Raw genomic sequence first — 144,179 nt, forward strand, 5'->3', positions numbered from 1 at the left:
AAACTTGCCAGCTGTGCTACATGTTCCCATTGTGTTTGAATGAGTGTAAAGCTAAGCTCAGTAAAAGCAGATACCTAAAAAAAAAGATAAAGTAATATGGTTTAGGTGACTGGACCTTCAGGTGACTTTTCTGTGGATGCTGCTACTGGGAAAACCTACTCTAGAAGGAAAGGAGGCAGATCTACTGCCAAAATATGCAATTCCTGCCATGCTTCAAGGAGTAGGATCTGTTTGGACAGGTGTAGTGTTGGGGATGCTGGCACAACTCCATCAGGGAGTCAATTGTCCTGATGTCAGTATTGCAAGGGAAACCACCCAGGGGGGTAGAAGAAGAAGGATAAGCCCTGAATAGATGTCACATCCTCTTTGATCTTTCTGCCTTTTCTGTTGTACTATTCCTAACACCTATCCTGTTAGTTTAGGTAATAGCAAATGAAGTAATCATCATGAAGTTCATCTTCTGTGTGATGATTTACGGCTTTATTAGTAGTAATTGTTCTTGGTATCATTGTGAGAGCCTTGTTATGGCTCTTCCTTAGTTGTGTTCTGGTTTTGACTAGAATGAAGGATTTTTTAAATGGAAGGGAATTTGGATTTAATGTGGCATTTGGATACAGTGGGAACATGGATCTTGTAATCGTCTCCTCTGAGGTCCTTTCTTGTGCTTTGGGAACAGAAAAACAAAGAAGTAGATAGCTGAGTTGGAAAAGAAAATCCTGTGCTGTGTGAGAGGCAGTTTAAATACCAGATGCATTTATGTATCTCACTCTGGACAGCTATTGTATTTATGCATTTCTTAAGTCCTGGAAAAAAAATTCAAAAATAGATGAATCAAGGCAAATAGCTTCCTGCTTAAACCAAGAAAACAGCTGAATCAGGGAGATAAACTCTAGTATAAATATATATTTAATCTTAAGGAAAGCATTGTCCATCTCTTATTACCCTGGATATTGTTAGCTTTGCATTTTTCTCCAGGGCTAAGGAAGAAAATTTAAAGTACACCAGATGAACCTTAAAGCTTAGATCAATACACACAACAGAATTCTTAGTAACAATTCTTAAACTGAGCCTTAGCCCTATTATGACATGTACTAGAAGACACACTCTTTCTTGGAGAGATGAAGATGTTGATTTGCAGATGCTGTGTGTAAGGAGAAAGAAGGTCTTGTTCTCCACAGTAGAATAGTGTGACAAAGACCTCTCAGTAGTTACAAGTCAGAAGGAGGAATGAGTGCTTGAAACAGGATAGATATGGGGTAGAGAAGAGAATGTGTCTTTTCAGATCAAATACTTATGAAAGGTAAAAAATTTCAGTGGATTATAGAATCATAGCAATGCTTCACTGGTTTATAGTGCCAAAACCACAATATTCTCTTCACGAAGAAAAACAGGAATTAACTTTGGGCCCTCTAACCACCCTTGTTCATTCAGCCCTTTGAAATACTTCTATTTTGTGGGTAAGTCCAGCTGCTGTCTGACATGGACTCCTTGGTTTAGTTCTAAAGGCTGTACAAGAAGAAGGTGGTGGAGAGGTGGGGAGCTGGATTTCCCAGGGGAAGGTGAGGGAAAGGGCAGTGGAGCTGGCCAGGACAGACTGTTGGTACTCCAGCACAGCCCACTGCATGTGTCTGCTCTTCTTGATTACATTGTCTGAACATATTCAGAACCAGGAATTTTTGTTTGTTGGGTTTTCCTGGTGTTTTTTTTTTTTTTTTTTTTGTTTTTTTTTTTTTTTTTTTTTTGTTTTTTTTTTTTTTTTTTTTTTTTTTTTTTTTGTGGAATTTTGTTTTGTTTGGGATTATTTTGTTTGTTTGTTTTTTCTTGTTTTGTTTGTCATTGGGTTGCTTGGGGGCTTTTTTTGTTTACTTTTTGCTCATTTGGGTGGTTGCTTTTTCTTTGGTTTATTTTGTTTATAGGTTTGTTTATTTGGGGTTTTTCTGGTCAGTTAGGGGATTTTTTTTTTTTACTGGCTTTAAGGTGTCCCTGAAAATGCAGCATCCATGTGTCTTGCAAGACTGTCTCCTAGAATAGTTCTGTATCCTTTCTTACAGACAAACCCCTTTGGGCACAACTTAACTGTAAAGAAGTTGCATAATAGTGAAAAGCTTAAAAAAAAAGGATGTTTTTCCCTAGTTGATGTGGTTTTCCCCTACAACCACACGTTATTAACTATTGGTGGGTGCTCTAGAAACTTATCCCATTTTTCTGTCTTTTTCTATTGATTTTACTGTGTTTTTAATGGACTGTCTTATTACTGTAGCCTTTTGTCCACCTCCATCTTTCTATTTGCTTTTCAAGGTAATTTTCTCTCTCTCTAAATATGTATTCACTGTGCACCCTTAAGGATGCTGTTACAATAGCGTAAACAGATATCCTTCATGGTGGAACAGAGTATTAGCAATTACAGCAATTACAGCAAAGAGCTGATGAAACCCTGAGGTGCCTCTCACTCAGCAATGCAGCAGGTTTAAAAAATGATATGGACAAACAAACAATTTACAGACCAAAGAAATGCCCTTATGCACACACACACACACACACACAAATATGCATAGACAAGAAAAGACCTCCAGAAAGGTTTTGTGTATTTTTTGTCTTCTAAATAAAGCAACAACTTCAGAGCACATACTATAGAAATACTATGTTGTTTACAACCATTATTTTGCTATTTCAGGAAAACTGTTCTGCATTTAGTGTCCTGTGCAACAGCATATCTGGTGTGAAAGAAAATGTGCTGTTAAAACCAATGAACTGTATGTTTTAGAAGCTGAATCAGTCACAAGAGAATTGGTATTAAGATTTTTGAGGTATATTGCTGGCTGGCAGAACTGGAAAACTGTGAACTTTCAACCTGATTGTAGGAGCCAGTATATATGGTGATGAGTAAACAAGGACAAAGGTGAACAATTTAAGAAAAGGAATTCTAAAAAAACAAATATGTACATAAAAAAATGTTGTTATTGCTGACCCAAATTTATCTGCAGTTAATGTAGGAAGAGAATTTCTTTAACAAGCTGGATGAGTCTAACAAGGGGGGGGTAAATCTCCAAGGATAATGTGATGTTGCTTATTGTTCTGTGAAGACTGCAAATACACAGTGGCAAGAAGGATGTGTTCAGGCTGGAGATTAGCCAGAGTGGGAATTTGAACAGTGGGGTCATGGTTAAAGGGAATGCATAGAGGCTTTAAGCAAGCTGCAGTGCATATATTTGGAAGGGAATTAGTCTGTCTCATTCTGACATCAGCTTCTGTCTGTTTAGATGACTAATAAAGCAAAGGGCTACACTTTTATCTTACAGTTGTTTTTGAGCTTCTTGTGCACAATCCTAATTGTAAAAGGCCTGTTATTTCTTCTCTTTGCAACTGCAGCCCCAAACTCCTGAAATCCTTGTTTGCCTTTCTTGCCCACCATCCAGATTGTCATGTGAATTTTCTTCAGACCCTTGCTGAAAATTTATTGCTATGAATCTTTACATGAAGTACTGCATGTTGATATGGAGGGGTTCATAAGTGTCTGCCCTCAGTGTCCTGCATTGCTCCTGAGGCCTGGGCAGGATCAAGGTGAGGATATGGCAAGGTTGGCACAGCCTTCATTTGGGAACAGACAGAGAGGAGAAGTTTTGTTGGGGGTAATGCCTCCAGCAGAGGTGAGCTGCAAAAGAGCTGCGTGTCTGGCTGGAGCTGTGTGGGAAGTGGGAATCCTGCAAAGAGCTGAGCTGCTTTGGGGGCTGACTTGAAGGGATGTGAGCTGTATGAGAGACCAGACTGACCAAGGGATAAAAATCTCTATATTGTAATACAGTTTCCTATAGAGGAGGTGGAGAAGATGTGTGTAAGCATGATGAAAGAACAGATATTTGTCCAGGTCTCATGTGATTTCCTTATATTGGTTTTATTATTGTCCTGGAGAATAGAAAATTCACCACATTTTTTGGGTATTGTTTACTGATGCAGATTCTGGACTGACTACTGCTCCTTCTAATGCCACCTCCAGTCAGTTTATGCAGCAGTCAGAACTGTGTGGCAATTTTATATACTACAAGTCTTTACTAATTTGATTTTCAGTTTAGCTCCTTGTTACCTCAGAGGAACAATGTGATCACTTGTTTCACCCTTATTGATGCCTACTTCTGAAATGCGAGGAGGGACCCCTCTCTGCAGCTGAAACCAGAAGTTTACTGTATGTAATAGCAACATGCACTGAAGTTCAAACCAAACAATGTTCTGTAATCCTAGTTCTTATGAGTACCATCTTGGGTGTTTCTTCTACCCAAGCAACAGTGAGCACAACCAGAAATGTAGTCCAAAAGGCTGGGTGCAGGCTCCTTCAGCCTGAGAGGCTGACAGTTCATTTGGGCAAGTTCTGAAGTTAATAGTATAACCAGAATAGCAGAGACATTTTTGAACAGATCCTTTAAGCACAAGAAACCAGGCTGGCGTTGCGATCACAAGCTGAAGAGAAATTGCAGTAATTTTAAAATCCATTTATATTTTAGTTTGAGCTAGGAATACATACTTATTTTAGATGCTTCAGAGAATAATAATGAATCAGGTTCAGACTGAGGTTCCCTTATGTCTTGCTGCTTTAGTAAATACAAATAATCATAAGGGTAGTATTGCTCTAGGTGTGTCAGACTAGGTGATGATTTCTCAGCTGTACAGTTTGATGCCGTCCTAGGATCTGACATACAGCAGTTCCCTGGGTTTCTTTTGTCTCTCCAGTGTCATTCAGCATCATATCCTATAATTTGGCTATGACTGAAGCTTGCATGCACATTACTTTAAAGAAGTCTTTATGTGCTTGTTTTCCCCAGGGAATTGTTTTCCTCGCTAATTTGTATACTGGGCAACCATGGCAATATCCAGTTTCACTAATTCAGCCTGGCATGCCATCTGCACTATCTAAAGGTCAGTTCAAGTATTGTAATTCTGTGGCTTCTTAATAAGCAGCATAGTGTTACGCTAGTTCCATTCCCTGATAACAGTGGCAGTAGTCTAAATCCTCTACCAAAAAAAGCAAAAAAAGACATTTCTCACCTGGAAGAAACCTATATGTCTTCTAGTTCAGGAGCTGTTCCTGCATTTTTGAACGCTCAGTTTCATTGCTCTGAGAATTTTGCTTGATGCTGATGCATGGAAGGCTTCCCAAACTCCCTCGTCTGGATTACAGCAGCTCACAGCGGCCCCTTGCGACCGCCAGATTTTGGCACTCGGGGTCTCCATATGAACAGCTCTGGTTAAACAGTCTCCCAAGCTGCTGCTGGATGGAAGGCAGGGTGAGCTCTGGGAGACGGCTCTTGTTGCTATTTGAAGGATTCACAGCTGAGTTAGGGGCAGCGGTATGGCTCAGAGTGGAAAGGGAAGGGATTATGTCAATGCCAGGCCCCCAGCTGTTCTCCACATGCTGATCTGCTCTGGAAAAGAGCCTAGAGGTAGAATTAGGAAAGTGAAATACCTGAAGGAGAAACTGAACTGGAGTTCTAGAGGGGAGAAATGTGAGCATAAATATCATAGAACAGTTTGGCTTGGAAGGGAGCTTAAAGATCATCTGGTTCTAACCTCCTTTCCATGGGCAGGAAATCTTCCACTAGCCTAGGTTACACAGAGCATCATCCAGCTTGTTCTTGAACACCTCCAACCTCTCTGGGCAACCTGTTCCAGTGTATCACCACCCTCACAGCAAATTTCTTACTGGTATTTAGTGTAAATCTGTCCTACTTCTGACTTACTTCTTTCTGTGATTATCTAGTGTCACAAAGAGAAATATTTTGGAAGGCAGTGACTGAAGCAGCAAGGGCTGCTTTGGGGTCCTGACCCCTCCAGGAGCAGGCACACTTAGTGTCACACCTAAAACTGAACCCTTGAAAAATCTCCAAGATTCCTGTTGGGCTCTTTTGTTGGTGGTTTGCTGGAGTATTTTGTAGCACTTCTGTATCAAAGGAAGATGCTGTTGGAGAAATGTCCCACCTTATCAAGTGCAATAAATATTTTTCCATCTACCGTGTGTTTTGTGCTGTGTGAGATGCTTCTGAAATACTCAGGAGGAAGCAGTAGCAATAGATCACAAAATAATTGGAATTTGAAAAGGTAGGAAGAACTTTGGTCTTGATTGCCAGTATTAGGGTTGCCAGTGGTTTCCAAACCTGTGCTGTCTGTGCTGCTCCATTGCCCTGTGTGGCTGTTGTGTCTTGATCTGCATTTGTTACATCATTCCTTAGAATGAAAGTGGAGATGAAATATAAAGGTGTTGATAGATAAGATCTTATTGAGTCATAAGTGTACCTAACATAGTAGTTATTTATTGTTAGTATAAAATAAAGGTAGATTTGACTTTTTGTAATTCCTAATGAAAAGACACTGCGTTTGGATTAATTTCTACTATGCAGAAATATAAATACTTAGAAGGAATATTATGAGGAGGAAAACTCTTCCTTTCACCTATGACATCCCCTGAAAGGGGAAGCAGACATAATTCAGTTTTATTTTATGCATCCTCTTAGTCCATATGCTTTTGAAAGACTGCATTGCTAACTTCAGGCTGTAGTTTGTTATCAACTTCACCTGGTTTTTTTGCCCATGTAATGTTTTATATTTAAAATTAGACAAAGGAAGCGTAGTAGAAGGTGTGATTAGAGCCTTGAAGTGCTAACAGAGGTTTTCAATTACAACCAATACTTTGCTGCCCATGGCTTTCTTTTAAGACTTGACAGTGCAAATTAACACATTGAGGAAACTATGCCAGAGTGCTCCAGCACAAGTGATTTCTGCTGGAGGAAATAGCATTTCTTCAGTGCTGGGTTGCCTTTGCTTAAAAAAAGCATAGGAGGAACTTCATTGTAGGACACAGCTGACAGCACTGCCATATAGTAAAAAAGATGAAGAGCAGTTTCAGAAACAGGGCAGTAAAAATAACTCATTCAGACACCAAACTGAAAACTTCCTTCAGTACAGCTGTATAAAAGCTCCTGTATCTTGCTGAAATGAACACTGGAAATAAACCAATCCAAAACACCCTTGGGTCAAGTGAACTCTTAGTCCATCTTGAAAACATCTTTTTTCATTTGTTTAATAAAGCAGTGAAGGAGCAGAACTAAAATAATTAATAAAAATAGGGAGCAGGCACTAGTACAACTCCCCTACGCCTTTATTTACTGCTCCAAATTGCTAAAATAGTTTTCCTTTTTGTGGGAAATCTTGGTAAAAATCCTGTTTTTACATAAAGGACACTTCTCCACCCCCCCCCCCCCCTTTTTTTTTTTTTTTTCTAGAACTGGCTGCTGTCTAAACCTGTCTTTCAGGAAATACTAATCTGGCTATGTTTAGGCAGTAATTCTAATCTACGTTTTCTACCTGATCCTGAATTTCTGTCCCTTTTCCATAACTGTCTGGTTGACAGCAGAAATGAATAGCTTTTGTCCTCTGATGTTGATTATACTCCTAATGTCACAGTGCCCATGGGAGATCTGCTTTTTTTCTTAGATAAGACCAAGCTTATTCATCTTGTTTGGATGAATATTTTTGATAATGGTCATGTTGGCAGGTGCTCTTTTGTCTCTTCTGTTTGGGAACAAAGAACACATTAAAAGGTTGTACAGAGAATGTGCAAATGCCCAAACTGGTGCCATGTGATATGATTCGGTTCTCATTTTATAAGCAGTGGATCACATTGATGGTTTAACAATCTCAGTTTAACAGTCTCAATTGCTTGCTGCTGCTTTTGCTATTAGTGTTTTCATTCTTTCTTAAGAGAGTATGTGTCTGTGAGAATCTGCTACTTGGCTCATCTTGTTCGGTATCCTGTCTTTGCCAGTTTTTAGTCATGCGGTCCTGAAGAGGTTTTAGTTGGCTGTGACTCTGAAGACCTGGCTGTAGGCACACAGTTTGTGGTGATTGGGAGTGGGGCTGTGGCCCAGCCCCATCCCCAGTGGGCAGAGCTGTGAGCAGCACTGACAGCAATGAGCCATGGAGTGCCCAGGGCACTGAGCAACCACCAAGGGGAGCAGAGGGCACTCAGGTGCAATGTGTCAACATGAGGGGTATGAAAGGCTGGGCTGAAGAACAAGAAGGGCTGATGTTTGAAGCCTTCTGAACTAGGATGGTGTTGCTCTTTATGAGCAGATGCCTAAAGCCTCCTGATGTGGTTTGGTGTTACTCTGAATGGGATGTACTCTGTGTATCGTGGCTGTCTCACCTGCGACGTGCTGTGACACCTGGGTCTCTGATCCTTAAGGGATTTAGAATTGCTGAGCCAGTGCCATTATTGACTTTGATACTGTTTACTTCTGTTCGCTAATACCTTTTTATTGTGTGAGTTATGTGTTAAGCCATTTCGAAAGCAGTGAAAAACCTCAACTTTTCCCTCAGTGGACATTGACCCAGTGGGGAAGATATCTGCTAGTCCTGAATTCTCCAAAGTTCCTGTTACACCTTGATCTTCCACTAGTTTGATATTTATAGTTTCTCTGGCAGAACTATCTGCTTTTAATGTATTTTAAAATAAAATTTAATTTTTGATGTCTGCAAATTGGTCCTCGAACACTTCTGGATTTTCTTACTTGCCAGAGTTTGCTCCTTTTCCTCATTTTTGTACAATATCCACCTCCTTGAGATCATAGCCTTCCTTGCTTTCCTGTTGAACTGTGCCATTCTTCTTGTCTTTCAGTCCTTGCTGAAATAAATGGTACAAGCTTGCCAATATATCTTTGTACGCTCTGTGCTCCATTCTACGAATTGCCTTTTTAGCTGCCTCTCTTGGCACTCTTTAAAAAGTTTGTTCACTTCTGTGTTGTTTAGACGGTTTTGATCATGGCAGTAACAAGTTTTGGCTTTTGATGCTCCTTCAAAGCTTCATTTTTAAACTCTTGTGTTAAATGCTGTTTCTTGGTCAGTGTCAGTAGTCATTGGGTACTGTGAACCACAAGTCAAAAAAGTGATTTGGCTCTTAGGGGCTCACAGTGTGTTTTCTGCAGTGGAGGAGCTGCTGACAGGGCTGAGAGGTGTGGTACTTTGTGTGGGTGGGCATGAAATACCCACACAGCTGGGAGCAGGGGAGACCATAGGGGCCCTGCTGATCCTGAGGTAAGCTTGTGGTAAATGTACAATACAAGGGAAATATGGATAAATAAAACCATTAATTTTGAATAATCCTGAAAAGCTCTGTTTAGAGGATTCCTTCTTAAATTTTGTCATCTTCTTTGAGACCCTGTATCTGTTAATGGATATCAACAGATCTAGCCATTCTCAGATGCAAAGCCCACTTAAACACGGTATAGGAATGAAATATTTTCTGACTTTTACACCAGTGCCTTGGTGGAACTGTTCAATATACCCTTCATGCTTAGAGCATCTTTTTTTCTTTAACTCTGTATAGAGTCAAAACCTGTTTGTTACAAGCTTTCCTTTAGACTCTAACCCTCTTATGAGAGGTTAGCCAAATTAGACCCTCTGGAGTATTTTACCTGAAGGTCATTCAGATAAACATTGAACAAACTTTTGGCAGAGTGGTTAAAGGAAATATGAAAATGGGGTAAGATATTTCTGCCTTTTCACAAGGAAATTGACTAATTTGTTTTCTTAGGACATCAGGTGCATCTTTTGTCTTTATCTTTTCTGTTGCCCAGTTTAGATGGCTTTCTGGCTTCCTCAGCTTCCTCCACATCTTGAGGTGGGCAATCAGTGAAAGATGTGGATTGAAACACTTTAAGTGTCTAATCCAACTCAGCCAAAGTGGACTTCATTCTCCTGCTTTCTAGGTGTTTCTGAACAGCTAGAATAAGTTTTTGGAGGTGAGTTCTGGGAAATTTTACACAAGTGGTACTGAACAGTGTTTGGCTTTAAACAAAAAAAAAAAAATCTGCATTCAGTCAGGCTCCAGTTGTCAGGCTAATTATATTTTTACCCTTTTTCTCTGTGACTTGAGGTATTTTTTCCCAAGTGAAAGTCAAAGCAGAAGTTTCTGTTACTTAGATGGCTATCATGAGGTATTACTTGTTTAAAGAGGAGGCCCTTAAACTTTTATGCTATAAATTACTGACGGTGCTTCAAGTTCTCTAGAAAAAGATGAAATTACAAAATAATTTTTTTGATGCAGCAGCATAATCTTTCCTTATGTATTTCTTCAAAGTTAAATTCAAGCTCTGAAAGCAATTCATCTTGCTTAGCATGTTTTCCAATTGGGACCCCGGGGATTAAGGATAGAATGACTCATTCACATAATTGGGCTTCTCAGTGCTTTTTCTTCACATTGAAGCTTTCAACTCAAAGCATGTAAGAATATAAGAAGCTGAGAAATGACCATCTGCAGCAAGAAGTCTAGAAAGGCATACATATGGCTCAGCTTTGATAATGCTAAATGAGACTTTTTGCTCTTGTTCTAAGGTCATGTTCCTACTGATAGCCTTGACTCCTGGGTGGCTGCCCTAGTGCCTAACTTGTTTGTGTGTGAAGTTTTAGATGTGTGTTACCAGGTTTAGCAGTGGACATTGGGCATTGGTAATTAATAAGCTTTTGATCATCAGAAAGTTTCCTCCTTACGTGAGGGGAAATAATTGCAATTATCTTTCTCTTAAACATTTTTTTTTGTAAGATCAAAGCAAAGGTCCCATTTTCCTGCTTTGCAACTACACTGGATATTGCACTATACTTCTCTGATTTTTATTCAACTCCACTGCAGCTGTGGAAGAACTGGTAATGCTGCCAAAATTTATGTCTGCTTCAGCATGCTTGGTTTAATGGGGAGTTCTATTTAGTACTTTTATGAAGGCTTGTGTAGGCTAAAATTGGCAAGAGCTATGAAAAGAAACTGAGGTACCCACTTCTTGGTTGTCTGACGTGTGGAGTGTGTGCAGAGCTTTCAATGAAATGTGTAGATTCCCTGTGTGGAGCCTGCAGGTGTGAATGTTCACAGCTGATGCGTGCACAGCTGTGATCCAGACCGTGCTTGTGAATCATAGAATGGTTTGAGTTGGAAGACACCTAAAAGGTCATTCAGTTACAAGTCCTTGTCATGGGCTGGGATGCTTTCCACTAAACCAGGTTGGTCAGAGCCCATCTAGTCTGGCTTTGAACATATCCAGACATGGGGCATCCACAACTTCTCTGGGCAACCCTTTGCAGTCTGTTACTATCCTCACAGTAGGAAAAAAAATGTTTTCTAATAATAATCTAAACCTGCACTCTTTCAGTTTGAAGCCGTTACCTCTTGTTCTGTCACTACAGGCTCTTGTAAATAATCTCTCTCCATCTTCCTCATGGGCCCCCTTCAGGTACTGGAAGGCCACAATTAGGTCACCCCAAAGCCTTCTCTTTTACAGGTTAAACAATCCCAGATCTCTCAGCCTTTTGTCATAGAAGAGGTGCTCCATCCCTCTGATCAACGCAGTGGCCTCCTCTGGACTTGCTCCAACAGGTCAATGTCCTTCATGTGTTTTGGACCCAGAGCTGGACACAGGGAGGGTCTCACCAGAGCAGAGCAGAGGGGCAGAATACCCTCCCTCACCCTGCTGCCCACACTGCTTTGGATGCAAACCAGGAGCTGTGTAGCTTCCTGGGCTGCAAGTGCATACATGGATGGCTCATATCCAGCTTCTCATCCACCAGCCCCCCTACATATCCTTCTTGGCAAGGCTGCTCTTGATCTGTTCATCCCCACACAGCCTTTGTTGATACTGGAGGTTGCTCCAACCGAAGTACATCACCTTGAACTTGGTCTTGTTAAACCTCATTAAATTCCCATGGCACCAGTTCTGGAGCTTGTCCAGGTCCCTCTGAATGGCATCCCATCCTTCAGGTGTGTGAACAACACCACTCAGCTTGGGGTCATCTGTAAATTTGCTGAGAGTGCACTTGCTTCCTTCATTCATGTAATGAATATATTAAATTAATAATATTTTAAGAATAATTATTTAAATATTAAGTATTATTAAGTGTTATGTTTTAACTTATTATTTATTACTTAAATATTAAATAGCACTGCTCCCAGTATGGACCCCTGAGGGACACCACTTCTGATGTCCATCATGACTCTGAGCTGTTGACCATCCAAACAATTCCCTATCCACCTAACTGCCCACCCATCAATTCCTTCTCTCTCCAATGTAGAAAGATTTTGTGGGGGACCCTGTCAAAGGTTTTACAGAAGTCCAGATAAATGACATCTGTAGCTCTTGCCTTGTCCATTGATATAGTCACTCCAGCAGAAGAAGGAAGAAGAAAAGGCTGAGTCACTTAGGAGCTTTTTGCCTCAGTCTTCAATGGAAACCTTTTTTCCTGCACCTCTCAAGAGGATGGACAGCAGTATGGGGACTGGAGGAGCAAAGACCCTCCAACTGTAAGTAAAGATCAAGCTCATGACCTCCTGAGGAACCTGAATGTACATAAGCCTGTGGGACCCAATGAGGTACATCCCAGAGTCCTGAGGGAATTGGCTGATGTAGTTGCCAGGTACTCTCCATGACATTTAAAAAGTCATGGCAGTCAGGTGAAGTCCCAGGTGACTAGAAAAAGGGAAACAATAGTGCCCATCTTTAGAAAGGGTAGAAAGAAGGACCCTGGGAATTACCAACCTGTCAGCCTCACCTCTGTGACTGGAAAGATCATGGAAGAGATTGTCCTAGAAGCCATGCTAAAGGCACAGGGAGGTGATTCAAGCATGGCTTCTCCAGGGGCAGTGATGAGTCAGGAGTCACGTGAGGCACTTTGTGAACCACACTTATTCAGCAATGGTCTGTCTGCAGACAGGTGTCAGTCATGACGCCTTCATACAACACAGACTAATTCCTGCAGCTGTCTTCCTTCAAGAGCTTTATGGGTAGATTCAAGGTGGAAATAGAGCATTTCTTCTTAGCCCTCAACTCCAAAATGGAGCTTGCAGTTAGATTTCATACCTTCTTTGGCTTGAGTGGATTGAGATTTGTACCCCTTGGGCAGTGCAAGAACTCTCCTTAATGTGATTTCTTGGGACAGTACTCCTTTCATGGAGGCCATGGGTAGAACAAGGAACAGTGGAAAAACAATCTTAGTAAATATCCTTGGAAAAGGGGCTCAGATCTGGTACTCTGGTCATGTTCCTCCTACTAAACATATATGCCTGCATCCTGGAGTCCTCAGACCAGGTGCGTTAAATATTGACCAAGTTTCATAGGGTTGGCTGTTGTTGCTTCTGCCCCAATTACTCTTAATCAGCTAGAATTGCAGTTTGTTCTCTGCTTCAAGGCTAAGTGACATTTCATTCACTCAAAATGTAGAATGGACAAAGCAACAATGAGTTTGACTCAAATCTGCTCAATAAAACTTTTAAGTTCTACTAGCTCCTAAGTATTTTAAAATAGAAAAAAAATACTTCCACGGGGGACTTAACTACAGTTCAGCAAAGGGTCAGTAAGATGATTAAGAGACTGGAGCTGCTTTCATATGAGAGGCTGAGAGAACTGAGGCTCATCAATCTGGAGAAAAAAGAAGGCTCAGTGGGGAACTTGATCATGTTTATAAGTACCTGAAGTGAAGCTGTAAAGACAGAGAGGCTCTTCTCAGTGGTGCCCTTTGGAATGGGCACAAACTGAAACACATCAAACGACATCTCAACATAAGCCTCTTGCTGTGACAACATGAAGACAGATGAACACTGGAATAGTGAATGTGTGACTTCACCGAAATTCCTTATTTTAAAATGTTTGGATTGTAAAAAAAATCACATGGCCAATGTTTTTGAATGCACTGGACCACTGTTGAATCGAATAGCAAAGCTCTGCTGTATCAGTTTTAATTGGGTTTAAAATGTCACCAGCTTCATCTCGTGTATTGCTGTAGCTCTGTGTGGGAAAATAGGTTTGATTGCACTTACTGGACCTGAATTAGGCAATAAGAGCTCCCCACAAAGGGAGCATTTGTCCAACATGTCCTTGCTTTACACACCGACAGCAAAGCTGTTGAAAGCTGCAGAGTTGAAAATGCCTGCTATTTCCATGAGCGTTATGATGCAGCCTTGTTTTCTGCTGTGAAGTATAAACCTTGGTGTTGCGTGTTGCCTAGCAGCACAATTCTTGTGAAAAGGTAAAAAGAAATACATATACATATGTATTCTGATACTTTCAACAAAGCATTCTCTTCACACCTACATGGAATTTCATTGTAGAATAATGAGACATTGTTCCTTTTCAGTTTGATGTTCTGTGTTAGCCTTCAGTTTACAGTACTACAAATAAAAGTATATTTAAGTGTTGAAATTCCTGTCCTTCACACCTTTCAATTTTAAAAATCTCTCTTCAGGCCCTTCTGTAAAAGAGTAGCTTTATGAAATGTATTTGTAGGGCAGGTTTTCACCTTTTCTGGGAATCCTTATCAAATGAGAAATGATGCAAATTTGTGCAGCGTCTTCCTCTTGGTGTCTCCTAAGACTCATTCCTACCAAGTAGCAGATATTAAGGAATCTTGAGCAGAACTTCCAGTAAGTTTAACCTTCCTCACTCAAGATGGGCCTTAAGCAGTGATGTGAGCTACTACAGTGTGCGACACCTCTGCTCACAGTTTTGTAAGATTCTTCTAAAGCTATTAAGAAAATTCTAATGGTCTGATGTACAAAAGGCTCTTAGTTATCAGAGTGAAAGTGCATGCACAGCCAGAATGTGCGTTTAAAAATATTTTTTAGTCTTTTTACATAAGTCATGGGATTCTTAACCTGCATATGGGCAAGTTAACACAGGAATGTCAGTGCCTGGCTGTGTCCTGTAATCCACCCAATTTCCATTATACAGCTGCCAAGCTGGGAGTTGTTCCATTTTGTATATAAATAGCATTCCAAATACAGTAACCTGTTTCCCTAGATGGTAGAAGGCTGAGGCTTAGCTCTCATGATGGGAGAGAATCTAATATTGTATATTTCTAGGCTACAGAACTTTATGACAGTAGGAACAAAATGGAGGTGGAGCTGAAAGGATTCCAGGCTATATTAAAAATTCACTAATGTGCCAAGAAATCTGTTCTGAACTTAAAAAGCATCCCTCAAGCAAGAGGCAGAAGAGAGTTACATTATTCCTTTAGCTTACCATCAGGCCAAATTTATGCTAGAGAACTCTGTAAAAGACTTTGTTCTTTTCTAGTCAGAAAAGCAGCTGGATAATACACATGAAAATTGCATTCCACCTTTCCTTCTTCAAGGTAGACTTCTAGGGTGAACTTAATGTAAGAAATTGCAATTGAAATATAATTGCAGGCAACCACCAACTATTCAGCACAAAGTCAGACAATGGCACGGCCATTTCAGCATGCAGGTGCACAAGCAAGGGGTAACTAGTCATGAATGTAAGTATTCAGATGATAAAGGAGGGGAGAAACTGCTTTAAACATCTTAGGGATTTTTTTTTAATATATATTTTTGTGACTTGAGAAAAAAATATTCAGCAACTTACATAGCTGATATTATATGTTTAAAGAAAAATGCAAACTACCGAGAAGGCTACTGCAGTTTGATACCCATCAATCTTTATTCAGACTGGCCCGATTACTTTGAAAAACACCATTAAGCAGACACACACTGCCATCTCGTGAGCATCTCTAACACAGCTGCAGGCTGACTTCAGAGGAGAGGAAAAGGAGTTGCTTGGAGCAAGTAACTTAATACAGTACAAAACATATACAGACTTAAAAAATGCTGCACTGAATGCTTTGTCAATGGTATATTATATAATAGAGATACACAGAGCAAAGCTAAAGTATTTTATTAATAATTTATTGTCAGTAAGAAAGACTGGCTAATGGTAATTTTCAGTAAAAACCTTTACAAGACCATTGGATCACAAATATACAGACACTATAAAAACTGTGTCATGGTGGTTTTGGTTCTAAACTGGTATGCAGAGGGTCCCCAACACACTTTCCAAGAAGGGAAAAAAATGTTTACAGTTCTAAAATACAGCAACCCATTTAAGACATTTCCATATAGCTGACCCAGAAAAATATCAGACCTAATGTATGTACAATTGAAATTGTGTAAATACGTTGAATGTTTTACAATGAAATGTCAAACCTTAGTTTTCAGGGAAATACATACAGTGATGCCCTGATTATAAGTCAGGGTGCTCATTTTTAATGGCACACTAACACCACTAGTTTTAGTGGAAAACAAATTCACAAAATATCTACAAAATCTAGTTAAAACTATTAAAATCAAAACTGTACATAAAATTTACAAAAAATAGGAGAAAAGTAATTGCATTAGAACTATATAAATATATGCATCATGCTAACATGGAGAAGTGGTATGTGATTTTTTTTTTAAACATAGAACAATGTAAGTACATAAAGGATGTTCAGAAATGGCACAGCCAATGGAAATCTTAGAACTTTCCAAATACCAAGAACTTTCCAGGTCAGGAAATGGAAAGAGGTTCATTTAGTGAAATGAATTGCATGATCCAATGCCGCCATGCCAGTTTAGCTCACTGAAACAAAAGCATTCATCGTGGCTGGAAAAAAAAAAAGAAAAAATAAAAAAGCTCTTGAAAATTGTTCAGAGATTTGATAAAGTTTGTTAGAGTCCAGGCACTTTTGTTGAGTGTGTCAGACTTCTGTATGGTGCTGGGAATCAAGCGGAGGAATTTTCACATCTTCGAAGTGACCATCGTCTCCACTCTCATAGTCACTCATCATGACTTCAGACTCCATTTCACAGCATGCCGACACATCCGAGCAGGAGGCTGTGGAAGCGTACACAGACATGGACATGTTGTCTACAGTGGGTGCTTCAAAGTCTGCACCGAATCCCAGTGAATATGGAGCGTACGGTTCTCTGTAGCTGCCGCTGCCGCCACTGGGGGTGGTCTGAGGTTCTGACATGTCTGCAGGGTAGTGATGGGGAAGGTACTGATTAAGGTTGAATCTCTGCCTGCTCCTTGTAGAAGAACCCAAGCTACCTACGGCTGGCATGTCTCTGGGTGGCTGTATTGACTCAAACTGGTCGCTGTATTCAGGTGGTAACGGTGGAAGCTCATCAGGTGCAGGGAAATCATCAGGTGGAGGTGGAAAATCACTTTCTATGTCATAACCACCAGGGTAATAGTCTGTATCAATGGCATTTGGATCTGTGTAGAGGGGAGCTGACTCCTCCACCACTTCGTAATTTGGATACTCTTGGATACCTGGCAACTGAACACTTGGCATCCAATCTGATGTATCCCAGTGATAACCTGAAAAGTTAATTAAAGAAAAAAAACAGTATTACTGTCTTGTATTCAAGTCAGTCTGAACTGAGAAATCCACACATGTATTAAGACAATGCAATCACTGTGATTAGGACACTACTTGTTAATCAGCAGGTTTGCCCTGGTTGCACAAAAGACATTCAACACAATTTTACTTATGCCATGCATGAGATAGTGCATCATTCACAACTTGAACTTTTACATTTTCCTAACATGGGAAGAGCTGTAGTCACCTATGGAATGTGCTATCACAATGCATAGTTGGTCAGTGGATAGCAAAGAATCAACACCCTACCTGGTGCAGCTAAATACTTAATTGTTGCTGAGTAATTAGTTAGGGTGACAAAAATGGCCTATTTTTCTTAAGAATATATTTATCATACATAACCCATGACTTTCTTACATAAAAGAAGCAACTTCTATTTGGTCAAGTATTTCAGACCATTTAAAGTGACTCTGCCGCTCAAGCACATTATAAAGTTAGTTTCACAAAATGCTGTTAGCTCTACAGGAACACCTTTGACAAAAATCTTTTGTTATTAGTAAAGACATTCAACATTCAGCTACAAGTACAAAACAGGAAAATCAAGCTTAATCATGCAAAAATGACTGGACTTTACCCTCTCTTGCAAACTCCCTTTGAATAAGTTTGTATTTGCTGGAAACTAGAGCAAGCCTAAACTAACTAAAAAACAATAATTTCTCTCATCTGAACACCAGTACAGAAAATACGCTATTGTAGTACAGTGCAAATCTAGTAAAGAGAAATCACTGCAGACAAATGCACAGCAAGCAACTGATAGTAAATCTGTGTTAAAACCAAATATTAACAGAAATTTTGGTGAACATCAATGAACTGCATGCAGAAGTCACCTCTTGAATTGCTGAGGTCAGGAACAGCAAAAGATTCTTTACGTGGCAGAATAAGAAGAAAAAGGAGAAAACATCTGTAGTTAGGAATCAAATAGTAGAACCAATATGAAGACAAACAATGACTAGTCACTATGACATTCACATTGTTTTTGTTCAGTTTAATTAGCAATACTAAAGTTTTTAAAAAGGTTTTCTCCTGGGCTCCTTATTTGTTAGGACTTGAACTGTAGGACAGCTACTGAATTAATGTACAGCCCATCTGGGACATAGCTGTCTTGTGGTAAAATCTGCAGTCTGGAGTTTACTGAAATCCCTGTATCAGTATATTCAGGACTTCTGCTACACAGGGTAACAGGACTTGATCTGGTTTTTTTCTTTCCTTGTATCTACCCTTGTATTTTGATACAGGGCTCCATCTACTGGCACCTGCACTTTGAAGTATCTCTTGAGTATCAAGGTGACTCTTCCTTTAGTGTCTGGCTTCCATGCATAAGCACTGGGAAACCTGCCTCCCTTTGTACAGCAATTCCAACAACTCAGGCTCAATAGAGAACTGCCCTGACAAATATTAAACCTTTCTCTCTTCAGAAATCTATATTCCCTACTGAAGTCCCTAAGGATGAGTGATGCCTATCCTAATGGCACAATCTTCTCCTAAGAACTCATACTTTCATCTGTTGGAAGACTGAAGGGACAGAGGCTGACTCTTCTGAGAGAAGTTCCTATTTTTTAAGCTTGCCTAGCCCAGACAAGAAAATACTGTTCAGACTAAAGGAGATGTCAGTCTGAGCTCTGAGACTCTTAAAACATCTCTGGCCTCAACTCCAGGAGAAGGTTATGATCGTTAGTCTGTTTAGAAGACAACATTCTTTATTTTTCCTGGGAAATTGGGTGCAAAACTAAAGCCAATAAGCATTATGATTTAGAGCACTTTCACCAAGCAATGGGGAGAACTTGCTTTTCCTCTTCTTCTGATGCAAAGACCTTTTAACATAAATGGCAAAAGCACAAACCAGAACCAGACATGCCCATCTTTATGTGACAATCTGCTAGATTGGAGATATATTTTCTCTTGTACTCAGCATTGCTGATTTGCATGAAGCTACAACCTGAGGAGCAGTGCAGAGAATACAGGCCTAAAACTGTCCTATGATGAGATTAGCTACAGTTCATGCTTCCAGGATGCCTGGTGAACAGAAACACTTGGGGAGACTAAAGGTAAGGACCATCTGTCCCAGAACATGACCTTGCTGCAGGCTTGAGTAAGGATCTCTGCTGCTTGAACTGACACCCTCCCTGAGGGTGCTCAAAAGCAGAACTCCTTACCTAAGATACTTTGAAAGAAGAAATGCTTATTAAGAGCAGAAACTCGTAATGTTAAGAAGCAGCTGGAGTAGGACATATTTAATCTTTCTACAACTGCAAGGTATACAACATTTGTATTTATCTTATGGTGATACTAAAACACCAAGCAACATTTTTATCTTTGACTTGAGAACTACATCTATAATTTTTAGATTCTACCAATTAAAATCTTAGAGAAAATCTGAGTCAGTTATTAAATATTTCCCCTGGTAGATGTGACCTCTTTTAGTCTTGTAATTCTCCCATTCCCAAGTACTATGCATTGCAATTTTTCTGCACTGAGGACTATTGTCTATAGGTACACATTAATGAAATGGCACCCTCATTAATGAAATACTCTCAAGTAATTCAAAAGAAGTCTTTGCATTTGTCTACTTTTTGTGTATCTGTGTAAATTAAAAAGGGTGTACTTCAGATAACAAACTAAACTGAAACTTTAGCTAGTCTAATAGATTTTATGTTCTTACAATGGCTTAATTTTAAGTAGGACTTAGTAAAAACCATTATGTTTCCTGTATATCAGTCTGTATCTAGAAATAGGAAGCATAGGCTGGATGTTATTTCAGAAGAAACCTCTGCAAACTCATGGTCATGGAGTGGATCATTTGCATTTTACCGGAACTTAAAGTAGTCAATGTAGTAAATTAAAACAACAGTTAGCATTTGTATAGACTCACTGCCACTTTTATTACTCCTATTATTTTGTAAAGAGTTTGTGTTTCCCAGAGTGGTTAGTTCTTAAATGTTAGCAGAAATAAAATAAAATACCGTTGAAAATGCCGACCATGTCTCCTTCTAACTTCCAAATACATACTACACACACACACACACACACACACACACACACACACATATGTGTGTGTATATATACCCAAGCATACATTTTAGGTACTGTTTTAAGGCTGCATAGTAACAAGCTACTTAAACTGAGGAGGATGTATGTGGCTATATATCTCAGCTGCGGACAAAAATAATTTTTTTCTGCTTAAGAGACAGATTGATCTGAAGACCAAGGAAGTGAGTACTGATACCAGACCATTTTGATTCTGCTCAGCTGGAGAAGGTATCAATAGGTGTGGGAGGGAGAAGAAAAGGAAGCAGAAGCTGCTGCTGTTTCATCTACATGTCTTTGCCTTTGATGATTCTGCTGGCAGCTTTAGTATGAATATTTTCAGAAGAGAGTAAGCACCAAGATCTTTTTATGCCAATCCCTTTTTTCCCAAGAAAACACACTTTGAAACCTCTTCACAAGACATCTACAGCATATTCAAGAAAATATTAACAGATCTACAATATTTACATAATTTTTGCTATAACTTATCAGAAAGTCTAAGTAAATAATATTTTATAACTTGCATCTGGCTCGGACTACATTACTAGAAGACAATGTAAGAAGACAAACGTGCATTATGCTGCCAAAGCAGTAAATAAATATGAAAACATGTATATACCTTCTTTTTCCACCGAGTCAACAACAGCATTGACAAGGTGTATTACAGTCACTACGGAAGCTTGTAAAAGGTATAAAAGGAGCAAATTAAAACAAACCTATAGTTAGTATCACTTTAAACAGCAGACAGATACACATAAAAAACCCCCATCAACACTGTGAAATTGCAGTTTGTTACTGTTTTATAGAGCAACATTATTAGGGTACATACACATTAACTCTCAATCTAGAGAGTAGTTGAATGTAATACATAAAGCACATATCTAAAGCTCAGTTTTATTCTTGCTAAACATACTTGTAACTGAGTACTTGTAACTACTCATGAAGTACATTTTGCATGAGCACAGGGCTGCTTGTGTTACAATTTCTGAAATGTTGCCTAAATATACTCATTTGCATCATACTTTATCTAGACAGCAACAAACTAGACTTTTGCTCAAGGCTTGTGTTGAGTGAATTAAAGATTACTGCATTAGACTTCTCCTTTAAAGATGCAAATGATGTTGCCTCCCTACCAATGAAAGATATGGGAAAGAAATTTTCCCTGAAATTAACTAAAAGGATAGAATATGAAGAATACCTACTGAAAATTTCTGTGACTGATCTACTTAAGTTTTGTATGAAGTAGAGATACCACAGTAGGAATACCAAATTCAGGCTGTTACATACTTATTTTAAAAAAACCCCAAACTTAAATGAATGCATTTTTCATGTCTTCCATTTCCCTCAAGACAGTTTTGGAATGGAGAAAGATTTATTCTTATAGGGTAAAAATGAAGTAAGCACATGCAACTTGTTTGCACAGCTCAGGGATTAAGTATCAAGACATTAACTTCTGAATCTACCAAAATGGAAGGGAGGAACAGTATCTATGATGCTACAGATACTTCTCTTAAAATGATGTATTAATGAGTAATCAATACATGACAGGAAATGGGAAAAAGAATACACTAGACATATGAAACAGTGAGGAGGGGAGAACAACATGTACAACACAACACTTAAAACCACAGGAAAAGAAGTTGGAAGTTGGCATAATTTATCTACTGATAAAATAAGGAGGACTGCAAGCATACCATTTTACTTTCACCAATCATTAAACCAGATAGGTTTTTTTCATGCTGTTAATAACAAATCACTCTACTTCATTAAGAAGCAGAATGTTCTTTATTCCTAAGCTAAAGGAATTTCAAGTTCTTTTTTACTAGGCAGAGACAAAAGCAGAAAGTGGAATAAAGAGGCAAAGCACACCTTAAGTTAGCAAATTAAGTTATGAGACAACTGTGGCTTTGTCCAGTCAGTACGCCATGTTTCTGAACACATGGATGCATTCATATCAACTATAAAAGCATCTGTCATCACAATGGAAAAGACATCCAATTAATAATAATCAAACCCACAAGTATGTATGCTGATTATATTTTGATGGACTTGAGGTATGATCAAAATATTTATTTTTTTATATTGGCTTTTTTCAATGTATGAAATGTTTTTATGAATTCATTTCAATCATGGTGAAAGCCAAATACACTGTTCTATTATAATAAAATTCCTTTTTGTGCAGTTTCCTTCATTACTAAAGTAATCAAACTTACAAGCAGTCCCTTAAACTCTGCTCTCACTCAGAACTGATCTGATCCATATGGGAGCTGAGGTCGCAGCAAGAAAAAGAGAAGGAAACAAATGAAACTGTAACATCAGAAAGCTTTTTACTGAGAGCTGAACAGCAAAGTGAAAGTTCTAATTGTGCAGAGGCCATTTTTTAAATTCACTGTATTCTTGCATAAGGTGATAACAAAGGGTAACCTAGAGGAGTTTACCCAATTCTACTAAGTTTTAAACACCAGGCTCTGAGCAACTTGAGCTGCATTTTCACTGTAATATTCTAACAGCAAAATGATTATATATAACTTTAAGGTAAAGTAATTAACAGTTGGCATAGAGATAGGTAAAATATTTTTTAAAAAATTAACAGATTTGGGTATTAACATAAGTAAATACAAATATATATTAAATAAGCTACTATTTAATATATATTCAATATATGTAAATCCTATTGTTACTAAGAGGTATAGATGCAAAGACAGAACAAATGAACATCAGCAGCAGTACAGAATGTTTGCATTTTACGTACCATTGTCATCACATGATTCAGACTGAAAGGAGCTGAGAGACTGGACCTCAGACATGCTTTCTCTTGCACTGTAAGGATGGGAGTTCTTTTCATCCACAGGCTTCTTAGAAAGGCAGGGGTCAAGATCTACTACTTTAGCTGAAAGAAAAAGTTTCAAGTGAGACAATGAATAGATTCCAGTTTAAAGAATCCATACAATTTAAAGCTGAGATCTGCACATTTTTACAAAACTTAGTGGAGGATGAAGGCTGATCAGAGACAAAACCCAGCAAAATCATAATGCCCTTTGTACTCTAAGAGGTATAGACAAGACTTTGTACTCATATCAAAATTGTACCAGCACACACATTTAACAGGAAAGTAAAAAAATAAGAATGTCTCTTACTGTCATAGTCAAAATCCCAGCTCGGTTTCTGTATTGAATCACTGTCTGATGGTGAGTTGGAGGGAGGTGGAGGTGGCAAATTTGGTGCAACACTGCAAACAGCTACAGCTTTCCGGTGACCATGTACAGAATCTGGGTTAAAAGTACTAAACTCGGGGTGCTCAGGGATAGCAGACCCTTCAAAAGAATTCCTGTCAAGATTGTTCCTGGAGTCGCTTGGAATGCTTGGAGTGTATGAAATGGGACGAACAGGAACCTGTGGAGGGATGTCAGAATAGATGTTCTTATTCAATTTTGCATCAAAACATGGTCTTTGCAAGAAGGCTGTCGTAGCTCCCAGTTGCTTGTCTTCAGGTTCTGGCTGGTGCTTCTTCTTTCTACTAACCACTTTGCGGCAAACAACAAAAATCACAACTAACAAGAAGATTCCTGCCACGAAAACAATAATCCCAATCACTTCAGCTAAGCCGATGTTCCAAGATGTTGAAACATATTTATTGAGAACAATGTCTGTGCAGTGTTTGCCTCCAAATCCATGACTACAGTTGCAGTGATATGAGCCATAAGTATTCTCACAAAGGGCACCATTGAGACATGGGTTTTCTACGCATTCATCCACATCAGTCAGGCACCTATCAGAAACAGAGCACAGCAGTGATGTTTAGCTTACATCAGTAGTCTTCGTTGTAATCTTGCTCTCAACAATTTTAGACATATTTATTATAAGGTACTGCATACTAACATGCATTTTGCTGTTTTATCAACATCCCAGATTTCAATCAGTGTGAACTGTTAATCTGTTAATTAACTCTACTAAAATTCAATATATGTGGAATGCTACCTACCTTTCTCCACGAAAGCCTGCTTCACACTCACAAACAGGTCCATCCAAGCTGTCAATACACTTGCCACTGTTTTTGCAAGGATTGTCTTTGCAATATGGGCCCAGCTGGCATCTGCAAAGGCAAAACAAACAAAACCAGCTGAACATTACCTTACTGCAAGCGAATTTATAATGTGGGATTCACAGATGTAACACAGGGGCTGCTGTTAACTTCAGCCAGCTCCAGTATGTCTCAAATCTGAGCTTAAAGTTGGAAACACATAAAAAAAGAAACAGAAAAAGTGTTACATTTATATCCTGTTTTCCAAGGGGTTCATTGACACAACGAACCATACAAACATACCTTTGGCCTGTGTATTGTCCTCGGCACTGGCAAATAAAATCATCACTGACTGGGATGCAAGTCCCACCATAAAGGCAGGGGTTGGAAGCACAAGGGTTGACACTTACATCGCAGTGAGTTCCCATAAACAAAGGTGCACACTTGCAGTAGTAACCTGAAATCAAATACAGTCTTGTTGAAAGTTGCACACGGCTTTACCAGATTTGAGATAAAATCCTCCCTGCCCACCTACAGATTTAAGATAAATTCCTCCCTACCCACCAACCTGTTATGTGAGAGAAAGGATGGGAAAAAATAGAAACATTTTTATCAAAAGATGAGGCAAAGTCTAACAGTAACATTTTTCTCACAAAACAGAAGTTGTCCCAATGATTTCAGAATTTTTAAAGAAAGACTCCAAAGTAGGCTATTAAGAGGATGGACCTCAGACGTCAGCACTGAAGATTAAATCCCCACTTTTCCAGATGGACTTTGTCTACCTCATACCCCAAGGAGTTGAATCTAGAAGGCACATGCAGCTTCCCACCTGTTCAACAACTGACCTTCTACAACTCTGGGAAACCAAAAATTATGCATGAAGTTGTTTTGTCCTTCAAAGCAGAGAAGTTAAAAAGCAGTTTTGATAGCTAAAAGTAGAAGAATACAGAGCAGCTTACCTCCATTTGACAGTGCGTTGCAGATGCCTCCATTCTGGCAGGGGCTGCTTGAACAGCCATCTGTGGCAGTCAGTAAGCACCCAGGGGTGACATCTACAGATTCCTCCATGTGTGCATAGTTTCGTGGCTTGCTGTTCAGGGGCAGCTCTTGTCCATTTAGTACAATGGAATCCATGCAGCCTCTAAAACCATTGCTAACCTGAGGACTTCTACCATGTCTTGTACCTTGCTGACGGATATGACCACCAAAAAACACGTGATTGTCTAGGTTTAGTGTTCTAAGTGTACCAGGAGCAGTACCAGATGCAGTATGCACCCTGTCCAGAACAAGTCGTGCATAGTTTCCATCCACTTCAAGAGACACAGAATGCCACTGGCCATCGTTTATCTGAGTGCTCTGAACAGAGACAATCCCGGGTCCACTGCCACAATCAAATTTATATTGCAGCCTTCCATGATGGATCTACAGAGAAAAGCCACAATATCAATAAATGGTCTAACACTTAAAGAGTATAAAATATTGATGCCTATAAAAGACTGTGTTTGCTGGAGAAACAGGATGATGGTGGTGTTCATAAAAAGCAGTTTAATAACACTGTTTTCCAGGCACAGCAACTGTGATTTATTCTATATTGTTCTTTTAATTGAAATGTACACTTTGTACATTTTGTTCCTCTAGTAAAGGAGTCACAGATCATAATCAAAATACTACAATACTTCAATACCTTTCATCTTGTGCTTTAAGTAACTTTTCCTGTCTGGGCTTCAGTATTATAAGCAAATAAATTTAAAGTTGTTTAAAATATATTATTCAGGAAGCTTTGTTTGTTTACACATGTAAAAATTTCTGTTCAAGTTTGTCACCTGGATGTGTAACACACCCTACCTTTAAAGCAATTTTCAATTATAACCACTCTACAGAGATGTTGTGACTCAATCTGTTAATCTGACACAAAAATACTAAGAAGATGGTAGGAAGAAAGGAGGAGTTATGCACTAGGAGATTTTAATATACCTCTAAGATACTGTAGTCTGTTCCTCGAGCATACATAACAACTGCATGAGCAGAGTAAGTTCTAAGTCTCATTGTCAGCTTCATTTCCTCTTTGTTCTCATTTTCCATGAGACGATATTTCACATAGCTGCTCCCAGTAAATGTCACAGCAGAGCCAGCTATTGCTTAGGAATACAGAAAAGCATGAAAAGTATTAGCACAGGACTGGAATCAAATTTATATTTGGAAAGTAATATGGTTGTACACAGAGTTTTTTACAGTTAATTCCTTACCAGGACATTGTCCAGCTTTGCTGTCTTGGCAAACACAGGTGTATTTTCCTTCCTTCGGATCTCCGAAACATTCAGTACCTTCAGGACATGGGTTTCCTTCGCACACACTGCTCACCAGGGGGCATTTCCCTTCTGTAAAACCAAACCCATTATTTCTTTTCTGTTGGTGGTGATTATTTCTTTTCTGTTGGTATTTTGTGAGAAGGGACTCTGAAGTATAGTAGCTGAAAGTGCCCCAAATGATATTCCTGACTATCAGACAAGGAAGTGAATAACAGTTATGGGGCATGACTAGCACAGACTAGACAAATAGAATATAGACTGGCTGATGCTTATTCATATCTTGATTACTCAATTCAATTGGTAAAATTGGGAAACTGGTGTTGTGGTTTAAGGCTTAGCATTAGAATCATTCACCACAAAACCCAACATGTAGATATTAAATATGGACAGAGTAGGTTGTAGAGAGGAGAGAAAAGCATGTCTGTATTTGAGACAGAAAAGGAACAGGCTTTAAATATTTACTTCATAAGTGCAAGTCCACTCAGCAAGGTTAAGTCCTGATTTTAAAAAGTAAAGTCCTGATTTTAAAAAGTTGTTTTCCTCAGAGATAAAGATAAATTAATCTTCTGTCAGAAATCTTTATACTTACATGTATTTTAATAAACATTGATTTCCCACATTACCCTCTCATTCCCAAACAAGTTTGGAAACTGTGTGGGTTACTCCTCTAAGCAGAAACAAGGAAGTATTCAGGAACGTTGCAGGAACTTACTTTTGTGCACACAAGACTGAAAATGGCCATCAAAATAGGATAGGCAACAACAACAAAAAAAACCTTCTTTCATAAAATGGAAAATGAAGGTGTAGTAGCTATAAAAAAAATAAATGTCCACTCCCATAAACTTGTATAATGTACACTCTTGAAATGAAGTAATGAGATAAGAAAGAATTACACTTTACTATTAATAAAATTAGGCAAATACTATGGAGAGAGTTACAGAACATTCCTGATCTTGTCCTGTAATATAAATTTCCATCTGTGGATTACTGCTTTTTAAAACCAGAACAATTTTTTCTGAGATACTATTTCCCTTACCTTTACAAAGACAAACTGCTGTTCTGTGATGACGGGGAGTGACGAAGCTCAACCTGGCTGTGCTGTGAGTTGACATGATGTTCTCATCCACTGTTACTTTTTCTTCACAAAATTTCAAAGGACAATCTAGGCCTGCACAGAGCTTATGAAACACATCAATTATCCGGACACCTAAAATCTCCTCTAGGTCAGGCACAGAAGAGTTTATCTTGTGGAGCAAAATTCTCATTGGGTGGTGAGAGCTACCAGACTTTTCAATATTCAGGAGGACATCCAGATTAGAAGGAGGATCAGAAGGCTGCAAACTAACAATCTGGATGTCATTTCTCCTCACGCCCAAGATGTTTCTCAGCGCTCTCTGGAAATTGCGCCAGTAATCACCAATGAATTCCTCAGGGGACAGGTTTGCAAAGCGTATTGCGATACTGTGATTTAATACATCCTGTGTGATTTGTCTGATGTGTACAGTAATATCAGCTGCAGTTGTAAATTTTCCATCTGTAACAGTGACATTTAGGAAGTACTGTCCTACATCTAACCTTTTGTGTGCTATTAGTTTGCCACCAGTACTGGAAACAGAGAACAACGATTCCATTTTGGGGTCCAGACTGTATGTCAAGGTATCATAAACATCTTGATCGGTTGCGTGAATTTTTCCAATGACACCACCTGAATATTCTTCCCCAAAGGCTGTGATAAAGATTTCCAGAGGCAGTATTGCTGGAGAATAAATGCTTTCCTCAATAACTCTAATATCAATGTAAGTCAAAGATGACAACGGTGGTTTTCCATTATCTGCCACCTAAAGGAAAGATGAGGACAGATTTACATTTTTGCTTTATCTCAAATTCTACTGTAGATATTTATCCTGTATACAGTTGTGCTATATTTTTGTACCAAAAAAAACTCCACCAAAAAGTCCTATAGGAAAATGCTTTACATAAATTCCACAACACAATTCCTAACATAAAAGTTAACATTGAAAATTTAAAATGCTTATATAAGCAGGCACACACAAACATGTTTTCACTTTTCCCAAGATTAAAAGCCTAAAGTGCTCTTATTATCTGAAAATGCCAGGAAGCTACTAACACTAGTAGCAAATACAGAGGAAATGCACAGTAGCTGATTTCAGACAGCAGATGGTGCTTGAAGCTTTTTAATATCAAGCACGGAAACACATTACAAACTTGAAATGAGTCATGCACTAGAAATGTACAACATGCTTCACTACAATTAGGAGGTAATCTGGAAGACAAAGTAAATGTACTGTGCCAAATAGAACTTCAAAAGGAAAAAAATGCATGCAGAAAGTTAATTATATTGCCTTTAATGATTTTTGGTCACAGAGAGGAAAACAAGAGGTGGGTACCTGTAGTGCTATTTCCTTCAGACAGTTAATCAACTATCTTTAACTGTATCAGCCTAATTCAATTTTTAAGCCTTTTTGAACACCCTATTCTCTACCTCTTTTGGACAAAGACATACACTGTTGTTGTACGAGGACAGTAAAAAAAAAAAAAAGTGAGTTAAGAGCATTCCCTTGGCTTCACTTTTTTCTTTCTATTTCTCACCTCTTATTTCCCATCTACTTTCTCCAGAACTCTCTCTCAGTTACTGAAAGTGACACTGAAGAAATAGTTAAACAAGAATTGGAGACATGTGAAGGTACAGATGGGATTACGAGGCTCAGAAAGTAGAATATATTCTGCATTGTTTAGAAGATGTTGCAATAATTTTACAGAGTAAACTTTGAAGATCTATGTGGAGAGGCTGCTTTTCATTTTTTTATACAAATTTAAGCAAAAGAGGAGTAACTCCAAGCACAAGATTATCTGTGGATAGGCACATAAACATGACATTTTTAAAAGGTAATGCATGTCTCATAGAACTACATGTCTTCATCTGTTTCTTTTAACTCCAAAGGACAGGCATGGCTAGAAACTTGTCCTCCAGTTACCCAAATAACAAGAGCTTTAGCTCAAGTTGGCAAAGTTTTGTTTTGCCTAGATCTCTGCCTGGAAACAAGACAAGGCAGGCAGTTTAGCTACAGAAGAAATGCCCAAAGGAAAAAAGAAAATGGTCAAAACAAACAGACAAGCAAAATTATAACAAATGGGCAGCAAGTAGGAAAGAAGAGTCCCAGGAGAAATGGTTTTTCAATAGTGCAGATATTTAAAAATGTGCTGTGGTTTTAAACTGAAGACTTCAGAGTGTGGCACAAAGGACTGCATGACTCATAGCTGAAGATTTTGCACACTAATGCTGTGAGACATTTGTTAATGGATAATCTATTTCCTCTGGAGAGAGCACAAGCAAATACGACTGGCATGGCCATATAAGGTGACCACTGGGGGAAAAAAAATCCTTTTTTTATTAAAATGACAAAAGTAAAAGTCTTTTGGAGGTAGTGGGTGCGTAGAGTATGTATGGGGAAAGTTTGTGTAGTTTTAGTGGGATTTTTTTGGTCATGAGTTTTTTTAAATGAAAGTACCTGTAAATTAAAAACATCACTACCTCAGCAATCCATTCAAAAAGCAACTAAGGTGAAAGCTGTCAATACTGAAAAGCACACCAGTAAAGGTCAGCTAAAAACTGAAAATGGGTATCAAGAGATCATACACAGCCATTAACTTGTGATTTGCAAGATCAAAATGCAGAAATTAAACATAATGCAAAGTTGAGAAAACGCCTTCCTACAGACTTTATTTTAAAGGAACAGAGGAAGAATATTTTTCTTCAACAGCCATAGCTATAATTTTGTGCATATCACTGAAACTGGAGTCTTGTAATAGGGAAATGCTAGTTTTAGTCTTGGATGCCTTCATACCCATGGGTTGTAAGATAATAGCAAATAGCAGCAGTACTGTCTATTGAAAAAAGCTAGCAAACCGTAAAATGACAAATGGCAACTAAAACACAGTGATATATTTCAAGAATCCAGTCAAGAAACTTGGAAATCAACAGATCAGACAGGTCCAAAACACTACACAAAAAGAAGCACATTACTGAACTCTGCTTTAATGATTTACAGTTTTTGAGAAGTCTTGTTCTAAATGAGTACATTTGTTTTAAGACACTTGTTTAGCTACTGGATGCTATTAAAATAGCCCATGTTCATTCCCTAATAAAAAGCCACTTTTCAGCTGCTGTGCTGAAGACAAGATAGCTGAAGTACTGACAGGCTGTTTACAAGCAGACTGGAGACCAGAAAGTGGCTTAGAAATGAAAGAATTGTAAGATTCCACCCAGAGGAAGATGTCAGACAGGCATATCACACTTAAGAAAAGCTAGGCACATCAGGAAGGGCCAAAGGTGCAGCTAAATCATGAAATGTGACAAAGTCAGTGTAACAGTCTACACAGAACACATGTAACTGCCTGTACATGCATTTATAGGAACAAATTAAAAAAGCAAAATAAATAGAAATTAGTTACTATTTAGAGAAGATTTAAAGTAAAACATATGGATCTTGCACTACACTGATTCCCACATACAGGAAAAACATTCATAAACAAAAAGGTGACTATGGGGAATCTGGCATATCAGTATTGAGGAAAAATGGCTAACTGAGGAATGATATACCTGCCCCCATTTTCATCCCAATTCTTAAACCCTAAACTAAACTACACTTAAATGAAACTATATCTGTCCTTATATTGATGGCTCCTGGTTACCAACATTTCAGTGACTCAAACAGCAAATTACAATATCTGTGTGAATTTTTTCTTCTTTTCCCAAAGAAAATAGTCTTTGTGTAAATATGTCACAATTATCCCAATGTGGACAGAATTCAGCATACACTGTTATAAATAGTATTACTTGAAAATACTGCAACTGCTTGTTTACTCAAATTATCTGCAATGGTATGTGTAAGAATAATTTTGAGATTAAAAGAAATTCCTCATGTGAAAATGAAGATAAGAATTTTTCTTAAAACTGAATCTGGAAATGAAGTTTAAGAATTAAGGGCATCTACTTTTAGCCTACTAATTTTAAGTCCTCTGTTCCCAGCTGCTTAATTTATAACTGAATTAAAAAAGACTAGATAAGATTAAAACAATTGGCTTGAACTTTTCTCACACTAGTTTACAAAAAAAATATTTGAGAGAACTTAGCTAACTTAATGTAAACTTGGACATGGTCTGATCTTTCTGCACAACAATGGCAAATGTAGCATATATTACAGCACTTCAGGGTCATTTTTTAAGTTTTATGCTGTGGCTTCCACTGCAGGATCCTGAGACCTCAAACTACTGCACTGCAAGTTTCAATGCTATGAAATAAGGTCTACTGAAAATACTATGAAAAAAGGTCCGAACTTAAAAAAAAGATGTTTTCAATTGCCATTCAAAAAAGAATGAGGCACTACAAGAAAATTTTCCATTACTGCTATGTTGTGCAATATCCCTGCTTTCATCATGTGAGTTTAGTCCAGCACACAGCTTCAAGGGTCAAAACAACAGCAGCAAGAGGAATTCTACAGTCAATAGTGAGTGGCTCAAGGGACCTGTCCCCTGCTGGTTTTTCAACATTCCAACAAGAAGGCAAAGGGCTTATTAAGACCACTCACCCAGTTAACATTTCACTTACACCTTACTTCTACCTGTGAGTTTAACTGAACTTCCCATTGCAGCAGTGTAGATTAGCATTTTTAAACCAACAGATTTTGTCTATGAGGACATCACCTCATGGGACATGCCTCAAATGACTACTTGGCATGTCAGATTCTTCTAACAGAAAGACAAGTGGTGGAGAGAACACGAGTGGGAAAAGTTAATCAAATACTTAACAATGCAAAACAGTAAGAGAAACATGACAGAAACATCCTACCTTAACATGAAGCAAGTAGTGATCTCTCACTTTGCGATTCAGTGCAGCACTTGTGGTCAGAACTCCCTGCTGGGTAATCTGAAAAGTACTCTCTTCGTTTCCAGTCAGGATGGTGAAGAGAAAAGGAGGGCCGTTGTGAGAAGAATCCCTGTCTGTCACCACTAGCTGCAGCACACTGAATCCAATAGGCTTATTTTCCTATGGATATAGAATACGCATTGATTTTGTTATAATTGAGGATACGGTCTGATGCTGATTTCTTCCTTGCAACAGAAACCCCAAAAAATCACTGTCAAACCAGTTAATCAGTACAAGAGAAATCAGAATGACAATATTGCTTCAGGGAAACTACTACCCTCTAAGATTAAGACTCAAAAACAGTAAAAGGAGAAAGGCAGTTTTTTAGACTTTTGTATTTTTGAAGGTAGCTCAGCCTTGACACTTTACATTTTTCACTTCTGGTCTGAATTAGTATTACTGTAGCCTAATTACCAAGTCATCAAAGATTTAAAATTTAGAGAAAATACCTGTTAAGAATAATCTAATGCCTTTGTTGGGAGGACTAGAAAAATACACTCCTCCATCTGACCCCTTGTGCCCCTAATTAAGAGTTCTCCCTACAATGGTGGCTACTACAGGCACCATCCACTTAAAATATGAAATCCAGGTTTTAAAACGCATCACAAAATCCCTTCAAGTTTGTATCATGTGGATGTCTGAGGTTTCACAGACACTTCACATATGTTGGCTTATCATGTGTGTTACACCCACACATAACCTTATCTGACACTTGTAACATCTCTCCAGAATACTTTTACTCTACTGTATAAGCCAGATTTCTCTACATACATACTTATTTGAAAAGTAAGAAAAGTAGAAACATTATTTTGAAGTACAACAATAAGAAAATGCTATCCCTTTCACAAATGTAAAAACTCTTGATAACAATACTATGTTCTGAGAGAGTAAATCAATTTAGCTATCAGATACTGCAAAAAGCTAAAGCTTTTTCCCTTTCAGCAAAACAAAGACCATTGCTTTAAAATACAAATATTTACAGTTGGACATCCAAAGTAATTTGACTTTCCTAAAAGCTAAGCACATTTTCTACTGTGTCCAAATATATCAATCTCGATTGCAAGAGGAAATGCACACCAGCATTCTTGGGCAACTCCTCCAGCTTTTTCTCTGCTACCTTCAATTAGGGCAGGCCCATATGAATGAACAATAAAATAAGAGGTCTTCCTTTTTAACTGAGTAAGGGAAATTGTGTTGGCCACACAGTCTGAAGTTTAAGTGAGATATTAATTAACATTTATTTTAAGAAAGACTATTACAGGGGAAAAGAAGATACATTTAACAGCACACAAGTTTTGCGTTTGCTTTTTATTTGGTGGGGCTTTTTGGGGTTTGGGTTGTTTTTTGTTTTTTTTTTGGTTGGGGTTTTTTTTTAAAAGCAAGATCCAGAACATCTTATTTGCATACTGTGTGCATATTGTATACATTAACTTTGTCCTGTTTCGGAAAGCTGCCTTTACAAAGGATGCACACTTGTCTCAAACACAAGTGGTATGTTAGGATGGCACAGTGCATCAGGTAACATTGTCTGATCCTCACAGATTTACTGCACCAGGCCAGGAAACAGCAGAAGGACACAAGGGATTGAGCTCATTACATTACTAATCTACAAAGCTCTTAATCCAATTCCTTTGTTGACTTCCATTTACTTCCTATTGGATTTAGGAAGACAAGAAGTACAGATGCTGATTCTGCTGTCCTTGCTTTAGCAGTTTTCTGAATCAGGCAAGTACATGCCAGACACTTGAGAATGCGGCCTACAGCTACCATCCTACGGTGTAAAATTAGTCAAAGGATTGGTATGCAGCCATATGAAATTCCACTCTTGTTCTAACTGCTGCTTATCCCAGAGGAGGCCAACAGGAATTAGGGCTTAACCTATGTGCCATGGTGCAGAACACTAGCTTCATAGTGACAGGTACCTAAAGGAAATTTTTCTAAGCAGTAACTAAGACTAAAAAGAAATAGCAAAATTATTATATATTTTAACATCCCTGTATAATTCTAAGATTGTTCTATGCATAAATGGACTTTATGGTGACCTTAAATAATTAAAAACACAGAAAAATTCAAGTCACGAATTTGCAGTCCAATACCATTGATTTTACTACTTCACTAGTTGCATTTACCTGGATGATAACGCTATAATTTCCTTTAGAGAACACTGGAGGATTATCATTTACATCAGAAACATCAATGTTAACTGTAGTTGTGTTAAGCTTAGGTGGGCTTCCATTATCTGAAGCTTGAACTGTCAAGGTATATCCTGAAACCTACAAAATTAATAAAAAAAAAATTAAAAACATTTACTAAAGAGGAAAAAAAGTAACAAACTCAGATTTCGTTTTATGGAAAAATTATTTTAGCACAACCCCCAGGAAAGCTTTCCTTCATATATTTAATCCTTTCTCTTACTCCCAAAAGTACTGATATAAACAGATGCTTGCACTTTACTACAGCAATATTAATTTTGGAACTTGAAATGGTAACTTAGAGTAAGAAAAGAGTGGTCATCAATTATGTATCGGTAAATTAATCCCAGCTGCCTTAAAACCACAAAAAACTCACCTTTTCTCTGTCTAGAAGCTTAGTCACTTTTATTTCACCCCTGGTAGGGTCAATTGTAAAAGGATTTCCTTGGTTGCCATCTATAATTGTGTAGTGAATGCGGTTGTTGGAAGGCCCATCAGCATCATCTGCCATAACCTAAGGGACATTACAATCTCATTTAAAAGAGGTTGAAATAGACTCTAGCACCTTTCAGATAAACTCATCCTGAAGATGAGCTCTTTCGGTCTAACAAATTTCACAGCTCACAGGAGAAATGTCATCTCAATAGAATATACCAACATCACTTGATTTCCTGAATTTCTTCTGAAAATTAAGTCATGGTCTCATGAGGAGAACATAAACTTATCACAAAATATTATCTACTTTCCCACAGCATCTGAAGTCCCTACTTCTGAAACTTTTCCAAAGTAAATTTTTAATTCACTCAGTAGCAAACATCTATTCATTGATGTTCACCTTCAAATCAATACTAATTCCTTCAAGACTGAAAGCATGTTCATCATGACAGTATTTCAAAGTAAGAAACCAATACGTACTGTAATAACTGATTGTTCAAGCATGGCATCTTCACTGATTACTGCAGTGTAAGTGTCTTGGCTAAACACTGGAGAATTGTCATTGATATCCGTGACATTAATATTCACTGTTACAACATCACTTAATGAAGGTGTGCCTCCATCTGTGGCTTCCACTGTCAAGTAGTACTCATGAGAACTTTCATAATCCAAACTCTCAATGATAAAAATGGCTCCTAGGGAAGAAGAAAAAAAAAGCCTCAACAAACTCTGCTACTGCTGTAGTATTATGTGTTGCAACTTTTTATTTCGTCCTGACAAATACTCAGCTTCTTCAGGGCTAAATGTGTCACTGTAAAGGTAGAGCCACCCAGTGAAATGATTATGCTTCACACGTATAAGTAAAATGATGCTAAGTTCCTGCCATTGCCTCAAAAGATTCAAAGTTTAAAACAATCTGGCTTACATTTTGTAATGAGAGTTTTTAAGTGACTAGTTAAGATAGTGCAGTCCCTAGCATAAAAACTGATTTTCCAGATGAGTTTTTCTGGAACCTTTTTATTCCTTTCAAATATATGAAGTTTATCTTCCATACCTTAGTACCAGCACGTCCACTGAAAAAGCAGAATTGTAATTTCCACTACACTAGTACAACTAACTACTAAACTATTTAAATAACTACTAAAAGTCAATTAGATTTAACTTTTGGGTAGAAATCTTATTAAAAACAAAAGCAAAAATAAAAAATCTCAAACCCAAGCAACTTTGCAAGAAATTAGGTCTAGAAAAAGAACTATATAAGTAAACAAAACTAAAATTGAGGCGTTTATTGATTTTTAGCAAAGAATTGTCATTAATAGGGAAAAATTCTCAACATAACCTAAATAGTCCCTGAGACTAAATCTGACTATCATACAAGCCTAAAATCTCCACTGTCATGCTAGACATATGGTTGAACATAATATTCCAATTCCAAGCTCTCTTTAATGCCATATCAAACTTCTCTAGGATTACTGCCTTTGTGGACCAACGACTAGTCTTCCCAACCAATTTTATTTCTAATCCTTCTTTTGCCAAGCCTGGCCATCCCTTCTGATTATATACCTTTCGTGGAAGGACTATTATGTTTCTCATTATGATCTCTGTCTTTTCACCTGCCTGCCCCCAGAGCACGAAATTTCCAGTTAGGAAACCTTTATATCCAAGTAATAATTCAATAAATAGAACCAACAAATAAAGTTCCTATTCTACATTTTACTGCACGCCTCTAGTAAGGTTGCTGGTAAAATGGGTGAAAAGACAGCAGCAGCAACTTCACAGCTGGGATGAAGCACACAGCTTGTACATAACCTGGCTGAACTATGGAGGAAGTCAGCATGGCACGGTGCTTGCTTGGCCTGAAGTAATATTCACAGTTGTAGCCTGTTACCTGTTGTTGAATCGATGCTGAATTTTCCATGTTCGTTCCCACTGACTATAGAGTACGTGATTTCAGCATTGGCTTCAATGTCTCTGCTTGCAGCATAAATCTGGAGAACTTCAGTTCCAACCAAAATGTCCTCTGATACACTTGCACTGTACTCCCTATGCTCAAATACGGGTGGATTATCATTAATATCCAAAACAGAAACTATAAGACTACTTGTTGAAGACAGTCTTCTAGGTAAGCCTTCATCTGTAGCCTTCAGAGTTAACGTGTACACAGCTTGCAATTCCCGATCCAAAGGCTTCTCCAAACGAATGATTCCAGAGAATTCATCAATAGAGAACTGCCCCTCTGCAGAGTTCACCAGTGCATACCGGATTTTACGGTTCAGCCCTGCATTTTGAAAACAATTTTCAAGTATGAAGCAGTCTTTAAAATACACAACAGAATAATCCATCTGATAGCTTGGAAAATAAGACATGCATTCTAAATATTCTCATTGTGTTAAAAGTACATTTCAGAAAGAGTTAAAGTCTCTTGTGAGGGGCAGAATTACTTCCAGAAAACCATTAAGCTAATACTTCACTGCACTGATTTTCTGTCATACAGAAAACATGAACCATGGTTCTGCTTCAGTTACACCACTCGTTAATATGAAACAATTGTTAACATAAATGTAATTATAACTTTAGAACAACAGAATCTGCTTAGCAAGCTTATAATAACAGAGGAGGATACGGGAGAGTTAGGTTGCATCAATTAACTAGACTCAAAACCAGTACATTTTTTTAAGAATCATGCCCCAAAATTAACAGGAGCCTAATTTCTAGCACCATTTCTTTATAAAACAAACAAAAACCTTATAGATTAAAGGGGCAGGTATTTTGGTCCACCTGAGCCTCAAAGACTAGTGAAGCATGAAAACAACTGTCTGTTACCTTTCAAGTGAGCAACCTAGCTTTATTATAGCACAAAGCAGGTCAGTCGTTTTAGGAAACTGAGGCTATTCATTAATACTATTTGATTAAGAAACTGATGAGATGTGGAAATCATACGCCTTAAATGCTGTTGTGTTCCTTACAACAAAGCCTATGAGCAAACTCCTTCTGATGTCATTTTCAGTTCATGTCCACTTAAATATTTGTAACCGAACAATGAAGATAAAGAGACAGCAAAAATCTTAACAGCATATACATAAAGCTACAGTTGACCAGTGTTCTCTTGATGGTATGACCACCGATGGCTGGCCTGAGAAGCACAAAAATCCATGAATAGCCATTTACATGAACAGACATGTCTTGAGAGTCCTGTTACTTACAGCATGAGTAAAAGGATGAACCTAATTGATCATAGCATTAATACCTTGTGACAGTTAAAATTCCCTACATTTTGTCTCTCCCCCCTCTCCTCTTTTCTGCAAAGATACTATAGGCATGTCTTCCAAGTTACCCACAAATGAAAGTCAGGTGTTAAGTGATTTAGCAGACCAAAATATATCTTTCAGAAGTCTAATCCTGAATGGTATTGAACATCTGTCAGCTCTACTGAAGCAACTGACACCTCTTAGGATAAAACTAAAGAAATTCTACTGTAAGTCTGAGAACATGACAAAAGTATCAGTCAAAGAATGCATACCTGCATCTGCATCTGTTGCCTGCACTCTTGTCAAAAGGGTTACAGGCTCTGTGTTTTCAAATACTGTAATGGAGTAAGTGTCAGTTGTAAATTCTGGGGCATTATCATTCACATCTTCCAGAGTTAGGATAATGTTAGCTTGGCAGAATCTTCCTCCTCCATCTGTGGCTTTCACTAGAAGATGATAAACTGCTTGCTGCTCTCGATCAAGTGCCATTAATGTTTTCAGTTCACCTACAAACAGCATAACACATAAGTTGATGTAAATTGCAACGTTTAAGTATGCCAAACGTGTTTTCTCCTAAAACCAGAATAGCTAAACAACAATTTTCTTGTTTACAGTAATTTCATCAGTGGCTAAATCAACAGCTGTACTCTATTAATGTACTCGACTTTGGGCAAAACATGTAAGTGACCTGCCTTTTCAGCTTGAAAAGATTAAGAACTAAAATACTTTCTTTTTTTTCTAATGCTCTTGAAACAGAAATTAGCTAAAGCTAAACTCTCTGATAGTGCAGAGAGAGAATACATGCAAAAATGCATCTGTGTTTGTGCAAAGTAAATTAAAATATTAGAACTCTGCTCTGTCTTTTAAAAAATGCGAGGTTACATCCACACCTGGTTTTTCTTGGCTATTTAGTAGTATTCCTTCCATAGGTATTAGTATTTCCTCCTCTAACATTCCATGAATAAACACAGCTATTCACAATGAGGTCTTAACTGCTACTACAGACAAACCTCTAGATTGCTAAAACACACTTTCTTTCCAGAGTGACAGAAAACGTGAGAGGCAACTACTATGTGTAGTCATTGTCGCCTAATAAACAGTTCAAAAAAGTATTATGAAACACTTTTTGTGAGTATTCTAGCCCTACCAAGTCTCAATTTATGTTACAATATAGTAGCATACATAGGTGACATTCAAAGTCAAAAAAAACTCCAAACCCATTAAGTAAGTCCCTTCTCTTTTATTTTGCCACTGAAGTTTTCTAATCTCTTCTACTTGCATTATGTTTTTATATTCATCTTACTCCATTTTTTTGCATTGTTTACCTACTGCTTGTCTACTGCAGCCTGCACAGTATAGGATTTTGGCAGTAGCTGTGACCTATACTGTAATACAAAACACACAAATGCCATGAAGACCAAAGTGAAGCAAGTTAAAAGTTGATCTCATTTATACTTTTGAGTGAATCTCATTCCAATAAAACAGGGGCCACTTCTGGTGTTTACTATGGAAAGGAAATTTGTTGCTCCATCTAACCTCATCCCATTTAATTTCCCAAAACAAAAGATGGCCAAGAGAATCTGAATGAAGATAATTCACAGTTACAAACCATTGTTGCTGCTACTACAGTGAATATAAAAAGAGCAAAATTTATGGCATATTTTTATTCCAGTCACTTCAGCATGGAAGCTTCTGGCTTCAGGGCAATTACCCTGTTTATGCTTTAGTTCCTCATAAACTAAAATACTTGCCTTTTGCCTGACTTTATCCAATATATTATTAGTATTTGTGTAGTAGCAACTCACATTTGAAACCGATGTACAGTAAACCAACCCTTAGTGGAAAGTTTTAACAACTGACATATATGTCTTAATGTAATAGCAAAGCATTTTATAAAATGAGGTGACTGGAATCTTGTATAATGTATTATTACCTGTGTCTGGAGCGAGTCTGAATTTTTCTGCTCCTGTGCCATGCAGTGTGTAAGTAATTTCTGCATTAGAACGAATATCTGCATCTGTAGCAGACACCTGCATTATCAGTTTTCCAGGAAGGGCATCTTCAGGAACTGAATCAGCATATAAAGTCTGCAAGATTTTAAAGTTACACTGAAAAACTAAACATACGAAATAAGCAGAGCTTGGAAAGAGGAGGGGAAGAAGGAATGATAGAGGAAATAATATTCTGTTTGAATGTCTGGTAACATATATATTCATATGAACCAGAGGATGAAATAACTGAAAATTAAAAGAAATTATGATTTTCTAATTAATTACTTCACATTAATTAAATTATTCAGAAAGGTATTTAATACTGCAACTATAGGGATTTTTGAACATTAGTGCATTGATCAGAACTCGAAACACTTGTAACTGATTAACTAATAATGAAATATGTTCCAAAACAGGAGTTATAAATTCTTGTTAATTTAATTTTTCTCTCTTTTGGTGGATCATCTTTTCTACATCTGTAGATATCTGCCCTTTTAATGACACCAAAGCTTCCAAATTAAATTAAAAATAAGAAAAAGGATTCAGAATTTATTGGCACTAGGCACTCTTACAGCCAAACCATGTCAGGAATGTGCATTACATTAGAAGCACTAAGCCTTGTAACAACAATATTAACAAAGGCGAAAATAAAAGGAAAAAAAGCTAAAAATTCTGACTTGCCAGTCTGTGTATAACTGCAACCATTTACACAGAAGTAACCAACATAAACATCAACTAAGAAAAAGAATCCCATGTTCACTGTATACTTGTCCTTAGTACAAGGGAAGATTTAAAGCTATAATATGAAATCTGTGTTCAACTATGAAAAGTCCAAAAGAGGCAATAACACATTTTGCAGGGGCTATCTTCTTGAGTTTTTCCATTCCTTATTTTTCACGTCCATTTTTGCAACTATAAAAATCTGGTAAGGTAGACAGCTTTGTAACAAGAAAACATTTATGGCTTACAGATTTTTGGTGCTGTTGACTGCAATTGCAGAGCAACGTTCCACTCTTTTCAACTCTTTTATCACAGGAAATACACACATATTTCAACTAAGCAATGGGATTCACCTTTCTTTAAAACTTTGCTTCTTTCATAAAATAGAGCATATAAATGATGATGGCCGCAGCTTAAAATAATTATTTTTGGAAAAGAATTAACATAGGAGAAATGTACAACAATTCTCCTTATATGTCCCCAATACCCACTAAGTGTCAATGTATTGTCTTTGGATTTTTAATAAATCTGTCTGTGAAGTATCTTTTATTTGACAGCATTCTATCTTAGTAGTCCAAATTTTTGTTACTGGTTTAAAAGGAACAGCTATTTGTCAGTCTCCTGAGAAGCAATTTCACAGAAAATGCAAATTTTATGTATGAAAGCAGCTGGTAATGGAAGATACAAGACTCTGCCTACCTTTTCACAAACAGGGCTATTATCATTAGCATCAAGGACTTTAACCTCCACCACAGCTTTAGCTGCAAAGGTCCCATCAGTAGCTGTAATATTTAGAAGATAATTATCCTTTTCTTCCCTGTCCAGAGGCTTTTTGACATAGACCTTCCATTCATTCTGTATATTTTCAATAGCAAACTGTCCCAAAGGATCACCTCCTGAAATATGAAAAGAAATATTTATTTAAAGATGGAGATTTGTAATATTACTCTATCAAAATTAAGGTATAGAAAAAAAAAAAAAAACAAACAAAGAAAAAAAAGCAAGCACTCTCTGTGGCTTTATGAGGAAACAGCTTCATTTCCCAGGTAGAAATTGTCAGTAGATGCGCACACAACTAATTCAACTGTGGCCAACAGAATCCATAAAAATTAATTTAGAAATTCATGTAGCATTATAGAAAACATCATATGACATCCACTAAATAGAAACAATAAAATACTCTACAGGAAATTAAGAGCCTATTATTTTGTAAAATTTCTTTCATTTGTTCTTCAACTGCATCACTAATCTAAGAACAGTTTTTTAAATAAAATTTGATATATAAATAATATATAGAGAAAGGCATCTTAAGCAAGGCACACATGAAACAAAGCCAACTAAAATTCATTTTTCCACTGAAGCTTTTAATATTCGTATTAAGACACACACATTCTTTCTTTGCAGCTCTGTGGTTTCAAACACTTCCCAACGTCTTCAAAGATTAAGTTCTATATCATCATTCCAGCACTACTCAAAAAGTTATTTTGACATTACCCAAAAAGACTTACCTGTGATGTAATAAAAGACTTGTCTATTGGTTTCTTCTGTATCAGCATCTGTTGTACTCAGGATGGCAATTACCCCACCAGGAGGGTCATCCTCACTGACTGTTCCTTTATATATCTCTGCAGTAAACCGTGGAGGATTGTCATTCACGTCTGTGACAGTAACTTCAACCACAGCCGTAGAAGACAGTTGAATTTTTTCACCCCGGTCAGATGCAACCACTGTGATTTTGTATTTGTCTCGTTTCTCATGATCAAGTTCTTTCAGAGTGGTAATCCAGCCAGTTTCCATGTTTATGGTAAAAGACTCTATAATGTCTAGCTCTTGAGAAGGATCCAAGCTGTAAGTAACCTGCCCATTGAGTCCTGAATCTAAGTCAGTGCCTTTAACCTGTATGACTCTTGTTCCAGCTGGTGTGTTTTCTACAATGAATGCTTCATATGGGTTGGACTCCAAAATGGGTTTGTTATCATTCGCATCTTTTACTTGAATGCTAACCTCTACTGAGGAAACAACATTATAATCTTCATTTGCATACTGTGCTTGAACTGAGAACTGGTACCACTTAGTTGTTTCATGATCAAGATTCTTCTCAAGTTTCAACTCTCCAGTCTGTCGGTCAATCACAAAAAAGTCATCTTTGTTGCTTTCAGGAGTGTTCCCTTTGATCAGACTATATACTACAGTCTGATTATGTTCTGCTTTGATAACATCTATCACAGTTCCAATTGGAATGTCCTCAGAGACAGTATAAGAATAAAATGGTTCTGAAAATTTTGGAGTAGGCACTTCTGGTGGGAGTATTCTGGCATAGACAGGAACAACTGACTCTTTTTGGGGGGATCCACCATCAGTTGCTCTAACAAGGAAAGTAAGAAACTCATTTTCCAAACCAATTAAGCTTTCTTTAGTAGTAATTATACCAGACAATGAATCAATTTCTAAATTCTCTTCTACATTTTCAGACTCTGCTTCAATAGAATATGTGATGTCTGCATTTGTACCTTCATCAGCATCAGATGCCCAGACTTTAATGACTGAAGTACCCCGTGGAACATTAGTCCCAATATTTACTTCATACTCTGTTGCTCGGAATTGAGGAGCATTATCATTGTCATCTGTAAGTATCACATTAACAGTACAGAAAGCAACTTTCCCTCCTGAATCTTTGGCCATTAAACTAATGGCAATTACTTTTTCTGCTTGTGTTTCACGGTCAAGCTTTTCAGAGGTAAATATCTGCCCTCTCTCATTTGTATAAAATCTGTCTTTGGCAAAGTCATTTACAATGTGGTAAGTGATGTGGCCATGTGTACCAGAGTCTTCATCTGTTGCTTTAACTTCAGTAACCAAAGTATGCAATGGAGCATTTTCAGCTAGTTCAACCTCATACTCATTCTGGCTGAAAACAGGACTGTGCATGTTGGCACTGATTACACCTATACGGACTTGGGCTGAGCTTCTGAAGACGCCATCAGAAACTGACACATTAAGATTATAATGTGACTTCAGTGTCTGTCTGCGTAGGTTTGAGATGGTGATAATGCCAGTTTTACTATCAATCACAAAATTCTTCTGATCATTGCCTGTCAGAATGGAGTACTCCAGCTTGTCAACATCTGAACTATCTGCATCTGAGGCTTGCACACATGTCACAAAATGTCCTCGAGGAGCCAGTTCACTAATTTTGGCTTCATAAAGCAATTGGCTAAAAAGAGGGGGGTTATCATTGAGATCAGTTACATCCACAGTTACAACAGTATCACTGCTCAAGGGCAGCATGCCGCCATCTACGGCCCTTATTAGTAACTTGTGCTGCTTAATTTGTTCGTAGTCCAAAGTTTTTGCTGTAAGGATGAGTCCAGTGCTGCTATCTATGTGAAAGTAGTCATGACTTTCACTATTATCCTCAACCAAGTGATAGGAAATTCCCCTGTTGGTTCCAGAATCGGCATCTGCGGCGCTCACTTGTGCAACAGATGTTCCAACGACAGATGCTTCAGAAAGTGTTGCAATGTAAGACTGTTCTGTAAACACAGGAGGATTATCATTGATGTCTTCCACTATTATGTCTACAAACACATCAGCATGTGCCCCATTCAGGGAGTCAGTTGCTCGAACACTCAGTTTATAGGCTGGATGAGACTCAAAGTCAAGAGGGGCAACAACATTTATAACTCCAGTGTTGAAGTTGATAGTGAACTGATTGAAAGGATCTCCGCCCGTAATGCTGTAAAACACCTTGAGTCCTTCAGGGCTGTTTGCTTGTACGTGTACCACAGGGCTATGGAGCTGAATGTTTTCTGGTATCTCTGCACTGTAGAAAGGCTTTTCGAACACTGGCATAGCTTTACTCATAACTGTAATTGGGACTGTAACTTCAGCTGAAAATGCAGGGTCTCCTCCATCTTTTGCCACTACTGTGACCAGATACTCCTTATTTAGTGTGTCTGGTTCAAACTTCTTCTTCAGGGAGATTTCACCAGTGGGATCAATCTGGAAATGCTCATGATGTTCTTTCAGATAGTAATGCACCTCTCCATTTTTGCCTGTATCTTTATCTACTGCCGTCACACGTTGAATAACATGTCCTGCTTCAGAGTCTACTTTAACAGCAGCATAATATGGAAGATTGATAAAAAATGGAACATTATCATTTACATCTTCTACTGTGACTTTAACTACAATGTGTGCAACAACTGATGGCTTATTTTCCTCTGTCACTTCCACAACCACATCAAAAGATTCTTGCTGTTCACGATCAAATGGTATTCCTGTTGTTGAAAGGACTCCTGAAGTTTGGCTAATTTTAAATCTGCTGTCCGGATTTAGAATATGGTAAAACAAAGGCTTATTTATTTGATTCCCTATAGCAGTAACAACAGCTATTGTTTTTGCCTCTGTTGAATTCTCCTGCACTGTTGCAGAGTAAGAACTCTGTGTGAACTTCAGTTGGCTTGTTTTGCTTTCTTTCACATTAATTTTTACAGATGCAGTGCTTGCAAATCTGCCATCAGATGCTCTCACTGTTAATTCGTATCTGCTTCTTAACTGAGTTGTGTTTTGTACTGTTATATCTCCAGTCTTAGGGTTTATTGAAAATTTTTCTCCAATGTTGCCTTCAATAATAGAATAAATTAATTGGGAAAAAATTCCTGAATCTGCATCAGTGGCATTTACACTGATGACTTTCACGCCTTTATAAGTTGGAACCAGAAGGGATGTCTCATATAGCTCTCTTGAAAACACAGGAGGGCAATCATTGATGTCAATCACATAAATAGTTACATTAGCTGCATATTCTGCATACAGACGTGGTATCCCTGTATCATGTACTTGCACTGAAAAGTGGAAAATATTTGTCTCCTCATAGTCCAGACTCATTACTGTCCGAATGGCACCAGTGCTAGAATCAATGGCAAAATACTGGCGGACAGATGGTTCAACAATTTGATAAACAAGCAAAGCATTAGATTCTTTATCAGCATCTGTAGCTCGAATTACTAATGGGACATTCTTGTCAGTCAGAACCACACTGTTAATTGAAGCTGATTCACTGATGAGTCCTGTATACTCAGCCTGCATAAAAATTGGTGCATTGTCATTCTCATCCCGAAGATGTACCAAAACTGTTGCATTACTGGACAAGCCAGCCATGTTTGTTCCTTGCACAGTTAGAGCATAAGAAGGCAAAGTCTCAAAATCAAGTATCTTCTGAGTAACGATGACACCTGAGTTGGGGTTGATAGCGAAGGCATCATCTGTATTACCATCTTTTATTTCATAAACTACAGAAGACTGACTGTACGCTGTAACCATTCCAACAAAACTGCCAATGTTGGCACTTTCGCTGATTTCTGTAGAATATTCTTTGGCTGTGAATTTTGGTGAGGCATTGTCAGAAACTGTAACAAATATGTGTACAGAGGTCACTTCACTCATTGGAGGATGTCCTTTATCTGTAGCTTTTACCATCAGGTTGTATTCTTCCTGGTTACTACGATCCAATTCCTTTGCAATTTTAATCATACCCAAAATGGGATCAATAAGGAAGGAATTTCCAATATTCCCTGTGAAGAAAGAAAAAGCAACTAAGAAAGAGGTATACAGAATTTAAGGGATGACTGCTTATTTAGCTCTATACTTAAAGAGACATAGATGGAACAGAGACTATGAAAATTTCTTAGTTTTGCTTGATAAACATTTGCTAGCCTGTCTGGAAAGTTTCCTGTGCTCAAGAGTTGGCAGTAACTTTACTTGTGGAAATACTGCATAAAATATAGTTAGCAAAGCCATCCAAGACTTGAAAATAAATGCAAAAATTTTCTTTCAGCAAACTTAAATATCAATTGTAGCTGAAAGGAACTTCTATAAACAAGTTAACATTAGTGGAATAAAAGTTACATTTTATAATCCAAAACAACTGGAATGTTTTGGACAAGAAGAAATGAAGGGTTGTAATAAACCCTTGTGAATCTTAATTGTTTATACAATAATTGTTTAAATGACTGTTTCAAAAACAAACTTTTTAAATTGGACAAATAGTTACCTCTCTCTTAATTTCCTATTCCTACACAGACAAGTTATTCCCTGTGAATGTATTAGAAGAAAAACAATGCCTGCTGAGAAGAACCAGCTGCCATTTAATATAAACACTTGTTTGCTTCAAATTTTGAAATATAAAGATGAACTACACTCCATACAAGACTCTGTTAAATCTTAGCATATTTAATACATGAGCATTTTACTTACCTAAAAAATTACATTACTAAAGCCATGATCTCAGCATGAAAAAAAATCTTTAAAAATTTCTGAGTTCTGCACACAAGTAGGCAAGAAGGAGGTTTTGTGTTTTGTTTGGGTTTTTTTACTGTTGGGTTTTTTTTTGGTTGGGTATTTTTGGGTTTTTTAGAGGAGACTTTAAACACAGTGGCATTCTTAGAATATCCCATTACAAATCTGAGCAGCCATTACAAGCATTTAAGGAATGTTCCTTCCATTTGCTTAGAATATCAATTACAATGTTTTAACCTCCCAGTAGATCACAATCCCATAAAATAAACCTTACAGGTCTTACATTTACTCCTACAAAAAGCTAGAAAAAAGGAACAGAACAGCATGTCATTTCATTCTAGACTGCAGTCACACACATTTTTTCTGGCCTTTGTTTGGCATTCATAAAACAAGCACTAACAAAATGGGAAAGGCAAGAGAAAAATTTCATGGACGTTGGTGTCCTGCTTAGTAAATGTCATATTTCTAAAAATGACAAAAAAAACTCATGCAGTTTAAATAAGTTATGAGACTCTCAAAAACATTAATTCTTGTCAGAGTATCATAATCACAGCTTTGTTTTAATACAGTGTTAAAGTATGCTTTCATATGAAAACAGCACTTTGGGGAAGAAAAAGAATATATTTATAGTAAATAATTCCTATCCTTTACACAGCAATTTATGTAAAATTAAAAAGAAGCACATATCACTTTGTATGCAACAGAAACTAAGTAACTTTTTGCCTGTTGTTGTTCTCTTTAATATATAGTCTCTTATGCTTGTTACTGGGATTTTAATTTTAATTTATTTTTTTTTTACCTTGGAAGCAGTATTTCACATAAGGCATGAAATCTAAGTAACTTTTTTTTTTTCCTAGTCATGTTGCCTACAAAGGTCAGGACCTTGATAATGGCAAACTTGTATTAATTCAGATTTAATGGACTGAATCAAAACCCATTTCTGTCTGATAACTGAACTCAATCAATGTCATTCTGATTTCTAATATTAAAAATTGCCAGAATTTGAACCACATTATTGTAGGCAAATTCAGAAAGAAATTCTGAGGTTAAAAATAAGGAGCAGTTCTTTCCTGGCCTGCAATCTGCAAGGAGTCTTAATGCCAAATTGACCAACTCTTAAGGAATTTTCAAATATTTTAATAAGCTAGAATAGCAGACCCACTACTAAAACCAGCCAGAGGCAAGTATAGAAAGCAACCCCTTATTTGCTGCATCTATCAAAAAAAAAATTACCTTAAAAGCTGGGATTAATTAGGAGTTTGGTACATGTATATTTAAGTTATTTTTGAACTCCTTACTTCTGCACTATATTAAACACAAAAGCACTTGTCTCAGGCTCTTACTCTTACTTTGCCTGTGCCACAAAAAATAAGACCTAAAATATCAAAACAGAATGCATTTTTAGACCTGAATGGAATGGTTTCTTACAGAAATTACAGATTCTGTAATTTGTAAAGAAATTATTCTTTTTGAGCGTTCCAAAATGGCTTTTTCTTCCCCTACTACTAAAATATGCCAAATGCATCTAAAGGATAACACAAATAGCTAAAGGATATAGATGAATATTTGTAGTTTTCTTTTAAGTACTCTGAGGCTCTATCTTCAATACATCTCTCAGAATATGGCACATAAACCTGCACTGCCCCCTTTTTTCACAGATATCTTTTCACACATCTACAGTTGAAAAACTATCAGCGAGTTCAACGGACTGAAAATGTAACAAAGTGAATATACCTGATTCAATGGAGTACACAATTTCTGCATTTTTCCCTTTGTCCTTATCTAGTGCTGTAACCTGGAGTACTGCTGATCCAACAGCTGCTGACTCATGGACTCGTCCTTCATAGGAAGGGCTGGTGAACCACGGGGCGTGATCGTTTGTGTCGCTGACATTGACGACGACTCTGGCGTAGTTGCGCTTCACAGGGACATCTTGATCTCGAACCTGCAACAGTCAGCACATCACCAGGAATGAGCACTGGTATTTCAGTAGTTCACCAGATATTAGCAATAATTCAAGGTGCAATCAGCCACAGAGTCAAAGACTGCACAAAAATTAAACGTACAAATGAATGTTTGAATTATGGGGACAAACTAAAATGACATTTAAAAGTATCTGTGTGCAATTCACAAGAGAAGAAATCTCATGTGTACTTACCATTATTGTGAGAATATGCTGGTTCATGGTCTCATGATCGAGTTTTTCTGAGGTATAAAGAGAGCCAGTTGCAGGGTCCAGACGAAATTTTTTAAGACTAATGGGATCAGTGCTGCCCTGCATAGTATAAATCAGTTTATTCTTCTCATCTCTGTCTGTGGCACTGACTTGCAGAATTTCTGTCTCTGGTAAGGTATCCTCAGGTATAACAACTTCATATTTTGAAGCAGAAAACTGAGGCCTGTGATTATTTGTGTCTATAACTTTGATGTACACCTGAAATGATACAATGGGAAGGGGAAAACATTGATGATATTTGGTAAAAAGAAATGAAAGGAGGATATTCCATTAAAAATCAGACCACAATACTGAAGTAATACCACCTCAAGACAATTTTATTTTGCTGAGAGGAGGAGGGATCCAAGATGTGTAGGAAAGAAGAATGTCACTAAGGCCAAATCTGCCTCACCTTCCCCAAAGTCAAACCAGAAATCTGTACAACCAGAAACATCTTAGATAAGACATCTTAAAGGGAATGATATTTGTCCAAAGCTAGACAAAAAAGAAAAATTCCCTGTTAATTTTGGAATTAAATATTTAAAATATACAATATGGATCCTAGAGTGGGTAAAAATACTGTTTTGGGGTGCAAACTTACAATTTTAAGCCATTTTTTTTCAAGGTGGTGCATGCATAACACTCCTCCTTGCCCTCACATAAAACCAGCCCTCTTTCAGCCCCTCATATCTGCAAGCCTAGGCAAGAATAGAAAAGTGGTGAAATTGCCACAAAAGTGCATTATTTCGAAGAACTGCCGGTGGTTTTGTTTACTCCTCTCTAGCAATGCAGCACAATTTCAGCATAGCTCACTGGTCACCAACATGATTTCTCTGAAGTTACAGTTAAATTAAATTAAATCTGATGCTTCCAATTTCTTCTTTGTATAATATTGCTCACTGGAACAACACGAGAACCCTGCAGCCCCACTTGCTTTACACAGCACCAAAGTTTTATATGAAAAGGATAAGACAGACAGCTACCATCCTGTTCCTTCAACAGCGATAACATCAGACAAGTAACAGTAATGCAAAGGAGTTGGCAAGTAGACAGCAAAGCTCCAGCAGCACACAGCTAAATTCAGGTTCTTTACGTGCTGCACGTACAGCCATGCTTTTATCCATCCAAAGGTTAGGAGCTTTGTATAAATTTGTTAAGGGCTATATATAAACAGGTTTTTAAAATAGGTACTTACAATATTGTAAGTGGGTTAAATTGCTCTTGGAAGACACTTACTGCTTTCCAATGGTAACTGGTGGAGTCTACAGACGTAATTTAGACAATGTACCAAATTGTATGCAGCAGAAACTAAATTAGATGAATCCTGATAGGGGCAAGTAATTAGGAAATGCCATACCTCTTGCTACAGGAAGAAGAAATGTCAACCTTGCAAAACTAGCATCTTACTCTAAAACTGAATCGTTTGGCACAATGATAAAATCCCTTGCAAAATGTTGCTATGGAGACTAAGGAGTTTGGTTTTGTCACGGATTAGAAATAGATTAAAGAAAAGGAACAAAGAGTCAGACTAAATATTGACTTTCAGTGGGGAGAAATATTAATGGTACGTGACCCAGGATACACATTAGGACAAGTTTTTAAATACATTAACTAAAAAATTAAATTGGAAAATGAAGAGGAGGAGTACGTTTTATGTTAAAAATGTGATCGTTTAACATCGTCACAACTCAACAGGATGCAATAAAGCAACACAAGCATAGCTGTTAGTTTCTTTTTGAATTTTGTATAAATAAAATACATTTTAATGCCTCTTAGAAAAAGTAACACAGGAGGGTCTAATACACTCACAAAGTATTTGAGTAAAAACAGCTGCTCACTGAACAATTGTGCTCAGAAAAATTAAAAATTATACCAAATGAAGATGGACAAACAATTAAAAAAATATAAAACCCCGACACTCAATACAAATCAAACTATAAAAAAAACTTTTGCATAAATGAAAATTTTAAAGGCCATATACAATTACAACACTTCATTAACAAATACTGTGCTTTCAAAATGAACTCGTCACCAAATTTTTTATTAAATTTCCACCCTCAAGAAATTAAGGTCAGACTCATAAAAAAAACCAAAGTGAAAAGATGAGGTGTCAAATATAATTAATTTAAATTAAGATTTCTATTTATGTCTATTTACACTCCCAAATGAGGAAACAGAGAAATTTAGGTTAAAATTGGAAGTGAGAAGGTGTGCAACTACACAGCAATTCTGTTAAGCAAATCTTTGGAGCAGAAGACATATGCTGTTGGTAGTACACAAAACAAATAAAGAAATACAGCATTACTAGAATGGAGCACCACAAAAAACCCACGCAAATGACTAAGTTAAACACCAGGAATGTAGTGACTGTAAAACCAACATTAGTACCTGCAGGACTAACCATATATCCAATGAACCAGTTTAACTGAAAAGTGAGCCGTTGATCAGGATTTAGCATCAAACCTAGTATTAGCTAGTGAAACACTTAAAATGGCACATAAGGAGAAATCCTCCAAAAAGTACTGTTGGGCCAAAGAGATAAAGAGTTAGCTCCTCAAAATGTAAAGCATTATTAAATACGAATTACTAAAAAAAATATTGCTAAGAAATAAACATAGTGACTCAGACACTACAAATGGTTAGCTCAGGTATTCCACTACTTGTCACATTAGTTGCTCAGCCTGCAGTTTTTCTCCACACTGGTAAACACAACTACAAATACACAACTTCACATATTAATGCAATCATTTTAAATGTACGCAAAATCCAAAGTTTAAGATAAACTCAAGTGAAAAGTGTTTCATCTACATATTCTAGGATTCATTTTTCTCTCAGTGATGTTATTACTTTATGCCCCTGCACAAATTCTGGTGGACAAGCATAATGTGACCTGATGGGTTCCCTTTTAGTAACTTGTCTAACTCTGCACACTGGGTTGCTTTAGTAAGGGCAGGGGAAGGAATTACCCCCTTCTGTTTGACACTCGCTGGTGGGAAGGTAGATTCACTACCTCCATTCCTACAGTACAGGAGACACCTTGACAAAATGAAAAAAATCCAGTGAGAGGTGATTAAAATCAGTAGGGATTGAAAAGCAATCTGTCCACAGGAGGGGTGCAGGAAAGAGAGCCAGACTCTTCTTAGAGATGCACAGTGAAAGGACAAGAGTTGACACTCACAAGCTCCAACAAGAGAAAATACAGCTAGACTTAAGAAAACTACTTTTTCAAGGAGAGTTGTTAAACACCAGTATAAAGGCAAGTCCAAGGAAGAGGTGGTGTGCTTAGTCCACCCAGGCAGTCAGAGCCTGATGAGTCACTGAAAAACTTGGTCAACTTTGCAGTTTGCTCTGCTTTGACCACGAGTTTTAACTAGAACTCCAGGGTTCTTTCCAATGTGAGCTATTAAACAAATATTAAGTAAGTGTACTAAGGAAACCCTATTTTTAATTCAGGAATTCTTACTGAGGCTAGGTGACAGGTGTTAAATGCACAATTACCTTTTAATCGTAAGAGGACCAAATTTTCACGTGAACTGTTAAGACCTTGAAGTTAAATGGAAAGCACTTGCAGAAATAACTGTGAGTGCAGTTTTAAAGACCCATACAGAAAAATATGGTTTAGTGTGTCTGACAACAAAACACATGAAGAACTTGTGTTATTCTAACATAACATGCAGCATAAAATAAAACTAGCTTTTGAACATTTCTGAATGAAATGACAAGATTCAATTCAAATGAAATATGCTAATATTATCTCTTAAGAGAGAGTTGCACATTAAAGAGGCACAATATAGAAAAGCTTGACATCAGCAAACCATAACGTCATCTTTGAAACAAAATGCTCTGGAACTAAAGAAACTTCACTCATTTTGCAAAAATATGCAAGGGCTGTGTTGCACAGCTGACTTCTATCCACAGATCCCACTGACAGAAATGCACACTGGTTATAAAGAGAACAAAGCAGGATTACTTTGAGGAAGGACTTAAAATCTATTAATAATCCGACAGGTGAAACCTAAATTAGCATAGGGATGTATTAATTGCTACTAAGAGGAGATATGTGCCATTAACAAAACATATGCAATGTGTATTATTTAAACATAATGTTTCAATTTTAGGTTACTTTAATATAATTTTTTGTAAACTGATCCTGTGTGAAGTTCAAAATCTACTCCTGTCCCACAATTACATTATAGTTACATGGACATGTTTATATAATTTTCATAAATAAAAAGCTGTATTATCCAGAGATGATATAACTTCATTCCAGCTCTAAATGTCTCTGTAGAGCAGTGTAACTGCAAGCAAAATTACATGCGAAGATTTAGTAAATGAAGATTATTCTATACTTCATTCCAAAAGTATCATGTCCATAAAAATTTGGCAAAAAGCAACATTAAATATTCTGCAATAGCAAAGCAATAGGTAAAATGTTGCAATTAGCTGTAAGCCATCTGAAATATTACTTTCAATGGAAAAAATTTATATACATAGCAATGACTGCAAGTAGCTATAGGTAGAAACAGGACCATTTCTTTTAGTTTTCCCCCAAAAATCAATTCAATAGTTCATTTATCACTACTTAGAGCCTGTGAATAAGCTCTTCTGTTTCAGTACATAGGTATGCTGACTTGTGGGATTTAGTTATTTAGTTTCTGTATTTTTATTTTATTTTTAATCATAATCCTTCCAAGCCTGACAATAGTAATTTCTAACATCATGTCAAACACCACTACTGTAGGCCTGGAATTTGTTTGTCCTTGTTTTGCCTCATGCATTTGGCATTTAGATGCATGCAAAATTCTAACAGACTCCACGCCTACTATTGCTTTATTTTTCAAAAAAGCTATTTAACTGAAGTCCTGAAAGAGTCAAATGCTCTACAGATGTTAATGGCCCAAGGCCAGCAAATGCCTTCCAGTTTAAAGTCAGATTCAATACACTGCTTTTACACAGTAAGATTTTAATTTCTTGTGCCCCTCCCCAATTTCTTGCAAATGCCATTTCCTTTTTCAAATTAAATATAAAATTACTTACTCTGCTGTTAATCAAGATCTGTTAAATTGGTTATATCCAGTGTTTACAGCAATTACTTTGTAAGCTAAAAGCTCTGTATGGGATATTGTTGCTCCTCATGTACGAACTCACAATTCAGAATTTCTTTTGCCTGTCGCTCCATTTTAACTGTTCATTGGCTCTTAGAAGAATCCAATCCACATTAGCATTTAAACTTCAATCATCAGTATTTCAGCAGTGAGTACTGGAGTTTACACACTGGCAGCCATAAATCACATTTTCAATTCTGATTTTGTATCAACATTTTAACCCCCCCAATTTAAGCCTGATCTGAAATGTGTCTTTTGAGGGATAGTCCTGAGGATTATTTTAACAGATTAGTGCATTTGGTGGGCCAGGAGTTATGTGGACATAAGAGAATCAATTAAAATCAGGATTATTCACCAACAGTTGCAGAGTTTGTACTAATCCACATTCCTCAATCCAATACACCACAGTGAGACTCCAACAGCAACAGCATAACTTGTGCTTATCCCACAAGCAGGGCAAAAGAAAGACAACGCAAAGGAAGTCTTTGTGCTTGTTTGTAACAGAAACCACAGTCTCTGATCCTGCCAAGCCTAACAGAGAGGAAGAGAAAGATATGAAAAACAACCACAGAAAAAGCAATCACAGAAATGACAAAATGTGAGACTACTACTCCAGTTCTTCTGGAGAAGAGTGCTGTAGGGTAAATGTTTATAATGATCACTTAGCTTCACAAAATGTTACAATAACAAATTCATTTAAGGAACAAAAAGTACACTGTGCGTTCCCAAGAAGAACTAAATTAATCAGATAACTCAGAGGAAAAGAAGGAGTGAGGGTCAAAGTATTTTTTTGACCTTCCCATTCTTGGTTGTTTCAAAAGACAAAGCAGATTATGGTTCAACTGTGACAGCTCAGGACATCTGCATAAATTTAGCTATGCCAGCAGCAGCACTGGATAGGCTATCTGCATTCACCAAGGCCCTATAATAAGCCTTGCCTAGTTCCCAGCTACCCCAACACACTGTATGATGGCATTTTTGAATGCAGTTTTTGGGGAGGGGGACGTTTTTATGGAAAAGCCTCTTGCTGTCTTTTTGAATGTTAGCTGAATTTGTGTTTCCTCTATTTTCTGTCCTAAGAAATTCCTGCCTTCTATCCAGCATACTGTAATCACTAGAAGTGAATCTGCTCAATATTTTTACTACAAGTAGGTGAATTTAATAAATTTACAGCAGGATTCTCCAAACCTTTTATGGTGGTTATCAGCACCAGAGGAAATGGCACCACAGCTATGATTGCAGAAAGCTCCTACTGGGAAACCTCTTGCTGTCTTTAAAGATTCATGGTCTAGAGAAATCACTCACAATTGTCACCTCTAAAGAAAAGGAATTTCTCAAAAGAAGCTGCTAAATTTGGTCACCTTCTACTATCAAATTTACTCTCTTTGACTTATCAAGGCTGCAGACATGCAGCCAGCTCAATAAGGATTCTGTTTAAAATCCCTAACATTGACAAGAAACATACTTTCTTCTGGCTAAAAGCAGAAGACAGCATCTAAGACATTAGAAAAGATAACAGAAAAATGTATGTACTGCACAAAAGCTGAACAAGAAGAAATTGCATTTGTAGCACAGAGCTCCATGTAGAGAAAAGACAGCAGCAACCCACTTATTGCTCTTTGAGTGCCTGAAGGGTAGGTCAATGATAGGGGCAGTAAATACAGACACATCACTGTCCAAGTCCAACAGCCTTTAATCAGTAAATAAAGCCTTTCCTTTCTATCTGGAAGAAAAGAGAAGCTCCTCTATAATCATGGCTCTATTCACACCAACCTCAGCTAAACTGTACTTTCAAATATAATTCAGGTTCTGGGCTGGGAAAAGAAACTAGATGGGAAAAACAGGCGGGATATACATCATGAACTACTTAACTATGAATTAGACAATAGTGTTAGAAAAGGCTTCTGCACCTTTAAGTAAACTTATTAGTCCAACTGCAAAGAATTGCCACCATCAGAGAGCCTTCAGAAAAAGGTAATTTTAAAACATTGGTTTGGCTGATGTTGCTGCTTTTTAGAAATTGCTAAACAATCGCTACTTTCACCAAAACTAAAATAAGGTATTTGGGACAATACAAAGAGATGTTATAATCTAAACCTTGTTTCTATACGTACGCTATGCAGAAAAAGCAGCTTAGTTTCTTGGACATTGTACAACTGGTCATCCACAGATCTTCCACGGGGAGGGGAACCAAGAAATTTTAAAATGGTTGTCTTTAAATTTCAAATACAATAATCACTTTATGTAGTGATTTTGGAGGAGTTTGTAAAGAGGAGTAATCCAGATGAGTAGTGTTAATCCTTTTCTTGTAAGAAAGTCATGCATGCAGGGGCTTAGTTTCTGTTTTCATTTATTTAGCTATAGGAACAAGTTATAACTTAAAAGCTGTTGGTTCAGACTACAGTATAGTAACACACTACCTTTACACCTAAGCCACCAAACAACATGGCTCTGTGAATATGAGAATTCACTTCTATTTTAGACAAAATCCGTAATTTAAATAAACCATGTTCATTGTCTAGGATTTAAAAAATGGTGAGAAGAAAACCCAACAGCTTCCCCACCCTCCAGCTACATACTCTTTTTATAAGTGCTTCATCAGAAAGTTCATTACCTGAGTGCTGATAGATCTGGTTCCATCTGTTGCTTCTACTGTCAAGTTGTAATTTGATTTCTGTTCTGCATCAAGAGGTCTTGCAACAATGATAGTTCCCGTGCCCTTGTCCACATCAAATCGACTGTCATAGTTGCCACCTTGTCCAGGAAATTGTGAGAGGGAGAAGTTAATAAAAAGCATTATTGCATTATCGTTTTTATGTATGATAATGTTCTGTCTTCCAATGCTTAATGAAGGTGGAACAATATATATATACACATATATTTATACATACATTTAGTTTAAATATTTTAGGTTTTTTTCCTGGTAACACAATATGCTGCTAATAGATATTTAAAACTGAGTAGTTTTGAACAAAGCTGACTTGCCCAGCTCATGGAAAGTCAGCAGGGACATTCTTATTAGCAAGATTCTCTACTTAAAAAAAAAAACCCATGGAATTTAATGATTCCATACAGCAGTAAATTGAGAATTACTGCATCAAATGCAATAGTTCCTTTTGGGCAGATTATCAGCTAATAAGTGAAAAACATACTTTTTATCAAAATACATTAAAATCCCATTCGACATACAGTCAAAATTTTGTCTTTTGGAGCAGAGTACATATTATGATATTCACATATGACTATAGATAAGGCTGAAAAAGCTGCAGTAACTCCAAAGGATTATCATCTTAATGTTGAATATCTAAAGAATTTACTATCTCAGTCTTACTGAGATAGACAGGATTTAGAATAGTGCTAAATGTTTAAATGCCCAATGTTTAAATATGGCCAAGTTCCTTCTCTGAAGCAAATTATCTTAATTTCCCTTGTGAAACTTTCAAATTACTCTTTGAAATATAGTTAAATAACTGTGTAGATCAATAGCTACACTCAGTTGCTTAAACATTTAATTGATCATCATCCTCGCACCTGGAGCAGACTGTCCTGAGAATGCAATGTCCATTAAGCCCAAACACTATTAGCGATGATGAATATTGCCATTTAACTACAATTGCTTTAGACCTCTCAATAAACTGCCTAAAATGGAAGAAACAATTCTTATTTTGGTCAAGCCAGTGCTAGATATGGCAAACCAATTTTTCCTAATTATGGGCATGTGTTTTTCTAATTATATTTTACAAGGCTAGCAGATAGCATTCAGATATCATCTGAGTGCTTTTTTTTTCCTTTAACAAGATTATGCATGCTAAGCTTTGCAAATCACTAAATGCGTTTTATGAAAAGCCAAGGTCAGAAGTGAGAGGGTGAAGTTCCAAAGCTTGCAAATTTGAACTTAGTCCAAGAAAAAAACAGTAAATACTGATATGAGCCCCCATTCACATGTAAAAAGGATTTCACCTTTAGAAGGTTCTACTGCATGACAAACATATCAGTTTAGGAAAGATGGGCTGGATTCTGCTTCACTGGATTTGAGATATTTCACAATGACCAACATTACAGGATTTTTCTAGTTCAGTTGAAAGCCAACTCCTCTAACTGGCCCACCAGCAGTTTCTGAATCACACAAATGGATAGAAACTGGACATCATGAAAGGCAGCAGCTTTTTTCTTAACAGATTAATTTTTTTTAATGGGCTTTGTGCAGTATGTCAGTTTTAGAAGGCAAATCTAGTTTTTCCTTTTATAGCTGGCAGGCAAAACCATTTTCTCAGATGTCTCAATGTCCTCTACATTTTAAGGGAAGAGTAAAATGAATGAGCATGAATCGGTACAGTCAGTTTTCCTGACACAAGGAAAAGCTCTCTAACCAACATTTTTCCCTTCCTTACCAAGAAAATCACCAGGACCTTGCCTATATTTGTAGTAGTAGTGATATCTGGTTATCCGCTGAAGCAGAACTCAACCCAAACTTCTGCATCTAGTACACTGGAAGTGTAAAAGCAACCATTTTGGGCAAAGCCAAAACTGGATGCTCAGAATTGATGCTGAATAAATGTAATGATGACAAAACAAAACAAAAACGAACCTGTCACAAATGCAACCGTGAGCACTTTGATTTCCGAAGGGTTAATAAAATAAATAGTTTATAAATGTACGCTTTCATTTCAGATCTCATAATCTGGTAATAAATTATGTGATCTCAGCAGATACCTTCTGCTGTACAGTTCAGGTCACAAGCCATCTGTAAGATGTAAAATACTTCACTAGCAAGCTTGTCTCCTGGCTCAGCCAAAAAGAAAGAAAGCATGGAAAGCAAGCACAGAACACAAAGGAAAGCTGTCAATCAAATTCATTCATGCTATTAGAAACAGTAAAAGAGGGTAGTAAAGTGACCACTTGTAAGAGTAGCCCATAACTTCACAACATGATCATATATCAATTTTTCTGAAACACTTTGACTAAGAAAACCATCAAAATAAAATGGTTTATTTTACAGTGCTGGGACAAGTTATGTTCTTTCCCCATGGAGTTTTCTGTATTTGTCTTTCTAAAAAGAGCAGGAAAAGATCATCCATTTTCTGCATTAGGCATACAATAAAAATATGTAAATGTCCAAGTGTGCTACATACTTAGAAGGAGCAGATCAAAATAATACTATCATTCAGAATTCTATTCAGATGTACACACTGTTCACAGTGCATAGCAATTGAAGCACACTAAGAACAATAGGAAAGTACATCGCCAATTTAATTAACAAATTTTGCTAATACAAGGCCCCAGAAAACATCACTGCTGTACTGTGTTCAGACACCAAAAAACCTCTGAGGCCATTCTATCTACTCTCTTTCATCTCCATGAACTGCTCACCTTTTCTGGCAATGTCATTTTCTTAACCTTTCTTCCAATGGACTCATTTTGATCTACAGATATTTGTTTGCTGTGGATCGACAACCCTAATTTGAATTGGAGTACACAATACCGTCTCATTTTTCCTGCTCGGTTATTTTTATACTTTCTGCTTTTCTACTTCCATATCCCTGAGTGTGTTTGGGACAACAGGGAAAGAGCAGCCTCGGTTCCAAAATACCTTGAATGCAGAACTTTGCTCCTGTGAGAATGCAAGAAAGCATCCTCAACTTTTTAGTCCCTCTAGAGAGCTGTACAGATCTGTAACCCCTAGGTTTGTCTAAACACCAACACTTTTTATCAATTATAATCTATTTGGACAGGAACTTTTTTATTCAAGAGTACATTAGAAAGATCCTTTAAAAATTATATGTAGAGTATTCAATGTATTAGCAATGATTATCACTATCATCACAGATTGTTCATGCACAAAGCATGATTTTAGGGAAGAATTGTATTTGTTTGCATGTGCTTGAAAATTTTTTGAAAACACCCTCAAGTATTTGGCGTTTGTATATTCCTGCTACTTGTGTTACTTTCATAAACTTTATTTTTAACTGTTGCTGTTCTCAGTACCCCTCAGGAAATACATACCAGCAAAACAGATGTTTAAAATACTTAAATTATTGAGAAATAAATTAAAATAATAAATAAGTCAATATAATTTAAAATATGTTCTTCCCAGCAACTTAACATTATAATCATGGCTGAAGTTTTCACTAGTAACCAAGATGAAAAAGTTCCTTCTCTTGTGAATGTAGTAGAAAAATCACAAATCTGTCAAATCAGAAATCTATCAAAAATCTGGCAGACTGACAGAAAGAGTTCACTTAAGACTAGAAGTAGTTCATTACAAGGCACCTCTCCTGAAACAAAGCTATGCCATTCTCCTTGATTCTAACACACTTAACACACAACAGAACTTGGTTTTACTATCAGCTACCACAGCTATAAGTGGACACTCTGCATATTACTGGTGCTCATAAGTCTAGTGACTAAGTCTAAACTTCAAAAAAGTACTATTAGTTTTGTTATCATGACATCATCATATAGTCATATTACTGGTTAGAAATCCCCTTTCAATAGTAGAGGTTAAGATATGATTTAGTAGAAAGAATATGTACAGGAAGAAGACTGGGGTTAGGAACATTGCAAGCTTTCCTTTTAGTACTGAATCAAAGGACAGCAAACTGAGAAAGCAGCCAAGGGGAGAAGAAATCCATGTGAACAGTAAAATCTCTTTTTGAGCGTACTATCCTGCTTTGCTGAAAACTAGCCTCCTATTTCCTTTCCTATCATACAGTCTGTGAGATTGACTTCATTAGTTTTCATTTCAGTGACACAACACTTAAAAATCAATTTTAAAACTGCAACACAGAAGATATTTTACAACTCAATTTTGATCTTTGATACAGAGTGGCATTGATAAAAATTAAATAATTTTGACTTATAAAATCTGCATCTGCATTTAAAGAATGTCAAAACTTTGCATTATTTAGAAGGGTGATTAAAACCAAGCTGCAATGAGCTCTCCAGTATCTCAGACTCCATGCATTTGTTTCTAATAATAAAGGCCCTTAAGGCATCCTTACCCGTTATGTCAAACCAAAGTGGTGTTCCAAGAGGTTCAACAGCTATTACACCAATCATGTGAGCAACTGGGTCACTTTCCATCACCGTAAAAGAAAAAAATGATTCCTCAAAATAAATAGGCTCTGTGGGTGGGATGGGCTTTGGAATCCATTCTATGTGAAGCCGTGTAGTCGAAGATTTTTGTGGGCGACCATTATCTACAGCTTTAATCTGTGAAACAGACACATCTTTTAGGCTACAGGATCACATAAATCATTATGTCACATAAACAGAAAGCAGTAATAAGCTCCAAGCACGTTTGCTCGTGTGAGATATTTCCAAAAAGGTTAAGTGTCTCTCCAAGTGCCACTTGCCCTTCATTATCTGGGCAGCAAATGGAGAAAAAGTATGCAGCAACTGAAAGCAGCACAAAATGTTACCATAAATTCACTTTTATTTTGCTTTCTTCCTGAAGGTGAGTCAAACTGATTGTTTATGTTCCCTCATCACACAAATTATCTGCCAAGTTCTGGGAAAGAACAGCAGTTCTTAATACACAATACAAACATCTCAAATCACCCCTTAATAAAAACCAAACAAACACTCAAAACAATACTTCTGGATTTGTTGAAGCTTTCTTCCTTCAGATACAGTCACTCACCTGCCAGCTACCGAGTAAGAAACAAACAGATAAAAGAACATGTTACATATTCATGATATACATGATTTTCACTCACTGAAAGGATATCGTAGTCCCTTGCTGCAGAAATTTTCTTTGATGAAACCACTCCAGTTTTTGGTTCAATAAAGAATTTGCCATGCTCATCACCATCTTCAATGCTGTAGGAGATCTCTGCATTGGGGCCTTCATCTTTATCTGCAGCAATAACTCGATAGATCGGCTCTCTCCTAGCAGTTCTCTCTCGCTCGGGCTTACCACGCTCTGGAAGCCGAATTTTGTAGAATTTTTGCAAGAATTGAGGCTTGTTGTCATTCTCATCTAAGATCTTCACAATCACCCGTGCAATTGTTGATTTTGCAGGAGTACCGTTGTCTGTTACTGTTACCTGTTTTTATTAACAAGGGTAAAGTTAGAGCTCAAACATGGGCCTTCCAACAATGCTCCTCCCTAAATGAGGTTTTCCTATAACCGCCTAAACAACTGCAGCTATCCCCTAACTTCAGTTAAAGCACTTGCCTAAAGCTATGAGTATTTACAAAAGATACTCAAAAGTATATTCAGCTATTATCTTAATATTTTGACACATGAAATGCAAATATTCATGCTCATCTCTAACAGATTGTATGATTTGCACATATTTGAATATCTGTTCCCTTTAGTACTTGTAATGGAACAACACCACATACCTTTCAGTTCACTACAGAAACCTAGCCACACCGAATGAGAAAATCAAAGCATATCCCAAATGAGGAAATTACAATGGGTATGGGAAAACATGTCAATTAACATAAAATTAGCATTGCCCTGAACCAAGAAAATAACAAAGGTAAATTTGAGAAACATCTACTTGATCTGAATGCAACATCAGTTTTGAAGGCATTACTGACATAACCAAGATATGAGAGAATAACATGAAGCTAATCTAAAATAGCTGCATAAGAAAGTGTGAATTTGAACTCAGAAAACACAAACAGGGAATAAAAAATGGGGCATATTAGTTACTACTATGTAAGAAGAAGTGTAATCAAAGATCAAATTTAATAGTAAAAAGGAATAAATCCACCAATCTGTCTGGTCAACATTTCAATGCTCCATTAATTAGCTCAGCACTTGGGTCTGTCCACCATTCTGTGCACTTCTGGGTTTCTTTCCAACCTATTATCAGAGTTGTAAACAAAAAACTAACACATGGGAAAACTGCTACTTTAGGCCAGGCTGTCTGTCAGTATGTCTCTGTAGTAAAGAGTTCTTCTGTCACATACTTCACAGACTGTTAACTAAAACTTTAACAACCAGCTAGGATTCAAAATGAACAAAGAATTATAACTTGCACCAGCAGGCAATAAACAATGTTCCAAACTAAAGAGCAATGAGCTTAAACTGCTATTTTATACAGAATGATGAAAGCAGGAGGATTTATGTACCATTACGTGACATTCTAATCCTAAAAATAAACTTTCTGAGTTCTGTACATGTTAGCTTAAGGTTATAAAGTTAAGCTTAAATTAGCATGACTGCTAGCAGACAACGGCCCATAACATTACACTGAGAGTATGACTTCTGGCATAAGTTTTGTCCCAGAACAATTAGCACACACACACACACACACACACACACATTGCTTAGCTGCAGCCTGAGAATTCACACAATTCAAGCACAATTTTCAACAGGCAACTTGGATGTGGTCAGCTTGTTCCAGGGATAAGGTGTAAGCGATCAAAGACATATGGACATAATGGACATGAAGTCATTTGGGAAACTTGATACAACCTGATCTGAGGAGGCAATTTGAAAAGAGAACTATATAATTACTTTAAAAGTTACAGGAATATTATATCTAGTACAAAATAAGATATGCCATTTAATTAATTTTGTTACTATTACTTCTAGAAACACACTGCAGAAGAAATTCTGCCCCATTGCTACTTAGGTACAAAGCGTTCTTTTCAAAGCTGATACAGAAATTAAAATAATGATAAAAAAACATTGGTCCAACAGCTGCATTAATCCAGCTCACAATGCATCAAAGGGATACAAAAGGCCCTGGAAGACGGCACACATAATGCAATTCTGCAAAAGGATAGTTTGTGCTGTCAGGGAATATATACATTCATCTCCAAGTCTCGGCAGTCATCGCACTCCTATTCTCTGTCTTTAATTTGGCCAACTCCCATTGCAGTCTTTCATCTGTCATCCAGGACAAGAGGCACAATAAATGTTCCAGATAAATATTCACAGTGATCCTTATGTCCTAAGATTAAGTCTTCTCTACAGGAGAAGTAACATGCCATTACACTGCTCAACAACATTGTGAAACTGAGTAACTTAAAGTTCTCGATATGTTTTCCTTTCAGGTTGTTTGACAGAGAATGACAAAAGCTCTTAAATAAACTCCAGACAATTAGTTAAATGTAGTTAAATAAAAGCATGCTGTCACAAGTTTCATGCTCTTGGATTCGGGCTCTACAATGCATGTCTTGCAACTGATGTGATTGGTAAACATGTTATGCAGAAAATAAGGCTACTCACACACCATCCTTTTGTATTCTCCTTATTATAAAAACATTCTGCACTTCTTTTGCAGAAGCCTATACTCAGCAAAAGTTAGGCTGAAATAGCTATTCCAATAATTACACAGGAAGATAAAACGAAGAATTACATTCCTTTTAACAATCATGCCTTTGTACCATTTGAATGTAAATCTTTGTTTTGAGATGCAGACAAAAAAATGCATTCAATCTGTACCTTTACTCTTTTTTAGCAAAAAAACCTCAACACACAGTTTTTATAAGATAGGCGGTTATCTACATTGCCACATAATGAACACAAAAGGAAATTGCTTCTGAAATCCAGTTTTTTTAATTCTTCATATAGTAATCAAGCCTGGCAAACTTAACTCTCTGTAAAAGAGCAATGAACATACAGTCACTGTTTTACAGCAATCTAAATAAATTATTTACCTCCAGTATGTGCTCTCCCTGCTGTTCTCGATCTAGTTTTCTGGATGTGGTTGTAATAAGCCCTGCAAATGTAAGAGAATAATTAATCAGATCCTTCAAGAAAATAATCTGAATGAAGGTTAGGTTAAATCAGTAGTTACTGGTATCCTCAAGATCAATTTCTTCTTAGGTGGCCACTTCCATTTTTGGAGAATTTATGCTTTCATTAAGGGAAGGGGTGAGGGGTTTCCAATCCTTAAAAGCTGTGAAAATATTCTTTGCAATCTGAAAACTAAGCTGTTGCAACACTTAAGACAAACAGTGTTCCAACGCATTTGTGCGTGTTGTGTTTCTGACAGAGTAATGAATGCAATTCTCCCACATGAAATCTTGTTTTCATACGCCTTTTTCAAAGGGTGCTGATGGACATTATCTGAATTAATTACCTATATCTTGTGGAGAAACACCTATTTGCAGTATTAGTGATAAAGGCAAAAGAAGGGTAACCTGAAGAGATGCAATAATAATAGAAAAAACAGAGCAGTTTGTCTGTGTTCGCTTAATTTCACAATGACAAGCAGTCAAACAGTTGCTGTTGACAATAGCAGAGAAGAACCACAAGTTTCTGATGCATGATGTTATATTTTATCATAAAACTGATATATTACTGATGCAAGATTAGGAAGGCATGATGGGTTTTGCCTTAAATGAAGTCAAAAAGTAAGAAGTAACAAAAAGACAGAGAAATCTAATACAGAAGGCTCTTATTTGAATTCATTCTCCCTAACAGTTTGTTCAGAATTTAACTATTGAGTTTCACGAAAAGTAAACTTGCTCAGCTCTCAATTACAGCAGAATTATTTGCTATTGTGTGAGTTAACAGTGCCATGGATGCAGCCACACGAGAATTCAGTTTCTTTGCTCACAAAAGCAGAGAAAGACATTAACCTTTTCACAGGTACAAGCTGGCCCCACAAATACCATTGCTGTGTTCACACGGGACTGAGCTTGTGCTAGTAAATCTTGCTAGATCCAACCTGGCCTTTCATGAAGCAAACACCAAGGTTTGGATTTGCCCAGCTTAAGGAACTACTGAGCAAAGCATCCCATATTCTCTGAAGCAGCAACACAGAGGAAAATGCAATGTCAGAAGACATTTTATCCAACTATTCCAGCTTTTGATAGTGAAAACTTTTTGATAGTGAAATTGCCACCTTGATCCTCAACTGTCAAACTGGAAAACAGGGAAGCAATTACCCAATGAAGGATGAAATAGAGATCAAAATACAGGTGGCATACTTCATGTTCCATTTTCTAACTACACAGTAATTTTTTTATTAATATGACCTTATGTAAGGAAAATTAAAATCCACTTATAAAGTTTTCAAAGCTTGTCTGCTACAATAAAAAGCCTTCAATTTTGTCTCTCAGCTGATAAAAAGTAGAGTATGTAAGAAAAGCAATCAAGACTTCAATTTCACTTAAAAGAAAAAGGCCAAAAGAAACAGGATTGTATACCACAGGTGAATAGCTACTCAGTGCTTCTGACAAAAACAGCTGTAGTCTACTCATACCAACAAAACAGACAGCCTGTACTAAATAATACAAACAAAACCTATATAAGGCGATATTACAGCTGTCAAATGTTCAAACAACTATTCTGCAAAAAACAGATAGTGCAAATAACAACTGTTCCAATTATGGTCAAATCTGCCCTTGTTTTCCCAGCAATTTTGTTTGCCATCATATCAAACTATTTATCTAGTATTCTTGACAATGATGTGTTATCTTCTCCTGCTTTATGTTTTAATGCTTTTACAGCACATAGAAGATGCGTTTGCTATTGTCAGGATATATCTTCTGGTATTATGAAGTAATTGTCCTTAGTTACAAAGAAAGCGGGAATGAAAATTCAAACACACAAAACCCCAAAACAAACGAACAACAAGGAAAAGAAGTTGCATTATTACTGTGAATTTAGGAAGGGGCAGGGGAAGAAAGAGAAAATGATGTGACAGTTGTCTACTAACCTTCCTAAGGCAATATTTTCACGTGGATATTACAGAGCTGTGAACAACGACAACTGAAAATATTTAATGCCATATATTCTATAAAGCTTTACTTTTCTGCCCAAGTCTGGATAATACATTTTCTTTTCACAGGCACTATGGGAAACAGAATAGGACTGTTAATTGGAAGTGCACAAGTGGCACAGCTGCCACCTCATCTGCTTCCTTCCAGCAAAGGGACTTGCAGGTGATTTCAGGAAACACAAGTTCTCCTAAAATCTCTTTCTACTGAGTACCTCTGTAAAAAGCCAGCACAAGCCCTCCCATGAAGCATTAAGCTCAAGGCTCACCACAGTTAAAAGAGAAAAGGGTTGATTGCAGCGTAGCCAGTAAAAGCTATGTTGAACTACTGCTGAACAGCTGAGTCGAAAATAGGAAAAATCTCAAAAAACACAGGAAATACAAAGCAATCGAGCAGAAATATCTCATAATGCTTGCATTTCCCTGAATATTCAATATTTAGTCTACATCTTCTGACAATAATAAGACTTCATCTCTCACAGCAGCAGCAAGTAGAGAATTACATGAGACCAGAAAAATGGCATGTTTCAATAGCTTCCTATCCATTTTATTTTTCATCAAGAGCCATGAAGACCGGAGCCACTCCTAAAGATGGCAACAAATACTCAGAGGAAAAAAAAAATCAATCAAAAAACCATTCAAAAGCTTTTGCTTTAAGCACTCAAAACAAAATTCTACCATGTACCACTACTTTAGACAGTAGTGATTCTTAAAGGAAGTCTTGCTCCAGATAAAATTTCTGTTGAAGTTGGTCAATACAACACAAACGGGTAAGCAGAAAAATATCCAGCAAGAACAAAATATACATGCTTTGATCTGTTAAAACCTCCAGTCTTTTCAGCCAAGCATGCCACACTTCTGTTAAAACACTTCAGACCAATAACAGAAGGGCTTAGTCTTCACCATATATATCCTGTATATTCAGCAGAAACTAATGCCAACAAAGGAAATGTAACACTTCTGGATTTAGAATCACATACACATGCATGACATTCTTTTTATTTAACTCTTTACTGATAGACACTTTCCTAAGTGCAAATTTACCTTCAGTGAAGTGTCTCACTTCAGCTTGCGACTATAAAAGGCTTGATTATTGCAATCACTGCATTTTTCTATTTTTGCCAGGTTTTTCTATATTACAGAATGTTTAATGCTGCACCAACAGATTTTGTCCATTGCTGAAGAGATTTCCTGAACTACGGTTGTGATAATAAGGTCAAGTGTTTCTGTGTACTCTAACTGCCTTTTAAGAGGGTTGGGGACAATCTTTGGACCTAATGTAAGTCAGCTCCCTGCAACAAAAGCCACCACTCTAGTCTGTTTTTAAGTTTTTTTAGATGGAACTCCTTCTCTTTTCTGTAACACTTTGTATATATCCTTGCTGTGCCCCTCCCTCTACAAAAATAAATTCATGACCACATTTTTGCACGTGCCACATCCCCAAAGGAGTGGCGAGTAAAAGATTTCAATTAAGCTCTGAAGAAGTCCGTAAAACATAGTTTTTAAATCCTTGTTACGAGGTGGGAGAATGTATTCATTACTGAATGAAATAGCAGCATGTGTGAGAAACAGGTCACTTGTGACAATCCATTCTATTTCAAAGCAAAACTGACTCAGAGCATTGTTTTGTCCTCCTTTTGTCAGCCCCCTCTCCCAAAACCAACATGAACAACAAGCTGCAGTAAGTCACATCACTGACTATTATTTCACCTAAAATCAATGTCACTATGGCAAGATAGGTCAAGTATTCTTGAGAAATGCAAGTTTATAAAAACCATTTATTAGATAATGATGAGGAAATGGTATCTCCAGTGAATTGGTGCCATTTTTGTATTTAGTAATATTTAAAAACTTGCCTCACCAGAAACATTTTCAGAACAGCAGCTAAATAATTTAGAGAGTCTTTGGATAAATCATAGCTGTTCTGCCTCGCTAGCTGGAGAGTGACTACAATCAACTGAAACTAACAGTAAACATATGTAACAAACAAAACAAACAATAAAAACTGCACTAGTAGCAAATACAACTCTATTCTCTCTTCCTTCCTTATCTGAGTTTACATTCTGGGGATACCTGCTATCTATTTGATGTCTACCCGAAAACTAAGAGAATCACAACTGCATTCAGATAAAACTTACTTCAGATTTCTATTTTAAATAATAGCAAAACAAACACACAGAAATGCAACTGCAGCATACAATTACATAAATATAAATAAAACTCTACATTTGGAATGGAAATTAGCACCAGAGATCAGATATTAGCAGAGATTTATTTCACACTGGTTCCCAGATACATCATATTATCTCTGTTTCTGAAGACGAGAACATCAACAATTTTCATTCAATGCTGAAATGACAATATTCTTAAAAAAATACAGAATATTAGGTGGGCACTGTGTTAAGAATTATATGTTAGCTATCATTAAGGCATGGATTATCTCAAAGTGGCATCAGAAAAAGAAGTAGCACCAGAAAAAGAGGTCTTTGCAAGGGGAGGGGGAAGGCTTGAAGTTTTTATCTTACTGAGTCTACATCATGCATCCCCATGCATTTGTGCTTTCACAAATACCTGCAGACTTTCCAACTGCACATTCAGCTTGAGATGATGAAGATTCTGGAGATGGGAGGGAGTTTGCCTGTTAGACATGGCTAACCCCCACAATGAACCAAAAGACTAAAGCAGACACCAAGTGTAATACGCTGCCTCCAATGAGTTTGAACTGATAGGCTTAATTGGAATTAGTATAATGCTATTTGAATTGCAGCATACAAAAAGTAATACAGTTTCTCTGATATTTGAATGAATTAGCACTGAAGAATTAAGGAAGCAGCTACAAATTTTTTTACCATTAACTTCAACAGATACAGGTCATAAACTAAATATGAGGGAGGACATATTTGGTCAATGTGGGTTTTGTCCTCTGTGTTAAATCCAAACTATAACTAACCAGTAGAAATGGTTGCTCTGGGCTGCATCAGTCAATTATCACTTAAACTCTCAGTCATGATTACTGCAACTTAGTCAATTATTCTTTTAGCTCTTGTTTCCCCACTTCAACCCCCAAACCAACAAATTACTAGTGAATGTTAAAGGGTTTTCTTTTTTTATTTTTGACATATAATAGACCTTGTTTACAAGGTCTTAATATGTAAATCAGTCTAAGATTTGAAGGAAGCATGGATTTTAAATTCACACATGGTTGTAATGGTAATCATGTTACCTACTGCATAACACAGCCCAAAAGCACTGAGTAACTTATCGTAAATATTCTGTTAGTTGAAGACCAATTATGTCTCTTCAAGTGACAGAGATACTGTCTAACTTCAAGAGAGGGTTTCCTACTAATTTTTGTCATTTAAGAAGTAGTGTATTGTATCGAATTCAAGAAGATTCTGTCAAGAAGCTTTCCCTTCTAGACAGAGGATTATATCTTTCTTTTGTATGACAGACTAAGAAGTCCACAGAAATCAGCAGTTTCCTCCTCACAGCTAGGTGTGATCAAGTCATGTCTCAGACAGTTCTCATAATACAGTAAGTCTCACGTCTGAAAGATCTCTTATGAGATAATTTTAAACTTCTTCTAACATCTCGGCACTCCCCAAAACATGAACAAAATGACTGATAAAACAATAATCCACGATTATTTCATCACTGACCCAAAGACAACTTTTTTTTCAGTCTTCTTTCAACTGATTTCAACTTAACTGTGTTTTAGACCTAACTTACCATACAAACAATGACCACCAGAAAAGGCCCACATTTTCTTTCTGAAGATGTTCAAATAAGCTTTTTGGCAAGACTATAGTCAAACCTTGTTTTCTATGTAAGTCAAAAATTATCTTCACAACCAAACCAAATGAACAGGTTAATAAAAGCAGGTCAATAAAAATGAATAGCAAAGGGATTGAAGAAGAGATTCCAGCTTTGCAGCTGGCAAAAAATAAACTGTCTGGAGCCATGCAATGACTGATGATGACTATTATAAGCTACAAAGTCTAACATATTACCACTGTCCTACATCACCATGAAGGCAGACTACCGAGTTAAAAAAGAAACAAGATAGTGCTAACAAGCTATCATACTGGAGCAAGTATATCATAAAGGAACTGAACTTTGGTTTACATAGTCTTAAAGATAATTCCTTAGCAATGTCACTTGCTTTTAATTCCTTAACTCTTCCTTGTTCTACACACCTTAATAACTCTCATTGAAACCAGCAACAGAATTGTCACCAGTAAGTTTCTAATGCTGAAATATGATTGTAAATATACAGTCCAAAGAGAAACTAGGATTATCATTTAAAAGCACCTTAAATGGCTACAAATGCCTCTTCTGCTCAAGTACAACACTTAAAAGCAATCATTACTGTTCTTTTAACAAAAATCTCAAAAATGGTACCACTTTTCAAGAAGAATTGAGAGCCTGGGTTCCTCTTTCAATTCTCCTAGCCATATACTCTCTCCATTAGTTCTGCTGTTGCTTGCTTGTTCTTTCTGGCCTCTTGAATTTTACCTTTTTTTGCTATGCAGTTCTTTAGGCAGAACAGAGATCCATTCTGCCCAGCAGAGCACACAGCCTGTGGCTAGGAGACTTTTCTGGATAGTCTAAATACACTTTTGGGGCTAAAGGACTTATTTTATACTTCATATATAAACTTCCTGATAAGTGTAATTACATACATGAGTTACAATACCCTAGCTTTCGAAAAATTAAAATGGAAACCTACTGCAGTACACTCTGATGAAGTCACTGCTCCCTTTTTGTTAAGTATAACATGATAGCACTGAACTAGTACAGTCTTTCACAGTTTTGGTGCCTTCTCTCCTTCAATTCCCACGTGTAGCCATTCAAGCAAAAGCCAACAGGACACTCCCACAGTGTACAGACACCTAAGTAAACTCCAGACTGAAAAGTCGGAAACACATTAAGAACTACATTCTGTTTGCTCTTCCGATCACCATTTCTTTTCACTTAGATATTTCCTTATTCCTGTTTCAAGTGCTAGTGCATATGCTCTGGATTTCATCCACAAAAAACACTCTTGGCACATTTGTCCCAGATGAATAGTTCTTGCCCTTTGAAAAGTACTCCGTGAAACGTCAAGCAATAATTGAGATCTCAGTCCTACCCAAGTCAGGACTGCATCAAACAAGGGGTAACACCCTGTCCATAAGGGTATATTTGTGCAGCACATTTACAGCAGTAACATCACAGAATATGCTGAGTTGGAAGGGACAAACAAGGATCATCAAGTCCAGCTCAGTGTTTATAGGCTTGTTGCCAAGACAGACTGTAAGCTTTGTATATAGGATCAAAAATTTGGCTAATATTTCATAACATCAGGCACCATGTTTATCTGTAACCAGGCAATTTAACTACTCAATTCTACTACTATAAAGTATAACTGCAAGGTGCACATCTGAAGTTGAGTCACTTACCTGAACTATTTTAAAAGCATCCTGGAATTTACTGAGCAGAATACTCATTAATCATATTTGTGATCTGAACATGAAGCAAAGACAAGCAACCCTCTAAAGATTACTTATGTACAGCATAAGGAAAAAATCAAAATTTACATAAACAGCTAAGCCATCCAATACAACAAACACGGTACAACTTCAATTTCAACTAGATTTCAAATTAAATGTAAAATTAGTGTTTATTGATCATAAAATTGTAGTAAATCATGTCATTTTGTATACTCTAATTAGTCACTGAGTACATTATTTTTAGTCTGGGTTTGCTAACATTGGTATTAACTTCTTGTGCAGTAATTTTTTTAGCAGTAAAATTATTTGGGAGATAATGAAAAGAACTATATAAATATTAACAAACACCCAATCAGCAACATTAAAATGTCTATGATCCTGCATTCTCAGTGCTTGAAAGCATTTAGGGTAAGTCCAGTCATTCATATTCTTTTGCCAGTTTCTGTCACACAGAAGATAAAACCCAGAACTGTAAGTCAAAAGCATTATACGATAAAATTTTAAAAATTGTATTTAATAGATAATAACAAATAGCTAAAACAATTTTGAATTAAAGATTAAACAAAAGTCACGTACGTTCATTTTAAGAAAACTAGTAAGCAATGATACATTTCCTCTAGAATGAACTTTGATCTTGTTATCAGCAGAACACTATAAATTTTTGTTACCTCTTTGCTTACTTTGTGAAAATATTCTTGCCTTCAAAATCCACGCCAATTCAAAGCCTTCAGTAATTAACTCTGAGTTACCTTATGTCCATCACTCATTTTTTATCTCATTTTGAGATAGATCATCTTCAATAAATAAGTACAGAATTATTACCATAAAATCACACATCATCTTGAAAGATCTTTTCAAACTTACATAACCTTACTTTATTTATAGTGCTCTGAACTCCCTATACATTTAAACCCTAAAACATTAATTTCTAAGTGAGAATTTGGGGATTCATAAAATGCTGCTGCCTCTTCCCTTGTTCTTTTTTTTTAATTGTATGTTATTTTCTACATTTACAATATAGAATGTATTAAAGTGCACAGTATTCTTATCTACTGATTTAAAGGGAACTGCTTTTGTAACTGCACCATATACACAAAGAACTTCATGCAATGCTCATAAAACAGATGATCAGGTAAACTGCTGTCAAAGATCTTGCCTTGGCTCTCAGCAAAACTGAGGAATAATTTTATAGATCACATCTAGCTAGTCCTTGAACTGTGACTCCACTGTGAATTTTTAAGCCGGAAAAAATTTATTACTTCATGTAGAACAACATTTTTTTCTGGGATTGATCTATTTTCATTGATTTAAAAAAATTCAAGGCAAGCTGATTTGAATCAGGGCTCTAATTCTGAGGAATTTTTTCTTATTATGAAATGAATCAATACTAATATTATAGCATTGTTATATACACAACTTCAAGTTACACTACTCAGAGATCCTACCAAGCAAAGCCTGCTATCTTTGAAAGCACATGTGAATGTGGGACTTTCCAAGTGGCTCACAACAGTATCTGATCACTGTCTCTTCCTTGACTAGAATTATAGTCTTGCATATTGTATACTCCAGCTCAAAAGAACATGTGATACAGGGAGCGTCTGGTTCTATTATCATTTCAAATATACCCTTGGCAAGTCTGCATAGGACACAAAGCTGAGTGGTGCAGATGACACAACAGAAGGACTGGATGGCATCCAGAGGGACCTGGACAAACTTGAGAGGTAGGTTCACAAGAACCTCATGAACTTCAGCAAGCCAAGGCACTGGGTCAGGGCAACCCCAGATATGAGTCCAGACTGGGAGATGAACTGAGAGCAGACTGAGATAAACTGCAGGGAAGGACTTGGGTGTTCTCATGGATGAAAAGCCGGACATGACCCTGCAATGTGCACTTGCAGGCCGAAAGGCCAACCACATCCTGAGCTGAATCCAAAGCAGCATGGCCAGCAGGTTGAGGAAGGGGATTCTGCCCCTCTACACTGCTCTGGTGAAACCCCACTTGGAATGCTGCATTCCAGCCCTGGGGATGGTCCTTAGACCCGTTAGATGGTCCTAGATGAGGCCACGAAAATGATCAGGGAGCTGAAGCATTTCTCAATGAAGACAGACTGAGAGAGTTTGGATTGCTTGGCATGGATAAGACGATGCTCTGGGAAGACCTTGTAGCTGCCTTCCAGTACCTAAAGGGGGCTTCTAAAACAGGAGAGCAACTTTTCACAAGGGCAGACAGTGATGGGACAAGGGAGAGGGAATGAGGGAAGATTTAGATTAGATGTTAGGAAGAAATTCTATACTCAGAGGGAGGTGAAGAACTGGAACAGGCTGCCCAGAGAAGTTGTGGATGCCCCATTCCTGGAAGTGCTTAAAGCTACACTGAATGGGTGCCTGAGCAATCGGATCTAGTGGGCGATATTCCTGCCCATGGCAGAGGCATTGGAACCAGATCAGATTTAAGGTCTCTTCCAACCCAAGCCTATGTTTCCATGACTGCTGCATCACAACATGGGAAAATTGAGAGAACTTCACTTTCTTCTACTCTTGGTTTACAACACAGATCATGCAAAGCACAACCTGAAGTTTTTATGTAGTTCCAGGGTCAAATAATGGAAAAGGAAAGGACTGCTGTGCTTCCCATTTATTTTCCCAAATTTTTTCTTTTTCCAAAGGGATGTAAGAGAACAAATAAAATAAAGTCCCAACACCGCCATGTAAGATTTAAAAGAAGTTCTCTCTACATAAAGCTGTCTCATGCTTTCAAGTAATTTTAAAAATAGCTGCCTCTATTATAGCAAAATGTCTATATTTGCAGATGCTATATCTCTAAATAGTGTAGAGTGAGTGGATATGAAAATATTATTAGAAATTTCAGATATTAACTTGCTTTCCCAGTTACAAAAAAGACCTAGCACTTCAAGTGCTTTTAAAAAGGCAAAACAAAGTAGCTTTTTGCAAAATTAAACTCTTTTTAAAAACATTTGGGCTAATTCTCGTTACATTTCCAGTAAAGAAAAAAATCTATCCTAGAGACAGTATAATCAAATACTTCACTTTCTCCATGTCACAGGTAAACACTTGAGCACATGGAGGCTACTACATACACTTTGAGCTGTGTGACATAAGTGAACAATAATTGAGCCTGCCATTGCTTACCAGCTGCAGAAGTTACATGAAAAAATTCAGCATTTTGATCTTTATTTAATTTTAAATCACATAAGCGTGCAATATACTAACACTGGTTTTATCCAAGTTCCAAAATATTATGTCAATTGGGATTAAAACCCACAAGTAGTTAAACAACAAAGACTTCCTTTGTTAAAATGAAGCCAATACTACTCTGTGGTCACTGACCCTTCATTTCCTCACTAAGTAATTCTCCAGTGTTATCGGAAACCAATGGAAGTTGTTTGCAGCTGTACCCATTTCCCATTTCACTTTGGTCTCCAAATCAGACAGACCAACAGACAGACACAAACACACTCTCCATTAAAGGTTACTGTGTAAAATGCACAGGATACAGTTATGTTTTGAAGTGGGCAATTACTCAAAGCTTCTGCTGAATTCCCCAACTAATACCCTTATCTAAATGGACTATCTCCTACACCATAGGATTACCAATTTCCTCAAAGGTACGTCCATAATATTCTCATAATAAATACCAAACTGCTTCATATATAAATCAATACAGCTTTACAACACTCCCAAGTAATTAGGTCACACAATTACTTTTATTTTACACCTGCAAAACCTAAGCATGGGAAAGTTAACAACTCAAAATTTTTCCTGGCATTCTCCTGTCCAGGTTGTGAACCCAAGTCTAGTTTTCAGAAGCATGCATCATTTTCACACCCAGTTTCGTTAAAAGCATAGAAAGCTATAATTTTGTGATCAGCATTTCAGCCAATATGAACCAAAATTGTTATATGGCACAGTAACTCTCTTCCTCATTTGCTATAATTGCTTTAAATTTCTGAGGTAAGGCATGACTTCTCAAGAAAGTGTTTTTTGCTACCCAGCCCTGATTCCCTCCCCAAGCCAAATCTGGTTGGCACAACAAATGTAACTAAGTCCTGGGGAAGTGGAAAGAAGCCTACCAATTGGGCAAAAGATCAGAAATTATTTCTAGCCTGAATATATGTGCAAGGTAATACAAAAAGTCTATAAGAGCACTATACAGATACCTGGTTAGGATTCAATTTTCTTGCTCAGTAATACTAGGGAGAGCTGGAACTCCTTTCTCTAAGCGAACGCAGATTTTGCCATTCTAGTGTGCATGCTGCACTTATAATGCAATATAACTTTTTTTCAGGCACCTTAACTCAGCAATCTTTGAGATATTCATCATACAGAGCCTATAACACTGAGCAGCAGCCGTATTTAAAAAACATGGCATAGCACAACTATTTCATCCATATGGAAACTGATACAGAGTTCAGGGAATTCAGTGAGCTTTTTTTGTTTACAGAGAATTCAGCCTAATGTCTCTAGTTGTATAGCAACTTAGGACGTTCTTCCTAGCTCTTCGATTTCCACATTTTACATATGACTTGCTGAGTTATTGTTAGTAATTTAAAAGGTAATAGCTTTCTTCTAATTTCACATGACATTTGCCATCCCACAATTTAAAAAGGAAAGCTAGAAGAAAAATACAAAATGGGAAACTATTCCCATTTCCCACAGGAAAAGAATTCGGTTGACAGTGTCATTCTGGGGAACTGTCAGCAAACATTTTAAACTGGGAAGCTCATTTGCAAATCACCCCTACACTTCTTACTAGGTGCAACAGAAAGCTCATATTTCATCCATGTCCTACCCTCCTCAGACAGAAAGAAATTACATGGTTTGATTGAAAGCTTTTAGTAAAATGAATACAATAACACTTTTGAAGAGAAACTAACAGATCAGTTTCTAAATATATAATTTCTAAATCCAAATATATTAGAAATTATAAAATCATAATTCATTGACTCATAAATGTACACTTATATGCAGTGGTATCATCAGCTACTACCTGTAGATGCCATACTAATTATCTGTTCCACTTTCTCTAAGAAAGCAATCCTGCTATCAAGTGTCATCCTTCCAAGACTTCTCAAAAGCACAAAAGCAAATTAAAATATTTTAAGCATAGGCACAAAGGGGAGGAAAAATATAATTTTTTCTATTCAATAGGACAGTGTTCTTGTAAACACAAATAGAAACATTGAGTAGTTTATTCCAAGCATTAAAATAACCAAATGTATTTTATAAATACAGACATGGAGCTTACAACTATATGTGAAACTTTTCAGTTCTACAAGTACCCAAATAGCTGACAAGCAAATAAACCACACCTGCAAGAAACAGAAATAGTACTAAAGCACTATTATACATACCGTATGTATTACATGTGCTTATAAAAGCATTGTATATGTATTTTAAGCTCCAAGGCACAGATCTCAGAACTTGTTTACTGCTACATAATCCTCTGCTGTGCATGAGTGTTGGTCAATGTGCAAATCTTTTCTGAGCCTCAGTGCAGTAGCTCTAGTGTTAAGTGCTGAGATTAACCACAGAGTCCCAGGAATGTGTTTGGAAAAGCCACCAAATCATGCAACTTCAACTGTTTCCACCTAAATGTATTAACATGAGTTGCAACTCTTCCACTTTGTCAATTACTTCTGCATTTAATTACAAGCTATGTTGCAAGAAGTTAAGCAGATATAAAGTAGTTACCATAATTTGCAGGTTTGTCTACATTTGTGTTGAGATTGAGCATGAAAGTTGTGGCATTCTCTTCCACAATTTTCTGTTCTCATTCTTTCTGGCAAATAATATTATTATAACTATTTTTATTCTACCTGGACAGCTCATATGTACAGCACTTTCTTTTCATTGCATGGAAACTCCAAAGGTAAATAAAATGTTATTTCATTTGCTTTCATGTAAGACCAAATATATGTGAAAAGATTACAAAAAGTCCTGTGATGTATCGTGTTATATATCCTGTTCCAAGAAGTGAAATAGCATGCAAAGAAAAACTTAGCAGTGTTTCCTTAAGTTATTTTATAATTATCTGAAATATAAAATACATTTTTAAGTGTCAGTGAAGATTTACTGAAGGGGGTGCTTGGAAACAGATTGCAGTAAGAAGCATCAGATACTACTTAAGCCCGCAGCATTTCTGAGAAATGAATCAGTCAATCAATAGTTCTTGTCATGAAAAGGAAGCTCTTCTTTTTGTGAATAATGAACTATATCCATTTCTAAAAATTCAGGATTATTGCATAAAGACACAGACATCTCATTCTGGAGTTCACAAAGTTCTAGAAATGTATTAGCTACATCAGGAGAACAGAATGCAGTGTTTCACTTGATACAGTGTTACATGTAGGTTGTTTTTATTTATAATCTGTATTACTATTATGTGTGAGAATTCCAACCATGGACACACAATACCCTAGCATTAAATTTTATAAAGAGAAAGGAAACAATGGATCCTTGACCAGGAGAAGAAATAATAACACATTACCCCCTAAGCTGTATTTTTAACAGTCACCACATATTTTAAGAATCCCAACTTAATGATCCCCAAGAATCCTAGCTTTTAGTTAACTTGAACTGAATGCCATTACAGTCCTCAACTCACTTTTGGGGATGCACAACAGCAGATATTTAACTCATACTGTCACTTTCAATGTTTCAACAGGATACAGTTAAAAGACTTGATTAATTTTCCAGCCCCATCTCCCCTGTGGTTGGAAGGAAAACTTGGGGCCCTGGGGAAGGTTTCTCTTCCTCGGACAAATACCTTACAGTGTGATAACTTCACAGGGTACAACAAGGATAATGTACACACATGAGCAAACAAGAGAAGACTTGATCTCTCCAATTCTAGTCAAATGTACTCTTCAGCTGAGCCCTCTTTTAACTGATCGGGGAAGATAAAACGCACTGTGTTATAACTAGAACAATAACCATTGTTTTTTAAAATGTTTTTTCAACTCCTTAACATGTCAATTCTACTGAAAACACTTTCACACAAAATAAGATCTATTCAGTTTAAATATATTCAATATCTGATAGACAGAAGAGAGACTTGAGAACTTATGAACTTGATAACCTCAGCCAAAACTCAACCCCTGTGTTAGTGCCCACTGCAGACTACCATTTTCAAACTGGTCATGTACAGGATAGGCAGTATGGGCCATTAGAGCACATGAAGTGGGAAGACAATATATATAAGGCAGCTTTTTAATATCCATTGAATTGTCTGAATGCACTCTAGGAACAAGTTTCCCTTCTCTGCTCTGCCCACTTTTCCCTTTCACTATGTTTAAAATGTCTGTTGAGAAGCATGTCTATCTAGCATTACAATTTTAACAGTAATAGACACCAGAGAAGGGTGGTATGAATGGCACATGATAGGTGAATACCTAAGCCTGGCCTTTTAATTATACTGGGGGAAAAAAAAAAAATTTCTTCTGCTGAATGTAAATCAGAGGGAGATTCTTTTATTCCCAGAGCTTGTATTCTGAAATATAATGATTTAATTATTTCCAGTTGCCCTTTTGCTTTTTATTCTTTAACACCAAACTGAGGACTGTGGATTGCACTGCTTACTTCTAGTGTATGCATGCCACAGTAAAGGCAGGTAAGAAGCTCTCTTGACAGAAAATCTTTATTCCTTTTCTATTAAGTGCTCCTTATCACTTCACCATCTAGTGTGCTGAGCTCTCTCTCTCAAGGTCCCTTAGTAATACAAATGAGATCACAGTAAGCTACTAACATAGAAAACTGCAAACTCTGTCTGAAGACAAGTCACAACCTCCCAGTGCCCTAATTCTACCCATTAAATAGGAATAAAGAAATTTCTTTACGTCAAAACTTCGGCAAGGGAGGTACAGTAGTGTCTTTTTTCAAAACACAGTTTGGAAAATACCACCTGATGATACAGGGAGCTGAAAGGGGAGGAAAAGAACAGAAGAAAGAGGAAGAGAAAATGACCTGCAGGAATATTTAAGGAAACAATAACCAAAACCAAGTGGCCAGTTATAGAGTAATGATGAAATGAATGGAGGTAGAATTTATGTTCCTTTGCAATTTGAATACTGCAGTCACTTTTTTTCCACCCAACTCACAGGCAATTTTATTCTAATTTTAACAGTATTATATTGAGAGACAACTAAGAATATCAAAGTGGCAGGCTAAAGAACTTTTTCAAAATCAGAAAGGGCAAGTAAGTAGATAAAAAAGCAGATTTTTTTTCTTTTGCATCGTGTAAAATGAGAAAAAAGAGACAGAGTAGACCAAATAGAAATAAAGGATACAAACACTTTCTGCATTCACTTTAGAAGACTGTGGTTGAATTTGTCTTGCTTTACTTTTCAGGCTCCCTTTTCTCTAAAACCAACATTTTGTAAATATAGTATTTAGATGAAGACTTTAACTATACTAAATATCTTCCGTTGCTATAGCTATTTCATATGTCCCTCTTGGCAGTGTTTTCACAGATGCAGCACATGCTGACAAAAAAGCTATAGGCAGAAATAACCCAAATAACCTATCTGTGTTTGCACTCCGAGCTTTGCTGACACGGCAATTGCAATTGATAAAGTACACAAGTATTTTATACCCTGAGCTGAAATAACTACAAAACAAAACGAAGGCCATAGCCTTCAAAATGTTTTTTTTTCCACTCCATTTTTGTTCCTTTAAGTCCCCTGAAATTGTTTCCATGAATGGGCAAGAGCTAAATTAATAAAACTACTGCTCCCTTGTACTTACTGGGTTTGTAATAGATTAAAGTCACTCACCACACTTCTGCAGGACTTCTAATCTAAAACTCTCTGAATTGTGAGAAAAAAAAAAACCTGGCTGAGTGAATCAAAAGCATCTCTTATAATTTTTGCTGTGAAATAATACCTAAACACAATATATAAAAAGCTAAGCTGGGCACAACCTTGCAAAAAACCTCCAAGTTCTTCTCTAGCCTTAAACTGTGGGAAAAACATCCAATATGTGTATTATTTTCTCCACATTCAGAAGGAAGGGATGGTAAGCAACCCTTAAAATATTTTCAAAATTACTGGGTAGCTTCACTTAAGACTGATTATTGTGCTTCCCATCTGTCTGTCCTACACACTTTTCAGTACCTGCAATTCAGTTACTAAAAGGTCACCTGGTTCTTGTGTTTGCACTCCCCTGTTAAAACCTCAGTGTTTTTTTCTGAAGCTTTCCAAATAACCAGTGAACTCAGACTCTTTATTTTCATTGCATAAAAACCACAGCTGAAAATAATCCTCCAGATTATGCATTTCTAGCAGCAGCAATAGTTAATTACAAAAAGTATCTTCTGACTGTGGGACAAGTGAGTCTGCAGGTATTAAATGGCTTATTTTGCTTAGACTAACATGACTTCCTCCCCACCACCACCAAAAAATGACTTTTAAAAAGGCCTGACACAAAAACCATGAGGACAACTAAAAACTATTTGGATGAAACAAAACTAAAATATGGGTTTTTACTGTATACTCACTGCACTATAAAAATACATGGACATTGACCAATCTAGTGTGGAGCTACTCAGAAGTGAGCCTTCACAAAAGCCTGACGTGGATGTCAAGTACTTTGAACCATGTGCTCCACTCTCATATCCTTTTCTACATGTTTGTATAACTTACTAATATTGACACAGCCCAAGATACCAGCTTAACTCCAGTTATTGTGAAAGCATGTTTTCAACATTAAACCAAAGATTTCGATTTCACCTGGTTTATACACTTATGCAAACACATTAATTTATTAATACATAAAATAAAATACTGCATTGTACTTACCAGTTTTGGGGTTTATTGAGAAGAATCCCTGTGGATTTCCACTTGTAATCTTGTAGGTTAGTTTTTCGCTTGAGCTTGAATCTGGATCAAATGCCTCAATCTGAATGACAGACACATCTTTAGGCGAGTTTTCCATGACCTCTGGGTAATAAACTGGTTCTGTGGTCTGAGGAGCATTATCATTAACATCCCCAACTTCTATGTAGATTTCAATGAAAGATGATAAGGGCACAACCCCTTGGTCTGTTGCATAAACAGTAAGCCAGTAATGCGAAGTAGTCTCACGATCCAGGTGGTCTGCAGTCTCAATAATGCCTGTTTAATAGGAAGAAAGATAAAGAGAAAATGCTCAGTAAGTATGCAGAAATGTGTAAAAATACAGTAAGCAACAAGTTTAAGTAAATTAATAAATCAAAATTAATACAAGTTCAAAATAACCAGCATTGATTCCATGGTGTGTGCTAATACACACACACGCACATTAAGGCTAATCTGAAGCCACAAAAAATAAAATTACTGTAAGTTTCCAGCAATTGTGCATCACGTATTAATATATTACTTGATTTCCTTTCCAACACCTTTTGAAATACAACAGACCAGTTAGCGCTATTCAGAAGATCAGTATTGCCTAAAAGATTAAATCAAATGCGTAATTCACAATCTTTTGGGACTTGAATGACCCTCTTTACTCATGACTGTAAATTTTATGCCATATTAAACTACCTGGCTGAGACGCCAAACTCTTGACCTCTCTAATATTATTCATATTAATGAGTAACTACTTAAATGTGAAACATTTTTATCTCTGTGCCCAAATTAATTATTTGACTGAACTTTCTTTATATGCTGATTTATGTTCACACAGACATGTCAAAGAAAAAAAAACAAAAGTTATACCAAAGCTAAGCTTTGCCACATTAGGACTAACCAATGGTTGCCATTACTCTAGAAATGGAAGGCAGCAAAAATAGGGGCAAAAATCTGCTCAATCTTACAAACACAGAATGAATTACCAAATAAGGAACTACTATACAATTTACAAACTCAATAAAAAGCTGTCTGCTGAGCCTACAGGAGATTGTCTGAGCCAGAACTGACTAAAGAATTTACACAGCATGAAGAAATACAACTTTATTTTTACAAGCAGCTTACTCTACAGGTACAGCCGTATTATGCATGCATCAAAAGGCTGTGTGGAATGGTGTAACCCATAAGATGGGGGATGAATATTAGAGTCATGGAGCCACGGCAGAATAAAACTTCACACTTTCCTTTTCCTGATCCAATCGCTCCTACAGGGTGTCTGATTTGAGATATTTTCTTAAAAGAACTTAAAACCAACCTGATACATATCAGGATGAAGAACAGAGTAAGTCCTTGCAACCATTTCAATGGAAATTCTGAAGGGCTTTGTCATGGCTCTTACTATTTATTATATACTCACACAACAGGACTAATCAGAACTGGAGCTAAGATGAGTCAACCTACCATGACAGACAGTTCTGGACTCTGGATAAAGCCACATAATGTGAGTGGGCAGGATGTGGCACTTCTACTGAGCTTGTTTACTTCACACAGATACATATATCTTTATATATTTACATATACACACCATCAGTCACAGGATCTCAATAAAACTATGCCACTGTTTTCACAGGAGTTGTTTGGGAAAGAAATTGACTTCAAGTATTGTGTGCTTCACACACTACAGACACTTTTTTTGATACATTATACTGACTGAGCAAAATACTAAGGAATTACTTATTGGTTCATTACTTTCTTTGCCTTGTGAGAAGCTGGTCTGACCATGGCAGGTTAAAATTTTAAGATGTTGATAAGATCACTTCAGAAGGGCTGGAGGGGATTGAAACTGATGCTTACACCTGCGAACTCCCATATATAGCATTTCAAGCAACACAGCATTTCAGAACTACCACCAGATGTCAGTGTGGAAATTGGTTTAATATAGTGTCAAAGGCTGCAGAGCTGGGGTAAAAAGGAGGGGCACTGCAATTTCAAAATAGGCATGCATTACATGCAGTCTATGAAAGTTTTCCTAAAGTAAACTACTGGCTTTATAATTTCCTTTTTTATTTTTTTGTGGAACAACATCATCAACAACTAAATTCAGATGTTAATTAATACTGATATTTCACATTTCCGGTCTCTCTGCCTCAGTATTTATATTTTGTTTGATGACATTTTACTATTACAACAAAACGGTAATACCATCCAGTACTCACTGGATTTGTGCACTGGTTTCCTGAAGAGCTTCTGCATAAATTTGCTCTTAATAATGGACATAGCCTTGAGGACTCAGTTACCCAGAGTCTACTTTGTAACTCATGGCACACTTTTTGCATGACTCTGCCTCAGCCAGGAGACTTGCTTGATAGTAATCAAATTTGGTACTATGGCCTCACTTCTAAATCTAAATGCTGGATGTAGCATACAAGCACTTAATCTTAACTCTGGGTGGACTCTATGTATGCCCTGGAAAGTTCTGTAAAGCCTTCATGTCCTACCAAAGAGAAGATTGGATTGTATTAACTCCCTTTCTATCAAGGGTTCCAGCAATGCAGCTTTTATTACTTGTGATTCGTGCTGAAAAGAACAACTGTTTTCATTTTACACATCCCACTTTTTAAACAGTAGCTGCATCAGAACTGGCATATTAATTTAAACATAGCCTTGACTGATTCTAAAGAAAGATTAAAAGAGACTCTTGTGGAAATGAAGCTCACTTCCTGCAATATGCTCACCCAACATCTACAAATTTTACCTCCCTAGTTATCAAAGCCCTCCTCAAGTAAAAGGATGACTGAACCTATTTTGCTTTTGTAGTGTATTAGCTCTCAAATGTCCATTCCCTTAAGTCACATCCATCACATGGAATGAAGAGGAAAAAAATGTACTACACCCAAAAAAAGTATCTCAAAAAGAAATATGTGGAAAAAATTGCAACATGACACAGTGCAGATGGGCAACTTTGTCTTTTGGTTAATTTTTAATTTCAAATTAGATCTGCATATATAATATTACTTCTGTATATTTTACATAGACTTTGCAGAGTGTTCAAAAAAAGGCTTAGAATCTGTCGAATGACTTGAACACTGGATACATCATGTAACAATGGTTCCCCAATACGATAGCTCTGGCTTTCAGGATGTCCCAGTTTCCTACAGCACCAATCACACTCTAAGCATGCATTAGTCAGAGTAACAGGGAATTTAATTGGTTTTCCTTCCATTTTTCTCATGTTTCTCACTAAAATGATCCTGATATTGAGTGTGAACATTTTTTCTTTATGTAGCCTTTACAATTCCAATCTGAAATAGAAACCATCCAGGAAAACAATTCTATGATCAGTCACCTGTGCAAAACCATCTACCTAACTGTGTAACACTAATCAACAGGTTAACTCCTGAATTAATTTTTTTTTTAAGGTACAAAGGACACAGTTTAAAATAGATGCAATAGACAGTCATGAATATGCAAGTTGGGAAATGTGTATTTGTGGACATCCTATCCCAGGAAGTGTTCAAGGCCAGCTCGGATGGGTCTTTGAACAACCTGGTCTAGTGAAAGGTGTCTCTGCCCATGGGCAGAGAGTTGGAACTAGATGAACTTTTAAGGTTCTTTCCAGCTCAAACCATTCTACAATTCCATGATTACTAGAGACAGGCATCGCAGGTAAGTGATTGATTACTTTGACAAAATCTAAAATGAAGACTCAAAACAACATTCCTGCATCGTAAAAGCTATGAAAAAGGGAACAGGAAGATACAGAACAAAAATTTCCCTTCAGCCTTCACATATTAAGAGCTGTGGAGGAAAGGCCACCACACCTAGCTCTGCTCATTGCTCAAAGCCGCAGGCAATATAGCAAGGGAAGGGATGACTGGTCTATTAATATGACTCAGCTTTCTTCCTGATGTTTGAACCCAGCAATAAAATGGTGCAGATATACTAATCCAGCACACATCCAGGGGTGGCAGCAGGCTCAGACAATCAAAACTTGAATTTCTTCTGGTTCTATATCAGCTTTTACAGCACAAAGTACAATCAAAGCTAAACACACATATGAAGGACTTCAGTTTTTTCTCTGCCCCCTCATCAACCTTATGTTACATCAGTAATTAGAAAACACCATTCTATTGTCATTACTCTAGTTGAAATTGCTCCTGCTTCTGAAAGTTTAACAATAAATCTTTCCTGATTTTGCCTGTGAGAACACTAATAGTTTCATTTTTAATTTCTATTGAACAATAATGAGTAAAATTGCATGAAAACTTCAGTAGCCTACTACACCTTCAAAAGAACAGAAGCTCAAAACAAACTGACTGGTTACTTTTGTTAACAATGATAACAATCATTCTCCTACCAAATCACAGGTCTAGAACCAGTCCTTTAAGTACCATTGGTCCTTGTCTTAGTTTTCTGCTTTTGCAAATGCTGACTACAGTAGCCTGTTTTACATATCAGGGCAGCATAAGACTGCATAATGCCTGAAAACCAGCACTCAGCACTTGTGGAATTTATAAATTCACTGGTTTCTAGTTCCAGTGGTTCTCAGAGTATCAGAGAAAAAACTGATCAGGACTCCTATAGCAAACATAAATAATAAAACAATCTAACAAGAGTTAATTTGTTTTAATCTTGCAAACATCTAGATCCATTAAGCATCAGTAAGATGTTGATCATATCATCAGTTTCAACAGCATGTTTGGGCTCCTAGAAAGAATTTTTCCTTTTCTCTTAGAGTGGTACAAAGCACAAGTAAGAAATACACCTTAAGTGCTTCTACTGTATCTCTAATGCTGTAAAAGCTCCATCTCTGCTCTAACTCTTCTCCCATTCAACGAATATCTTTAATCAGCAGATTTCCCATCCATCCTCTATGCTAAAGCAGTTGGCTAATTTTGACTTTTACAAACAATTTGCTTTTTACATAGCAAGACAAGTTGAGAAATCTGCTAATGAATCTTTCACATGTATGGTAATCCCAAAGACTTGCAAACATTGTTATTCAAAACATAAAGTGAAGTGAGGATTTAAAAAGCATTTTTCATTTGACTGGCTCTGCAATCCTGACACCTTTCAGGTGGTCAGGATGAAAAGAAATTTAAATTCAGTCACTAACCACCAGAGGGGAGCACAAAAGAGCTCTGATGAAATGTTTCTCAGTCATCTGCAAGAGGACATCAGAACTGATTTTACAATATTCATATGTCTGAAATTTTAGACTGGATATTGTTCCCACTTGATGCAGTCGGACTTTTCTATCAATTTCATTAAAGGAAGGCAAAAGTCCTATGTGACTACTGTAGAACATAATTTAGAGAGAATTTAAGGTGTAGTAATAGGATGGTATATGAATACAGCAACTAAGGAAAAAGTCAAAAGAGTAACCCCACTGTCAACAAGAACCAACACTTCCCCCAGTTTAAATCCCACAACACAAATCACTACAACCACAGTCACTCTTAAAAACAAAAATAAGCATAAAATACACCTCAAATCTGACACTCTTACATATGCCAATTTTATCTAATTAACAAATGCTCAAACTATAATACTCCCAATTCCCAGGGATGATCCTCCTTAAGTGTGCTTATCCATAAGAACTCTAATTAACAATATTAATGATTCCAGAATGGAAATCAAAACCTGCAATCATTTCTCAGCAAAGCATGAAAATGCAGTTTAGCAGAATTTGCCCTTGGAATGACATTTGAAACGAACTAAGAAATCCCTGGGTTGGAACATGATGCTTGAAATCTGATTACAAACTCAATTAATCTAAGTTCTAATAAGTTGGGTAAATCAAAAAGCTTCTTCAGCTGCTTTAAAAGCCATTCGGAGGGCTAGCGGGAAAGCAGTATTTTACAAATTGCACGAACAAAAGTTTTGATCAAATATGACCTTCAGCAAACAACCAATTCAAATCTAAGTTTCAAAAGCCAGTGGATTAAGCCTGTTACAAACACGGAGACATGCTGTCCTCAATGGCACTAGACTGCCAGCACACCAAGCCAGACTGCAACTGGCCTGAATTCTAAACAAACAGCAAGTCACTGCAGGGTAAGCTACCTCAAAGGCCTGCACACTCTTTTAAGCTAGATATAAAATTGCTCAACACATACTGCAGTTTACTATGTGAATCTCTGCTATCTCAAGATAGGCAACACATATATTTTCCAGAAGTTACTATGTGAACAAGGGCCCAAAGGACCCCGGCTCCCAGAAGTTTACTCGCCAGTTTTTCTGGGAAAATTTCTGCTTTATATTTTGTGAAACTTTGCTTAAGTTGTTGTTAAAGAAAGAGTTTGTTAGTGGTTTGGCTGCCTTCCTAAGTCAAGCCTTATTTAATCAAATACTATCATACTTTGGCTTCTAAAGTTATACAATTCAAAACAGACAGTTTTCAGGTTGTTACTAAAACCTCCACAAGTGCATGGCTAGAATAGGCCAGAAAAACAAAGACATTTTATAAAGCTGGTATTTTCAACTTTTGGTTTTTTGTGCAGCTCCTTTTATGTGAAATAGCATCCATTCTAATAACTTTGCTAATGACAATGCAGTTCTTCAAACACCCAGATCAAACACAGATGAACACAAATTACTTCCTATCCATCTCTTCTTATATGCTTTGTTTTTCCTAGATTTTTTCTTACATTATTATCTATCATGATGTGATTAGCATTTTCCTGAGCTGTATAAATACAGAGGCAGAGAGCAGAGAGGACAGCATTAAAAAACCAAAAAACAAACAGTCCCCCACCCCTCAAAAACTGGCACCCACAAGAAACCAGGGAAGAGCATCTGGCATAGGAAAAGATGCAGTGCTTGTCTGCTTCTCAGCAGACCCCAGAGGCCTTAAAGAGGAACACATCCACTCTTTTACCCTCCTTTTCCCCTTGAGTAACTTCCAGAGGCACAATCAAACCAGGACAGTTGGCAAGTGCAACCCTGTGTGCTCCTGTGTGTTACACATAGGGGTTTTTCACTTGTTTTTTCCCCTCCACTTTATGATCCCCACCAGAAATGCTAAGAAGGAAGGAAGGTGACTTGGAAAAAAGAGCGCATTTATTAACAGTTATGGTATCTACCCGTGCAAGATAAAATAGACTACAGCAGAGTATAGTGCACTATTTACAAGTACTACACCCATCTGTAATATTAAATGTGGCCAATGTCATAGCTCAGATTCTTTCCACTTTTACAGCAATTAAAAAAAAACCCTCTATCTGTGTTTCTGTTAACTTCTCAACTTCCTTCTGATAACTTCTGGTCATGACTGTAATCTGACATTGGGAAATGCCTTGAAGCAGCAGTCACAACCCTACATACCATAAAATGTTTTATAATTTGAAGGTTTTGAAACATGTAACCTATTGAACTTTGACTAAAAAAATTATTCTTTCCCCAAGGCCACTGTGCTACTGTAACTCAGGCTTCTACCAAGCACCAGTTGTGTAAGAGACAACTCAACCTGAAGCCTACCATGCTTCTGAAACAGCAGCCAATGCTAATGTCAACAAAATTTAATAGTATTTGATCACTCAAGTGTAATAGATAACCACTTACCAAAACCAGAACAAAGACAGCACAATATCACATCAGCCCTAATTTTACACAAACCAACTATCCTTAAGCACTGAAAATTTTATGTATGCCCTGCCACAAAGACAACAAACTATTCAGTACATAAAACATCATCTGAAAAGCCCAAAATCTCCATCCTGGTAAGTCCATGAAACAATCTCCTTCTAAAGAAGGAATGGCATGGGATTCCTCTTGCAAAAGTGAAGTGTCAGCTCATCCACTCTATAAACACAGCAGAATACCAAGAGAGGCACAGCACTCTAACTCCTGAAATATTTAAGACTTTTGGCAGGCACTGTGAACTTTTTAAAAGTATATACAATCTCTTCTTTTAAGAAAAGTATTATTTTTGACAAATAAGCTGAGTTACTTTTATTGTGTGTGCACTTTGAACAGGAAGCATTACATGATTGTGCCTCTACGGAACAAGGTGCAAAAGCCACCCAGAGAAATAGGATTTGCTTTTCACTTACATAGCAATTTAAAGCTTATCACTGACAATGCAAGCTACTCATATCAGACTTCTGGCATCTGAAGATTCACACAGACTAAACTGTACTGATTCAGAATATAAATAATCCTTTCTTGCAGCTCTGAAGGAGAGCAAAAAGTTTTACCAACTATTGCTTGCCTTTGAATCACACATGAACAAGTGATGTTCACTGCTTTTCACCAGCCTCTTCTCCAGAAGCATTAATCAGGCAAAGACAGAAAGACTGTAACCTGGTAACAAACCATCGATAGTGGGTTTTCCATACCTCAAAATGAGGTGACTTGTCTGCAAACAAGTCTGATATTCCTTGTCTGAGGAATATCAATGTGCAAAACTGATGATTCAGTCTAGTCTGAAATAGTTTATTTTTCTGGTTTGCCTAAGCTGAAATGCAAATAAACGCAATTCTGATTTATTTTTCAAATAATTTGGTGCTTTACCTTTTACATGCATCCTGGTTAATGTTATGGGGAAAAAAACCCAGAAAACCAACCAAACAACTTAAGAGTTTCTCACGTACCCCAAGATAATATTGTCTAGCATACAATATAAACAACATAACCAATACAAATGTTTATTCTAAAAGTTAATGCTTGTCACACTTATTTTACAGATTTTACACATTTGTTTCTTTAAATATTCAATAAATTACTATACAGTGGTTTTAATTCACTTTTATATGTATATAACATTTCTTCTTTATCATAAATAAAGTTCTTCTTTATAAGAAAGGCAAGGAAAAAACCTAAACTTCACAACTTCAGCTTCAGAGAATGCACTGAAAAATTTCTCTCAGGAAAAGCTACAAAATAAAAAAAAGTACTTAAAAGAAGCTGAAAGTATCATATTGGAACTACAAGTCTTTTGTCAGCATGTATAAGGGTAGATTCCAGAGAATGTGATTAAATTTTGTTTATAGCTCTTTGACATAGAAAGCTATACACATTTCAGGTTGTGTTTGGTGTACTACCAGCTGAGAAATCATGCTTAGCTAGAACTGTTAAATGGAAAGCAACTCCTGTTGCTGTTTCAAGGACAAATTACTGATTTTCTAACCAATCAAGGCCTGGAAAGTTTCAAATAAAATCGCAATCAATATCACTAAGTTAATGGAACTGCAGCAGTAGCAAGACCTTAAACATGTAGAGTACACCACTGCTTGCTTTCTTTCCAGGGACCAGTTATTACAAGTTCTGGGAGACAGAAGGGGAAGAATATCACCGCAACAGAACCCACTCTTAAACAGAGTAGAGGAACAGGTACCAGCAGAGCAGATTTAAAATTAAAAAAAAAAAAACAAAAACAAAAACAAAAAAAACCCAAACAAACAAACAAAAAAAAAGCCCAAATGGAACAAAGAAAAACCTCAGTCATAATAAAATGATGTTTTCTATCTCAAATTCTACTTCCCTGAACTGACTAGATGCAGCTAAATATATAGCCAAATCCAGTTTTGTAACAGTATCTTAAATAAATGTGATATTAGTACAAGCTCTCAAACCCCCCAGGTTTCATTAAAAAACGACTGTATTTGAAATTAAAGAATTTCTATGACACTAATGGAACAACAGCAAGAGCAGTCAATGAAACAATCAGACACTACCAGTGTCCAGTGAAATCTGTCTCACTCTTCCAAGCCCATAGAAATTATCAAGGCTGTCCTTTTAAAACATTTTGTGGGGACAAAAACTTGGCATCCAAAGAGTCTCAGCATATGGTCAAATCCAAGCCTTGACATAAAACTTGAAAAAACACAGAACAGTTTATGCATCACTTCTGTGCTATGAAGGAACAGCAGTAACTTGAATAGTGTTCAAGTGGAGAGAGATAAAGGGTCACTACTGCCCTCTGCTATGTACAGCTTATAAACCAGGTAGGTAGACAGATCTGAAGAAATACAGAATGCCCAACAGTTAAATGCAGCTGTCCCTTAAATAAGCATCTAGAGATAGTACAAAGACCTAGAAGTTAAGACATGCATGGTTAAAGTTCTATGCCAAAACCAGACTATATTTTAAAACATAGAAAAAATAGATTTAGCATGTACCATTATCATGTAAATGGGTAAAGTCGAATAAAAAATTATCAAAAAGAGAATTGTAAATAATTAGAAGCAGTGACATTTTAACTTCTAGTTCCTGACACTTTACTTGCTGCACGTTTCTAAGATGTCAAAAACAAGTCAAATGAACAGAAAACAGTGTTCAGACCATTTAGAAATAAAAATAGTTTTTATGTATGTTCCTAAAATTATCTGCATAAAATATTATGCCCAGAAATTATGATTTGGTACTACGTAGTCTGGGCTACAAGCAATAAATCTCCTAAAATCCACAAAGATTGTCAACTTCCTTTCAGGAAGTTGGGGGGTTGGCGAGGGGGAATTTTCGCAATTAGAAGATCTGTGATGGCGCTGCCTTAGAACTCAACTGATTACTTCCAGTTCAAAAAATCTTTTGGGACAATGGCAGACAGCTCCCATTGTCAGCCTCATTTATGGTTATTTTAATAGTTCCAGCTTATTTCTGTCAGCTAGGCGGCTTGTATGTCAAGCTTTCGGACAGGCAATATAATTGCTATACAGAGGAACAGTACCATGTCGCTAAAGCTCGATATGGAGAGACATAAAAACCCCCTGATGAGTCCACATCAGGGAAATGTAATGTTAACTCCTCTGCCAATAGCAAAAATTATTGTAATACAACCACATAGGATCTACATTGCCTTGAAGAGAGAGCAAGTAAAGCCAGCTTTGTTGTTAACACGACCAGTCATTCATGATTTGTGAGAAAGCTTGCTGAAAAAAACATGACTGCACTTCAACATCAACATTAGAGCGGGTTTATAATATACTAGAGAAAGCAGGACAGACTGCCAGCAGGTTCTGAGCCAAGCATGTGGGATTTCGGAACCTGCAAAAGCAGCTTCTGCGTTACACGAGCAATGTTTGTAGGATCTGAGGCAAGTCATTGCTCTGGCCACCCATCCCTTATTCAGGAGAGGTTTTAGTCTTCAGATGAAGACACAACTTCCTATGTCCCAAGAAACTCAGTTACACAGTATTATAAAATAAGAATAAGAAACCACATTTAAGCAAAACACTGGGATAATACTGTTGAGCTGTTTTAGGCTAAGTTACCTTAATAACCAAGAAAATTTCTACTAAAATGTACGTGATTCACAAACAAGCAAAGGCTTTTACAGGTCCACTGTTTGTTTACTTATGAACATCAAGTACAAAGAAGGAACTTACTCAAATTTTTATAAAGAATGTGTACTTGCCTCTGCATGAGAAATGTGAAGGATGAATTTTACATTTATGTTAAAGTTTGTAAGAATTTCTTAAATACACAAATGAAAAAAATATATGCTCTTTAGAACTCTGGCTTTATCAGTGACTGCAAAATCCCTCTTAACTTCTCTATTAGTCTTCTTACTACTAAAGAATTGTTGACAATGAGTGTGCTAAGTCTAATAATTTATCTGGGAAATTGGGAGCCTCTGAAGGGGAAATTCCTCTGCAAATGGCCCCAGGAATTTCAAAACTAACTGGAGTTGACAGATTAACCTAGGTCCCCCTTAGGCAGAAGAAGAGTCTACAAGGAAAATAATGAGACGCATGGAAAGCCAATTATGCACAAGAGCAACACATTTAATTGTTCAGAAACTGGTTTGTTGATCCAAAAGGATCTAGCTGTTTAGACCACTGCAAACTATTAAAACCTGAACAGTTCTGCAACAAGCATACTTTGAAACTATTAAACTTTACAGATTACATTTTTTTCCTGTAAATCTCAGGGTTTAGTGACCATCTTAAATAAGGAAAAATTGTTCCATGTATCCATGTACAGGAATACCTCTCCTGCACACACTGCATTTCTCTCAGATTCCCTTTTTGGTGGCAATTTGAAACTGCAGTTTATCTCTTATTACTTCTGCAAAACACTGAAGGCCCAGCGAGCCAAACAGAGCAGTCCTATCCTTCAGAAAGAAGCTGTTACAGCTGTGTTCCACAACAACTCTGGCTCATGACTAACCCGCCACAAAAAAATTGTTGTTTAGCACATGTGTGTGTTATTTATGCATGGCTGTGGTTTGAACTACTGCAATTTTGCTTCAAGCTTTCAGTCTCTAAAATATTTTCAGTTGCAGAAACTGCTGGTTAGCAATGACAGTTTCCAGACCAGCTCTGAGCAAGAAAAGATACTGATATCTATCAAAAGGGAGGTAGCACATTGAGGAAATCAGGCTGTTCATGTTACTGCACTAGGTAGCTATATACACAATAGCACTTAATTACTGCCAACAGAAACGCTGCTCCCAAGCAGATTTTTGTGTACAAAGAAGATCTGATATACCTCTGGGCATGCTAATGCTAGGAGAACAAAGCAAATTGACAAAGTCATGAAATGAAAGCATCTGGGATCCAGTGACATCAAAAGACATTTTCATCCTTGTTCTGACAAAGTCAGATGTATTAACCTACAAAGACATTTATTTTTTCAGACTTTATTTTTGCTCCTGTTTCCAGAGGGGATTCTACATTGATCAGAACCTGTTAAACTAATTTTTTTATTAGCCTTATTTGCCTTTGCATATGAATCAAATTAAACACAAGGCCATACAGAGAAACATTTCTGAACTTGTCTGGTTTTGAGTAAAAGTTTAAAGCCAGAGGAACCCTGAAGGCAAAGAGTTGTGGCACCATAAAATTATGTTTATTCTCTTTGGTTAGGATTAGTGTATCAAGCAAATGAGAAATTCTCCATTTGTAAGCAAATTCTTAGAGCACACTGAAGAATCAATACCTAACATCTAAAAAGAAGATTTGTAACTAGAAAACTAGAGATTATTTACCAGATGTCAAGCATGCTTATTTGTGGGAGCCCTGGATGCTTGCTGGGAAATTGTTTCAGTCTTTCTCACATAAACAATGGATAACTGCACATGCAGTTTTAATCAACACTCTCCAATAAAAAATTACTAATGGTAGTAGAAATTAGTGCATGTTGCAGTTAAAAAGTATAAAAATCTATAGATCTAATTCATTGTATTGCTTACTAGGCAAACCTACAAGCATTTGGACGAACAAAGACCACAGAATCTGACAGAATTTCCATTGAAAAAGCTCTTAGTTACTCTCCACAGAAACATTTTCTGCTGAAGATAACTGCACCCTTTGTAACAAGACCAAAGAAAATGATTGTAATGAATAATTGCTTCACAAACCATAATTTGTCATAAAGCCATAACAGAAGCAGATCAACTCTGTCAACACTACAACACTGTAAATGAAAGAATATGATATTGTAGGTAAGTAGTAGACCATTTAGGCACAAAATGCATTTTGCTCCTAACTGCTGAGGATTTTCTTCCTTGTTTAAGAAATTCAGAGAATACACAGCAACTAGAGTGAGTTGCACCAGACGACCTTCTCAAATCTCTGTATCTGTGCATAGCTGTTGTCAAAAAGAGACTCTCCAATGTTGGCCATTCTTGGGTTTGACTAGACTGAATGACTCAGTTTCCAAAGTATTTTTTTATCATCCCTGGAATTACAGAAATAGAATGGCATGTATGTCTTATTCCATTTCCTCCCATCATCACATACTGAATCAATATTCACTCAAACATTTACTCCAATAATCAGCAGTAATCTTGCTCTCACTCTAACCGTCACTCCCTTAACTTCTTATTAAACAATGCACATTAAAACTGATGTGTCATTTGAGTCCATGGCAACTTGACAACTAATTTTCCACTAACAATTTTTGAACCTTCTCACACTTTCCTCCTCTACCTTAACTGTAAAGATTCAAGTCAGTTCAAAGTTTCAGTACAAAATTTCACCATTCAGTATGAACATTCTGAAGCAAGCAAAAAGCCAATTGAAAAGCCCAAATTCTATGACAGTTTTTGTTTTTACATTTACAAGCATAGTTCCTGATCTGTTGGTCTCTGTACTTAACAGACAAGGCCCCACTCAGAAATCTGATTAAGAATGGTGCAAAATAGTTTGGACTATGAACTGCTTAGATGTTACCAATGGGGTTTTTTTGAGTCATGTTTTGCCTATATCCATACACTTATTAACAAACTGCCATCTCTTCTTACATAGTTTTTTACTTTAAAACTACTGTCTGGACAAACAGGCAACACAAAATATTACTGTACTAACTAATAGTACAGATAGAAAACACATAGATATAACCAAACGTAAAGAAAGGCACAAGTCATTTTCCCATTTCTGATTAACCTGCTGAAATTGATCCTGTAATATTTAAATTACCTTCAAAGTGAACTATCACACCAGACTTCTTATGTGAAGAAATAATCGTCTTTGCTTCCCCCCTCCCAAAGTAAGTAACATTCCTTGCACAGGCAGCTGCACATTTGTTAATCATTAACTGGTTTTGAAATAATGATAGAGAAAAACTGTTAGCTATTTCTCTCAATGGTACACCAACAAAATCTTTAAATCAGAAGACGAAGTGAATACTGTAAAATTATTTACAGTAAGAAAAAGATGCTGCATTATCATAGCTCATCCAATATCTTGCTGACAATATTAGTTGTTGTAAGCAAGAATTTCTGTGTTCAAACCTAAGTAACTAACTCAAATTTCATCAATAAAAATATAGCACTTCTAGCTAAAACTAGAAAGAGATATTTTTCAAGAAGATGAACTATGCTGCTAATATCTCGAAAAATAAAATAATACATATGACCAGAATTGCAACATCAAATATAATAGAGGCATAACCAATGCACACATTCCAATCTTATCTAGAATCACTTTGATTCACTCTACCTTGCTTTCATTACAGGAAGGGCACAGCAAGGGCATTCCTCTCAGATCAAACAGAAAATTCCACAGACAGAAGTTTCCACATGTCTGATTCGTTGCAGATTAAACTCTTATCATTACACAGCAATCTCTAATTTTCAAAGGGACAGGATATACCCTGGCATGGCAAATCTACAGGCAAAAGAGGGAGGAGGATTAAAAAAAAGTAAGTATAAACCCCATGTAGTATGGAGATGTATTCCCTACAAAAGAGCTATACATGTCACTCTCACAGGTTTAGAGAAATGGAGAGAACAACATACCAACATTAAAAATCACCTTCATAATTCCATAATCCATAATTTCATCATACACTTCTTTCCACTGAAAGTCTTTCAAGCTGAACTACCAAACTCCTTCTGTCTCATAAATACAACCTGGACTACAGGCAATATATACAGGAAGTCTGTATTAATTTTTAGCATATTATTCATTCACTCTTATTCACTTTCAGCATGTTATATCACCAGTATCTTAATTTTTTACTCACATGACTGTATCAATTCTGTAATGCTCACGTACATTACCAGTAACACTAAAATTAGAAGGCTCTTCTGTAATTATGCTTCTTGTATTTTGAAATTTGTAACATAATAACCTTTTAAGCCTTAAATCCTAAACAAAATATGAACAAGCACTCTATGATCAGCAACTTCAAAACCAAAACTCAGTAATTTTCACTTTCTGGTGTATAGAGGTGGTATCAGGCTTTTTGCATTAGCAAAATAAAAGACTGTCTTTTATTATAAACACCCAAAATGATTGATTTAAGATACATGTAGATTTTGGAAATTATTCATGTCAGAGAGGATTATTCTAGGTAGAAGATTAGTCAACAAATCAATGCAATACTGTATTTTCTATGTGTAACTTTCCCAACATACAGCAGATATTCAGTTCTGTTATCAGCAATACCACACTGACAAGTTTGCAAAGACAGAACTCTGAGCCAAACAATTAATGATCACAACTACTAGTAAGTCAAGTCAATTTATATCCACTAACCCAGCAGTTTGTTCTTTAACCCTAATGCCAATCCAAACTATGTAACTACTTATAAGAACCATGAACATATTGATTGTTCACAAATAATTTTAAATTAAAAAGAACCAGCAAGTAGAATCATGGATAGAACACAAGGAGCTTGGGGAAACTTCATTTCTGAACACGGAAATGATTTGTTGCACTCCTGTTGCTACATTCTTTGGATACTTCAGTTTTTCCAAAAATCCCTCTCTGATGGCACTGGAATGCTTGAGATTTTCCTTTCTTGAGCCTCACGGAGAGTGATGAATTGAAAATTCATTTTTGGTCACATTCAGATGTCCAGTGTAATAAAGTCACAGATGCCGTAAGAATGATATACAGATTAAAAAATGGACCTGCAAAAAACTAGCTACAGCAAAGCCCGAAGTATTTTTAAATCCAAGTTCTAAAGCTGCATTAAATAAGTCCTGGAAGTTTGCCAAATGCTCATGTAGGTTTGTCCTTTGTTAAATATGTCCAAATGCTGTATGATTAAAGTCTAAAATCTTCAAAGAAAAGAATAAACATTATGCAATCATTTCAAGCTCCCCTTCTTTGACCTTAATATGTACTTCAAAAGCTCAGCAGATGCTTAGTGGGAAATAAATCCCCAATTCAACAGATGTCCCAACAGTGATATAGCAAGATGCACCTTCCATAGCTTTTGGCGACCCTTCCCTTTTATTATTCCTCTGCTCACAAATACTTTTCAAGTCAAAGAGAGACCCAAGCAAGTTAATAGGCCCTTAGTATCTATTCTGCTGACTGGACTTATTGCTGTTTATAAGGTAATCTTTGGGACCACATGTGGCTCAGCCCCAGTTCATCCCCTACAGAGACACAGCCCCAGGCAGCTCTGTTTTCATCAAACCAAGCTGTAACCCAATCAACACCTTTCACCATGGAACAATCCCTTACTTTCAGCATGCCTGCAGTAGAGGAGGGGAGCCTCAGCTTTTGTATGGGATCCCTGTTTGGCGGCTAAGGTGATGTTTTACTCAGTAGGATACCTAAGAAAACTCAAACTACTTTGGAAGATGCCCCTGCCAACAGAAAACATCAGATGAATATGTTTGTCTAGAACTAATTCAGCTTTTTCCAAAGACACATTCTAACAGCTGCATTAACAACCTAATAGCACTTTGGGAGTAGCCATCATCACAAATGCAAATGACATGGTTTTCTTCAAGCCTAAGAAAGAAAAGTAATTCCCTAGCTCCAGGCTGCTGAGGACCTTGGTCCAAACCCAGCCCTCCTCAACCCCTGCCAAACTGAAACTCAACATTAGTTCCAAACGCCAGGCTTGCTTTTATGCACCTAAAAAGAAACACAAATCCAACAGCATCATATCGCAGTTTAACCTAGTGGCACCATTAGTTCTAGACCTTAGAATGAACATAATCACACCCTCAGTACAGTAGTAAAAAGCTGCAAACGGCAGTCAAAAGCAGAGGAACCCTCTCCTGAACTGGGGTACAAACATTCACTTAGTAACTAACTTTTGGATGCAAGATACTTTGCTTGATTGCTGGTACCATGGCTGTCTGACACCTGAATTTAGTCATCTCCTAGTAAAATACTTTCTGTGTTGCTTTCTGTGGATAGCAGCAAATTCAGGCCTTGTCCTCAGTCTAACAGATCCCTGGGTCATTTATTTCTTTAATCAGACACAAATTGTATTAAATTTGGTCTATAATCTTAAAATAAAAGTTTTTAGATATCTCCTAATACTAGAGGAGATCCAGAAGTACAAAAATCATTATTAGTAAGCTGGCGTTACAACTATTTGTACTGTCTCATAAAAGAGAATCTATGTGCCAAAGGACTCATTTTTAAAACCATAACGGATTGGCGGAAAATATATTTTAGTTGCATGAAATTTTAAGCAAATGTTTTTTAAACTCAAAATACTACTCACTTTAGTCACAGCTACTTTTTTTAAACATAACTATTTTTTTCTTGCATAATGGCACAAGTTTGCCTTAATGCCACTGGAGAAAAATCCATAAAACCAAAATGAAACAGACCATCTTCTGCATCAGCTTCACTCTCTTTTCAACATCATACAGAACACAACACAAACCCACTCGGTTATCCTTAATTAGAAAGCAGAAAATAATACTCCATTTTAGAAATAGTCTACCCAAGTTTTTAGTATCTGTAATTAACAACCACAAGTATGCCTCCTCAATTTAAGTGTCCCACACAGATACAGCTGTCTCTCCCATCCTGCAGACTAAGCTAGAATTTAAGCTCTGCTCCATATATAGCATGCTTGACTACCACTGAAAATTATGGTAGGAAACAGAGGTCATAAAAACATTGGATAAATGCTTTAAAAAACAGGTCACAGTGTTTGGGTGGGCACAGTACCATAAGTGGCCTCATTATTTATAGTCACAACAAAACCTTTTTTTCTGGTGGTTCTGGAGAAGCTTGATAAGGACTATCTTGCCAAGGACTATCTGACACAAAAGTGTCAGCAGGTGAGCTGAAATGTGCAGACCTGGTCTAGAGTCAGTGAAGATGTTCTCATGCTGCTCATCTTTCTCAATTCAACACCAAAGGGAGAGAATGCCCAGACAAAGAGCAAAATATACCACTAGAAAAAAATCCTTAACATATATCAGCATTAAAATATCTTTTCAGAGAAGTTAACTACCAAAGTAACCTTACTTGCTTTGCCCCTTTTTTAAGTAGTGTTATTTTTACAAAACTACCCTCACAGAGAAGGCTAAAGAAATTACTATTTCTGTATTTCTGATCTAAACTACTTAATGCTTCCAGAACAGCTGTTATTTTTTATTATTTAAAACAGATAAACTAAAACTTATTGAACAGGTATGCTCCCAAACTTTCTCAAAACACAAAAAAACCCCCAACCCAACATACACTTTTACAGAGATACAGACGAAGATACATCTCTCAAACTCTTTCAAGAGCTTTAATTATACAGTGTTCAAACAAATAGATCTTTGCCCTTGTACTGTTTTCCAAAGAAATAAGTTTAATGGTTTGTGTTCAAATTCCAGGTGTTGACCTGAAATTCTGTTCCAGATGTCAGTGTGACAACTAACCAGCCAACTCCAGAAAACAAAAATAATCTGCGTAAGTCCTTTGATTAAGAAAAAGCTCCCATCTGCGGACGAGACTGTCATTCAAATATCCAGCATACATTTGAATTAGGTTTTCTCTTAATTGCAAACTGAAGTGCTGATGCAACCCCTCATTTAAACAATTAACCTCCCAAATTAACATTTATAAGCTTAAGAATTTAACTCTAACTTGGCGTTTACAGAACCTAGTAATCATTCTGGGGTTTTGTTTTTTGGGGTTTTTTTGGCTGTTTTGCACACTGAGGGTTGTTATTTTTTGTTGTTGTTTTAGGTTTGGGGTTTGGTTTCTTGGGACTTTTTTTTCGTTTGGGTTGGCTTTGTGGGTTTTCTTCAGACTGCATCGGAATAATCTAAATTCTTACTCTAAGACACGTATGCCTCAGCTACTGAAGAAATTTAATTGCTACAGTACATGGGCAAATCATTAACTTCAGTACAATGTAATGCAGCTGTACAGAATGCAGTGTAGGATGAAAAAAATGTGCCCAAAAAGCTAATTAGATACCTAGAAGATTAGTCTGTGCTCTGAGCTTTATTCATGACTGTACCTGAGCTAGCTAGGGTAAAACTTCATTGTGCAAAAAGCTGAAGCCACTTAGTATTTTGCAGAAATAGAGATCCTGTTAATCTTCCTCTCTCTTCAAACATAGTGGGAACAACTACTGTGCTTTGCAGGAATAAAATGCTGTCTGAATACCCCATTCTACGAGGGTCTTCTTAGTTACTTCTCACTTTTAACTGGTCAAAATACTCACACATAAGGAATTTTAACTGCAAAACCTATGTGCCAATGAGACTGCATCTGTGGACAGAAGCCAAGCAGAAAGGCCAATGTCACAATGTTTGTAAACAAACTTAGTCTATGATCTGAAGATACTCTAAGAATTAGTCAAACATATTAAACCCACCTAGAATATTCTTTCCGTAGTATCAACATCACCTGATCAATTACAATTTTTAATTTAATGTTTCATTACAATTGCTTTCTTACAATAACATTTGCTTAACACATTTTTCTGTTCATAGTTTTCAGTGACTACAATCTGACAGAATCTCAGAATAAACACTAAGCCAACATATAACATGGAATTTGTATAGTAGAAGAACGGAAATTATTAAGAACTTCTTGATGCCTTTTTTTCCTTTTTTTCTATTTTTTTAAATTTAAACTGAAACTAAGTTTTTGCACATCCTGATATTTATATCCATGATTTATACAATAAGGGTAACAAAGTATACAGAAGGAGCAACTTCAAGATGAAGCATTCAATGAGAGAATGTGAAGAAAGTCCTGTATTTTTAAGGTTGCTTAACGACAATTAACTTAAAACCAAATCATACTAATCTCAGTTTAGATTAAAAATGTCTCCCCTATCTCCAAGTATTTTATGACTGTATCTTTACAACAAACAGACAGACAATATTCCCACGCATTTCAACTTGCGTACTGTTAAATTGCTTTTGGTTTGTGCCAACTACCATTTTTCAAAGAGGAGGGGGCATAGTTAGGAGTGAACTGCAGGATTAGGATTCTCAATAGATGATCTGGGTACAGTCACCCTTCCTAAAGGTACAAGAGTTGTTGGCATAGATGCAGGCCAGTTGGCTTCTGCTCCAGAAAACGGTGCTGGTTTAACAGCTATCCACTGGGTGCTTATGTGTTCTGCTCCACTGATGATCACAGCATGTAAACTTTGCTAATGCCAGTCTTTGAAAAGCTCAAAAGCCAAAGACCACCAAAGAAATGGAACTTGAAGCTATCCCTTATGTACAAAGGTTAATGATATCCTGTATTTAACTTAGCGGATCTACATGAACACTACAAAGCAATGTTAACATACTTATTACATGTCAGCCATGCTCTGTTCCTTTTCTGAATATAATTCAGTACTTTGCTCTACACAGTTAAAATCCTATTCATTCTTCTTAATGAATGTCTTCCCAGCTGGAAATAGTTCTGGTAATATTAAAAATAGCATCCTATAGCCATTAAGCTTTGTTGACACTATTTTATGCATATAGAGATAGTGCAATAAAATTAATTTTCTTCCATGTGTCCCTGCTAATTTTTTTACTTGTTCCCTTAATATTCTTTATCAAAACAATTCATTTTTCCTTATCACAGTAGCAAAGTTACACTTGAAAGTTATATGGTTCCAAAGGAAGACGACACAAGAAAAATAAGCATCTGAATTCTATAAACCATGTGACTTGAAAACTCCCCAAATACTAACAAACCAGAGACTGGGAAACTATTAGAAGAAAATATCTCCATGCCCTGCCTTTGCTACTGAAGACAGCATCTCAGGTTAGACAGATCTTTGTTTTAAAAAACCACAGTCATGCATCTTTTTAAGTCAGCAAATTAGTTTAATCACCTTAAACTTTGCCCGTATTGTTAAAGCAGAATTACTGTTATTCTGGAACACTTACAGCCTAATAACTCAAAATCAGGTTAATGAGAGAGCAGTAAGATTCCTGGTAACAAATAACTACACACTGTAAACACAAATAATAAGGTTATCATGTATGAGGTTCAGACTGTCACAGCATCCTTCACACCATTCTGGAACTGGGTTACATACTGCAAAATATCCTCAACTGCAGAAGTTTAGAAAATACCTGCTAGTAGCCATGCAAGTTGAACTAGTTGCTAAGTTTCTGATAATCAGTTTATAAAATTCACTGTGGCTTGAAATCTTACTGTGCAGAGCCCACATGTAAACCCAACATCTGCATGTATAAGGGTTTATACTCAACCAGTTAGTTATAACAGACCGGTTAGTTATAACAGACAGCATGGAATTCACTACTTAATAAACCTTCCTTCACTTCTGAACATCAGTTTCCAGGATGGGTTCCAATCTTCCCTGAACATTTCAACAAGAAGGCTAAATGACCCATGGCATCTGCACTTCCAGAGTCTGCTGGCTCCCTTAGCTATCTAAATTCTGAGTACTAGAAAGAAAAGCAAAACCATAAGAAAACAACCTTGAAACAAGAGAAGGACAGCACTCAATAGTAAGCTGGAAGTCCTGATATCTCAAGGAAAAGAGCAATCTGCTTGGAAAAATTCTTTGGAGAAGGCCAGAAAACTGGTAGAAGTAGTACGAGCTCTTCTCAACACCGTTTTTACAAACTAGAGCTTCCATCTTTCAGTTAACCTTAGAGGAGTGCAAACACCCAATGCAAATATTCCATCCTTGTATTTGAAAACCAAAAAGTAAACAGGAAGACATTCTTCTTTTTCCCTCCTTGCCCACTGGAATAAAAACTGGGACAAGTAAATTTCAGTATTGCCTTGGTCCCAAAGAGTTTCTGCTTTAGGTTCTGCTCAGCAATTGCTTCTGTAATTCTTTAGAGTGTTTCTCAATCGAAGTAGCAGCATGGTATTGACATAATTTATCTCACTTTTACTGTTCTGTGCTAACGGGATTTAAATGGTGCATGAGTTTTTTTTGTGGTACACTGAGATCTGCATGAACACAATTCCTTCTGTTATTAATACACACCAATGTGCTCAACTCCTTGTCAAATTCTTTGGGAAAATATTTTACTGCTGCTTTAGCAGGCAATTTGTATAGCCAATTGATCATCTCAATTTACAGCCTTCAGTTCCACTCATAAATAAAAAGCTATCTTAAATTCCAAGCTCTCCTGAACACGTACCTAAAGGATAAACAAATGGCTTTGTTACATAAATTCACAGCACAAAAATCTCATTTTAACATTTTTCCTCTCACACAATACCTCAAAGTCTTCATTTATCATGCAATTTAAATTTTATTTCTGAACAATATCAGGCACAATGCACTGTTGTACTTCTAAATCATACATTGAGCGATGACCTCTGATCTCTCTCTGTTAACCCCTTGGCTTCCAGTTAACAGTTTATGAGCTGAAGATAGCATGAGGCTGGACCTCAAAATAATCTCATTAATATAGTTTATTTTCTTTGGTCATACTTTCAATCTCTATAACTTCCTGAGGAAATGGGTTTCATGACTTTATTACACTTCACGTGAAAAATACTTCCTTTCAGCTTAGGAAAGGAAGAATACTTTAAAACCTGTTAACTGTGTGTGCCCTACTTTTTACATTACAAAAAATAAACACTGATATGGGTGCTACAGAAACTATTGCAATTTTCTAGTATTTTGTCGTCTTGTTCTCCTCCTTTTCTGACCATTGTTGCCTTTTCAGGCTTAAGAATACTAGGAAAGCTAAAATATGACTGACTACTAAATTCACCCCCTAACATTTCTTTTTTCTGTGCCTACTTGAAAAGCATCAGAGCAGTCGGGGAACTAAGTAATCAAAGCAGCTCCTGAGTTTGGAAATATTGGTGTTTATTGCTCCCTTTTAAGACACTCACTGCTAATGGTTTGGACACAGCTGCAGAAAACAGAACCTATGAAAACCACTGACTGAAAATAAAGTCTTGGAAAACAGAACTCAAGACACTGTGGCAAAGATTTATTAAAGTCCCTTGTGAAAATATCAGAATTACAAGTATCAGACACTAAAACTATTTTCTACCTTTTGAACTGTAAAATTAAAACAAACTTAACAAAGGAAAGACAACCTAAAAGTCAACAAAAATCAATGCATGGAACTAGCTATTCAATGCTTCTATCATCATCTAGATCATCATCTAGTCGAACTGCATATATGATTGTTGTCCTTAATTTCTTATAAGCAAGGGATAAAAGAGCTCCTCTGAACCACAGAATAGTTCAATGTTGACTTTAAGTAAGTTCTTCAATCTGATTTATCTGTCTCTGAACTGACAGTGCAGTATGATACTCTTCAAAGACAGCAGGATGAGACATGTAGCTCAGGGTTAAAGTAAGAAGAACCTTTCAGCAAGCTGAAAAAGTTAGCAAGTTGCTTGACAAATTTCTCTTTCACAAATTCTTCAGTCTGCTTTGTTGGCTGATAATCAGTCTGCTCCCTGTATCAAGGCCAGTCCATTTTGAAAAATATGACAAATATTCAGACACTGCAGTATAAAGAGTACCTTCAAGAACAATTCTGATGGCTTTTTACCAAAATAAAATGTCAATCCAAAATTTAAGCTACATTGTCAAGTTTGTACATCATCAATGTCCTTTCCTTTAGATCACTGTCTTCTGACACCAGTGTCACAACTGGAATTTGTTCAGTAAGATCAAAAACTAGCAACCCCTCTCTACCACCACCCCATTCCCACCAAATCCCTCTACTTTCATCCCCGAAGAACTGCAAACACTAGATACCAGATATGAATACAGACAATGCCTCTCCCATGACTTGAAAATACAGAGCTATTGTTCTGGACAAGATTATTGAATAGAAGCTGGCTTTGCCCCAAGCTCTGCCAACTTTGTAAACCCAGCTGATAAAAAGCAACTTACTTAAACTCACACCAATTCCTTAGTCAAGTAAACTAGCTTTGTGCCAAAAAAAAGCAGAGAGGCAACACATGCAGACAACTAATTCTGCTATGGCAGTACCATCACAAAAACACACATACCTGTCCACATACCCATAAACAGGTTCATTTTCACTTGCTGTTACCTATTACACAAATAATTCATTGCCAAACTCAGACTCATTCTACAGGACAACTGGAGACACCTCTAAAACACCACTACACACAGTGAACTTTAATATACTTACGTCAAAAGAAATGCATAATGATACACAAATTAATATTCTGCACACATACCAAATGGCCAAAAGTGAAATTACAAGGTCTTAGAAAGAAAGTATCCGATTCTCCACTTTTAGAAAGTCTGTTTCACTACCTTAACTATGTGCTTTGTTAAAAGCAAAGCTAAGGGAAGCATTGCTACATTTCAACCTGTAGAGCTGGTTCTTTAGCCACAAACCACATAATTTAATAACAGTTTCTGGAGAAGAAAAATAGTGAGGAACAGTTTGTTCACCCAAACCCTACAGAGTAAAGTGGCTTCATGAGTCTCTATTACCCACACTCACAATTGTGGGAAGCACAGACAACACAATGAATGACTACTGGATGAATCAGACATAATTCCCACCTTTTATTCTCATTTACAAACATTTTTTTCTTTAACACATCAATCACATGTCATTATTTACCTATATGTAACCTGTAGACAAATCTTGCACCAGATTCCTCCTCAATTTATTTCAAGATGCTTAGATAACTGCAAAATATCAATGTTCTCTCTCTATCAAAGACATAAATGAATAGATAGCTACACAGACATACAACCAAAATGTTAAAAGTCAGCACTAGAATTTTACTTAAAATTGTTTCTTCTGAACACATAACACTGGAAAAATTCTCACACTGCTCATCAATGTACGCATTACATATGCAATAAGCCAACAATTCAGTCTGCTTGATTCATATGAAGTTTTTCTAAGGTTGCATCAATGCTTTCTTTGGCAGAAGCCTTCCAATGAAGATGGCACTGCTTATTGAATTCTAGATGGGCACCTGTAAACTCTGGAAGTAACTAACTAAACCAGCACTATGGCAATATCACACCCATGCATACCTCCAGTAAAAGGGGCGAAAGATAATGTCATTTAAGACTGAAAAGTATGACAGTCCCACTGTCCACAAGACAGAGAGAGTATGTGCTCACAAGAGGCAGACCTCCATTTTATATCAAGAGTATTCTTACTTTTTCTGGATGATATAGATTTTAAGACTTAAGCATGGCTTTAGGAAGGCTGGATGGAAGTAGGAGTATTAGAGAGAAATTACTTATCAAATGTATAAAAATAATTTCACTTAAGTAGCAGACACAACTATACTCATTGTTGGTGACATCTTTTGGTCCTAACAAAATACCTGTGTCAACTGTGACCATGCTGCTTCTCTTCTCTCTTTCCTGGCATTTGATTTTGTTCAGTATATGAAAGTAACAGAAAGCCGCCTTACCTTTTTCTTCATCTATTCGAAAAACTCCTATACCCGATCCATCTCGGATGGAATATCTGATCTCCCCATCTCGTCCTGCATCTTCATCATAAGCAGACACTGTCATTACTGAGGAGCCAACAGGAGCGTCTTCTTTTATGAAGCCTTTATCTGCAAATATGGAGAACCGTGGGGGGTGCAAGTTTTCATTCACATCAACTATCTCAACCTCAACGTAACACGTAGAGGACAATGAAACGGGTTTTCCTTTGTCCTTGGCCCGCACGGTCAAGTTATAAAATTGTTTCTTTTCATAATCCAGTCTTTCTACAACACGTATTGCTCCACTTATTTTGTCAACATCAAAAGTGCCGTCTCCACTGTCCAAAAGACTGTACCGTACTTGACTTGACTGGCCTAAATCAGGATCGTAGGCTTCTAGCCAAGTAATAATAGTTCCTTCAGGAAGATCTTCTCGAATTTTCACATGATAATTTGAAGGAATAAACTTGGGAGCATTGTCATTAACGTCTTCTACAGTCACTTTCAGAATAACTGTTGAAAATAATTGAGGTTCTTCAGTAGGTTGGTCCCTAGCCTCAATTTTCAACAAATAAATGTGCTGTTCCTCCCGATCCAGGACCCCTACAACTTTCACAACTCCTGTCACTGAATTAATAGTAAACTTGTCTGTATCTGTAAGAAGAGAGTATTTCACTTCGCCATTAGCCCCCAAATCTTTATCAGTAGCTCCAACTTGAATTATTTCACTGTTGGGCTCTTTGTTTTCACTTACTTCAACAAAATAGCTGTTTTGAAGGAACTCCGGTGGGTTGTCATTAGCATCCAGAATTTTTATATCTAAAAGGGTCCAGGCAGACTTCTGTGGTATTCCAAGATCATAGACAGTAATATTGAGGGTATATTTATCTTTTAGTTCTCGGTCAAGGGGAGATAGAATTTTCAGCACTCCTCCTTCCATATCAACAATGAAACTACTGTCCTCATTACCTCCAGAAATAACATACACTAGCTTTCCATTGAAGCCAGTATCAAGATCAGCAGCATTCACAGATATTATGCTAGAGCCCACAGGCTGGTCTTCTTTTATCTCAATGCTACTGGGGAGAGTACTTCTAAACTGAGGTGCATGAAGATTCACAGAGTGAGTATCAAAGAAAGCATCCTCAACTTCTCCACGATTGTGCAACTTATTTGCTTGTAAGAGTTTCTCTGCGAGCATTTTGGCAACACCAGTTTCTTCACACTGCAAGTTGACTGGTTTGCGACTACTAGCTACAGTTATGTTGATATACAATGGTTTTGCAAAGTTCTCTCCATCTGTAGCTGTAATTTTCAAACTGTAAAAAGACATTTTAGCACCTAGGCCATCTATTAGTGACTGTTTGAGAGAAAGTACACCAGAATTTGGGTTCAGGCTAAATAAATCCAGTTCATTTCCAGATTCAATTTGGTATCTCACCAACTGAAGCTCATCAGCATCAATAGCAGATACAGTTGTTATTTGTTCTCCAACACCAAGGTCCCTGGGGATTATTCCTTCACAATTTATTTTCTCAAACAGAGGTATATTGTCATTCAAGTTATTTAAAATAATAGTAACAGGAACTTCAACTTCTCGGCGATATGGTATACCCCAATCAGAGGCTCGAATCCTTAAATTGTAAACCCTTGGCATCAATTCATAATCCAAGTCTTCTGAGGTACTAATAATCCCACTGAAATGGTTAATCACAAATGGCAAAGGATTTAGGTTTGCAATGCTATAAGTCACATAACCATTTTCCCCTTCATCAGGGTCTTTTGCACTCACTCTCATCACACTTGTACCTATTGGCACATTTTCATCGAAGGAGGCCTTATAGGATGTCTGAGTAAATTCAGGAGGATTGCTATTCATGCCTAGTACCTTAATTAATACTTTTGCAGAAGCTCTTCTGTCACTTGTCACAACTTCAAGTTCAAAATGGGATGTATATTGTGCTCTTATGGGTTCTAACGTGGTAATAAGGCCAGTATGAGTATTTAAATTGAATTTTACTTTTCCTGGTGTGTTTTTAAATACATATTTTAAATGTGGGTAACTAGGCACAGCCTTCACCATTATCACAGGTGTGTTTGGAGGAGCAAATTCACTTACTTCAGCTCTATATATCTCTTTTTCAAATCTAATAGGACCAGACTTAAATTGTGGTGATGTCACATGAACAACTTTTACAGAAGAAAATTGTGGGGGATTCCCTTTGTCTTTAGCTTGAAGGGTAAGGTTGTATCCAAAAGGGTGACTCTCCCAGTCAATGGTACCAATGGCTTTTATTCTGTATTCTTTGCCACCTGGAACAGACCTCACTGTTTTGAACTGCTGAAGGGCATCTCCTGCAACAATATTTAATGATGCTATTTCCCCATTCGCACCCTGGTCATTGTCCTCTACTGTTACAATTGCATACGTTGGATCTGGGTCTGATTCTGATGGAGTCAGTGGAACAGCTGTAATGACAGGGGCATGTTCATTTGCTTGCTCTACATGAACTGTTAGTTTTGCCATACTGCTTATGCCACTGCTACCATACAGCTTCAGCCCACGGTCCACTGCAAGAATTTCCATCTCATAACGCTTAGTATCTGAGTAGTCAAGTCTACCAGTCAGAACTACCACTCCACTAGTTGGATGTATAGCAAACACATCTGTTCTTTCTTTAAAGCTGTAGTAGAACTCTCCATTTGTTCCTATATCTGCATCTGTCGCGCTGACTCTTGCGATGCTGGTCCTTATTGCTGTGTTTTCAGGCAAAGAAACACTGTAAGATGTTGGAGAAAACAAAGGCCGCAAGTCATTTGTATCCAGTACCTGTATCCTGACCCTCGTGCGTGTTTCAGCATTTGTATTTTTTTCAACTGCTTTAACAGTCAGCATGTAATGGTCCTTCACCTCTCTGTTAAGGATAGCTGTGTTTCCTCCCTTGGTCCGTATTCTCAAAAAGCAGAAGTTTCCAAGAACATACTCTTCAGCTTTGAACAAGTTCTCACTGTCACCAGAAATAATTTTGTATCTTATGTCCCACAGTGGATTTGTAATGTAAATGCCCATTTTCACTGGATGGCCAACATAAGTCTTTGCTGCAGAATTCTCATACACAGTGGCATTATACTGTATTTGTGTAAATTGCATTGATGGAGCATGATGTGGCCTTTGATTTCCTTCACAGTTTCCAAAATGCTGCACCAGCAGCATCAGCAGCAACAGCATAGTCAAGTATCTTCCCATGGCAGCAATTACAAAGAATCCCTGAAACAAGAAAGAGATGCAGTAAGGCTTATGTTTATCAAATAAACATTCATGCTTAGTTCAGAATTCATCCTTGAAAGAAAACTGTAGGTTACACATTTAGATACCATTTTCTTGAAGAAAGTGTCAAAATTATTTGCAGTAATAGAAACACGGATGAATTAAAAACTCCTACAAAAGGCCAAGAACCCATTACATCAGAAGTCTAGGAATTACTAATACAAGACAGAGTTAAGTTCAAATGAACATTCCCATGAAGCAACATGCTAGAAGAAATATATCAATGCTGTTTGCTATGAGCAAACAAACTAGGTCAGAACTGATCTGGAGTAGTGTACATTCACTCCAGTTCTCTACTTCACACATGACAATGATGTCTAGTAGAAAATTCTCCCTCCTCATTTAGATTGTAAAATGACTGATGTCCAACTATGTGGAAGTAAATTGCAAGAGCTGGCTTGATATTACCATCAATTCTTTACAGTATACAATGTGCCAAGAATTCTATTCTATCTATTTACAGTATCCAATGTGCCAATAGCATTCTTACAGTATCCAATACCTGCTCCAAGAATTATAAATATTATAATTAGAACAGAGAATAAAATAACTCTGTATTGTATCCCCTCTGGCTCTGTTTACCCTTGTAAGAGTAGTGCTTATCATTAAAAAAAAAACAAACCAAAAACAAAACAAGCACCACTAAGGTGTAAAGCCCACAAAGAATAAGACATATTCCTTTATTCCCCTCTCAGAACAGATCTGAAACAAATAAGTATCAAGAGCTGTAAGAACAAGAATCTATTGAAATTACTGGAGGAACATTTCAGTTGGGTTTCTCCAACACACTCTAGAAATGACAGAGAAAGAGACTGGAACAGAAAGACAGTCGTAAAGGCACACCTTCCCCGGATTTGCCCTCTGAAGTTGGTATAACAGTTTTGCTGCCTAAATCTAGGCAAGATTGCAGCAGGAAGAAAGGCAGAAACCTCAGGAACAAGACATCTGGGACCACCTTCTTCATCTGGGTTTACAGCAACTATCTTTACTCCTCCAAGTCTCACAGTACAACAAATCAAAGCCTCAGAAGACTCCCTCAACAAGCCCAAGCTTTTAGCAAGATCCTGGGGGCAAAATTTCTTTCCAGCAAGTAGAAAGCAATCTAACATTTTCTTGATTACTTTGACTAAGTAGTACACATTCATTTATTTCTCCTTTCTCTATGCTTAAATTTTTCCCCTTAGCTCCGCTTCTGAGTTTTCTTCCCTGGCCAATCTGCTACACAAATCAAACTAATTATTCACTATGTCATTATTTTATTGTTCCTGACTTTCTTCTCTCCACATTTTAGCCCTAGTTTGCCTTCATCCTATCCTTTGGACGTCAATCTCTAAGTGCCTATCTTCACATTAGTTCTGTTCATGTCCTCTAAAATAATATCACAAGTTGTCTCCTTTCTCTACTCATGTTTTCTCTTACAGTAATTTTTTCTCTTCCCTACTTCCTACCTGCTTAGGTAGATATGTGAAAGAGCACACTGGCTGACATTCCAGGGACTGACTCTGCCCACTAGCAAACAACAGAGCAAATTAATCTGCTTGTGTCAACAGTTCACTTCAAAACCTCAGAAGGAATTCACTCACGGATATTACTAAGTCAATGATTTTGACAGGAATTTAAGACTCAGATTCACACAAACCATAGGAAGTATTGTAGAGGAGTAATGAAAAGGAATATCATTTTGGAAGGAGAAAAAAAAGTGTGTCTGTCTTCCAAATCTAGGCATTAAGTTGCACAATTAAAACTATAAACATAGCAAACAAAAAGTGAATAAGCAAATAATAAAAAGCATTAAAGCTCTTTGAAGTTAGTCACTAGCTGGAACCAATACTTACAAGGTCTTAACACTGAATGAAGAAAAGGTTGGGAGGGCAAACGAGTGAGGTTGGAACAGTCACCATTTCAATGGCTTAACAATATTATTCCTCCCCTGTCTGCTTTCCTTCCCAGGCTATGATATGTCCTGGGAATACAGAAGCACCTGGGTCTCCAGGGCTTTATGTCCAGCTTGTTGCCAAGTTAACAAATATTTGCTTAAAATAAACAAACAAAAAAACCCCAAACAAACAAAACAAACTCTTACACACAACCAAATCTTTGCAACAAAAAACTGATATCACTAATTCCAAAAGTCTGAGAATTTTAAAATGCCACCAGACTGGCCTAAAAGGCAATGTTAAGAACATTGCTTAAAACGTCATTTTTAAGCAATCAACAAACCCAGCTTTTCCTCCATCTTGCTGGAATTTTGGAAGCCACCTATTACTGATGATGTATCACTCAATGATCAAATTTTATGTTGATCTGATGCTTCCCTGTTTTCTCCCTCATTAACACTAGGATTTTTTACGATTATTATTTTTTTAAATTTATACTGAAGTCCAAAACCCAGCTTTACTTCTGATGCTATAGCACCTAACTCACTGCCTATGCTTATGTTTGACAACAGGCTATTTGAAGTGGTGGGTTCATAATGCAAAACATTGTATCCATTTCTATCTTTTATCCTTTGCTTCTCACATATCAGGAACATTAGACCAGACATGTACCACACTAAGATGCATTAAGATACCAAAACTTCTCATTAATATTCAAAGTTGAACACATGTGTAGGTTTTATTATTACTGCAATTATTTTTCTGTGTCATAATACCTTAAGCACTTTTTGCTGCTCTTCTGTAGCAACTTCAAGTCTACTCAGAACAATCAACAGGCAGCCCACCACAAACAACACCACCACCAGTAAGAGAATCTACCTCCCAGCAGTATCCCCTACGACTTGCTGAGTTACAAACAAGAATGTAAAAGTATCTCTCAAGTGCACAGTTAACGATGTCACATAAAAACAAGTTAGCAATTTCTTTCACACAACACTACTTCCGTCTTGTCATAATTCACATAGCTACTAGAAACTAAAAAACACTGACTTGGATTATCCAAAAATCAACAGAGTATATTCTTGGAAAATATCTAAAGTATTAAGCAGCTCCAGTTATAAAGACTGTTAACTAAAAAGAGAAAGTATGAAAGCATTAAGATAAAGTGATAATGTGTTAGCTATAAACTCAGATGGCTCATTACAGTGTGCCAAAATGACTGAATTTCAGAAACATTTTAGCCAAAGGCTACACTTTGAACTCCTAATTTTCATTATCTTTGGAATACGACCAGTTTAGGATTTTCTGTATCCATGTTCAATACACAAGGCAACAGTCTACTTAAAAAAACATCTTTGCCCTAAACTCGTAAGTGCACACCATATTATTCTAAAAAGCTACTTTCAAACAAACTTTGATTTCCTATCTGGAAATTATTATTCAGTTAATTTTTATTTATATGCATTACCAGGTCATTTTTATTTATATGCAAATTCAGCACTGGGATATGTAAGACAGTTTTACTAATTAGTTAGAACATTATCAAAACTATTAACGCATTAAAACATGAATGTAATTTGTACACGGAAAAAATATTAATGCAACTTAGAAATATCTTAGAACTATCTTCACAATAAAGGTCTAAGCATAAATTTGAAGCAAGCAGAGCTCAAATTGATAACTTACAAATTAAGATGACTGCATAAGATATCAGTCACAATAAAGACTATTTCTCCTAGCAGGAAATTTACAGTATTTAGATTTCAAAGTTTATAGTTTGAGATTTGAAAGTTTCAAGCATAAAATACAAAACTTAATAAAGAGTAATTTCAATGCCAAGCAAGCAAAAAAAAAAAAAGACCAAACCAAGCTTATCTTGTTTATCGTAGATACATTGAACCAACTTACCATACAGATACATAACATTATCTATAGGGAGCATACACTGAGATATTTATTCCCCCACCAACAGAAGTCAAAGGTAGAGAAACTACCTAAATCAGGCAATATACCCAACTTTAGTCTTAGTCTCATTGCTATTCTTTTTCTACATGCAAGCTCTGCCAGTTAAGCCCAGAATAACCTACCAAGCAAAACATTAACTATGTTTATTTACCATAAAGGTCAGTTTTGATCAGCACACCCAATTGATGCTGTCTGACAGAAATGCACTGTAAAACGAAACAGTCATGACAGGATTTCTAGTGTAGCAGTCTACGAGAGATCCTTCCACTTTGCAAGCTGCACTAATTGTGGTTACACCTACCCTTTTAATTGTTTAAAAGCAATTATTCATGTAGTCTGATGGGCAAAAACAAATTCCAGATTTAGCTGTTTCAACATGCATAACTTTCCAATCAAACAAATTAACAGTGTCATTTGCCTTTCAGAGAGGAAAGGTGTCTGTTTTGGTATTCAGAAAATTAACACATGATGAGAGTGTATGGTAGTGTTACTTTAGTAAAGCTGCTGAGTTATTCAAAAAATGTACATTGTCGCAGAGATTAACATAACAGTTTCAACTTGTGACTAAAGTCCAGTAATTTTATGTTTGTACTTCCCACATCATGAGTTAATCTCATGAGATACTTTGATTTATGTCTTCGAGATATTAATTGTTAAAAGGAAAATGCAACAGTGCATTCCAGCAGCAGGCAAAGATTCTGAAACCAGAATGAAACAAAGATTCACATGGAGAATTCCGACTGTTTATCTGTAGGCAGTTACTTACTGGTGTATCTAATAGGAACTCATCAGCTATTCAAGGAAAAGCAGACCTCCAATCTCTGTGAAGTTTGACCGAAACTTAGCATGACACCCTAAAATTTGTGCTAACACAAACAGTTCTACTGATTTTGAATTCAGTTTTAAACTTTAAGAAAACAACAACAACAAAAAAAAAAAAAAAGGAAATCTTTGAGAGTTTAAAGCCATTTTACACTTGTTTACTTGAACTAATACTAGAGTTAATTTAGCCATACAAAGTTCTTTAGCATGCTTAATTAAAAAAAAATAGACCATCCTTCTTCTTGAAGGATGACTACCAAGGCACACCTTTCAATCTCCTGAGATTTTAGGATTTCACAGTGAATAAACCAAAAACTTTTAAAATAGTTTACAGCATGCAAGTAATTTACTCACTAAATAGCTGAATTACTTCCACACGGTTAGAAACGCAAAACACATCTATTATATAACGTTCTTTTCTTTTACAGAGAGACAACAGAGGTGGTAAAAGAATACAGGTAGTATTTCCTATGCCACTCCCTAGGAACAACTTGTATGCAAGTATTTAAACCGCAGGAAAACCTGCTGCTAGAAGGCAGCATTTCTTTAACTTATTAACGCTTTTTCCGAAAAAAAAAAAAAAAAAAGTTTTCAACAGGCTGATACTAACAGCGGTAAAACACGGCGTCACTTACTGACGAAAGAGATTAAAAAGTGCATCTTTCAAACATAACTTTGGTCTGCTTCAACTGTCCTAAAGCAGAATAAAAGCAGCAGAAACCGACTGATGAGTGCAGCCCGGCTCTTCCGGGGAGCGCTGCCAAACGTCGGGTCCTGGCGGGCACTGCCCTTTACCTTTCGGAGCAATCCGGCGGGGAACGCAACGAGGGACGCGGTGTGGAAGTGCGAACAAAGGAAGAAATTCATCCTAAGGTACTTCTCACCCACCGCGAGCCGCCCCTGCCGGCTCAGCCGGGAATGAAGTTTGCAATGGCCCATCAGACGCACTCAGACACCTTGCCTCAGGGAAAAGCACCACCGCCAGCTCTTTTCCTCTGCCCAACTCAGGCGGAACCTGCCCGCTAAAGTTCTGCTGCCTCTCCGGGGAGCGCAGCCTCGGCTACAGCCCGGCCGGCCGCGGGGGAACGGGGCGCCAGGGCCGCGATGCGCGGCGGGGAGCAGGGGAGGGGGCCGGCGGCGCCCGCAGCCCGTCCCACCGGGGCCCGCAGCACGCGGCGGCCGCTCGCCCAGCGCCTCCGGGCAGCCTCGCCCCCGTCCCGGCCTCGCCTCGGAGCCTCAACTTCCCAAGGGGTCCGCGCCGCCCACCGCCCTCCCCCACCGCCAAAACTTCTCCCAACTTTCCCGCTGGCCCAGCGCTCACCTCTCTGCGGCTCGCTGCCTGCGGGGCGAGGGCGCGGGCCGGGGCCAGCCCCGCACGGTTCCTGCCGCGCCGCTCCCCCTTTCTTCCCCGGCCACCAGCGCGCCTCGCCGCTGCCTCTCCGCCCCCTGCGGGCCGCGGCGCCCCCCGCCGCCGGATTCCTCCGCGGCGCTGGACGGCCGCCCCTCCGGAACTCGTTTCTGCGGCGCTCGGCTGGAGCGGCGGCAGCCCTCGCACCCCTGCCCGGCCCCGCCGTGGAAGGACGAAACGCGGAACAGAGCAGCGGGGGAAGGGCGAACCGCAACCACGAGCTGTTCCTCCCGGTGGCTCGAGGTTGGAAGAATGTCTCACCTCCGCCGCGTTCGCCCCGCTCCTGCACCACGGGAGCGGCAGGGAATCGGGTGCCCGTCCAGGGACGGGGGCGACTTCGCGTACGGCGAAGTTTTTCCCCGGAAAGGCTACTCAGAAACTTCGGAACGCTGCTGCCGAGGGTGTCTTACGGGGATGGCAAGGGAGACCGTCAGAGCCCGCGGGAACACGCGGTCCACTGCTGTCCGAGGAATAGCGGGTGGCCGGGACAAGTCCCGCGGTGTCCGCCCGCACCGCTGGTACCCAGGAGCGCCCAGCGGTGACCGCAGCGCCTCGGCGACCGCTGCCCTTCCCACAGGCGGCCGGGCTACCGCCCCCGGACCGCGCCGGCGGGCTCGGGCTCACACCTCCCTACCTCGGCCGGACTGGGCCGGGCCGGGCTGGGCTGGGCGAGCCGCCGCTTAACAGCCGGGCGGAGCAGGGAGGTCTCAGCAGAAGCCAAAAGCGACTGGCGTCGCCCGCGGTTCCCCGGCACCGCGGTAAGGAACGGCGCCCTGCTTCAGCGTCGGGAGAAGCAGCGGCAGTGAGAGGGAGTGCGGAGCCGAGTATACAGCCGGGGGAGCGCAGGGGCGACCACCCTGTGGCCCGCGGAGAGGGTATGGACTGGTAGCCCATACCCTCAAGTGGAAAAGTGCCCTGCCGGATTCATGCTGAAGGGATATCTGGCACTCTGTCAGCCCTCCGTTAAAGATTAATACTCCGAAACAGTCCTTGAAGGATTCCTCGCTCATGAATAAGTGATCGCACTTAATAACTATCAAATGTTTGCCTGGGGAATCCTGTCCCAGCGGACTCACGACGAAGCCGGGTTGCAGGCAGGAGCCGCCAGCGGGGGCGCATTTACCACGCATTAGCCTCGCCATGTCTTTTATTAGCCACATAAATAATGCAGCCAGCGGCGGAGGGAGCCCCTCTCCAACCACAGCCTCACGCGCCCAGGGCTGCAGGTCAAAAAGAACCAACCCGCTGGCTCTCAGGGTCACCCACCCGCAGCCGGGCGGCTCCGCCCCGTATGGCCCGCGCCCCCTCCCCGGGGCCGGCCCTGCAGCGGCGGCGCAGTTCCGCGGCGGCCGGGCAGGGGGCGCCGCGCCACAGCGCACGGGCGGCGGGCACTGCCGCCAGCCCCGGCTCCTCGGAAGGGAGCACAGCCGAGCCGGGAGCGACGAGCCCGGCTCCGGGTCGGGAAACTTGAGCCTCGCTGTCCCCGTGAAGGAAGGTAAGAGCTGGGTACCTTCCGCTCCAAGGTACACGTAGCTTTGCATAGAGTCGATGTGCGATGTATCAATACACACACGTATTGATATATACATAAATATACACACTCTACACAGTTAAAAACCACGGGTTGAATCGAAGACCCTACTGTTTTCAGTAACGCAACAAATTAGAGCACTAGAACTCTCAAGGGACTCATCCCTCTCAGCACCCCGCTGATAATAAATTAATTAAACAAAGAACTCACCAGACCAGCTGGACTCGGCACTCTTCTCACAAAGTCCGCTCCAGCTCAGTTCATGTCCGCACGCTTCCTCCTCCCGCTTTCTTTTTTGTCCTCTGGAGAAAGCACAAGCAATGCTCCAGTGCCCACACGCCTCTAGAGCGGGAACCCCGCGGTGGCCCTGGCGCTCAGCGCGGCCCCGGCGCGCAGCCAGCGCGGCGCCCGGCCCCGCCGCCACAGCGCGGCATGTCGGCTCCGACCCATCCGCTGCTTGAAACTTGAGCGAGGGGGGGGGACGAAAAACACACGGGGAGTGGGCGACGAAGAAGAAGGGAAAAAAAATAAAAGAAAAAGAAGAAGAAAGGCGAGAGGGAGGGAGAGATCCAACTTTCTTAAGACATGTCCAGGCAAAGAACGGGCAGAGTTAAGGAGTTACAGCAGCGGAGAGAGTGAGAGTGGAGACGCTGCGCCGGATCGCAGACTCCTTCCCTCCCTCTCTCCTTCCCCCGCCTCCCTCCCTCCCTCCTTCCCTCCCTCTCTCTCCGTCTTCTTTCGCACTCTGTCCGTCCCCCTCGGACCCTGCTCACGGCAGCACCACCCCCTCCCTACCCTCGCCGCTGCAGTCGGCGGCGAGAGGGAGCAGCGCGCAGCTCTGCGCTCCCGCACGGCTCCTTGCGGGGTCTCCGGCGCGCACCGGGGCCGCGGCCGCCCTCTCCCCCTCCCTCCCTCCCGCAGGTGAGGCGCCGCGCGGTGCCCGGCCCCGCCGCCGCAACGCCGCTCGACTCGGCGGGACGGCGCTGGCCCCGCCGCACGCTGCGGGCGCCCCGCAGCAGCGCCTGGCGGCTCCTGCTCGGCGGGGCACAGCCGCGAGCTCAGCCGGGAGGCTCTAAGCAGGCTGAGCACGGGAATTTCCCACTCTCTCCCGGCCACGTTAAGTCAAGAATAGTCCTCTCCTCTCCTCTCCTCTCCTCTCCTCTCCTCTCCTTTCCCCCTCTTTTCTTCTTCTTTTTCCTTTCTCTTTTCTTCAAGGGAGGTGTATTTTTCAGCAAAAAAAAGTGTAGAATGGCAGCTCTTTCTCCAAAATAATGCATGGCAAGCAAGCAAGATGTATTTATAATGTGGTTCTCCCTCATCCAAAGTGTGCCCCAACCAGTTACTCTTGGACAAAGTTCAGGAGATGCTGCACTGCCTAGTGGCAAGGATCAGCTGAAAGGAGTAGCCTCAGAAGGTCCTGAATGGTGTGGTTTATGAAATTTTGGGAAAACGACAGAAAATGCTTTAAAAGTCTGAGAGACATAGTGCAACAGTAAATTTGTAAAGCACTCTGAGATTCTCACAAGATAAAATATTCTTTTTCTAAATTATTTATCCCTAAGGACCTTAAAGTCATGGCCTTCTTCCAGAAGTCAAATTGACTTCTGAAGACATTGGATCATTATTTCCTATAAGGTACACCACTAAAATCTATCAGCCAAATGATCATGTAGGATTCTAGGATAGGAAGAGCAGATACAAACTGCAGTATATAAATATTAAGTACATTTCCAAATAGTGCATACATGCCATTTCAGTCGAGGAATGTTCACTTTGAGCAAACCTCTGGAAACTTTAATGTCAAAATTCTCTGTCCTTATAGATTTCCACAACAGACACAGCTGACTGATTTATTTAGCATCTCATATTCTTTCTAAAGACCCTAAATGGAATTATACTGAGTCCTTATCCAAGTGCCACTGGGCCAAATGACCTTTTCTTCTGTGAAAACTGCTTCAAAGTGAGTTGCATAAAATAAACTGCATTGAAAATAGCATTCCAGAAAAGGACTAAAAAGGAAACACTTTAGACCATTATAGCTAAGGGTTAGAAACAAATATAAACAACACTTCTGCTCCCTACAGTTGCAAATATTTTGTAATTTTGGAGTATGAAATTTCCTAACTTTCAGATTCATTACCGTATTGTGGTTGATTGCTGAGTTAAATAACAAAAGGTCAGGACCACAGATTGCTTACATTTTTGTATAAACTTTAATTCTTAATGCCTGGAGAAGTGGTAGATTTGCAACAACCTCCTGTAAGTTGGACAGGAACATCTGTGAAAAGTATCTGGTAAAGATAACAAAAAATTAGAGGCTTCTGATTTGGATCTCCTACTAGACATGCTATGCTGACAGTAAGAACTTGAGAAGAAGAGTAAAGGAATAAGCCATCCTTCTCCAATAATGGGTAATGGTGCTAGGCACTTCAGATAAAGTGATGGAGCCATGGTGCAAGTGTATTCATAAGTCTGCTTAATATATATAGATTTACCTTCTAAAACAGGTTTCTAACATCTTAAATAACATTGACAAAGGCATTTTGATACTTACTGAATATTCCATTTTCATTTCGTGTTTTCTCTACCCTTTAATTTTTTTTCTTGGAAATAATGTCAATAAAAATAGTGTCAATAAACCTGTTATAATTATCATTTACTTTCACTATAATGTGAAAGAGTATCTTTGTGATATGTTATCCCAAAGAAAATTGATATATTCTCTTATATTTTGCTAACCTGTAGGAAAGGTACTAAAGATAATACTTGAAATCACACTTGGGTGTGTAGGGTACCATCCACATTGCTGAAAATCTTCCAATCTTATAACCATTGTAGCAAAATATGTTTGGTTCTCCCTGTCATGTATTAACATATGTCTGTCCTTACCAAATTGCCTAAGATGAAGCAAGTTTCAGCTCAGCTATCAATTAAAAAAAAAAAAAAAAGAGTTATCTGGACTCAACTGTTTTCTTTCAAGAGAAATATGAATCCTTCAACTTAGGAATTTCCCAAACACTGAAATAGAAATTACGTTTCCACATAATCATAATTATAGCCACTACCATCTTCTTGTAAGGTGTTATGGCACTAACACTCTTGTCACTAATACATCTCAAAACCTAGCAGATTTCAACTCTTGTTTGCCATACATTTAACAAAGAGGAGCTGATGGTTAACTGAGTGAGATCGGAAGTAAATACCAAACTCGAGTGTCCTCGAGAGAAATTTTCCTGCTCCCAGCCCAAGGTATGCACTTGGGAAACGATATCTGAAGTACTTTGGACTGATTTCTCCATTCCCATTTTGTTAAAGAGAAGATAATTTTAAGTTGTTGCGACTTCAGCTGCATAAAACTTTGAAGATCAAAACTGGCACTTTGAATTGCACTGGCTCAGAGGTGGCCAAGGCAAGGATAACTCTCTCTTGGTTTCTATGAGGGTAAACCACTTGCAATTGCTACAGAAAGTGCAGCTTCAAAAAAAAAAAAAAAGCACTTTTGAGCACAAAGCAACCTGTGACTCAGGGGCAATAAAGGGGCCATAAACATCGATTGTCTGTGACAGAGGGCAAAACCATCTTTTCAGTAAAGAGGTCAGATACAGTTTCCAGTGAGTTCTCTGTCAATTAAATATGAACTGACCTGATTGGTTTTACAGTAAGAACTGTAAGAATTCTGTACAGTAAAAAAGGCCAGCACAAAACCTGTACTCTATCTGAACTTATACGAGGAGGAGGGTGTTTGGTAACACTTCTGGTCTGATTGTTCTCCTTTTCCTCTTCTGGTCTTCAGAAGAACTCCCCAGACCTCAATTACTTGTAACCATTGGAAAGCAAAACAAAACAACGTCCCAAAACTTCATAATTATCCTTTCCCTGGCCTGCAGTCAAGGGTATATACTCCTTTACCACTCTGGTTTGTTTCCTGTCTAGTAAATGCAGACCTGGGCAATAAAAGATAATTCTGTCTTTCTGGCTGTTCTTGTCTACTCTTTGAAAACTTGAGTTGAACTACAAATGGCATTTCCCTCCCCTTCCCCCCATCTGCCATTTACAGGGGGGAAAGGGGGCAAGTTCTATGAAATACATCTTTGAGAGAGTGCTGACATTTTCTTACCTAAACCAAACTTTTTCAAAAGCCCTGAAAATCTTTAGGATTACCTTAGCATACATCTCTTTATCTGACAGAATTTGTGCAAGGACATTTAACTTTTCATATTTTAATTATTTTTATTGACTTTCTTTTACCCTAGAGAATTATTACTGCGTAAAATATCACTGACTATTTGATTAGGTATTCTTTTACAATGCTATTCAAGACTTCCAAGGCAGCAATGTCAAAATAATAGTCATATATCAGCTTTGGAATAATGAAATGCTAAGCAATCTCAGCTACTTGGCAATCTATTGTGTGCCCTGTGAACCTAAAGAGGAGTTTACTGAGACAACTCAATCATTAAACCTACAAGCTACAACTATTTGTGAATATGTGTTAAATGCACACATATGAGTAGTAAAGAAAACCTGGAGCAATGCTACAGAGGAAGAAAATTAAACTTAAAAGATTTTGGTCCTAAAAAAATTGTTTCTAAATCCAAAATTAGGGTGTGAAGAACTACGGAGAAAAGTAGAGAGACAAAGTGACTGGTACTCAAATATCTGAAATTATTTTGGACTCTGCATAAGCAATGGATTTACCTAAAGTTCCTTGTTTGGTAGAATGGCTTTAATTTAGCAAAGGATGATTAATGGTGGAATGTAATACTCTGAGTATCTTCAAAATTCTTCAGGTTTTAAGAAAAAGGCATAGGTCTCTATTGAGATCAAGTCATCATGTCTCTTATTTTGGTCATCAGTCCTTAATAGACTAGGTGTAGACTTACAGATTATAAATCTATAGCGTTAAAATATATAGTATGTACGTCTGGAACCCAACTGACCTCAGTTTACTGTATGTCTCAAAGAGATTTTAATTATGCTGGCATCTACCATGTCATAAACTTCATGTTTTTTAAGACTAGATAGCTTATTTGTCCAAATTTAATTAATCATAGGTTAAGGTTTGGTTTAGGATTTGCAAATCCAATCAGTTAAAAACCTAGATGACTTCAGAATTTTGAAAAGCTGATAGATAGAAAGGTGGTTGTTTTCCATCATCACTAAGGCTCAATGTTTTTTCCACAGAATAGAATATTATATGGGATTCTTCTGCTGCAATTAATCTGGACATATAGCTAAGAGTCCTTAGAATTCATCAAGGTTAAGATTTCAGGTCTTCACTGGTAGTTTTTATCCCCTTTTACTAGTATTAGGATTAATTTCTGATTAAGCTTTGTGTATGTGCATCCAGCTTCTAAAGTTCAATGTATTTGGGAATATTATTTCATCCAGTGTAAGAGAGGTCTCTCCTAACTAGACATTCCCATTCCACTTGCTATCCTGTCTACTGTAAACTGAGTTGTCTGGTCCAGAAAGAGTATATGTGTGGAAAAATCCTTTCTTCCTTTGCTTACATGGTGTTCTTCTCGACGTTATTAATCAAAATCCAACTTAAATCTATGAAAATAATCTGAGTTGAATGAAAGGCTATTGGATCTTGGAAGTGCCTGAATATTTAAGGAAAAAAAGAAGGTGCTCAGCATTACAGGTCTCCTTTCCTTTTAGCTGTCTAGTTCATGCACTGTGTCATAGCAAGGAGGAGAGAGTCTCTGCTATAAGGATGATTTATCAAAAGGATACACAGTTGTCCGTCGTGAGTCATGGAAAGAACAACAGCTTCAGGAGTACTAGGGGCGGCTCTCTACTTCTCAAAACGTTGCTCCTCCAGCTGACATAAATCCAGCATGTGAAACAAGAACCTCTCCTTGAGACAAGAGCACAATGGGCAGAGAAAGAATCTTTTATGAACTCTTTTATTTGTTTTCTGTCTTGCCTAGGCACCATTAAGTCAACTACTCTATTTTAAAAGCTAATAAAATCTACTTTCCCTGTATTTGAAGGTAATTTACTATCCATTTTTGGCAGCTCTGTGTAAGAAAAAGGTCTTGGTCTATCCACTCTACCTGACTTGGCTTTCCATTGCAGTTCTTGTCATAAAGCAGTTTCTTTTCTGGTATATGCAAACGAATTGTGTTGCCAAAACAAAATTTCCAAATAAAAGAATTAATATGTATATTCCATATAAAAATTACCTATTGTCTCATATGCTCTTTACTACTCAATAGGACTTGGCAACCTGGGTTTTTTTGTCTTATTTTTCAGCACACATTAACCTTCTGTCTCTCTTTCATAATAAAAAAAGAGAATATCATTTGCTTCTTTACTCTTTCTTTTTTTTTTTTTTCAAAGCTCTGTATTTTAAATAGCTAAATCATTAAAAGCATCACAGAATGTCTGAGATCAATATAACACATCATCTTCTATAATAAAGCTATGCCACATTTAGGTTCTAGTTTATGCTATTTCTAGTACTCTTATGCTATATTTAGTACTCTTATGGCACATCAGGTAGGTTATTACTATTTAAATTAGCCAAATAATGAACACTGTACAAGTGTTCATTCAGCCCAATATTGTATCACTTTGTATTGAAAAATTCCCTCATATAAATGGGATCACATGAAGGGCAATGTCTGTTAAATAAATGCATATATCAAAGTAGGATCTAAGAATCAATATCAATGTATCCTATTTTCACATCATAAGTGTATGTAAGTGTGTCAGTCACAAGAAATATATTGTGCCCTTTTCTGTTTGTAATTGCAACATCATTGCTTACCCACAGCGAGTTATAGAGCATGCCTTCAGGCATGAATTGCCCTTAAAATAAAATTCTACTGTACTATTATTTTATATTGACAATCTTTATAAAGCTAGTGTCTTGGAAGCTGATGCTGTGTAATAAAACTTGCATGCCACCTAAACGCAGCTCCTAAGCAGTTTCTTTAAAACTGCTAAAAACCATTTTTCAGAAAAAATTGCCCTTGTTTTAGTTGAAACTACAAAGAAAGATATATCTACCAAGAGGCTCTTACATAGGGAGCAGAAAGAAGAAAGTAGATTGGTGAGGTAGACTGGGTAGAGTTCAACAGATGAGTTTCCTGAGAGAGAGAGAAGGAAATATTTTCACTTTCAGAAAAGGTGAAAGTGTGTGTGAGCTCCATAGCTGGTATTCAGTTAAGATGTTTGAACTTACCATTTTAATTTTTGCAGGTCTCATGCAGATATTTCAGCTAGCCAATGTAATTAGGTCTATTTGTACCTTGAAAGCAGACGTAACCAGTAATAAATTCTTGTGGTGATTCATTCGTCTATATGCATCTTGCACAGATGAAATTTTTCAGACCTGTGGAAGCAGCATTAGATATATTATTCAAGGCCGATGAGTCAAATACTCTACCAGGCCTATCACAATATTCAAAATAAATCACAGTGCTGCCATGCTGCCCAAAATCTGGAAGAAAGAGTACTTCCACATGTATTTTATCAAACAGGAGCTGATTAATTAATAATAATAATAAAATATATTTCCGTTCATCAAGATCAGTCCATCAAATCAGGGTAATAAGGAAAAAGATCACTTTAAATTTGGCACTGTATGGCATTGTATGAAATAAAATAAAATTATTTTGAAGAAAGCTCATATCTAAACCTGTTTTTCATTGCTTGGCATTGTATTTTCTCTCTTCTCTTCCCCACCCTTCTTTCCTTTTTAACAAGTTTTAAGGATATTTCTGCTAATGATGTTTATCTCAACTCTTCTGTGTACTTATCATCTTATAACTGTAATAGGAATCCGAGTACACGATGGAAGGCTGGCTTTGATGATAAGTCCTTCTCTGCTCTCAACTTATTGACTTTTCTTCCTGCTTAGTTTTCTCTCCTATTACTGTTACCACCATAAGTGTTCAGGAATAGGGCACTCCATTGCACTTCCATTTGAACTTTTTCTGCAAATCTAACTGAGATCAGAAAAATATCTTATCAAGTGTTTCCTCATTATAAATAAGGGGCCTTTCTGTTTCAGGAGGTGCTGGTTTTGAAACTTCCTGCAAGTGCACTGAATTCTGAATTTTTTTTTTTATCATTTTTGAGCTGTAAAGCCCATCACTTCCATTTTTATGTGTTATATTATCAAGACACTGTTCAAATGAAACAATTCTAAGGTTTGCATGTGTTTGGCTAGAAGCATTTTTACAGTAGCATTTTTAATTGGTGACCCAAAGAAAATCACATAAAATAAATGCAAGAATTTATCATCACCTTTACTTTCATGTCAGGGTAGAAATATGTCAGGAAATCAAAAGCAGTTGAGTGGTTATTTGTCAGAAAACACTTCTGCAATGCTCTCATAGTCCTTTGCAAAATGAAAGTAAAATGCAGACTGGAAAAATACTTGCTACTTTCCCAGCAATGGAATAAGTTTGTTTATTCACTAAGTAACTATGTTTGTGCTGGAAGGAGATAAGTTTTCTACTGAGCTACTTGAAATATTCTGGCTATCTTCTTCTTTCATTACCAGAGGCAGCAGGCAGAAACTACATTATGTGAAACTGTATTGCTGCCTTCTTGTCTTCAAGTCTTCTCATCTTGCATGATTTAAACAGTAAAATACATTGTTAAACTGCTTAGACTGTGTGGTGACAGGGGCTGTACAACTATCTAACTGCATAAATAAAAGTACTTATTAAAATTTTGTTTGGTTCTGTCCTTCTGTCTGATGAAAATGTTTTCAATCAGGCAGGCTCATTGAAAAAAGATTATACATAATTAAATTTCAGTGGCTATAACAGAGCATTACTTGATTGTATTATGTTAACTGTATTTGTAAAATACGTTATGAAGATTTTGTGCTTTTTAATATTTGGCAACACTGACTTCTCTCTTCAGTTTTGATTAAAATATTTTGCTAAAGTATCTTCACACAGAGTGGACTTTACTTCTTATTTTGTATTTATTCCAATTGTGTTCTAATTGCAAACATCACTGCACAGAAGAATGAAAGCTCTGATCATGAAAGAGTTTTTCTGCATTTTGATGAAACACCAAATATAGAAGTTAAATTTTCTGTATCTTCCCAATCATCATTCAGTAGTTTAGATTTTAGTGGAAAAAAATAATTACAGAGTAAAAAGGCTATCTGAGATGAAAGATACTCCAGGGAGTGAGAATGGAATTTTTACAGCCAAGTCACTGGCTTGAATGTGGCCCATTTCAGCTGAGACTGAATATACTGACCTTATGGTATCTCATCACTGGCTGTAAGAAATTTGTTTGTGAATTAATCTAGTTTTGTGTAGATGTGTATTTAGGATGCAAAAAAAGGCTTTATACATGTTTAACATTTCAGAAGATGAAAAGGGATACTTCTAGAGACTTTATGAAAATACTAAAATTTTTTGCTGAAAATGCAAATAAGTGGAGAATAGCAATAGAGTGAAACCTGTACTGCCATGACTCTGTTGCTTTGGACATCAAGGACTTGAGTTTTTCAGACTATTTGCCAATCATTACAGACAATAATTCTTTCTTAAAGTTACCTGGTTGAATGTAAGGAGATATTCTGTATCTATTACAGAACAATGCTCCTTCCCTGAGAAAAATCCATTTGCAGAATTGGGCCCTAAATAAAATTCAAGATCAAAAAATGTTTATTATGGTCTTAAACCATAGAAAAATCAATAATGTTTCTTGATTAAAGTAAATTCAGGAAAAATGTCACATATAAACCCAAGAAAAATCTTTTCATGATGTATTTGTTAAGACGACGTCTATAAGATTTCCAGTAGTGAATTATTAAAAACAAAAAGAGCTAGCCAATGACTGAGCTTTATTTAACTTCCTTTTCATGTTTGATTAAGATCTTGAAATATTTCTTTAAGCTGGTCTATGTAATGTGGTCTAGTCTGGGACCGCCATAGTTTATTTGTGTATGCAGTTCATTCAGTTATTAAAGAAATATTTTGTTTGTCTTCTTAATCCCATGATGACCCTTTCATTAGATAATATATACCCTGACACAATAGCAGAAAGACTGACACAAGTATGCTCCTCCTTGCAGTTCAAGTGTCAGGAATTATTTTATTTTTTTTTCAAGAAATCCAAACCCTTGCTTTCTTTGATTATTTCTCCTCAATCCCAGAAACTGCATAAGGGATGTCTGTCCTTTGGAATATTTTTCATTGTGTTGTGCTGCATTACCTTCCAGATGACAATGTGAGACTGTTTGTAAAAGCAACAATATATTACATAGAATTTGCAATTGTTCCTCATCCTGAAGTGCTAAAAAGAGATCCCTCCATTCTTTCCTCCATGTTTCTGTCATCAAGGTGAAGAAATTACTTAAAGGAGAGGAACTGAGAGGAAGATAGCACCAGTGAGGAAAGCTTTACAACTAATTCCAGAATGCAAATGGGTTTTGTTCATGCCAGGGAACATGCAGAAAGCAAGGACAAGGATTCGCTGCTACCACTGTGATGCTCTGTGGCCTCATAGGAAAAGTGGTTATTGATAAGGATGACATGGTTGGCCTGGCTGTGTCTACTGGCCTGGCTGTGTCCATTAAGAAATGGAAGAAGTTTTCCTTTGGCTCTTCTAATCACAGCTGGGTTGATATATTCTGGTTGCTTTGACAAGATTTTCTTTTGGGTGTGACCTATCTGAACAAGAAGACCCTCAGTTTCTGGAGAAGCTCAGTTCCTGCTGCTTTAATTAATTCTCTCTCATTACATTACTTTTCTGAGATCTGTGGCCATGAAACACTTCTTCATTGCTCCCTGAACCCAGATGAAATAACTGTCTGAGCATGATACAAGACTCCTGAATGTTTTTAGGGAACATGTGGGATAGAAGGTTACCTGGGCAAGGGAATTTGGGTATTTTCTTTATCTGACTATAAATAGCAAGATTTAAAAATGGAAATTTTAAATTCATTAGATAATTAGATAAAATAAATGCACTTCAGTAGCATAGAGTCTGCTGCTATATACACTTTAGCGTTGCAGTTTTTCTTCTGCATTTCCTTTGCGGAAGGAAAATAAAAGATGTAGCAAAGCCACCCTTCTAGTATAAGTCCTTTCATCATGGAACCATCCTTCATCATTGATCCCTCTCCAAATCTAGTGCTAAGAGTCTATGTAACTACCATCTTACATATCATGTAACCATTGTTTACTCCACATCATCAATGTGTTTATTTTTGTAGTAACACTTTGTGGTTAGAAGGTTTCAGTATATTCATTTTGTGAGAAAGAGAAACACAAAGAGCACCTTTTATTAGCATGCCCAGGTCCTGTATTACAATTACTTCAATGCCAAAATGTCACTGAATACTATTGATATTCTAGCACCTAAGGGCCATATCCTAAATTATTAATTGTGAAATACTGAGACACCAAAAATAACTCAGGAAAGTCAGAAAAACAATAATTAACATTTATAGAGGCAACATTGGAGCCAACTGCATGTTTCTATACTTTTTTATGTAAGGGAGAAGATGGTGAATGACTTCTACTAAAAATGTTTTCTCTCCTGCTTTGGAAAAGCATACAACCATCATTTAGGAAGGTAATGTGCTATTGCAGTGTAATAACATCGTTTCTTGATGATGGTTTATGGTTTGGGGGCTGGAGTCTTAAAGGGTGACATAATTAAAAAAAAAAAAAAGCAAAGAATGAAGAGCAAGAATCAAACATTGTCTGCCTTCTCAGCACCTACACCTCAAGATATGGCTACTCAAGACTTACTCTGTATTAATCCCTAGGTAATATTTTAGATTCCATGAAAATTTTCTCAAACTGAGAATTTTAAAAAATCTTGTGGTCTCGCAGGTTGATAAAGCTTGGCTTTACTATAAAATACCTTGAATAGATCTAGTAGATTAAGTGTTCTTGACACAAATATATGTAGCAAATAAATAGGCTATGTCAGCAAGCGAGATTCCCTATGTGTTGCTTTCTAGCATGCTCTTATCTAAGATATTAGGAATTGTTATCCAAAGGTACCATAGCAAGTTAAGCATTTACCTTGTTCAAAAGGTTAATGCAAATGGTGATTTGCCCCTGAACTCATCCATACACATATATAAATTGTGTTCTACTCTAAACACACTTACAGATTGCAGGGATAATGTTAAAAATACTAGACTGAAATTAATGAGTGGTTCTTACAAATCTGCAGGCAGGTTGAAATTAGTGACTTTTCAGACTGTTAAATAATCATTGTTTGAATGACGGAAGAAAGAAAGAGAGAGAACAATTTTCTGAGAACCTATGAAATTGATGACTGTTCTATTAAATATCAAAACACTGCTTCTGCCTTAAAGAAGTTCCCAGGATAGACTGTCAGGAGAAATATCTTTATGTGCTTACCTTGTACTAATATTCTTCCCAAGACATTTCTGTTGTCACAGAATCACACAGAGTCTCTGACTGGTTGGAAGGCAATGTGAAATCACCTAGTCTAACACTCCTGGTCAGGCAGGGCAAGCTACAGCTGATTGTCCAGCACTGTGTGCAGTTGAGTCTTGAATATCTGCAACAATGGAGATTCCATGACCTCTTTGGGCAACCTATGCCAGTGTTTGACAATTCTCAAAGTAAAAAAGTGTTTCTTGTTTTCAGAGGGCACTTCAGGTGTTTTCTTTGTGCCCACTGCATTTTGTCCTTTCACTAGGCTCCCTCATCTTTCCCTCTCATATGATATTTACACACATTTATATAAGATCCCCCTTAAGCTGTCTCTTCGCCAGGCAGAGCAGTCCCAGCTCTCAGCCTCTCCTCATGTGAGGAGTGGCTGGGTCATTAATGAATGTGTTAAAGAGCAATGGCCCCACTATCAGCCTCTCAGGTATATCCTGACTGGCCTCCAGCTGGACTTTGTACCACTGTTCACAACCCTCTGGGCCCACCTGTTCAGCTGTTATCTGATATTAATTCTTTTAATTTATTCTAAGTAGTTCTTCCCTTGGTGTCTCTATTGTTCACAGTTAGACCACAGACTGCTGGGCTAGATGGATCCATTAAAACCATTCTTATATTCTTCTGTTAGTAACTAAGGTAGAAGGAGATGGTTCTTAAATCAGATAGCCCCAAGATCATCTGCCCTCCCAAACATCCCCCAATGCCTGCAAAGCAAGAACTGCCATGAAGGGATTTTCTGTAATCATATTCCAAACACATAATGAAAACCACTTGGACCAATGTACCCTTTCTTTGATACTAAAAAGATGGGAAATTAATAAAGCTGTAATGTTTTGGATTCCCTGGCCGAAAAAATACCCAAACTAAAACAACCTAAAACAAAAACAAGCTGTCCCCCACCAAAAACAAAACCCAACACCCCACCCTGATCTCATGAATATCCAGTTGTTTATTTAATTTTTATGCTGAGCACTTTTGTCCTTTAAGTGTCCTTCAAAATTTTAACCCACGAGCTAAGTTCATAGAAATAAATGCATATTTCTGAATGACCTTCTTTACCAGAATTTTCTGTAAATTACATAAGGAATAAATTAGTACAAAATTTCTGATTTAGCTTCAACCTCTGCATGTGTTGTATTGAAACAGTGTGAACATCTATGATCACGTGTCACATGCCATTCTATTAGTCTTTGATGGCATAAAAGGAAAAGACAGAACATTAAAAAATATATTATAAAAATAATACATCAGAAGGAACAAGCAGCTTTGATCCTCACATGTAATTAATTGCACATTGGCTAGATTTAGCTCATACAAATGTGGGATAGTTACTTCACTGTAAATGATTAATAACAATGGATGAACAGTTGTTTGCTTTTTCTTCATCCCTTCCAAATGCAAAAACACAGACACTTACAGTTTAAGCGTCAGGAAAGAGGCTGAATGTCTGACCTCTTCATAGCTCTTTATGCTATGTGAGGTCTGAGAAGCACTCTTCTTACAAAGGCTTTTCAGCAATTCAGCTTATAAGCAGGTAGAACATACATGCACTTCCCTGAGAATTGTGTACAAGTCAGTATGGATGTTCTCATCCCAGTCAGTAAAACATGCAGAGTGATATTTTGTAATAAATAGTTGGTACACCAAGATCCATTTATTATGCTATACACCTATATTGCAATTGATTTCTATTGCCAGTTCTCTTGGGATATGTGAACACCTTGGGGACAAATGTAATATTATTTACAACCAAGAGGCACATCACATGCTTCTTTGATCAATGTATAAAAGGAAGTATACAATAAACCTACTTTTCTAAAGAAAATTTTCTTGTAACTAAATGCTTTGACTTCTTTCACTGTTTCCAAAATTCAGTGGTTCAGAACTAAATTTTTAAAGACATTCTTCGCAATGTAGCCTATGATGTTTACAATACTATTCATGCATAATATACAATTTTTTTTCCAATTACTCTTTGACATAATCCTGCCAAACACAATATATATTAATGATGCACAGTGAGTGAAGTTTACCTTCAGTGCACTAACTCATTGATTTGGCAGAGTATGATTTCACAGTGAATTAATCACTGTGATTTATGCTCTCAGTATGTTAGAGAATGTTTGTGTGTATGCATCTATAGAATATACAATTCTTTTGTAGCTGCAGATACTTTGCAGTTTCTCTGGACAGCAGGCGTTGAGAAAGTGAAAGGTGTGTGTTTTCCCAGCAGGGATCAAAGCAGAAAAATAGTACAACTTAGATAACCTTTCTGCTAGACTTCCTCCAGGCTGGAATACCCATTTAAACATCTTTCCCAGAGCTGCATCTCCTCCATCTCTGTGCTTTACTCTTTCTACACCAATAGCTGTAAGTAGGAGGTGCAGTGAAAGGTGAAACCAAAATGTTTTGATGCTGGAGGCTTTGATCGTTCCTGCTCTTTTAGGATCACTTATATCTGAAGCCCTCAGTCAGGTTCTGAGAAACTTCTGGGGGGAAGGATGGTCTTAAAGAGTTTTCATTCCTTTTTTTGTTTCTGCAGTTTTTCCCACAGAAGGGCGTATTCAGATTCCTAAAGAAGGCTTTGAAAAGGATCCAAAGAGGCAATCACATGCATGTGTAACTATTTTTTCACCAGGCAAGAATATATGGAATGTGAATGGAGTTTCAGCATAGCTCTGTGAATGTGAGTATCAATTGAAACCGGGTAGGCAAATTCCATTAAGTTCTAGGTAAATTAATGTGCATATAGCCAGCGAATTACTAACTTCATTTAGCTGAAAGCAGGAAAACCTGTCTGCATTCAGTTGTTAATATGAAGTTTAATTAGAAGGAAGATCTTTAAGGGTGAAGAGTCTCACTGAGAAGCACAGACTTCACAGTATCTTGAGAACATGATTCTAAAAAAATACAGGATTTCTGAAGAGAAAAATGAACATTAGAAAAATGAATGCTTCTGTAGTACAAATACTATGATCTGTAGACTTTCAATCCATAGTTTAATTATAAGTAGGAATAAATATTTCAAAAAGACTAAACAATATACTCTTTCTCCTCAGGTGTAGTTGGCATCCAAGTAACAAATTAAGTCTTCAAAACACAAATTAGTTCAAACATATCTGATTTTCACATTTAAAAGGACTAGTAGATACAACAGCATTTGCTCTTAATTACTGTCTATTGTTTATTATTATTATCCTCCTGTTTAAAATAAATTCAAATCATCCAGCAAGACGCAAAAAAGCACCATGTGACCTAAGTGCCTGTTGTGAATAATATGAGAAGACTGACCAAGCAGACTTGTAAACAGCATTCTGCATAGGTCAGCTGTTTTAGGCTACAGATCCACATACTGTTCCTCTAAACAAGAGATACAGTTGCAGAAGTTAGGTTTGATATTGATAATGCATCAAAAGTAAAGCAATGATGCATTCATTGGATGCATCCTTTGCTGTGAAAAAGCCAATCTTTTGTAGCAATTATGTACTGATTGTGCAGTTATTTTAAGATATAATAAGTCCCAAAGTTATCTTCTGTGTATTTTTTTAAATTTGATTTCCATCTTTACATTGTAGGACTGCCCTATCTGCCTGTACTTGAGACTTATGTGGATTGGCTTAACCCTTTTAGAAATGTGACTAATTAGTCCTTATTACTTGAATTTAACTTTGAAACAGAGCTTCCATAGTGCATAGAAATGATATAGATAGACAGAAAAGAGCAACTCTCAAGAGAAAAAAACGTGCCCTGTTTATATGCTTCTGTCTAAAGAAAATACATGCATTCAACATTTAGAAAAGTAGACTAAAGTTATTGTTGTTAAAGGATGTTTACTGGCTGTAGTTTGTAGGACTGTAAGTGGAGCATGACCCATTTGTGTTTGCTTGACTTTTCTCAGTGTACTGTGACCCAGCATTGTTGGGTTTGTTGTATCTTTATTTAAACTTTGTTCCTCTGTGAGGAGCTGTGGCTTCTGTATTTTTCAGCATCAGTGTACCCCATGGGTGACATTTCCTTTGATCCTTAAAATGCAATATTTCAGATGTTATACCAAACCTCAGAAGAGTAACTTGCTAAGGAAAATACAGCTGTATTTTCCTGAAGGAACTGAAGCTACATCAGGTTGAATTTCACCCTGTAGGTTATTTAAGCGCAGTATGATGTTATACAAACTGAAAACAGAGGGCAAATTCCTGTCTGCTACTGAAGAGATGTCATTGAGGGGGGAGGGATAAAAAAAACAAATAACTCCCATTCCTTTCCACTGATGTCTTAAGGGCAAAGATTTAATTGTGCTAAACTGCAGAATAAAATTAATTTCAAAGAGAAGTGACATACCTGTAACTTGGCCCTCATTTTGTAGCTCAAGTTTATAAAATCAAGAGTTTACTGTCTTTGGTCTCACCTTGTTAACAGGTTTAATAAGAGATTTTTTTTGTTTTGTTTCCCAGTTTAAACTGATTCTAGATGACCTTTCTCTACTTTTTCATTATGTTCAAATGTCTAAACTCTGTGGCATAATGTGGTTTTACATTAGAGATTTTTAGAATAAAGTTTTCATTTAATGGGTATTTTGTAAAGGCTGTGTGTTATCTGGGTCTGTCTTCCATTCTTATTATCTGCACTCTTTCCAGTGCTCAAGATTTCCCACATTTGCCATGGTGATCTCAAATTGCAGTGAGTAAAGAAAGGATCAATGTGTGCTAGCAGAACGTCAGAGACAATGTCTCTCTACAATGGGTCTGAGTGGAAACCTTCTTCTTTATGTCCTGAATTGTCTGGGGACATCAGAAGAGAAAAAAAAAAAATAGAACTATTAGAAAACTGGAGAAGCACAACTTGGTCCTGTTTCATATTCCTCGGCATCTGAGCTGCATGAAAAGCCACTGAGACCCCAAATGGGAACATTTTCCACTGCTGAGACCTGTGAGAGGCTGCATGGGTCAGGTACTTAAAATTTGGATTCCTGCTCAGTCCCTTGCCCACTTTGAAGCACCCAGTCTAATTTATAGTCTTTGTTTTCAGGTATAGTTCCACCATTTGTCTGTTGTTATCAAACCAGGCTATTCCTCAGCATGAGAAGTGAAGTGAGTGATCTGTTTTGTCACTTTTAGTTGTATCTCCTCCTCTTCTAGTTGATATTCAATTACCAGAAATGCTTTATGCATATCTTTTACTGTATAAATATATATTCATATATGTGTATATTTAAGTAAAGAGCTATATAGAGATATATAAATATTTGTATATTTCTTTTTGCTCAGAAAGTGAACACTAGTGAAATTCCGTACAGTAAATAAAGTGCATCGTGATGGAAAGATCTAAGAATTTTCTTTATATTTCCAGAGAGACCTCAGGAAAAATTAAATAAAAAATTTGTTAAACAAGACAACAAATCCAAGAGTTCAAATCTCTACTTACTAGCAACATTTGTTATAGAAGAAGTTAGCAAAACCTGGGAAGTCCAGGACTTACAAGTTTGATTAACCTGTAAGTATGGTTGCAGGGACTAAGAGCTGGTTAATTACTACTCAGCTGTAAAATGACAGATATCTTCTTTTTCATTGGCTGCTTTCTCTGGAGAAGAACATTTCTTTATCCTTTCTTAGGTGATTTTTAATTTTTGAAATTCCCTGCTATCATTCTGCCCCTCCTTCTAAAAGGGTAGGTTGTAAGAGTTCACACCCTCATCTGCATCTTACTATTTTAAAACCTGCTCCTTCCCACTACAAAGCACTGTGATATATTGCAATAAAAAAGACATTTCAATTTTTTCTCTCTTGTTTTTGTAACTATCTTTAGCCATCAAAATTCAATCTTCCAATAGTCCCTGTCAAAAACTATGCCCTGAGCATGTCCAACCACAGAATGAAAAACTGTCCTAACAAATGCTCTTAGACAGTGCTCTGGATCATTGTTTCACAGTAGCTTTTTAATTCAGTTATAAAGTTGCATCTTCCAGTTAGCAAGAAGGGGATGTGATTTGTCTGATGGTGATAATGCAGTTAAAGAAGGGCCTTTTAGAAACTGCAGAAAGGGTTTGAAATAATTCTTTTGTTTTAAGCAGCAGCACCATGTAACACAGTGCTACATTTGTAACCGAAGAATGTTTTTACCAGGCTTTGCCTTCCCATATCTCAGCATTTTCCTATTTATTGTAAGAATGAACTGATACAATACAGTTATTTTATGTTTAGAATAAGAATAATAAGTCTTGTATGCAAAATTTTCAGACATCTCTTTCTGTCTCAATGAACTTTAAGTGCTTCCCTTTTTCTTCCCCTTTCGTGTCTGTGTTCATCATTTTAGCTTATGCAAACTATTTATATTTGAATACAGCAATGAAAGCGAGTTCATTCTTGGTTCATACCTTCACTTCCCCCACTAACCCTTCATGTAGTTGTATATTATTAAGTCTGTTCTCCTTAAATCTTTTTTTCCAGTCTTACATATCCTGTTCTTGCTGATTTTAGATGAGGTGTAAACAAAGTCTTGCAAAATGGGATTATTACCTTTTGAGGTTTAAATATTTAGTTCATTCACATCCTGCAACAACATGTAGTGCCCAAACATAGGTGAATGGGTAAAGAGAAGGCTGGGCAGATAGGCAGACCAAAGATATAAAAACCACAGATTATGGGAAAAGAAATGGGAAAAAAAACCAAAAAAACCCCAACCAAACAAACAAAAAAAAACCAACACAAGAAACAACACAGAAAAACCCCACAAACCAAACAAAAACCCCTAAGCAATCAACCCAAATCCAAACATACTTCAAATGTAAATCAGGGCAGCTCCAAATTCATGTTTCTCTACTGACAGCCATTTGTAACAGCTGAGGATCTGGGCCTGTGTCAACCCTGTATGCAAAGGTGTAACAGTAGATGGATTGAATCCCATTGTGTATTTCATTTGTTTGACTTACTGTGATCTTCAAAAATGAAAACGTCTATTGTACAACATGCCCCAGAACACCAGCAAGTGACATCCCCAGCAGCAGGTCACTTCCCCCTCTGCTTGTTTACAGCAGGATGCTTCTACACCGCACTGTGCCATGCTGTATCAGAGGTATCCCAGTTAACTTCGCACAAACCGTGCCTCCCACAGCCAGGTTAAGATGCTGCACTAGGAGATTGAAGATCACAGAATAGAATCATAGAGGCATTGAGGTTAGAAAGACCTCCAAGGTCTCAGAGTCCAATCTTTGACCAATCACCGCTTTGTCAACTAGGCCATGACACCGAGTGCCACATCCAGTCATTTCTTGAACCATTACAGCGATGGTGACTCTACCTCTTCCCTGGATGGCCCATTCCAATGATTAACAATCCTGTTAGTGAAGAAAACACCTAAAACCAAAAATCAAAAAATTGCTTAAATCAGGTTGAGTCTTTTGTCCAGAGTTGGCACTGATTGTTATTGATTTAAATGAGAATGGGACAATAAACTTAGGAACAATTCAGAATGCAACCCAATTAATGACAATCCTAGAGGATTAGATGATTCTTCAGAGAAGTTCTAATAATTTTAAAAAGCAGAATCTCAGCTTTTCTTTTGGAATGTGCTTTTTTCAAAATTCTGCTCATGCATAATTTCTGCTGTTAAGCAATATCAAATGCAGTTAAAACTGGACAAGTTATTTATTCCTACAAAATAGTTGGATTTGTGCATTCATATATTTGTATATGTCATCCTTTTGTCTGCAAAAATGACTGTTTCTGCCACATTACATTTTAATGCATGGCTTTTTAAGATGTCTTTTGGAAACTTAGCCCTGATTGTCCTTCTTAATACATATGAAGAGATTAAACTTCATATATCAGCTTCTTTCTCTTTAAAGCTTATTACCATCTGATTAAGATTAGGTATGTGTTCAGACTTCTGGGGGAGGTGTATCAACATGCAATAACATGTGGAATACAGTGCAAATTATTTTATGTTGGTTTATACTAACTGAAGTGACAGAAGGGCTATATGACTGCTAGAAAGTACAATTTTTTATGAAAACCCCAAAGGGCTTCTTTCCATGATTTTGTCTGTTCATTCAGTGATTCTGATTTTATTTTATTTTTTCTTCAGAAAGTCAATCCATCAAATAGAGCAGGAAAACATTTTCTCTGTAAAATTATGATTTGAGACAGTAGTGATTATTATTCTACAATTTTAAATAATTATATATGTCTATTTGGCTTCTTTTACAGAAAGCCAATTTATTAAGCTGTTGGTGCAAAAGAAACCCTAGCTGAGTCAGTCAAACATCAGCTATTTACAAAAATAACTTTCTGACCTAGAGAAGCTGCTGTAAAATATTTAAAATTAATTGAATTTAATTTTTTTTTAAAAGAGTACCTTAAGTTCAATATGTAGAAATGTACTGTAAATTGAATATAAAATTAGAAAAGGCTGTCTACCTTTAGCATAGAATTTCCTAAACTAGATTTTCCTATATTAAATCAGAGGGGCTTATTTCAGCTACTGATTTAAGGAGGAGCAAGAGCAAATCTTCATTTCCCTACTGCTCTCCTCAAACATCTTTTTTCATAACCATGTAGTCGATACTTTAAAAATAAAACTTTCCTACAAATTGTGGTAGTATATAATTTTTTTTCCTACCAGAATCCATACATTCCCATTGACAGGGGTTAACCGCAAAGCCTCTCTTTAATGGCTATCATCTGTAAGGAATGTGCACATAAACATTGCATTCTTCTCTGGGAGCTTTCTTTATAAACTATAATATCCTTAACCAAAAATAACAGCTGTCCAGCTTCCTTTCTCTCTCTTTTTTTTCTCTTTTTTTAAAGTTCTTTCATTACTTTCAGTATTCTCTGCATTGACAAAGTTAAAATGTTGCCTCTAAAAGGAAAGCCTGCAGTTTGCTAAATCTGCAGTTGTATCTAGCAAGGAGAAATAAAAATCATGCCTGCTTTTTATCTCCTAACCTGCTAGGCAGGCATTAAAATAAAATAAAAAGCAGGTTAGGGTTTGGAGGTTTTCTCAATTGTTTGGGGTTTTTGAAATATGTTTCCCATATTTCAAAATATGAGAAACACATAATTCTGTCATCAGAAGAAATCTTAAATACAAAATCTTTTATTATTATTATTGATACAAATTTCTTGTTAAAATTATTTTTGCCACACAGAAAATAGCTAAATTATTTATTGATTCTTATTGTAAGTGTTCTAAATCACCTACAGTGACGCAGTGATTCACCTAAAGTTGTACAAATAATTCGAGAAAGATTACAAACTGTTATATTCACTTGCATTTCTTGTGCAAACCACAAACTCTAGAAGTTCTTCAGAGTGTTATCCTTCTTAGCTATCTTTAAACTGTTACCAAGGGTGAGTCACCCAATTTTTGTGAAAGGCTTGTCATGGTTGTCAATTACCAATCTATATTTTATCAGATATAAATCTCGAGTGAAAAATTCACATGAACAGATGAATATGCTATGTGAAGAGCAACTACAAATGACTTGTTGAGTAAACCCTAATGTACCTTGGATTCCTGTTACTGTATATGAACATAACATAGACTAAATGATATGCAAATTATGCAAAAATAAACAAAACCTAGAATAGTTTCAACAAATATTTTCTGTGAGACATACTGTCCACAAATTTTCTTAACTGCCTGTGACAAATCCTGTTATGAACTTAAGAAGAATATTTATTCTAATTAGGTTTGTATGATCTGTGCTGAGAATGAAACAAAATGTTTCTCCTGTCATTCTGCCCCCTGCTACAAACAATATATGTCCTTGAAAAGTAGGGTAGTATTCTGTGTAGCTTAGGAAATTGAATTGGGCTTTAAGGGATCATATATTTTACTTGATTCTCTACATCCTATCTTTAAAATTGTCAGTAAAAGTTCAGTGTGGGTAAAAACGTTTTGAGACAGGAAATACAGCCATTGCTGTATTTGAACTGCATCAGAATTTAAAGCACTTATGAATTTTGTTGATTTTTGTCTTTTTGAGGTCCTCTAGGTGAAGACACAAATGCAGAGTTGAAACTGGTTTGAAGGAAATTCCAATAAAACTTGGAAAATATATGAGTATAATATATAAGAGTATAATATGAGTGTATAATATGAGTAAAATATATATAAATAGGTGCATAGAGCAATGGGATAAAGTGCTTGCTTTAAATCATGTATCTTAATAAAGATTTATTCTATAATTTTACTCCTAATGTCAAAAATCTGTTAAGTAAAATTAAATCTTTTTTCTAATTTGATCAGCAGTGGTTTGTTTGAAAATAATAAACACCATTATTAAGAAGCATTGGAAGGCATCTATAAAGTCAAGGGTGTGATTCCCAGTAGTGTCCAAATGAATGTGATGGAGTAAAACTCAAATGAGGTCCAATAGAAAAAAAAATCTATGCCTTAGATAATAAGTTATCCAGATGCTGTATATTAGCTAAGGCAGTCAAATTCCAGGACTGTCAGCAAAGGGTGGAGTTAGCCTTGTGATGGAAAAAGCTTTTATTCTCACCATCTTTTTGTATATGTTATTCTTAATGTCAATAAGTCAGCATGGCATTTGCCAGTAGCTCTGCTTTAGACTCAGCATTGGAGCTTTAAAATTTATCATGAGGTCCTTTGAATTTTTTCCAGATTATTGGAGGAAAACCAGAAAAACTCAGTTTGACTCCAGGTGACATGCAAATGTCTTAGTGTAAGAAAGATCTTTTATAAAAGACTGCCCATATGCTTATTTATTAACTCAAGACCTTACAACATGGCAATTTGACTTCCACCAAAAAGTATAAAAGACAATTTTAGCTGAAATTCCAAGACTCTAAGGTATAATATAGCTCTCTCTCCCCTTTGGTTGGAGCACCTCTCCAATTCCTTCACCACGCATCTCTAAGCAATCCTAAGAAAGAGTGCTCTTTTGAAAGGAAGCAGTGCACAATTATTGATTACAGAAATAGATATGTCATTACAAAGATATAAATGATGTGGCTGGTTTTTGTTATTTTCAGTCTGCTGGAAAGTTGAAAAGCTCACATAATCATCTCACAGCATCTTTCATGCAGAGACAGCAAAGTTAATTTAAATATTGTTTCCCATGCAGGATCAACTAACTACATAGACTTTGAAAAGAAAGAGAAGAGCTAATAAAATCATTACAGATTGAGCATTTCTGGGTTTTTTTTCTTATTCTATTCAAGTTGTTCCATTATTTAAGGCATTTTCACCATTTTCAAGCTGCATAATAGACACATGGATTTTATTTAATGAAATTGTAGATAACAGTTTTATTAATTAAAAAAGAATGTTTTACAAGACCAAAACATAACTTAGAAGAGATTATTACTGTAACTGTCAAGCATTTTCCTTCTTTTTAATGTTTGCAGTTCTATTGATCTAATTCCTACTCTGTTCTGTTCAGTTTCACCACTAAAATCCACCTAGCATCAGAACATTCATTGAATTGTCCCCATTCATATTTATGGAATTGCAATGCATGAAATGACAGAGATGACAATTCCTCCCTGAAAATTGGGGACAAGTGAAATAAGGAATAGTAGCAAGCACCCAGCATAATGTCAAATCCAATTACTGGGGAAAAAAACCCTCCCCAATTCATATGTTTCTATTCACATGTGCTTTTCTTCAACCAGAGAGAGTATTTCAGACCCTCTTGGAAATTAGCTGGAGTCCATTTTATATGACATTTACATATATGATACCTGGGTTATTTGAAACAATAGCAGTAAGCTTCATATCAAAAGTTTACAAAGTAAAATTTACAAAGTAATATCAAAATAATATACCATATTGCTCTGGGATTTTTATTCAAAAACTAGAATATATGCATTAATGGGCACTCTGTTTTTCTAGGAGGCTTTTATTTCTCATGAGAAAATATCTTAGCATTGGTGGGCTGTGATTTTTAAAATTGACTGCCTGGGTAAAATATCTTAGCATAGAATGTTTCCAATATTGCCACTTCCTGAATTCTAATCATTCTGACCTGTGCTTTCTCCATAATCTTCTCAAAGTACAGGATAAAATACTTTTTAAATTCAACTTC

The 144,179-nt window shown here is 37.3% G+C and overlaps 1 protein-coding gene across 1 annotated transcript; it reads right to left on the bottom strand.

The window, feature by feature from the left end:
• Nucleotides 1-15,697: 15,697 nt before the first annotated feature.
• Nucleotides 15,698-118,222, bottom strand: FAT1 (FAT atypical cadherin 1). Its single transcript, XM_041427914.1, has 29 exons — nt 118,091-118,222; nt 108,757-112,045; nt 82,748-83,062; nt 65,372-65,433; nt 62,467-62,796; nt 61,750-61,960; nt 57,363-57,502; nt 49,587-49,862; nt 49,163-49,373; nt 42,637-46,704; nt 41,828-42,024; nt 40,351-40,504; nt 38,690-38,923; nt 37,058-37,447; nt 35,650-35,864; nt 35,111-35,248; nt 34,672-34,815; nt 32,465-32,662; nt 27,632-28,433; nt 26,533-26,664; nt 26,261-26,424; nt 25,246-25,708; nt 24,590-24,743; nt 24,248-24,358; nt 23,403-24,034; nt 23,018-23,155; nt 20,885-20,944; nt 18,069-18,104; nt 15,698-17,180 (listed from the first exon to the last, which is right to left on the bottom strand). The coding sequence occupies exons 2-29, from the start codon at nt 112,022-112,024 to the stop codon at nt 16,555-16,557; spliced, it is 13,869 nt and encodes a 4,622-aa protein (XP_041283848.1). The 5' UTR covers nt 112,025-112,045; nt 118,091-118,222; the 3' UTR covers nt 15,698-16,554.
• Between the last annotated feature and the right edge of the window lie 25,957 nt (nt 118,223-144,179).

Source organism: Onychostruthus taczanowskii, unplaced genomic scaffold, assembly GCF_017590055.1.
Source record: "Onychostruthus taczanowskii isolate IOZ18803 unplaced genomic scaffold, ASM1759005v1 scaffold12, whole genome shotgun sequence".
Taxonomy (NCBI): Eukaryota; Metazoa; Chordata; class Aves; order Passeriformes; family Passeridae; genus Onychostruthus; species Onychostruthus taczanowskii.

Excerpts from the sequence above, each read along its gene's own strand:
- FAT1 (XM_041427914.1), bottom strand. The coding sequence starts at position 112,024 with ATGGGAAGATACTTGACTATGCTGTTGCTGCTGATGCTGCTGGTGCAG. Across the intron at positions 37,448-38,689 it reads GGCAACAGATGCAGATGCAG|GGCTGAACCGTAAAATCCGG; the intron begins GTATGCATTCTT and ends TTCAAAATGCAG. Across the intron at positions 28,434-32,464 it reads ACTACTTGCTTCATGTTAAG|GTGGCAGATAATGGAAAACC; the intron begins GTAGGATGTTTC and ends TCTTTCCTTTAG.